This window comes from Balaenoptera physalus, assembly GCF_965194825.1.
Source record: "Balaenoptera physalus genome assembly, chromosome: 1".
NCBI classification, from domain to species: domain Eukaryota; kingdom Metazoa; phylum Chordata; class Mammalia; order Artiodactyla; family Balaenopteridae; genus Balaenoptera; species Balaenoptera physalus.
Genome location: NC_138882.1, coordinates 187180013 through 187318795, shown reverse-complemented (window position 1 = coordinate 187318795; position 138783 = coordinate 187180013). Strand labels below are relative to the sequence as shown.

Genomic DNA, 138783 nt, shown 5'->3' with positions numbered 1-138783 from the left:
GCTTTGCTCATAGGAAAGGGCTATGGGCGTCTTCTCCCCATCCAAGGGGCCTTTCTCTGCTGTTTCAATTCAGCAGGCATTTATCAGGGGCCAGGACATCCTGAGAGACGCTGAAAGATGCTGTGGTTTTTTTCATTGCAGCAGGGCAGCTATTTGCTTACTGAGCATTTACAAAGTGCCAGGAGCTGTGCCAGGCATGCTGTGTAAACTATCTCACACGATCCCCACCATCACCCTGAGCTTTAAGATCACTCTGCTAGGAGGAGGCGAGGCAGGGCAGGGATCCAAATGATATCTTTATCTGAAGGACACAAGCAACTCTGGGGAAGAAACGGCAGTGGTTGCTTCATCGGCCATTTGCATAACCAGCAACATTGACTGAGTGGCTTCCAGGGCAGAACCCGGACTGTTAGTGGCACCCTGAGGACAAGCGGAGAGCTGGGTGGCAGGTCTTCCCTGGTGCCCGTGATGGGAGGAATTGGTGCACACATACTGGTTCAGCTGGTGTGTTCCCTGAGCACCTGCTACGCACCAGGCAAGTGTCAAGGCTGCAAGCCCCTCCTAGGGCTTGCAGTCTAGATGGGGGGACAGACAATAAACAAGGTGACAATTAAATTGATAGGGCAATACCTTCACGTATTGATAAGTGCTACGAAGAAAAAATAGGATGGCACCACCGTCTTGGAAAACAGTTTGGCGATTTCTTAAAAATTTAAGTATACACGGGCCGTGTGGTCCAGCCATTCCATTCCTAGATATTCACCCAAGTAGGTGTTCAATAACTATTCCTTTAATGACTGAATGAATAAATGAACGAATCTATTCTGCATGTCAGCTTTTTGGTTTTTTGGTTTTGTTTTGTTTGCAATTACGGTAAAAAAAAATACATAACATAAAATTTACCATCCTAACCATTTTAAAGTGTACAGTTCAGTAATGTCAAGTACATTCACATTGTTGTGTGATGTCATTTTCTTTGTTGAAGGTAGGAAGATAAAACTCGGCTGAGACAGACAGGATTGGTGAGGGACATGAAAAATTTAAATTTGACTTCCAGAAGTGTACTCCCTAAAAATATGACCCCAAAGCCTTGTGGAGTGTGCCTCGTGGGGGCTCCCCTTGTCTTTCCACAGTCAGGATAGATCATGGCAGGAACTCTGGCTTTAAGAACAGTTTTGCACTAAAAATAGAACTACCATACGACCCAGCAATCCCACTACTGGGCATATACCCTGAGAAAACCATAATTCAAAAAGAGTCATGTACCAAAATGTTCATTGCAGCTCTATTTACAATAGCCAGGACATGGAAGCAACCTAAGTGTCCATCAACAGATGAATGGATAAAGAAGATGTGGCACATATATACAATGGAATATTACTCAGCCATAAAAAGAAACGAAATTGAGTTATTTGTAGTGAGGTGGATGGACCTAGAGTCTGTCATACAGAGTGAAGTAAGTCAGAAAGAGAAAACAAATACCATATGCTAACACATATATATGGAATCTAAGGGAAAAAAAAAAAAGGTCATGAAGAACCTAGTGGCAAGATGGGAATAAAGACACAGATCTACTAGAGAATGGACTTGAGGATATGGGGAGGGGGAAGGGTAAGCTGGGACAAAGTGAGAGAGTGGCATTGACATATATACATTTCCAAACGTAAAATAGATAGCTAGTGGGAAGCAGCCGCAGAGCACAGGGAGATCAGCTCGGTGCTTTGTGACCACCTAGAGGGGTGGGATAGGGAGGGTGGGAGGGAGGGAGACACAAGAGGGAAGAGATATGGGAACATATGTATATGTATAACTGATTCACTTTGTTATAAAGCAGAAACTAACACAGGACTGTAAAGCAATTATACTGGAACAAAGATGTTAAAAAAAGAACAGTTTCGCTTTCCTTTGTCCCTGTGGCCTCCCTCCCCACCCGTGCTGAGTCTGCTCCCACTCTGCCCCGCCCCACCCTGCCCCACCCCCATCCCGGAGTGCCTCTGGCCCCAGCTGGTTGGGGTGAATGCAGTGTCACTGTGTGAGCTGCAGGGACATTCCACAGGCCCAGCCTTGTGCTTCATCTGGCTCCAATCTGTCTTCCCCTCCTTGCCTTGTTCCATCCTTTGCATCTCAGCCTAGGCTGTATTTTCCTGTGATGTGGGCTGTGGAGCTGAGTGGCTGAATGTCACAGTCGTGGAACCAGACCTCCTTGGTCCCCAGCCCAGTTTAATACCAACTAGTGATGTGCCTTTGGGCAAGTGTCTTAACTCGTCTTAGCCTCAGTCATCTTACTGTAAATCAGGATGAGAATGGCACCTACACCACAGCAGTTATTGTGAACATTTATTATGAGCACTTTTCACACTGTCTGCCACAAAATAGTACTTAATAAATGTCAGCTCTAATCCCAGGAGTTGTTTTGCATTTTCTCCTTACAAGGTGATCACGGTTTTATTACACACCTGCAGGCTTGGATTAAACACCTCTAGGATCTGGGGTGGATGGGGAACATCTCTTAGAAGGAAATAATATGATAATAATGTTGTAATACCCACCAGTTATTGAGGAATTCCTCTTTTCTAGATACTATGCCAGTAACAATAATTAATGATAATTAACTAATAATGAATAACAAAATAGTAGCAAATCCTGATTGAGTGCTTACTGTCTGCCAGGCAATGTTCTAAACATTTTTTGTGTGTATTAACAAATCCTAACAACCCGTTGAGGAAGATACTATTATTATCCTCATTTTACAGATCAGAAAACGGAAGCATAGAGAGGCAAAGTGACTTGCTCAAGTTGAACCAGTAAGTGGACAAAGATAGGACTCAAACTCTTGTTACTCTGGTCCAGCTCGTCCCCTGGGCTCTGAATCCCAAACAATCCTACCCAGTGTAGCCATTTGTCTGGTCTCTAAAGCTTACCAGCTCTCGGTTACTCTGGCAGACGTTGTGCTGTTCTGCCCCCGCGGCTGTATGGCTGTGTCTCCAAAAGGGGCATTAAATTAGGCCAGCGGACCCTGCAGCCCTGCAAAAGTTCCCACACCCACCTAGAAAAGTCCTTCTTTGTATCTGAAGAGAGTATGTGTCTTGATATGATCTCAGGACCCACCCAGGCAGTTTTTCAAGTTTCCACGTGGTCTCTCCCCTCCTGGAAATGAGAATAAACACTCAGACAGACTTAAGGGGACCCTCTAAATGAAAGCCGGAGTTATCCAAATGAAAGTGTTCTCTGGTTATGGGTGGAGGATGGGTTGGGGAGGAGGATGGAGGGGCTCTCTGGAGGGCAACCATCTTTAAGAGAGATGCCAGGTGGGAGAGCCCTTTCTTTCCTCGATCCCTTCCATTCACAGCTGGGGGGCAGACAGTGTCTTGATAGAATCTTCTCGTGTCTTCTTCCTTCTGGAGACAAGTGTGACTATAGGTTTTCTGCTGGTCTTCCAGGTGGATTTTTCTGAAGCTTTAGGTATGTTAACTCAAGAAGGCTCCAACCATAGGCCCCTTGTGTATTGATAATAACAATGTTTTATGTATATTGCCCATTTACTAAGTGCCAGGCATTTGTTCTGGGCACTTTACGTTGACAAAGACTCTACCTTTTTTTTTTTTTTTTAATATTTATTTAGTTATTTATTATTCTGTTTGCACCCGGTCTTAGTTGTGGCACGTGGGATCTTTTTTTAGATGCGGCATGAGTACTTCTTAGTTGCATGAGTACTTCTTAGTTGCGGCATGCCTGCGGGATCTAGTTCCCTGACATGGGATCAAACCCCAGCCCCCTGCACCGGGAGCACAGAGTCTTACCTACTGGTCCACCAGGGAAGCCCGGACAAAGACCGTATCTTTAACCAAACTGTAGTTAGGCTCCTCTGAGCCCTCTTCTTGACTAGGCCTCAGCCCAGCCTTCTGCATCCTGCATAGGCCAGTTTCAGCAAGAATCCTGCTATGTCAGTTTAGCAAGAATCCTGTTAGGTCAGGCTAGCAAGAATCACCCTATCCTTGATGTTTCCTCTTAGTCATACTTTTGCCATCCACTGACCCTTCACTCTGCTGCTTGCCTATAAACCCCTACTTGTCCTTGGGGTACTCCGAGTTGGGCTTGATCTCTCCCTCCCCTATTGTGTTACCCCTGCCCCAATAGTCTTGAATAAGTTTTCCTTACCATTTTAGCAAGTGTCAGAATCATTTTTCCTTCAACATGAATTAGTTCATTTATCCTCACAAGGATCGTCTGAGGTCCGTAACTGTCTCCACTTTCACTGGAGAAGGAGGGAGGAGAGAGGGTGCCCTCTGGGATGAGACACCAGCTGTTGCCGCATCTGCAGTTTGTACCTGGACGTTCCCCCAAGCTCTCCTGGCTGCAGGTGGTCCCATCAGCCCACCTGCAGGGACTTCAACTCGGCGAGATATTGTGCCCTTTGCGACGCAAATCTGGATGTTCTCCAGCCGTGCCGGGAACTACCTGGGCAGTGGCGGGACTAAGGCGCGAGCAGCCGGACGCCGTCGCCTAGCAACCGGGCAACAGTCACGTGACCCAACTCACGTGCCCCTCCCCCCCTCCCCGGGGTGCGGGGGTTGGAGCTGGGGCCGCGGGCGGGGCGGAGCCGGGCAAGTTTGTTTCCCGAGTTCGTAGACCAGGAGCCCCCGCGGTTGTCGCGCAGATTCCCTCCGGCTTGGTCGTGATGGAGCTGCCCGCCGTGAACCTGAAGGTGGCGATAGGCGGGGCGGGGCGGGGGTGGCCCAGCCGCTGGCGGGCTGGCGGGCTGGCGGGCGGGCGCGGGGCGGGTCTCTCCGAGCGTGTTGGGCGTTTGCGCTTTTAAAGTAGGAATTTAGAGGTGAGAGGACCGAGAGTTTGGGGAAAGAGGGGTGGTAGGGAGAAAGAGAACGTACAGAGCCCAGGTGAGAAGGAGGTGGGTGGATAGACCATAGCAAGGAGAGGGATACAGAAGGCCAGCAGGAAAGACCGAGAGGAAACTGGAGGAGGAAAGGGAGGGAAGGGGCCCTTTCTTCCCGGAGTCACACCGGTCCAGCTGGGAGCGCCGGGCCCCAGAGGCTCGCCTTGGCCTGCGCGCGCAGAATTCCCCTGGAGAAAGAGGAAGGCGCGGGAGGGAGGGGGGGGAGGGGAGGTGCCCACCGAGAGCCCGAGGGGGGACTTAGAGGCGGCACACCTCCCCTCCACCGAGAGAGGGGCTAAACCTTTCACCTGCGCCCCCAACACCAACCTGGTAGCCTCCTTTGTTGGCAGATCAAGCTGTGATCCCGGACGAGTGGTTTTTCCAAGTTTATAAATTCAACGTCTTTATTTCGTAAGCAACACAGACACCAATAGAAGTTACTTAAAGCAGAAAACGCCAACTTTGCGCATTTAGGGAAACACTGGAGCTTCCTGGGGTGTCTTCATTTCCTGAGCCGTGTCCTCAGCTGTCAGGATGCCAGCGGCTGTTCTTTTTTTTTCCTCCCCGCCCCACCAGACCAGTGCTTCTTGGCCCTGTTTGGCACTGAGAGGCTGAAGCCTTTAGCTTTGGTCAGGAAGGTATGAACCTTGGACCAAACCTGCCATTTTGGGTCTCAGTGCAATTTCCTTTGAGACTGTATCCAGGAATGCCCTTTTACTCACGCATGACAAAGAATTTAGCACCCGTGGTGTCTGGTACTGAAGGAATCTCAGAGATAGATGACTACATAACATTATCCATATTTGGATTATTAGACACCGTCTGTGCTGTGACTTCACATGGGAAGACGTCCCTTGATACTTTCCTTAATACTTGCTTCAGCAAACCTCCCCGAAGCTTTCAGTCAACGGCTAGGGGGAGAGATGGCTGGAACAAGGGAATGGACTTGGATTGAAGGTTTAGCCGGGAAGAAATTTACATGAGGGCAACTGAGGTTTGGTGGTTTGGTGGTGTCAATACTCTGTTCCAGCCCGCGCGGGGTTAATGTTGACCGCCTTTTCTCTAATTAGAGATTTGCCTAAAATAATTGCTAAGAGGGAATGAAATGAGGGACAGAGCCGCAGGAATTGAGAGGGGAGAGAGCCCGCGTTTTGGGGCCATCTGTGGTGTGCCAGGTTATTTATTTAATCACATCAACCTTCTGAGATTTTTACAGATGAGCAAACTTCAGCTCAGACCAGGTAAGTAACTTGCCAAGGTCCCACAGAGATTTAGTGGCAGAGGCAGGATTTGAACCCATCAGGGTCAGGCTTCAAAGCTGTGTCCTTTCCTGGCCACCAATTAGTTAGGACTGACTTCTGCCTTGACATTTTCTGTCCACGGGGAGGGCTTAGTCTGTTTGGGGCTTTTTTTTGAGCAACTTCATGGGTGGGACAGGCCACACACGACCCCAGATGTGAGCTGTGCTAGCTTTGGGTGCCCGGAATGAAATGTCTGGTCCTTCCCTTGACTTGGGAAATAAAACATCATATCTCCAAGGGTCTTAGCTGATACCAGTCAGAGACAAGTAAGTGCTGTGAGGTCCTGAGCAGCTACGGTTGCTAGGTAACATACAGGACATCCAGTTGAATTTGAATTTCAGATCAACAATGAATAATTTTTTAGTATAAGTATATCCCAGGCAATGTTGGGGACATTCTAGCAAATTATTCATTATCTGAAATTAAAAACTAACTGGGTGCTCTGTGTTTTTGTTGTTAAACCTGGCCACCCTGTGGAGAGAGCTGTTGATCCTTGTTCACCGCCGTCTGAGTGGGGTGTTCTGAGACCAGAGCCCCTTGGGAGCTGGGGAAATGCACCCCTGTGGCCCTGCACTACCCCCTCCCTCATTTCACACATTCCTTGGGCATTGGCTCAATGCCTGCTTGTGCCCAGCTGGAGTGGGCAGTGGTGCCAGGTGAGCAGAAGCAACTGCCCAGGCCCTCTGGGCAGTCGCTAACCCAGCCCCACCCGTGAGGCAAGTCCTGAGCTGGAGGAATGTCACTGTGACAAGCTTCAAAGGCACTGGGCTTGGGTTCGTGATGTCTTGGGAGAAAGGCCCAAGGTGCAGGGGGTAGTGTAGCATGAGGAGGAGGGTGCAGCGGGTAGTGTAGCATGAGGGTTAAGAACTCTGGAAGCTGACTGTATAATAGTAATGAGGATGGCCACGTCTCGGGGGCTGACTACCTGGCAGGCATTGCATTGAATGTTTCGCACATCCCTCCACCTCTCTGTGGCCACACAACACCCTCGTGAAGCATTATCGTCCCACTTTACAGAAGAGCGAGCAGCAGTTCTGAGAGCTCAGGTGACTGGCCCAGGGTCACAGAGCTCTAAGTCACGGAGCTGGGGTCCAGTCCACATACTTGGCTGCAGTGCCCACACCATTAACCACTGCCCACCTCTGCCTCTGCTCTCCAGCAGCCCTGAGTGCCGTTCCCTAGCCTCAGCCCTCAGGGGTCCTCGGGGATCTTGCTGCCTCATGCAACAGGCCAACGAGTGTTTGCACAGGACCAGGAAAATATATTCTGGGTGTTTTTGTTTTTGTTCGTTTTTGGGTTTTTTTGGCCGTGCCGTGAGGTTTGTGGGATCTTAGTCCCTGACCAGGGATTGAGCCTGCGCCCTCGGCAGTGAAAGTGCAGAGTCCTAACCACTGGGCCACCAGGGAATTCCCTCCATACAGATTAATATAGAGAATATATTTTTCCTGGGAATTCCCTGGCGGTCCAGTGGTTAGGACTCAGCGCTTTCACTGCCCAGGGCACAGGTTCAATCCTGCAAGCTGAAAAAATACAAAAGTGCATGGTGACCTCAGGTCTGTCTACCACCCGTCTGGGAACTCCCACCCCAACCCCCTGTGGGCCCTCTAGTGGCAAACGAAGGGTCTAAGTCCTGGTCCGCAGGACCCTTCGGTTTCCCCCTTAGCCTTCCCTTCTCAAGGTCAAACCTCCTCATTTCCATCCACCCTTCCCTTGCTCGTCCAGATCCTGACCCTGTAGCACAGTGGATAGAGCACAGGCTTTGGGGCCAGACAGACTTCCGTCCAAAGCCAGACTTTGCTGCCTACTAGCTGTGTGACCTGGAGCAGATTTCTAAACCTCTCTGAGTATCAGTTTCCTCACCATAAAAAGAGCATAAAATTAGGCCCTACCTTCTAGGGTGATAAGAGGAGGATCTAGTGGTCCAGGAGGTGGTGTAGCATCACATTTTTATTAGCAGGAAAACTCAGACCAGATAGACCGATTCTGAGATTTGCATCTGGGTTCTCTTGTTTATAAGCATTACCATTTGGGCCAATTTACTTAATCTCTCTTAGCCTCAGTTTCGTCATAAGTAAAGCAGGATTAAAACTCTACGCCAGACCGTTGCAAGGATGACATGGGCCGAGTGTTCAGGGTAGTGTAGACACGTGACAGGCAGGTCTTCATCAGTAGCTGGGGTTGATGTTGTTGACGCTGTTTCTGGATGCCTGTTGCACACAGCGCTTCCGGTTAGTAAACAGGTACATCCAATGACCGTCAGATGCCTGTCTCTGCGGTTGAGGCACCCCCATGGGACACGTGGGTGATGGGTGCTGCCTCCATTTCACAGGGTAGGAACCCGGGGCTCAGACACAGGGGGACGTGGCCCCTGGACCAGAACCCAGGTCTCCTGCCCCCAGTCCAGCATCCTACGACCCCCTGCTGCCTTGGCCCATTGGCCCTCCCCGTCCCCCAGTCTTCTGACACATCGGACACTGGCTGGGAAAGGGCGGGGCAGCCCCCCCGGGCCGAGTCTATAGGAGGAGTCCAGGAGCTCAAGTCTCTGTTTCCTCTTGCCCAGTCGGAACGGTCAGGCTGCCCAGGCAGATTCTCAGGCCCCTCCCTCCCTCATTCTCTGTGGCAGTACCTGGGAATCCCCAGTATCCCCTTGGTTACCAGAAACCTCCCCCAGAGCCAGCAGACAGTTCTTTTGTGCTGAGATGAGGGCTGTCAGGAAGGGCAGAGCCAGTTTGGCTGGGTTTTTCTTTTCTTTATTTTTATTGGCATATAGTTGATTTACAGTGTTGTGTTAGTTTCAGGTGTACAGTAAAGTGAATCAGTTATACATATACACATATCCACTCTTTTTTAGAATCTTGGCTGGGTTTCATGTTGGAGCTTTCCTGCACATTAGACCCTTCTGGGCCTGGGTGGATGTGCCCTCCCATTACAAAGGTGGGGAAACTGAAGCAGAGGAGGCTTAGTCTTTGTGGGTTTCTTTTCCCAGGGCTGAAGAGAAGTGATCCACTAATGCTACGTTTCCTAAATATTTTAGAAAACAAAAGTGATGTCACACCGAGGGGATGTGTGTCTGCTAAAGATCTGCAGGCTTTCCAGATTATACTCTGTTCTGCCCAAAAGAGAGGGCCTAGTTTTGGACCTTAGCAGGTGCTCACTCCATATTACAAGCTTTTCTGGCTCCAGGAAAAACTATCCCACAGGTTAAACAGAATGGTTTCCCCACAGGCTTCCCTGGGTCTCAGCCTTTCCTCTTACCGTGATAAAGCTGGGCTCTGCAGGCCAAGAGCACCCCTTCAGTAAAGACCTGCAGTGTGCACAGTCTAGAGGTGGGAACCAGAGCACTTGGAAATGGAGACCGTTTCTGAAATAGAAGTCAAGGGAGGGATGGATTTGGTGTTGATTTTCGGGAGTGACGATGTGAGCTGCCTCCCCTGTGGCTCCTTCCTTGGTATCTTGTCTTAGTTAAAAACCCGACACCAGGACCACCGTGGCTGGCCACGTGTCGTGGCCTCTGGCAGGTCCCTTTCCCTCTGTGGGCAGGGTTTCCTGTTAGACAGAGGGGGGCTTTTAAGATAAAGATCAGAATTTCGCCCCACACCCTCCAGGCCCGGCCCTGCCCCACCCCCAGCTTCCCGTCCCTCCTCTCCACTCTCCTCTTCCACTCCAACCACATTGGCTTCTTTTCCGTTTCCAGAATGTTCCATGCTCCCTTCTGCCACACAGCCTTTGCAGGTGCTGTCCCTTCTGCTTGAAATGCTCTTCTTTCCCCTCTGCCCCTGGTTAACCCCTGCTCACCCCCTTCATCCCTCAGAGAAGCCTCCTAAGCACCTCTCCCTTGCTGCAGAATGAGGTTCCTTTTCCTTTGCTGTAACTTCCTTCACGGCAGGCTGTCTCATTGGGAATCCACACTCCTAAGGTGATTGTCTGGTGCACAGTGTCCCGCCCACCCCAGGTGTCAGGTCTGGGAGGGCGGCCCAGTGCTGCACCTGCCTAGCTCGCCTTTGAATCCCCAGGGTGGAGGCCAAGCAAGGTACCAGCGATGCCGGCTTAAACTGTACATGTTTCAGAAACTTAGCGCTGTGTGATCCCTCCTCTTCAGCCCCTGGGAAAAGAAACCCTCAGAAGGCTAGGCCTCCTCTGCCTCAGTTTCCCCATCTTTGTAACGGGAGGGCACATCTGCCCAGGCCCTGGGTCGGACAACACCTGGCTAAGTCAGGTTTGAAATGTGGCTCTGCTGTGCAACCTGGGGCAAGTTACTTACCTCTGAGCGTCAGTTTTCTCAACTGTAAAATGGGGGAAATTGTACCTCAGAGGATTGTAAGGATGAAATGCGTTCCTATGCACAAAAATCTCAGAATGCTGCCTGACACGTGGGAGGCACTCGGTAATAAACGAGGGAAGGTGATGGCAAAGATTCCTTCCAGAGCTAGCCTTCTGTCATGTAGACTCAACTTTTTCGGAGTCTCAAGACCTGTGTAAAGTCAGGTGCAACCGTCCTTACAGAATTGTTCTAGTCCTCTGTAGCCGGAGGAGGGATTCTTTGGGGGCTGTGGACCATACTCTGAGCTTTGTTCACTTCACTGAGCACTGGGGGTGAAGGTGGGGTATCCCGGGCGTCTTCCCCGGATGTCACCTGCTCCCCATGTGGAAAACGTCTATGTGTGTCTCAAGCCCAAATAGCTCCTCTCCGCTGAAGACCATGCATCCAGCGTGAAGGCGAGGAGCCCTGGTTCTGGAGTCAGACTTACAATTTAACTTGAGTTTTGCCATCAGTGGAATCACAATCAACTTAATTTACCTCTGAGCCTAGTTTTCTTGACTGTAAAATGGGAACGATTCTAGTATCTGCTCCAGAGGCTGTTGTGAGGCCCAGAGAAGGTCATGTGGGGCGCTGGGCCCAGGGCCTGGCACATCACAGGTGTGCCATAAATAGTAACTCTTCTAGAAATGCAGCCAGAGTTCCTTGTTGCAGGTGGCTCCCTCTCCTTCCCCCTTGCACCAGACCAGAAACCACTGCAATCCTTCCGTCCGCCCTTGCTCTCTGGGCCCAGCATGCCGTCCCTGCCCCAGGCTCTTGGCTTCCCCCTCCCAACTTGACCACTCCGTGCCGGGAGCAAAGCCCCTCAAGGGCCCCCGCCGACCACCAGGCCCCACTGAGGCTCCCGACTTGGGGCTCCTGGCCTCCCGCAGCCTCAGCGCCACCCCTGGCCCAGCCCTCCCCCTCCTCGGGGCTCTGGGTCCTGCGTCCCTGCCTGTGCTTCTGGTGTCCACTCTGGAACACCCCGCTCTCCCTCTCCTTTGCCTGGCTGGTCCCTGCGTCCCCTTTAGCACCGGCTCCGAGTTCCCTGCTTCTTTGGAAGCTCTAGCTGGCAGCTGCCCTGTCCTCCCCATAGCATCTGTTCCTTCTTTACTTGCTTTGCAATCAGGGCCCTTTTGATTACCAGGAGTAGAGACCAGTTCCAGTAAAGAGGACTGTCTTTGAAGGACATATGGGACAATAAAAAGGGTGGGATAGCGCAGAACTCTAGAAAAAAGCCAGGGGGATTTCTTTTCTTAACAAATCATAGCGTGTTACCTTCCTGCAGAAAAGCTTCTGGTGACATCCCTCAGTGCACTTGGGATGAAATCCATGCTCCTTGCCAAGGCCCTCAAGGCCCACCTCTCCCCTCTGGTCTTCTGCCACCGGGCTGCTCTCCCATTCCCTGGACGCACCCGGCATCCCCCCGTCCCCACACGGCACCCCAGCCCCAGTGTCCTAAGAAATCAGCCTCATTTGAGCTACCCCCCACCCCCATTTCCACTGAGGCTCCTCTGATTCCAGAGCAGATTCCCAGGTTCCCCAAAGGAGCCTCCAGCCTTTGGAAGCAGGAAGGGCTGTAGGTGTCAGCTGCCCCGAGGGAGTGGGGAGGGGTGACGTGGCAGCATCGCCTGGCTTGTGCCCTTCCTCCTTCTCTACCTTCTCTTCTATCACTGTTGGTGGTATTTCATTTCAACAGACATTGCTGAAGCCCTCCTAGGTGCTAGGCGGGGGCTTCCGGTGTTTTCTGGCTCCAAAAGCTTTCTTGCCCAGCCCCCTGCCACCACGGTGGTCACATTCACAGATCTCTTCTCCACCCACTCCCTGTTTTTGGTGTGCCACAGGCGATCCTCCTGCTTCACTGGCTGCTGACAATCTGGTGAGTGACTTTCTCTGTGTCCTGTTCTGTGTCCACCTGTCTCCCAGGATCTGGGTCCGCGTGTCTCCTTGGGGTCTTGTCCATGTGTGTCCTGGGTCTGCAGCCATGCGTCTCATGGACCTTGTCCACGTCTCCCAGCCCGTTCCGAGACTAAATAGCACCTTTGTCAAGAGCGTCATCAGCAAGCTCCCCACGTTCCAAGGATGTCAGAGGGGCAGGCAGTACCCAGAGGCCTTTGCCATCACTGCCCTAGGAGCTTCGAGCCCTCATCCTCAGGGAGGCAACAGCCCAGGGCAGTACCAACCGCTCAACCTTCCTCCAGACACTGCCCGAGCCCTTTGGTCTTGTCACCCCTCTGGTTCTTCCCCGAGGCCTTCGCATCTGGGGGGGTCTGAGGTGCTGAAGCCTGGGGGCCGGTCTCTTATACTGTGCTGGGGTGGATGTCAGGTAGAGCTCTGTGTGTCTGTGACCTTGGGTGAGTCACTTAAACCCCCTAAGTCATTTTCTCACCTATAAAGTGAGAGCATTACCGACCCTCCCACTTGTCCTGTAAGGTCATCGGAAGGTGAAAGCGTAACTTCTGAAACTGTAAAACTGCTAACCTTTATTGAGGGTGTCCAGAGGCCAGCTGCCAGGCTGGGCGCCTTCTGGGGGTTAGCTCAGCGGCTCAGCAAGTAGGCGCATGACACAGGGGTGAGGTCACTTGCTTAGGGGTGGACCTTCACTCTCACTTCACACCCCCTGCCCAGAGACGGCAGACTCAGGGTTCAGACTGACCCTGTTCAGGTCCTGGCTCTGCTATATTCCAGCCAGGTCACCTTGACCAAGTGACTCCACTTCTCGGGACCTTGGTTTCCATCTGTAAAATGGGTACAAGGAAGCACGCCACTCAGGAGCTGTGAGGGAGAAGCGTGGCAATGCTCTGCTCACCAGACACTGCCCAGGCCTGCACAAGGGAGGCCTGAGGACCTCAGGATTGATTTTCGTCATTACCGTCTGCTTTAGCTGTTGAGTTTCTGGGGAGATTTCTCTGCCAAACCAAGACTGGAGACCATTGAGCTCACGTGTGCGTTTTGCAGTTGTGGAAGTGCAGTGCGCATGTTAACGGGTGTGAATAATGGGAACAGTGATAATCATGGTTAATGACCTCGAGGAGCAGAGTCAAAATCCAGATTTCTCAGTCACATCCCCCAAGATTTTGAGTTGGTGAGGCCTGCTTTCTCAAAACCAAAAAATGAGATTATGTATTCTGAGTAAGGCTCGTTGTGCCCTACACTTAAGTGTTTTGCACATGTTTTCTGTATGGTACACGTCAGGGAATGCCATTTAAATTTATGAAGCACTCCACTGCGTGCTGGGGCTATCCAAGCTGAGTGAATACGGTGGATAAGAGCACAGCCTCTTGAGCCAGACTGCCTGGGTTTAAATCCCAGCTCTGCCACTTAGCAGCTGTGTGACCTTCAGCAAGTTACTTGACCTCTCTGTGCCTCTGTCTCCTCATCTGTAAAATGAGGATAGCAATATTGCCTCCTTACTGGGGTTGTTAAGATGCACATAAATGAGCGAATTTAAAGCACTTATAACTGTGCCAGATACTAGTAAGGGCTCTGGGTTAACTATTATTTTCTTTGAGTTGACAAACAAACAAGTAAACATTTCAGTTAGTAGCAATACCCTACAAAATAAAAGAGGGTGGGCATTGTGTTAGAAAGTGGTGAGGTGGTACTTGAAATGGGGCAGTCAGAGAAGGAGTCTCGGAGTTAACAGTTGAGGTGAGGCTAAAATGACAAAAAGGGACCAAGTGTTCAGGGTAGAGGGGACAGCAAGGTAATGAATGGGAGGTATAGGCTGGGCTGTGTCACCAGATCCCATAGGGCCCCATAGGCCATGGTCAAGAGTCCAAATTTTATTCCAAGAGAACTGTTGGAGAACTTTTAGCAGAGGAGTGACGTCTCCTGATTTACCTAACTGGTTGCTATTTATGAATGGCCAGGAGGGGGCAGGAGTGGAAGTACGGAGACCAGCGGGGAGAGGCTAGTAGGAGAGGATGGTGGTTTGGACCTGGAGGGACGTGGCCAGATTCCGGATCCGTTTGGGAGGCAGAGCGATGGGATGTGCTGACGTTTCTGGAGCACGGGGGGTGGGAAGGAACAAGGCCATAGACTGTGGCCTCTGCTCGTAGGGGCCCTGAGACCTGAGAGCCTTAGGAGGTGACCTGAGGGAGGGGTGGGCGCCTGTGGGGCGGCCACCTCCTGACTTGACTCAGGTGCCTCCTTCTCCCGCAGGGGCTGCATTGTGTTCCCGGGCGGCTACGCGTGGTCCAACTTCACCATCCTGGCCTTGGGCGTGTGGGCCGTCGCGCAGCGGGACTCCATCGACGCCATAAGTATGGTGAGCTGGGGGAGTGGTGGGAGAACTGGCTTAAGGGTGATCGTGGGCCCGGCTCCGTCTTCCCCTTCGCTCGTCCAATCTCCTCTCCCTTCTTTTTTCCCCATTTCCCACTTTCTAGAGCCTGCTAAGTAAGCCCACCCAGGCTAGCAGCCCATGTGCACCTTCACTAGTCTGGCCTGCTTCTCTGCCCGCCTGGCTCCGAGAGCCCGGAGTCTGCTCATTTTCTCCCCAGGAGGGGCGTGGGGTGGGCTCCCACCAGTGTCCCAGACTGGCCCTTCCCCGAGGGCAGCGGGGCACGCGCCAGTAACCCACCTCTAGGGCCCTCCTAATAGGGAGAGATGTGGCCGGGAGGCCTGTGAAGAGGGAACTCCACCACCTTGTGAGGTCGGAGTGGACACGGTCTGGCTGAACTGTCCCACAGGGGAGCTTCCCAACACCCGCTCAGACCCAGATGGCTGTGAGCACCAGCACCGGCCTCTTGGGACGGCTGAGAAGGGATTTCTTTGGTGGTGAAGATGGAGCAAGTGAATTCTGAGGGACCTTCCATCTCAGAGGCTCTGGACCCAAGTCTTGTACCTCGTCGTGGCCTCAGGATGAGAGGAGGTGGGGGAAGGTGCTGTGGCCCCGCACCCCTGCTCGCGGCCTCACAGCCCCCAGTCGGGCATCTCATCCACAGAGTCCTGCCTGCTGGCTCGATCTGTTCTCCAGCAAACCCCAAGGACAGAGTAGGGCACGAATGGAGCTTCTGGTCTGGTGTATATGGTGGGAGAGTGAGGGGGTGGGACAGGGGGGCAGCGGGCTCGTAAACCCGGAGGACATGTGGTCACCCCTGGGCCCTGCGCCCGGCCTGTCTTGCAGTTTCTGGGTGGCTTGGTGGTCACCATCTTCCTGGACATCATCCACATCAGCATCTTCTACCCAAGGGCCAGCCTCTCGGACACAGAGCGCTTCAGCGCTGGCATGGCCATCGTCAGCGCGCTCCTCAAGCCGGTCTCCTGCTTCTTCGTCTACCAGATGTACCGGGAGCGCGGGGGTGAGCTCCTGCTCCACGTTGGCGAGGCCAGCGCCTCCGGCCGGCTCCCCGACTCCCCTCTCGCTGGCCCAGGTGCTGGCACGCTGCCATCTCCCCACCTCTCCCCGGTCTCCACCTTGTCCGCCCCCTAGCCCCGGCCCCAGGGAGCCAACCTTGCCCCCTGAGATAAGGGCTCGAGGTGCAGGGCGGGGCTTGGCGTGGGCTCTGGGAGCCAGGCTGGACCGTGTGCAAGTTTCTGGTCTCTGCTGCAGGGGCCCAGGGGTTCTCCCGGCCGTCCCCACCTGGTATGACCTTTCCCTGGCACCAGGCTACGGTGCCGGGTCCCCCTCTCAGCTCAGACGTGGGTGCAGCTTGGGGCGTGATCCAGTGCCCCAGGCAGCTCTGGGCAGTCTGTGGCCCGAGGCTTGTACGCACCTGCAGGGCCAGCTTCCCCTCTCAGCTCCCTCCAGCCCCATCGCTGGAACCCCCCTCTCCTGCCACATACGGGGTCTGGGTGGCCAAGGGAGGGGTGGTGCTGGCCTAGGCCGTGGGGGCCCCGGCCAAAGCCAGCCCTGAACTGCAGGCGCTTTCCCTCAGCCCAGACCCGCTGCCCGCTCCCATGGCCTCTCTGAGCTGTACCCCTTCTCGTGGTGGCCCTTCCCCTGCCCTCTCTGACGCACATTCTCACCTCCTTTCTCTCTCTCTGAGAGAAGTGGGGAGAGGTGTGGTCCTCTGCCTTTCACTTCTGAGAAGAGAGGCCCAGAGTGGCCCTTGACCGGCTGGGAGAGCAGCTGGGCTAAGGGCAGGAATGGCCAGGGGCCACCCACCCTGGGCAACCTCAGCACTGCCCAGGCCTGCCCGGGGGCGGGGAGGAGCCAGTGGCGTTCCTCCATTAGACAGATGAAGAAACTGAGGCCCAGGGCCCTTGGGGCCTGTTCAGGAGCACAGGACAGGTGTGCAGAGTGCAGAGGGGAGTGAGGGGTGTGGCACTGAGAGCCCTACAGCCTGCCTTGCACCCTCTGGGCTCTGCCACTGTGCCAGCTCTGGGGCCTTCTGGACACAGTCACACTGTATCCGCTCTGTCTGGGAGAGGAGCCGGAGGGGAGCCCGTGGGCCCAGGGCTGGGCGTCCCTTGGCCAGATTCCTGAGCATGTGCTGCTCAGAGAACCACTGAGGCCTAATGGCTAAGAGCCCCGTCTTTGGGCTCGTGCTGCTTAGGTTTGAATCCTGGTGTCCTCTGCTTCAAGCTTTATAATCTCAGGCGAGTCAGTTTATCTCTTTGACCCTCAGTTTCCTCATCTGTAAAGTGGGGACAATAAAAAACCTGCTCTGTAGGGTTACAGGAGGACTGAATAATATATGCTAAAGGCTTGGTGCCTGGGGCTGCTGCCACTGTCACTGTCCTGGGTGTTGGGATGCCCAGCTCTGGCCTTTCTGGTCGAGGGATAGGGGGATGTTGGTTTGGCCTTGTGGAATGTCCTAAGTGCTCACCCTTCACTTTTTCTTTCCCTCCATCTCCCCCGCCCCCTAGCTTTCCTTGGACCTTCACAGGAGCACAGTGCCTACCAGACGATTGACTCTCCAGAAGTGCCTGCCGACCTGGAGAGCAGGGCTCACGTCCCCCAAAGATACTGAAGCCAGCCCGGCTGCAGCTGGCCCCAGCCTAGGGGCCAGTTTGAGGAACGGCGGGGAGGGGTGGGAGGAGGCTGCATCACCTTCTTGGTGCCTTGGATGTCATTCTAGGGGCGCTCCCATCCCCCCACCTTTCTCAGAACTAATGTGGGATGTGTCCTCCGGTTCCCCATCTCAGGGGTTCCCTGAATCAAGTGCCCTGAGAGGCCAGGAGCCCCTGTGCACACCTGTCCCAAACTCCTCGAGGCCTCTCCTCCCTTCCAGGTGTCCCACTGGTGCCAGGCTGGGAACTGTGGTCGCTTTTGTCACCTCCACCCTTAGCTGCTCCGTGCAGGCCCCGGGCCGAGCCGTGCCTGAGCCTGGCGGGGTCAGGCCTCTAAGAGCCAGTGATGCCTCTACCCCACGCCTCTCCCGAAGTTGGCCAAGCCCTCCCGCAGGAGCTCTGAGCGCTTCTGGTCACGCTCAGCCCCAGGAGTGCAGGGGTGAGGACCCCCGGCTTCTCACTGCCTAGTCACTTGGGGCCCAGGACCCCGGCACTGGAGGCTGGTGGTGTCTGCAGCCTCAGAGATGCACCACCGCCTCCAGCTGCCCTTCTCAGAGCCATGGCATTAAAGTTCAGGGAATCCTGTAGCTGAGTGTGTTTTGGCCACGTTTAATCTCCCATCAGGGCTGGAGCCTGGACTTGCCATTCCTGGGAAGATTCCTGCGAATCCCCAGGGCACCAGGCCTTAGGTGCCCATTCTCTTGTGGCAGGAGGAAGCAGGGGCTCACGACCAGCTGGGCCTGCTCTGTGCTCGGCTCCGGCCCAGCCGAGGCCCCAGCAGAGGACGGCACCGTTCAGTGCGGCAAATGGGTGTCCGTTTCTCCGAATTCAGATGCCTCAGGTATTGGTTTGAATCCCGCCCTGCCCCTGACTGTGTGGCCCTCAGGCCTCCGTGTCTGCTGGAGGAGGGCTAATGCCTGCCCAGAGCGTGATGACGCAGCTGAAATGTACGGTGCCTGGCCCTCGGGAGGGCTACCTGCGTGACAGCGAGGTTGGCGGCGGGGCTGTTCCTGGAGCCCGTGATGATGTTGGGTCAGTGGGCCAGGGGCGGTCTGCTCCTCTCAGACCCTGTGTCTTGGCCTCAGAGCAGACGGGGACACCTGTCCAGAAGCTCCAAGGATCCCATGGCCAGGGCCCTACCCCACTCCCACTGGGATGGCATTGACCACTGGACCCCAGGTACCTGGGCTCTTTCAGGCCATCCTGGCTCGTCCCCGGCACAAAGAGGTCAAGGCCTGGTGCACAGCCCCCTCTCCCCATTCTTCTGTATCTGTACATCCAAAGAAGCTGAGTGCCTGCCACATGCTCTGCTGGGGCCTGGGGCTACAGGGGTGAACTCAGGTCCTGCTCTCGGGGGGAACAGGCATTAGGAGTCCTCTGTCAGGAGGCGAGAGCCCTGAAAGAAGGAACATGGGGCCTCCAGGGAAGGGACTTGTGCTCTGGGGCCAAGGGATGCTGGGTGGCTGCAGCTGTGGAAAACCGGGAACAGCCTCATAGTCAGACGGGGGCGGACAGATAAGCCATGGTCCGTTCATTCTAAGGAATACTGTTCAGCAGTTCAAATGAATAAACCAGGCCTATTTCTATCAATGTTGGTTCCCCCCGAACGTTGGTTGCAGAATGGCACATGTGATATGAGAGCGTTAGTGTGAATTTTAAAACCTCTCAGCAATACCCTGTATTGTTCGTGGCGTATATGCGGTAAGATGTAAAAGCATCAACTAGAAGGACCCATGTCAGGCGCATGGTTGTGGCCTTGGGTAGGGGAGAGGAGGCTGGCACTCAAGTTCCAGTTCTCTTGCTTATACCAGTTCCTGGCACGTGGGAGGCTTGCAGCGTATACGCTCCTGCATCTGGATCCTGAGCGTGTCAGATTTCTCAAGGAAGGAAGAGGCGGGGTGGGGGGTACAGATAGGAGAGGCTGTGTCAAGCAGAGGGGGAGTATATTCAGAGACCCCAGTTCCTTATAGTCTCAGACCCCCAAGTTGAGCGGATCCTTGGGGAGAGGGCAGAGGAAGGCCCCTGTCTGAGGTGGAGCTCCCCAGGAGCAGACCCTGAAAGGAAGCGTGTGACGTGGTGCAAAACGGGAGCTGGGCTTTCTTGGTCATCTGCCAAAGCTACTCCAGGGTTGGGGGACAGTGACTTAAACTTTCAGGCTGCTCTGGCTCCCTGACCATGCAGGCAAGGTGGCCCCAGGAAGCCAAGGGCCGTCCTGCGAGGAGAGGCCATCAGAGGCACATGGGAACAGTGAGGGCCACCAGGGCGGCTGCCGCTTTCCACACAGCAGGTCTCAGAAGGGAGTGTCTAACATTCATTCAACAAGCGGTCAAGAGTCGATGGGAGCTGGGCAGTGTTCTAGATGCTGGGGACACCCCAGTGAGGGGAAAAAGCCCCTAGTACCTGGGAGATTCCATTTTGCTCGGGAGGTTTTAGGCAGGGCACAGCTCGGAGGAAGGCCTGAGCAGGCATGCGCCTGCCCAGTCTGTTTGGGGGCACGGTCAGGAGGCCAGAGTGGCTGCAGCCGAGGATGGGAAGAAGGAATGAGGTCAGGGAGGCAGCAGGGGCCAGAGGGGTCAGAAGGTCATTTCAAGGACTTTGGTTGAGTGTGAGATGGGAGCTGCTGGAGGGCTTTGGGCAGAGTTGGACGTGGTCTGACTTACATTCTAAAAGGACAGTGTTAGATGGAGAGGTGGAGGTGGCACCGGTTATCAATCCAGGGGAGTCCTCCAGGCACTTCCGCCCACGGCAGCTTGGTATTGGAGGCGCCAAGGAAAACAGACGCTCATGCACTGATGGACGGCGCCGGACTCAGGCTGAGAAGAGACAGCAAGATCGGCTTCAGTAGTGGCGTCGGCCTTCTGGGGGCCAGCGGGTCTCTCCCGGCAGCTGACGGGCAGTTTGCCTGTGCTCGGCCCTCTCATGGCGCAGTGGAAGGACCCCATCCCCTCCCCGAAGAGGACAGATAGAGCAGTGGGGTTGGCCGGGTGCCATATGACACACAGGCTTAAGCAGAACAAAGGAGCACACACTGGGCCTGAAACCGGGAAAGATGCTCCCACACGGGGCGCCAAGCTCGGCAAGGCTGTGTGGGCTCTTTGTCTCTTGGTGAGGAAGTGTCCCAGGCCAAGCGGGATGGAAAGGCCACGTGACGGAGATTACCTCTCCCAACATGGCAGCTCTTGGATCTGTTTTGAAGGCAGAGCAGCAAGCTTCACTCACGGACTGGATGTAGGAGAAAAAGAGGAGATCAAGATTGCAAGGTTTGGGGCTCGAGCAACTGGAGCTGGCACTCGCCAAGAGGAGACAGGGAGGTCAGGTTTGGGGCAATGATGCGTGTGGCCCCCTTTGCCTGGCAGAGCAATAAAGCTATTCTTTTCTACTTCACCCAAAACTGTCTCCGAGATTTGACTTGGCCCCGTGCACAGAAGCTGAGTTTTCAGCATGAGCAAGGCCAGGAACTCAAGTCTCCAGTGGGCCGCACTTGAGGTAACGGGGCTTTCCAGCCAGATATTCTCATTACCGTGTTCTTTTTATTTATTTATTTTTTTGGCCGCACCGTGTGGCTTGCGGGATCTTAGTTCCCCACAGGGATCAAACCAGGGCCCACAGCAGTGAAAGCGCCGAGTCGTAACCACTGGACCGCCAGGGAATTCCCCCGCGTTCTCTTTAAAAGGCCAGTTTCTAAAGGGATTTGGAAAGAGTCCATATTTTAGTCTATAGGGTTTTCTCACATTCTAGAAACTGTCAACCACAGGAAGCAGATTCCTCTTGTCTCTGGTCTCCTGCTGGCCAGGGCTAAAGTCACTTATCTTGTCTGCAAATCTTGTATCCCTTGTCTTCACAAAACTGAGCCTTCCAGATGGAGGAGCCAGAGGAATTGCCCCGGGAAGGTCAGTGTCTTTTCCCGTTGGCCAAAACTGGACCAGAGCAGGGGCCCGCCAGACACGTCCTCAAAGTCTCCAAATCAGCCTGGAAATTCCAACTCTCCAAACCAGCTCTGGAGCCAGCGAGTCTTGGTTTTAATCCTAAATGCAGCCTCTGACTGGCGGTGTGAGAGACTGGATGGTCTCTTAACTTCACTGAGCCTCAGTTAGATAAATGATACATCTCATTGCCTGTGTTAATTATTCAGAGGGAGGGATGACCAATGTAGGAAGGAAAAAGTTTTTCTCAACCCTCCTAGGGTCCCTGGCTGGGTCTGAAAATTAAACAGAGTTTTTTTTTTTTTTGGCTGCGCTTTCAGGATCTTAGTTCCTTGACTGGGGATCGAACCCACGCTCTTGGCAGTGAAAGTGCAGAGTCCTAACTACTGGACCACCAGGGAAGTCCCTAAACTGACAGAGATTAACAGGAGAAAAGCATACAAAGTTTTTGAATTTTTATGTATACAAGAGAATGGAGACCCAAAGAAGTGACCAGAACAGGAAGCTTTTAGACAAAGAAAAACAAGAAATTTGTGAAGAGTTGACAAGACAAAGGTGTTTGGGCTTGGGATTGTAAATGGTAAAGAAGTAACTAGGAAGATAAGGGTTTAACAAGGTCTGTTTTTACAGACTTTTTGGCCAGAAATTCCCTGTCTCTGGTGATAAGAATGTCTTCTTTCCTCGATACAGGGGGAGTTCCTTGCACATGGGAGTTTTATGACCTGTTTCAGGGAAGAAGGGCAGGGCTGTGGGGGAAGGTCAGAGGGACATTCCTGCTTCTGCTGTTTTCTCAAAAACTCCTTCAGGGACTTCCCTGGTGGTGCAGTGGCTAAGAATCCGCCTGCCAATGCAGGGGACATGGGTTTGAGCCCTGGTCTGGGAAGATCCCACACTTCAGGGACTTCCCTGGTGGTGCAGTGGCTAAGAATCCGCCTGCCAATGCAGGGGACATGGGTTTGAGCCCTGGTCTGGGAAGATCCCACATGCCATGGAGCAACTAAGCCCGTGTGCCACAACTACTGAAGCCCGCACACCTAGAGCCCGTGCTCCGCAACAAGAGAAGCCACCGCAGTGAGAAGCCCACGCACCGCAATGAAGAGTAGCCCCCGCTCGCGACAACTAGAGAAAGCGCGTGTGCAGCAGCGAAGACCCACAGCAGCCAAAAGTAATTAATTAATAATTTTTAAGAAACTCCTTCAGCTTAAAATATTCAATATGCCAAGGTGCCGTATTTGGGGGTAGCATGTCTGACCATCCATTTATCTATTCGTTTATTATTAATTCTATAAACCTTTATTGAATGCGTCCTACGAGTTTTCAAAAGATTGCAAAAATTGTCAGGAGACAGAGGTCAACAGATTATTATAAAACATTATATCAGAGATCTAAACTCAGAATCACAGATTTGAACTTGAAGGGAGCTTAGAGCTCCCCAGACCAGCGATTTGAAAAGTCTGTTTTATTTCAAACACTTTGTTCAAAAGACATCTTACCCAGTATATGAAACAGAGCTAGACTGACAGAGCACACCACCCTCACCCCATCACCACCGCTACTCTAAGGTAGGGTCCCTGGAGCACAATATGAAAACTGGTCCCCTAGATCCTCCTTATTCCGCAGCTGGGGACACAGCCCCGGAAGAGGAGACCTGGACAGGGCACATGGAAACTTCTTGATTTTAGAGGCAGAGTGTGACAGTGTGGAGGCTGGGATGTCAGGTAGAGTTTCAAAGGAAATAAACAGAACTTCTACAAGTGAAAAACACAGTGACTGAAGTTAGAAAGTCAATGGATAGGTTAATTCATAGAAGAGATCTACCAGAGGAGAGAATCGGTAGCCTTGAAGATAGATGTGAAGGAATTACTCAGAATTCAGCAAAATCAGACAAAATAGTAGAAGAAACAAAGGATAGAGTCAGAAGGTCCTATATAAATACAGTCAGAGTTTCTGAGGGAGACAGTGGGAGAGGCAAAATCCAAAGAAATAACGGTGGAGAATTTCCAAAATGGAAAGACACCAAGCCCCAGATCCAGGGAGTCAAACAATCTCCAGACAGAATACATAAGAGGAAACCCACATTTACAGTCATCATAATGGAACTTTGTTCACTCACTGATGTATCTTCAGCACCTACAACAGTGCTGGCACCCAGTAAGTGCTTTATAAAAGTCATGGAATGAATAGATGAATGAAAACAGCAGAACACCAAAGACAAACACTAAGATCCCAAAAGCAGTTAGACGAAAAGTTATTGTCCTAAACGGAATGACAATTGTCGACTGAAAAAGAAAAAGCACAACCTAAAAGTTGAGAATTATGTTTTATTTGACAGACAAAACTGAGAACTAAAACTCAGGACACAGCCTCTCAGATAGCTCTGAGGGACTGCTTCGACGAGGTGAGGGGGGAACCAGGATATAAAGGAGTTTTTGCAACAAAGACCAGGTACTGGGAACATCAAAAGATTACCAAAAATTAGGGCTTCCCTGGTGGTGCAGTGGTTGAGAATCTGCCTGCCAATGCAGGGGACACGGGTTCGAGCCCTGGTCTGGGAAGATCCCACATGCCACGGAGCAACTGGGCCCGTGAGCCACAATTACTGAGCCTGCGCGTCTGGAGCCTGTGCTCCGCAACAAGAGAGGCCGCGACGGTGAGAGGCCCGCGCACCGCGATGAAGAGTGGTCCCCACTTGCCGCAACTAGAGAAAGCCCTCGCACAGAAACGAAGACTCAACACAGTCATAAATAAATAAATAAATAAATAAAAGAACGTGAATTTCTTTAAAAAAAAAAAAAAAAAGATTACCAAAAATTAAAGAAAAGCAGACATCTCAGGTTAATGAATTTAGCACTTTTCTATGTATGGGAAGATGCAAAAGTCTGGGCTCCTTGAAATCATTCCTTTGATATGCACCTCAGCTATCTGGGGCCAATATCATGTGCTTTCTCATCCTGAGTCTCCTCAGGGCGCACCTTTGGGGGCAGCTGTAATGTGGTGGCTTGATGGCTGCAGCATCCTTTGTTTACTGGTATGGCAGGCAACATTTTTTCCTTCACACAATTATACTGGCAGCTGATGTCTCAACAATAACAATAGGAGTCAGAAGACAGAGGAATGGTATCTTTAAAGTGGTGAAAAAAATTACTGTCAATCTAAATTGTGTACTAATGAGTTATCTTTCAGGATGAAATACATGTTCAGAGGAACGCCAATGGGGATGATCACCAACAGACCTTCCCTACCGAAACGTATAAGAACCTTTTTTTGGAAGAAGGAAAATTTTCCTTAAGGAAGATCTGACACGCATGAAGGAAATAGTAAACATGTGGTTTAGTGTTCAAGACAATAATAATCTATGTCAGGAGGAGCTGACGAGACACAGTGTTACAAAGTCCATTTTTGTCTGGAAGGAAGGTAAATACCGGATTAACTTTACACTTTGTTAAATTAAATATACATATTAAAATGTCTTGGATGCCTACTGAAAGAAGAGAAATAAAATGTGTAATTTCCAAAACAATGGTGGGGAAAAAAATGAAAAAGAAAACCTTGGTCAATTCTAAAAAAAGGCAAGAAAGGAGAAAAAAAACATGAAGTTTGACCATTAGCAAGCATAAAAATAAGATGGTTATATAAATATATCATAATCATACATTTGTAAATGACTTTAAAAAATTCCAGCCGCTTTGTGTTTTAAGAGACACACCTAAAATATACAGACACAGGAAGGCTGAAAGTAAATCAATGAAAAAGTTAAGCCAGGCAAATGACCGAAATAGAGCTGGTAGAGCTAAATTAATATCAGGTCGACTTGACTCTAAGGCAGAAAGTACTACTAGACATAAAAGAGGACTTAAGAGGAAGTAATAATCATCCCCTCCTTCAAGAATTGCTTTAGAGTTTGAAGGCTCTTTGGCATTTATTTATTAAACGTTTGATTCTCCCATCAAACCCATGAGACAGTACAGTAGGTGTCACCACTCCCCTTTTACAGAGGCGGAGCCTGTGGTTCAGAGAATTTAGGGACTTGCCTGAGGCCACACGGCAAGGGAACTGATGTTGATCACAGGTCTTCTGACTCCAGGCCCAGTGCTCTCCCTGTTTAGAAAAGAGAAAACGTAAAGGAAAGAGCAGGGCAGGTCTGGGTGGGGAACAGCATGGGCAAAGAGGTTTGGCAGGTAGAAAATGCCCGGAGAAAAGTATGATTGCGCCAAGGACACAGCGCGGAGGGGAGTGGGGAGGGCGGAGTCCAGCCCGTTTCGGAGGGAGCCGAAGGCGGGCAGAGTTCTGTCTTGCACGTGGAGAAGTTTGCACGAGGCCACCTGCCTTGCCTCCGGGCACACCGTGTGGGGCCGGAACCCGAGGACCGCGAGCCTCACCCCCGGCCCCCGCCCCCACCCCCACCCTGCCCCCCGCATCCCCAAGCGCGCATGCGCACAGACACCCCACCCCACCCCACCCCCGCCGCCAAGTTCTCAGCTCGCGTGGAGGCGCAGGGGGCACCCTCCATGCTGCAGCCCCGCACTGGGCAGGCGCGATCTTTGATGTTCCCGCCCCCCCCCCCCTCCTCCGCCTCCACCTGCCTGGATCGTTAGCCGTCCCGCCTGAGATCCCCTCCAGGTTCAAATTCGACTGGGTGAAGGTGGACCAGAGGAAGATAGAGGCGCGGGAGGGCAGGTCCAGGAGGGCAGAAAGCTGAGTCTTGGTGGGAAGAGAAGAGAGACTCTTATCCCCTTAACTGGACAAGGATGAGGGTGGAGTGGCGGGGGGCAGACGGGGTGGGAGTTGAGGAGCAGATAGATGGGCCGATGAGCCCAGGCGTGGGATGAAGGGAATTAGGGGTAGGAAGGGATACCGCGGATTGAGCTGTCTCAAATCTCCTTTGTTAAGAGGTGGGGTTCGGGGCGGTCCTGGTTAGGAGCATGCGCTGCGGAGATAGCTCCCGGGGTAGCCCTCTGCCACTGCTACCCGGCTATAAGGCCTTGGGCTGGGCAGGTAGTCTCTTTAAACTCATCTCTAAAACAAGGAGCCTACTTCTTAGGGCTGCGGTGCAGGTTAAATGACAGGACGCCTCCTAAAGGCTGCATGATGCTTAGCCCGATCCAGTCACTCCTTTAACACAATGTATAAGCCCCTACTGTGTGCCACATACTCTTTACTCTATGTGCTGTGAATACAGCAGGGAAGAAAAGAGACAGTGGCTCATACATAGTCCACTGCAGAGAGAACAGCAAACACTAATTTCTGCAGTCTGTCAGGTGGTGATAAGTCATGGAGAAAAATCATGCAGGGTAAAAAGAGGCGAGCGTGGTGAGGGTGGGTGTGGGCAGAGTGGTCAGGGAAGGGCTCCCTGTGAAGTTTGAGCAGGATTGGAAGGAATGAGGGAGAGAGGGAGAGAGGGTTCTGGGCGGAGGGGACAGCAAGTGCAAAGGCCCTGAGGTGGGAACGTGCACAGCATTTGGGAAGCACAGTGAGGAGGCTAGTGTGTTAAGAGCAGAGAGAGCGAGGGGAGGGAGTAGAGGGGGAGGGTGGGTAAGGTAAGGGTGGGGAGGAGATAGCATAGAGCAGGGGTCAGCCAACTTTCTTAAAGGCCAGAGGGTACATGTGTGCAGCCATAGACAAGCATAACCAAAGAGATAAGGCTGTGCTCCGACGTCACTTTGTACATATTAATAAGGTCGCTGAGAGAGGGCTTTGAAGACTTGGTTGAGGATTGAGTGGGTTGGGGAGTCTTTGGGGGTGTTTGAGGTGAGTCAGGACACAGCCTGATCTCAGTGTTCACAGGGCCACTCTACCCTCTGTTGGGAGGAGGCTGTCGGATGTGGGCACAGGGCAGAAGAGGGGAGACCAGTTAGGAGGCAAGAGGAGGGGATGGCTTGACCCAGGGAGGTGAGGATGAGGTGGTGAGCCGGGGCAGATGCTGGGTGTCTTTGGAAGGTGGAACAGACGGGATTAGCTGATGGAGTGCACGTGATGGGAGGGAGCGAGGAGTCAGGATGTCCAGAAGGAGCCGCCCTTCTGGGAGAAGAGCGGGATGGGAGTCTGCGTGAGAACCATCCGAAGCTGAGGTCACCTGGGGTGCGAGCATCAGGGAAGTGGGGGTCCCAGGGATGAGCGCGGAGAACAGGAACCAGCAGAAGAGGCTGGAAAGAGCACGCAGGCAGGGGGGAGGGAGGGATACTGAGAGGTGGCAGCCTGGAGTCAGGGAGGCAGGGGCTCCGAGGAGGCTGTGTGATCACTGCCCTGCCGCCTCTGCTGCCTCAAGAATACTGAGGGCTGGGACTTCCCCAGCGGTCCAGTGGTCAGGACTCTGTGCTTTCACTGCCGAGGGCCCAGGTTCGATCCCTGGTTGGGGAACTAAGATCCTGCAACAAGCCGAAGGCTTGTGCCAGGGGCTTGGCACTGCGGAGGTCACCTGGAGGAAAGGCGCTTTGGGGTGAAGGGAGCCCAATTGCACTGAGATCAGCAGAGATGGAGGTGGGGGAGGAATTGGGATTTGGGGGTGATGAGAAGGGGAGAAATGGCCTGAGTCCTTCTTGGAGGCTCAAGAGAGGAGTGGGGTTTTTTTTGGTGTTTCGCTTTTTTTTTTTTAATTTATTTATTATTTATTTTTGGTTGCATTGGGTCTTCGTTGCTGTGCTTTCTCTAGTTGCGGCGAGCGGGGGTTACTGTTCGCCGTGGTGCGCGGTCTTCTCATTGTGGTGGCCTCTCTTGTTGCGGAGCACGGGCTCTAGGTGCGTGGGCTTCAGTAGTCGTGGCACACGGGCTCAGTAGTTGTGGCTCATGGGCTCCAGAGCACAGGCTCAGTAGTTGTGGCGCACGGGCTTAGTTGCTCCATGGCATGTGGGATCTTCCTGGACCAGGGCTCCAACCTGTGTCCCGGGCATTGGCAGGCGGGTTCCCAACCACAGCGCCACCAGGGAAGCCCTTGCTTTTTGTTTTTAAAGATGGAAAAAAATAACCACTTGTTGAAGTGCTGATGGGAATGAATCCGTCAGGCAAGGGGAAGTGTTGACGATGGGGGAAGTGACTTTGGGAGCAGGGACAGGGCACGGACACATCATAGCCTGTGTCCCGCCCCCCAGCTCTGTGCCCCAGTGGGCGTGGGGGGCTGAGTCAGCTGTGGAGGTCGAGGGTGCTTTTCCTGATTCACAGAATGGGACCTCGGAGGCCAGTGGTGGCCCTGGGTGCTGGCCTTGGGCAGGGGAGTCGGGATGGCCCCCAGAGCACAGAGGAGGGTCAGGCTGGGGGTGGGACCACACAGGATGGGGGAGGGGGCGGGAGAGGCTATGGGCATGAAGCTGGTGAGCGGGGACACTTGTGGCTATTCTTTTCTGATGGCCCTCTTTGGTGGGTGAAACAGGAACAAGGTCTGCTGCAGGGGGTGAGAGGAGAAGAGGCGACAGAGGCTTGAGGACAGCAGAGAAAGTGTGAAATAGCTTCTAAGAGGGTGGGGAGGAGGGGACTAGAGTCTGATTCTCCAGCAGCCTTGGGGGCCCGCTTGAGATTGAAGGTGGTAATTTCGGAGCGAGGCCACCAGTGCAGTTGTAGGGTTTCCTTTAGTCACTTTAACCTATGTTGTGATTTTGCTGCTTGAGTGGCAGAGAGAGGGAGCCGGGGGTGTGCAAAGGGGATGGTTATTACGCCGGATGGTTAAACTGCAGGAGGCGGGAGAGAGACCTCATGGTGGGTTGGAGGATGAAGGGTGGTAGGGGCAGAGGGTCGGGTCTCATGGAAGGAAGGATGGGGCACCAGAGGGAGGGAGCTGGAAAGATGGGTGTGGGCTCTGAAACTGAAATTATGGGGTGGTGCAGTTTTTGAGGATGACAAAGTCTGGGGGGACCCTGGGAGCAGGTGACTGAGGTTGGGTGAAGGACAGGATGGTGGGAGGTTAGAAGGTCAAGGACTCGCAGACCAGGAGTTGGAGGGATTGTCCACGTGCAGGGTGAAACCACCCAGAAGTTAGGTGTGTGCTGCAGAAAGTGACAGTGAGCTGGGAGCTGAAATCGTCAAGGAATAAATGACGAGGACTTCCTTCCTGGCCTGCCTGGAACTTAGAACCAGAGCATTTTAGAGAGGAGAGAGGGAGAATGGTCGGGAGGGGGCGACAGGAAGCAAAGAGGGCCCCCTCTCCTGCCTAGAGGTCTGAGAGAAAGAGCCCTCACCTGACAGGGCTGCTTGGGAAGCAGGGTCCACAAGGATCTGTCATCAGTGTTAGGAGTGGGTGCCGGAAGACACGAGAAAATTACAAGGGAAAGGGGTGGTACAGGGGTTGGGGAGAGGAGACCCCAAGGGGCCCTGAACAGGACAGCTGGGGCTGGACCTCAGGGCAACCAGGGATGCTGGTGAAGCGCGGGAGTGGGGACCAGGGCTGGGCGTGGCTGGGTAGGAGGCGGGCACCCTATCCTCCCCCCTCAGAGTCCCTCTAATCAAACAGGACCGGCTGTGGTGTGGACCAAGGTCACTGCCACCCTGGCTTTGCCCTGGAGTCCATGGAGCTGAGACCTGACACCAGCCACAAGGAGAATGTGCCCCCCAGGCTGGCCACCCCCCTGAAGCCAGGCAAGAGGCTCAGGGGGTCTGGGTCAGAGGTGGCAGGAGCGAGGTCCCCTCGGGTAGCAGCCCAGCGCCCCTTTCCCAGACAGGCCAGCCCAGGGCCTTGCTAATTCTAGAGATTAGCTGTTCAGGGCCAGCTGGGCCGGGACAGTCTTCCAGCCTGGGACGCGAGGGAGGGTCAGGAAGTCAGGACATGAGGTGAGGAGGGGGTCTCAAGAGTGGGCCTGTCTGGGGCCCCTGGCAGAGAAGGGGCCCTCACAGGTCGGTCTTATGGCAGCGCTGGTGGGCTGGGAACCTCCCTGCTCAGGTTCCTGGGGCTTCCAGAAGGCCACAGAGCTGGTGCAGCCAAGAGCGGGAGCAGCCCGAGAACAGATTCAGATTCCTATTTACTTGCCAGTTTCTCTGTGTTCTAGCTGTGTGACCGTGGGGCAAGGTGCTTAACTTCTCTGACCTTTAGTTCCTATCTACAAACTTTCATGGCCCACTCTACCTGCCAGGACCTCCCAGGGCATCTCACCTGCCCCCAAGAGGCCTTGTCTCCCAGCTTCAGAATCGCCTGGGGGCTGGGGAGACCGGCAGGGAGGGAGCGCCACCCCCTCAGGGCCAGAGCAGCCCACGTTTAGCTGTTTGATATGTTGAGTCTTGCTTTCACCCCAGCTGCGGACGCCCCAGCACCTCTTTGCTCAAGCTGGACACCAGGGAGCCGTCAGTGACACTTCTCTTTCCTTCACCCTCTTCTAGGCCTTCTCAGCAGACCTGATCTGTCTCCTTCTCTCCACCCTCCTGCCGCCCCCATCCCAGCCCCATCATCTCTCGTCTGGGACCCCTCAGCAGCCTCCCAACTATCTCCCTGCTTCCCTCTGCCCTCCTCCCTGCCCCTGCCCTGTCCCTGCTCTGAGTCCCTGCACTGTCACCAGGTCGCTGCTCTGGCTCAAGACCCCCGGGTGCATCCATTGGTCCACCTGGGATGACAGAGCTGACGCAGACCTCTGGAGCCTGGGCTCCCTCCCACGTGGCGCCCTGTCCCTCCCCAGCACTGACCACCCAGTTCTCCCCCAGGGCATAACTGTCTGTCCTCTTTTTAGAGCAATGGAGACTCCGGAAGAGCCTGGCCAGTAGACATGGCCGGTGGGTGCCCGTGGGCCAGGCCGAGAGCAGGGGGGCTGCCACCACACCATCCCCGGGGGCAGCGCTGTGCCAGGAGCCCTGCCGAGTCCAGAGCAACCTGACCAGCCCCAGCCTGGGCCTCGCCCTGAGGGACACGACTGGCCAGCTGACCAACTCAAGCTTCCGGCAGCAGAGCAACTTGCAGCCCCTGGCCGGGAGGCCCCAAGGGAGAGCCCAGGCGTTTGCCATCCAGCAGAGCAACCTGAGCGTCAGGGAGACCAGCGTGGCTGAGTGGGGACGTCGTCACCCCTGGTCGGGGGCTCAGGAAAGCTTCTGGCCGCACAGGATGCCCAGCGGAAGCCCCCTACCCCGAGGGCCACTGGCTTCCCCAGCCTCCCGCCCAAGGTGGTCCCGGCTGCTGTGCACCAATACCCCCTGCCCAGACACTGGGCCCGCTGCAGGCCTGGGCTCGCTCGAAGGGCACACACGGCCGGACCCCAGATCCCAGGGTGGCCTGGGGGGCTGGACCTCCAGGCTCGTGGGGGAACCCCTCACCCTGGAGGATCTGGCTGTCCCTGCCCAGAGCCGGGCTCGGGCTCCGTCCCAAGCTGCCCTTCACCAGCTGCTGGCCTCCGTGCAACGCCTGGAGTGTGAGGCAGTCCGTCTCAGGTGCCAGGCATCCCGGGAACCCCCAGGCCCTGTGCAGCAGGAGCCCTGGACCAGAGCTGGCCAGATACTCCCTGCTCACCCCCAGCCCAGCCAGCCTGTTCTTTCTTCCTGGGATGAGAGGAGGAAACATTCCCAAGGTTTCAGGGAAACTGCAGGTTTCCCAGAAGCACCGGAGGTCCAGGATGGTCTCTCAGACTCTCAGGCAAGCAGCAAGCCTGCATCACTGGAGACTACTTTGGAGATGCTGCCCGGGTTGCCCTTGACCCTGAGCAGGGGGTCCTTCCTGCCCACCCTGTAAGGCGAGGAGAGACGTGCTCCCCAGGGACTACATACGGCAGGGGACAGAGGGAGGACCCCCTGCTCCCTCAAGGGGCGGGCAGCAGGGAGGCCAGACTCTGCTCTTCAGCCTCGTCCAGTTCAGCCCGCGGCATCCTCGCTGGGCGGGAAGGAGGGGACAGGACCCCACGGGAGCAGGTCGGCAGGGAAGAAGAGAGGCCGGCTTCCCGTCCGCCAGACACGGCCCCCGCGAGGACTGCCCTGCGGGTAGAGGCCAGAGGGGTCTGGGAGTGGGAACTGGGGGACTCCGGGTTGGGGGAGGAGGGCTGCCTCCCAGGAATTCTTGCTCCAAGCTGGCTGTCACTCCTCTGTCACCCTCCCTCAGAAAGGGAGGCCGTGGGCAGGCAGGCTTAGCAGGGGGTGTCCAGTCCCGCTTGCTTCTTGGCCTGAGTGCTGTGTCATGTCCCTTTGTTTTCCAAGAACGAAGCCGGAAACACTGTGAGCCTGGAGTCTGAGATAGGCCGGTGAGGTCATGGGCTGCGGGGTGGGAGCCGGGGCCATGGTCCTGGGACGCCTCCTCTCGCATTTGCCTGCAGACTCGGGCCTGACGGAGATCAGGCCCAGATGGCAGATCCTTGCAGAATTTCAGGGGGAGGGAACCTCCCGGGCCCCAAGGATGGGAACACGGGAATGCTGCCCCCAGGGAATCCTAAACCTGTGAGTCTGTCCTGCGTTCATTCTCCTGCCCCCAGGAGCTCTCTTGTCTGGGATTTCCAAGGCTAGCCCCCCATAGAGGGAAGTTCTCGCGGGGTCCAGCCAGCTCTCCTGCCGCAGCGTGGAGCCTCCCTGCTGGAAAGGCGACGTGGGTGCTGCTGAGCCCCCCGCTCTCCCCGGGACTGGGGACCAGGCCCATCCCCTGGTCAGCCTGGTCTGTCCCCAGCCGGCAGTGGCCGTCCAGATGTTTCAGAGCGTGGCGGCACTGGGTGCAGAGGCGGCGGGCAGTGGCAGCGGCCATGGCGCTGGGCCACCAGCAGCTGTTGCGCGGGGGCCCACGGGCGCCGTGGTGGACACTGTGGCTCCAGGAGGCCCAGCTGGAGGCGGCGTGGGGACGACACACGCAGGCCCTGCTGGCGCGGACCTTCCAAAAGGTTAGGGGCCTCCAGGCTGGACCATGGGGAGGTGATGAAGTGCCCGTGTGTCTGGGGAGGAGGCTCTCCTGGGGCGCAGGTTGTTCCTCCTGAGTGATTGGCAGTAGGGGGGGAGGCGGTGTCAGCCCAGACGTGACCGAGCTCTGCCTGAATTCAAATCCTGTCTCCGCCACTTTCCTTTTCCCCACATTTTCTCACTGTGTGAGCTTGGGCAAGTTACTTAACCTCTCTGTGCCTTAGTTTCTTTAGCTTTAAAATGGGATCATAATAGTACATACCTCTCAGGGTTGTTGTGAGGTTAAATTAACAAATATAAGGAACTCAGAACCCTGCCTAGCACATAGCAAGCACTCTACTGTTTCAGTGGTTGCTATTTTTTGTTGTTTGTTTTGCTTTTTGTTTCTGTTTGGCTGCACCGTGTGTCATGCGGGAACCTAGTTGCGCAACCAGGGATCGAACCCATGCCCCCTGCAGTGGAAGCGCAGAGTCTTAACCACTGGACTGCCAGGGAAGTCCCAGTTGTTATTTTTTACTAGCGGTTTGCCAGCCAGGACTAAGAGGGAACATCTATGTTCTTCCCTCCTTGGGAAAAGTGCTTTAGGAGGGCCCAGCTCCAGGTTTTGTCTCCCAAGGAAAACCCTGCCTCTTGGGCTCTATCTCTCCATTCATTCATTCATTCATTCATTCCCAAAGAAGCAGGGGAGTCTAATGGTTAAAACCACAACGTCTGACTCGTGTCCCCGCCCTTCCTGGTGCCCCCCCCCCCACTGCTCAGGGTACATTTGAGGCTACAGCCAACGTTCCTCTTCCCCTTCTCTCTTGTCCCAGTGGAGAATCTTGATTCAGCAGCAGAAACAAGGGCAGCTTCACATCCAGGCTGAGCCAGGACCCCCATCCTCCAGCGGAGGCCAGGACCGAGGCCCCTCAGGAAGGAAGCCGGTGGTGGACACTGCCTGGAGAAGCAGGTAGTCTGGGACACCCCAGCTCGGTCAGTGTGACCTGGGCAGTGCTGGTGGCCTTCCCTCCTTCCTTGTCCCCCGTTTCCCCTCCCCCACAAGAGAATGAGGATAAAACCAGCAAATGTGGACCAAGATTTGTGCAAAACGATGTCCATCATGGCATTATTTATACTTCGTGAAAACTTCGAAACAGCCTAAATACCCAACAGCGAGAGAGAAAATTGTAGTTTAACCATGTGATAAACATTTGGCAACAGTTCAATATGATGCTTATCGAGATTTTTTAAATTCCTCCCCATTTTTTTTCTTTATTTTTTGTTTCGGTAGCTTTACTGGTGTTCTTTCTAATCATAACAGTAATGCATGTTTGATTTGCAAAAACATTCGAGATAGATGGAAGTATTTCAATTAATTTGAAAGTTTCACCTCCCTCCTTACGTATATTATTCCCCTTCCTGGAAGTAGGTTTATGGATATTTGCATAGAATTTTTAATGAGAAGAAAAAGGGTTATGGCAATGTTCAATGAAAAAAAAAAGAGGATAAAAAAATAGTACCTAAAATATTTTTTTCTATGAACGTAAGACGGTGCATAGAAAAAAAAACCAGAAGCAAAAATACTAAAATGTTGCATAACAATGTGAATTACTTAATACCACTGAACTGCTCACTTAAAAATGGTTAAGATGGGGACTTCCCTGGTGGCGCAGTGGCTGGGAGTCTGCCTGCCAATGCAGGGGACACGGGTTCAAGCCCTGGTCCGAGAGGATCCCACATGCTGCGGAGCAACTAAGCCCGTGTGCCACAACTACTGAGCCCGAATGCCACAACTGCTGAAGCCTGCGTGCCTAGAGCCGGCGCCCCACAGCAAGAGAAGCCACCACAACGAGAAGCCCGCGCACCTCAGTGAAGAGTAGCCCCTGCTCACCGCAACTAGAGAAAGCCCGTGCGCAGCAATGAAGACCCAACGCAGCCCAAAATAAATAAATTAATAAATTAATAAATTTTAAAATGGGTTAGAATGGGCATCATCAGAAAATCTACAAACAACAAATGCTGGAGAGGGTGTGGAGAAAACGGAACCCTCTTGCACTGTTGGTGGGAATGTAAATTGATACAGCCACTATGGAGAACAGTATGGAGAGTCCTTAAAAAACTAAAAATACAACTACCATATGACCCAGCAATCCCACTACTGGGCATATACCCGGAGAAAACCGTAATTCAAAAAGAGTCATGTACCACAATGTTCATTGCAGCACTATTTACAATAGCCAGGACATGGAAGCAACCTAAATGTCCATCAACAGATGAATGGATAAAGAAGATGTGGCACCTATATACAATGGAGTATTACTCAGCCACAAAAAGGAACAAAATTGAGTTATTCGTAGTGAGGTGGATGGATTTAGAGTCTGTCATGCAGAGTGAAGTAAGTCAGAAAGAGAAAAACAAATACCGTATGCTAACGCATATATATGGAATCTAGAAAAAATGGTACTGATGGACCTAGTGGCAGGGCAGAAATAAGACATAGATGTAGAGAACGGACTTGACACAGTGGGGGAAGGGGAGGCTGAGATGTAGTGAGAGAGTGGCATTGACATATATACGCTACCAAGTGTAAAATAGATAGCTAGTGGGAAGCTGCTGCATAGCATAGGGAGAGCAGCTTGATGCTTTGTGATGACCTGGAGGGGTGGGAGGAAGGCTCAAGAGGGAGGGGATATGGGGATATATGTATACATATAACTGATTCACTTTGTTGTACAACAGAAACTAACACAACATTGTAAAGCAATTATACCCCAATAAAGATGTATAAAAAAATTCAAAAAGTAAAAAAAGAAAGTCACGATAATCACATCAGTATTCCTTAAAAAAAATGGTTAAACGGTAAATTTTATATTATGTGTATTTTACCACTATTAAAAATACAAGTAAATAAATGTCATCCCCAATCCCCCCCCCAAAAAAATGCTAAAATAATGGTCATCTCTGGAGTGGTGAGATTAAAGGTGGTTATTTTCTTTTCCTCAATTTTCCATTCCAGTGATGTATTGTTTTTGTTCCTATTTTTAAATGAAACAAATGTGTTTAAAATAATTATTTAAGTAATATTTATTTTAATGCATGTGTGTTGTAAAAAACCCTAATAGTATTGACGAGAATTCAGCAAAAGCAGAACCCTCCCCCCAAATCACTTACATAATCAGGAGTAGAACGTACTGTCTGGAACAGAACAGGGGGTGGCTCAGCGCGCCTTTGCTCCTGCAGGCAGACGGCACTGCAGGACTGGGGTGGATGGGTTGGGACCAGGTGCCCTCCCTCTGCCTGGGCATCAGTTTCTCTCTGGGCACTTTTACTCTCAGTCCAAGTAGTCGGAGGGAGGAGGCGGGAGCCCAGCCGATTCCGTTGTGTTCTGGGCTGAGGCCAGATGGAGGAGACAGGGGAGTCCAGATCCTGCAGGCTCTGCAACAGCTGGCTGGTAAGACGTGGGGCGCTGGGAAACGGGGGAGACGGAGCCAAGCAGGGCAGGGGGTCCTCAGTGAGTGAATGAGTGTTTATCGAGTATCTACTCTGGCAACTTCCCAGACAAGATCTCATTTGATTCTCTCGTGGTGACCTCAGCAAGGCATTGTGCCCATTTTACTGATGGGGAACTGAGGCACAGAGACATGAAGTGACCAGCTCAAAGACACACAGTATGAGATGCGCACATCCTGCATTTGTGTGCCATGGACGCTGGTACAGGCCGGACAGAAGCTTGAGTGTTAGAATTGGCAAGTCCTTAGACATGACTCACTCGTGGGGAAACTGAGGCCCAGAGACGGAGAGGGACTGGCCGGAGGCCACACAGCCTGGGGTCCCAGGAGTCAGTGGTCCCTCCTGGCCCTGATGCTCCCCTCCGTTCACTCTCTCTTCCCCCTCTCTTCCCTCCCTGTAGCCTTCCTCCTGTGGTGCCATCAGAAGGAATGGGCCAGGCAGGAGAAGGGGGTCCAGGGAGAGGCCTCCGGGGCCATGCTGAGGACGCAGAGGATGGAGAGGCCCCCCCAGGCCTGGTGCTCTCCTGCTGCAGATGCAGCCTGGGTGTCCCCACTGGACAGCCAGTGCCAGAGGGCCTGGCTCTGCAGGTAGGTGGAAGTGGGAATGGGGACCGCCTCCCCTGAGGCAGAGGGTGGGATGCAGCTGGGAGGTGCCCTTTAAGTCAATTCTTGACTCCTAGTGTTGAAATGATGAAAATAAGAAATGAATACATGTGCCATTTACTGAGATGCTAAGACCTGCCAGACACCACCCAGGGGCTGGGATTTAGTCATAAGCAAAGCTTAATGCCCGCTGTCACTGGCCCTCATGGAACCCATGGCCCAGTGCGGGGACAGGCAGGAAATTAACAATCACAAAGGGTGTATGTGTGTGTGAATACCACCAAAGTTAAGTGTTGTGAAGGGAAGAAACACAGATCTACATGAAGTTGTTTTTTTCCTTGTTAACTACTTTATTATGGGACATTTTTATCTTACATAAAAGTAGGGAATATAGGATAATCAACCTCAGTGTACCCATCATCCAGTTTCACGAAAATCACCTCCTGAGAAAATTTGTTTAATCTGTACCCTGGCTACTTCCCCCACTACATAATTTTGAGGCAAATCCCATGCATCCTACCATTTCATCTGTAAATATTTCTGTAGCATCTCTAAAACATAAAGTGTCTTTTAAACAACAGAACCACCATGCCAGGATCACACCTAAAAAATGAATAATTCCTTAATACCAACAAATATCTTGTCAGCATTCAAATTTCCAATTGTTTTACAAGCAAATATGTTGTTATAGTTTTTGTTGGGTTTTTTTGGTATTTATTTATTTATTTATTTATTTTGGCTGCGCTGGGTCTTAGTTGTGGCACGCAGGATCTTTGTTGTGGCATGCAGACTCTTAGTTGTGGCATGCACGCGGGATCTAGTTCCCCAATCAGGGATCAAACCCAGGCCCCTGCACTGGGAACACGGAGTATTACCCACTGGACCACCAGGGAAGTCCCTGTTGTTATATTTTGTTTGTATTGGGATCTAAATAAGGCCCACATGCTGTCATTGGTTGAGGAGTCCATAAGCTCTTTTTAATCTAGGGACTCCCCTCTGTTGTTTTTGTTTGTTTGTTTGTTTCCTTGCAAGTTATCTGTTGAAGAAACCAGGCTGCTTCTCAGGTAGAGTTTCCTACTGTCTGCATTTTGCTGATTGCATCCCCCGATAGAGTTTTCTTTTTCTTTTTCTTTTTTCTTTTTTATAAATTTATTTTTTTATTTATTGTCTGCGTTGGGTCTTTGTTGCTGCGCGCAGGCTTTCCCTAGTTGCAGCGAGCAGGGGCTACTCTTTGTTGCGGTGCATGGGCTTCTCATTGCAGTGGCTTCTCCTTGTTGCGGAGTGCAGGCTCTAGGTGCGCGGGCTTCAGTAGCTGTGGCACGAGGGCTAAGTAGTTGCAGCTCGCAGGCTTAGTTGCTCCACGGCATGTGGGATCTTCCCGGACCAGGGATCGAACCCGTGTTCCCTGCATTGGCAGGCGGATTCTTAACTACTGCAGCACCAGGGAAGTCCCCGATAGAGTTTTCTATGAGAACTTTTGACAAAGGGAGCTGACCTCGACCAGGGTTCAGCAGAGATGGGAAGGGTGCCTGGCTGACTGGTGGAGGCACAGCAGACAAGAGTGCCAGGCAGAGGGAACGGAACAGCATGTGCAAAGACCTCTGACAGGGAGAGGAACATGGAAAATTCAAAGAATGGCAGTCCAGTCGGAACCCTGTTAGTATGGGGTTGGGGGCTGGGGTGGTTTGAGATGAAGTTGGAAAGGTGTGTAATGGTGGGTGGGGGACAGACCATGCAGAGGGTGCCTTGTTGGCAGTGGGGAGGAGTCGAAATTTTATCATCAGAGCAAGGGGACTGCTGCTGGAGGATTTTAGCAAGAGAGTAAGGTAATTTGATTTGAGATTTGAAAAATATCACTCTGGTTACTGTGTAGGCACTGACTGGAGGGGTGGGGGCAACAGTGGATGCAGGAGGGCAGGTAGGAGGCTGCTGAGGCCATCCGGGCACCCAGAAGTGACGGTGTGGCCTGAGCAGATGGCATGCCGCACCATCCTTACAGCAGCCCCATTTTACAGACAAGAAAGCTGAGGCTCAGAGAGGTGAGTGGCTTGCCCAAGGCCTCAGTGGTGTGTCTGGCACATGGCAGGAGGCTGCAGCTGCAGTCATTACGATGAGCACCAACACTTTCTCTTGGCTCTCCAGGTGCTTTGGGGCCTGGCAGCGGTTCGTGCAAAGAGGGACCCGGTACCGGGACCACATGGCCAACCGCCGGGCAGGGACCCTGAGGATGTGCCTGCAGCAGTGGGTGCAGATGAAGCAGCTCCAGGCCTCAGATGGGGCGCAGGTGACCCAGCTGTCCCTTTGTTGGCGGAAGGCAGGTGAGCGCGTGGCGGGCCGAGGGGCTCCCTCTCCCTCCCACCCCAGCAAACAGCATCACTTAAGCTCCTTCTGCAGTCGCCCAGTTGATTCATGGATTCTCGTGGTGGGAGGTGATGGGATCGGGAGCTTTCTCGGGGATGCAGCCTGGCAGGGCTGGGAGGGTCCAGAGGGGTCTCTGGAGCAGCAGGCTTTGGTGGGCCCCATCCTGACCTCCATCGTGAGCTCCTCTAGGCGAGAGACCTGTTCAATCTTCCACCTGCAAGAGATGCAGCCCCTGCTTCTGGGAAGCTCCTGGTCTTAGGGGGATGCACAACCCCTGCCCCCGACCAACCAAAACCTGACAGAGGAAGATGGGGTCTTCCAGGTGTCCCGGTGGGGAGGGTTTGGGGGTGGTGGGAGGGGGCAGTAGCCACGAGGGGAGAGGTCCTAAGGGGCCTGAGGCAGCGACCACCAATGGCTTTGAGCAGAGGGAGGTCACTGATTCATCTCTTGTCTGCTTCTCAGGGAACATGGCCCTCCTCAGCTCGGCCCCTGAGGGGGCCACAGCAGACGGCCTGGGGGTGGTGGCCCAGGCGCTGCCCCAGGAGCAAGGCCGGGGCTCCCTGCAGGAAGCCGGCCGGAGGCTGGCCCTCCACCGGGCGCTGCTGCTCTGGAGGACGCGGCTCTCCCAGCGCCAGCGGGCGGAGTAGGTGTCCATGAGTTTGTGACCTGGGGTTGGGTCTGGAGGGCATGGGGTGGGAATGTGAGCAGTCCTCGGCACCGGATGGAGTGTCCCATAGGGAATGGGCCACATCCTGCTCCTCTCTGTGGCCCCAGCACGGGGCCTGGCACCCTGTGGTGCCCAGCAGGCATGGGGCCGGGGGAGGTAGCCTAGGGACACTGAGACAGTGATTGAGCAGAGAGCTGTGGGGGACAGGGAGTGGTCAGGGGCACAGACACGGAGTCCTGCCAAGGTGGCTGGAACCTGACGGGGAGGCTGGTTTAATGCTCGTCTCCCTCCCCAGAATCTGGACCCACCTCTCACCCATCTCCTGGCTAAGTGGGAGCCCCCTGGTGGCGGGAACCGTGTCTGTCTCCTCACCACCGTCTCCCAGCATCTTGCAGATGCCCAGGCTGCCAAAGGCACAGAACAAATACCGTAAATGAATCAGTGAAGGAGCCACTTTTTCCCCTGCCCCCACGTGCCTTATTACACAGCTGGAGAAACTGAGGCTCAGAGGGGTCAAGCAGCTTGCTCAAAATCACACTGAATCAGGAGCAAGAAGGTGCCTATAGTGAAACCTTCTTGTGATGCTTTTTATACAAGATGCGATGCTGGGATTCAGAGCCCAGGCTGATGGTTATGGGTGAGAGGGCCGGTGGAGGTCAGGAGGGACCAGCTTCACTGACGGAATGTCAGCAGGAATGTAAGCCAGCAGCTGCAGGGTTAAGAATTCTGTCCTTAGAAGCTATACACCTAGCAGAGGAGCTCCCTCGCTGCGATATATTGAAAGTCAGCCCTCGACACAAGGGGTTGTAAAGAAACAAACAGACAAACAAAAACCCCAAAATAACAAACAAAAAAGAACAAAACAAGAAAAAAATAAAAACAAACCATAAAAAGCTATACACCTGGCATCCATCAGCCCCACACCCACCTGGTCCACTTGGACCCTCAGTCTCTTTTAATGCGTCCCTGAAACTCTAGGGAAACTCAGTTCACCATGATCCTTCAGAATGTAGCCCTCCCTCCCCCCAGTCTATCCTCTGGCCTTTGGGAACCGGGTCACAGTTCATATCTCCCTGCAACATTTCTGAGGCTGCCCTGTAGCCTGAGATGAGTGCTTGGATCCCAGATCTGCTGCTGTTTGGAGTTTGGGGAAATGACCTTCCCCCAGGCCTCAGTTTCCCTATCTTTATAACCCAGCGGAGGCAGAAATACTGTTGTGGGCTCTTGAGTCTTGGGTACCTGGGCCTGGGCTCGGCTCCACCCCCCATCAACTGTGTGGCCCCCACGCACCCAGGGAGTGTGGCGAGGATCAACCAGGTGATCAGGGCAAGTAGAGCTGTGGTCTCGGCCTCAGCTGCTCACGGGGGGTCACCCTGGGGGCTTTGGAAAAGTTGGGAAGCCCAAGCCGCACCCAGACCATTACATCAGAATCTCCGGGGCTGGGACCCCAGTGAGCATCGGTATTTCTTAGAGCCCCCGGTGGTCCTAGTGGGCGGCCCGTGTGGGAGGTGGGGTTGCCCAGCTCTGGCCCAGCGTTTGGCTCACGGTGGCACCCTTCCAGCACCCCCAGCCAGGGGTGGGGGGGCCCCGGCACTCACCTGCCCCCTCCGGTAGCTCCTTCTTCAAGGGCGTGCAGCAGCCGGTGCTGTGGCACAGCCTGAGGGGTTGGCCCCTGAGGGCGCGGGATCCAGGCAGTGCCAGGACCACCTTGGCCCCAGCGGTTCTGAGTGGTGTCCTGGGAGGGGAGGCCCTGCCGGGCCGCAGGACACCCCGCAGCTCCCTGGAGAAGGCGAGGGGCAGAGGGTGGGGAGGGGAGGGGAGGGGGAGGGGAGGGGAGGGGGGGACGGGGGAGGTGGGTGGCAGTGCCCGGGGCACCCAGGACTCCACACCTCCTTCCCCAGGCTTCCCAGGCCCCTGCCCTCCTGGAGGCGTTCCGGGTGAGCTTTCTGTGGGCAGCTGGGCAGCGGCAGCAGGCGCGGGCCCAGCAGTCCTGGGGCGTGGCAAGGTGGCACCAGCGCACCCTTCAGAGGCGGTAGGGACCCCTCCCCAGGACGGGTGAGCCATGCTGCCCACCACCCTTGGATTTACTGTCTCCCGTCAATCCTTGCCCCTCCCACCGCACCCCCTTGGGGTCTGCATCCCAGAGGGCTCCCCTCACACCCCAGACTCAGATCCTCTCAGAGCCTCCTGCCTTCCTACCCTGCCCTGCTGAGAGGTGTTGGGTATTCGTTTCTCCCAGAAATTTCACGGCTGTGGTAATCCCAGCTTTGTCCCTCACTGGCTGTGTGATCTTGGGCAAGTTGCTTAACCTCTCTCTGCCTCTATCTCCCCGTTCGTATGGGGGTAATAATAGGACTCACTCCAATGGGAATCAGCGAGGGAGGGGCACGCACATCCCCTAGCACAGTGCCTGGCGTTAGTAAACACTCAGCCCGTAGCGATGTTCCTCACTAGGAGCTGAGCACAGCACTTGGCATTGGGGGTCTGGGGTCCCACTGTATCCCGACCACCTGTCATTGTGACCCTCGGAGCAGCATTTAAGCCCTCCAGCCCCCAGCAACCCACTCTCCCCCATGATGGATGGAAGGAGAAGAGTCACCCCGAGCCCTCCCTGCTTCTGAGGGGAGGGGAGGGGAGGGCCGGGCTGGCCCAGGGTGGCAGTGACCACCTGAGGGTGGACACTCCCCTTCCCAGCATCCTCCTTGGCTGGAGCCACTGGGCAACAGCCCAGGGGGCCAGGAGAGAGCTGGCTGCCCGCCGGGCCTGGAATCAGAGCTGCAGGGCCGCGCTGGGCCTGTGGCGGCAGCGGCTGGTGAAGCAGCAGGAGACGGAACAGTGGGCCCGGGAGTGGGGCAGGGACAGCAGCGACGTTTACTGGGCCACTGGCACTGCTGGCAGAGTGAGTCGGGGACTGGGACGGGGCACCAGGGGTGAGAGGGGGCCAAGGTCCGTCAGGGACACCCAAGATTCTGGTCCTGTAGCACAGAGTCCAGTGATGGGACGCTTTCACAGGCCCCCCCCCCCCGCAAAGACTGGGTGGCAGAGCAGGACCGGGGCGCGTGGACGCTGTAGGCTTGGGTTCACGTTCCCCGCTCTTCCATTCCCTGGCTGTGTGGACTTTAAGCGTGCTACTTAACCTCAGCTTACTCATCCGTAAAATGGGGATAACAGTGGTACCCACCCCTGCTAGAGTGATTGTGGGAATTCTGTGAGACAATCCACACAAAGTGCTTGGCTCAGAACCCAGCTCCTCGTGAGTGCTACCATCATCATCACCATCTTCATCTTCATCCTTGTCATCCTCACCCGGCCTTCAGGAGTCACAGTGTCCTCAGAGCCCAGCACAGAAGGCGGGGATCACTGGGGGCAATTTTAGAGGCTTCTCACTCCACCACTATCATATCAGTGGGCTGGCAGGTGGGGATTTGGTTGTGCTGGAAAGTTCATGTCCTGTCCACTGGGGACAGCTGCTTCCCCAGCCTAATCATTGCCCAGGAATGTTGGCCCAGTGTTGCCAGACCTCTGTTTTTACAGAAAAGCTGGAAATCTGTATTTTTATGTGAATTCTCCTGATTCCTAAACATCGTCAAGAAATTAAAAAAACAAAACAAAACAAAACTCTGAGTTGGTTGGCCTGGTCACCAGTAGGACACCTGTAATGGGAGCATTTTAACCCAGACAGTTAGGTGGCCTCCTTGGTTCCCACTTGGGTAGAGGGCGGAGGCTGGCAGAGCAGGGGCCCGCGGTTCCTTGGGGCCCAGGCTGAGGCTGGAATGAGCGCCTAGGGGCACTTCAGCGTCTCTCTGGCCACAGGACAGCAGCTCTGGCGTGAAAAGTACCAGCGGTGTGTGCGGGCCCGCCTCCAGGGCCTGCGCAGGGCCGTGTTCCGGGGCTGGCAGGAGGCAGCAGCTCGTCAGAGACCCACGGCGGCCGGTCCAGAGCAGCTCCTACTGCAGAGGTGGCCGGGCCTGGGGGTGGGAGAGCGAGGGTCACCCCCACCCCAGGAAAAGCAGGGAGAGAGCCTAGGGATGGGAAGCTGGGTGGCCTCTGCAGCTCTAGGGGCAGGCCAGGCTGGAGGCCTGGGACCCGGGCATCATGGGCGTGAAGGGAGACCCCAGCCTGGAGTCAAAACCACCAAGCTTCCATTATATGAATTGTTTGGGAGATGGGGGATGGCAAGCCCCTAACCCCACCCGATGCCCTGACAAGCCCCAGGTCTCCACCTCCTGGCCAGGTCAGCCCTTTGGTTTCAGAGCTCACAGTTAAGATGGGGAAATCAGGGACTTCCCTGGCGGTCCAGTGGTTAAGACTCTGCGCTTCCACTGCAGGGGGCATGGGTTCGATCCCTGGTCAGGGAACTAAGATCCCGCATGCCTTGAGGCCAAAAAAAAAAAGATGGGGAAATCAACTCAAACAGCCACCACAAAGAGAGAGAAATCTGAAATAGAGATGTTCTAGTGACACACATATACCGTTCATGGGTGCATGTTTAAAAGCAGAGGGGACAGATGACACCTTCTCCCAGGGTTGGTTCTGTACAAACTCACACGCGTTCACAGTGTCCCCACGGGGGCACTGAACCATTCACCGCAGAGTGGCTGATGTTTTCTTGGTCCATCTGGGAGCGGGGACCACATTCTCCTCACTGACCTCCTGCCCCAGAGCGGCCTTGTGAGGGCAAGCAGGGCGTTCATGTTCTCTTGGTGGAGGGGGACCTGAAGCCACGACTGCCGGGTTCCTACACCCTCCCGGGCAGCACCTGCCCCCGGAGCGGGGGTGAGTGCGTGCCAAGGCCCCTAAAAGAAAGCCAGAGCTTTCACGTGTTATACATCCATCCATACGTTCTTAAGGCACAGGGCTGTGTATGCAAAACTGTGAAGAACCAGTGATGGTTTGTGGGGAATTTTCGGGTGTAATTTTGAATTAATGTGACTTTTGACTGGGAAGGCGGCTGGGCCCCTTCTCTGCACCTGTTCTGCAGCCACTTCCAGGCCTGGTGTGGAATAGTGAGAGACACAGGGATGGCCCAGGCCAAGGGTCCAGCCTTCCAGGATGGCCTGAGGAGATGGGCACCAGGGGCCACATTTGCCAGTGAAGCCCCAGAAACTGCAGCCCGGCCTCGGGAGCAGCGCGTGGCCCGGGCCTCCTTCTCCTGCTGGAGAAGCCAAGAACAGGGACACCAGGTGGACATCAAGCTGAGGAGGGCCCGGGCCCAGCAGGCAAGGCAAGTGGCCCCCAGCCAGTGCTCTGAGGCCCACCAGCAGGCAGGAGAGAGAACCCAGGCCCAGGCCCTGTGCTGGATGCTGTGGGCACGTAAGTCCTGCCTGCAGTGGGTCAGCTGAGACCATGCTGCCCCGAAGTTGAGCGCCAGGTGGGTGCCCATGGCCTGAGGGCAGCCCCGCACTGTGCTTCCAGCTTAGGCCTTGAGCTTGTTCGGGGCCAGGGTAGAGGGTATCTGATGGCTGGTGGCAGGTCTCAGGGGGCTAGGGGTGATGAGGAGAGGAGGTCCTGGTCCCTGGGGTCAAATTCCAGCTCTGCACTTTCCAGCTATGCCACCCCTCTTTGGGCAAGTCTAACTTTGAAGGTCCAAGGAAGATTACAGGCCTGCCTTGCAGGGTGGCCCCGGGGATCAGGATAAGAAATAACGTGTGCAAGTTCTCAGCTCAGCTCGGGCCAGACACATACCAGGTCCTGGATGATATAAAGCAGTGCTCGTGGGGGGATGGGAGGGAAGGAGCAGTTGTCAGGACTGCTTTCTCTGTGTCCCCAGTACAGGATGCCTGTCCCTGTCATGTGATAGTCTGCTGCTCTCTGTGCCCATTTGAACGTGATTTCTCCGGAAGAGGGATGGGGGAGGAGGAGCACAGGCACGGGCTTTGCCTGGAGGGCCCCCTCCTGCAGTGCACCGGCGGGGGCGGAGGAGGGCTCCCTACAGCCCGCCCTAGAGTCCCGGCCCTGACGGTCTCGGTGTGGGCTCCTCCCTCCCCGCCGGGGTCCTAGAGGCCTGCGCCCACTCAGCGACCGGGGGCCGTGTCCAGCGAACTGCCATCACCCAGTTCCAGCAGGCTGGGCCCAGGCGCCTCCTGCGAATCCACTGGGCCCACTGGCGGACAGCGCTGCTCAGAGTGTGGCTGGAACCACAGGCCGAGGCCCAGGAGGCCAGCACCGCCCACCCCAGGCCCAGAGCCAGCCTCAGGCACTGGCCTAGGCTGGCCACCAGAGGGCACCTCCTGGTGCTGATGGGCGCTCCGGCCCTGGGGAGGCAGGTGAGGCCCGGCCCAGGTCGGGTGGGAGGTCCAAAAGGACCTCAGGGCCACTGGCCTCAGAGTCAGCTTGATTCAGCCCCGATGGTGAGGGTGGTTGCATGCTTCTCCAGGACCCCAGCGGCCTTGTGGACACCACCCCTATGGGTTCTCAAGAGCCTCCTGGCCGGGCAGACAGCCCATTACAGGTCCATCAGCACTTACTGAGCACCGAGTGCCAGCCCAGTGCTGGTCTGCTACAAAGAAGCACCCTGGGTCGCATCTGTTACGGAGACAGACACCTAAACTCATTATAAGTCATGGTACAGTCTAGGATCAAGAGAGGTAATTGGGGTCAGTAGCAATTTTTTGTCTTTTTTTTTTAATTAGAAAATGAAACATGCTCATTACAGAAAACCCAGAAAATATAAATGAAAAAATATTCATGACTCTCTCTACCCAAAGATAACTGCCAGTCCGTCTCCAGACCAGAAGCATTAGTTCTGATACCAGCAAATGGTGACAAAGAGCTGGGTGGCCTAGCACGAGGGAAGAGGCCACAAGGAAACCCGGGCACAAAGAGTGACACTGCATGGCAGTCTAGGGACATGTCATTGCGGGACACATAGCCCCAGAGTCACTGGCAGGCCACAGAGTGTTCCTCAAGCTGAACTGGCATCATCTAGAATCCTGTTTCAGGATGCCACAAAGTATGTCATAGACTCTAGAAAAGTTCTGAGAAAAAAAGATTAAAGTGGTTTGTTTTAAATGGAATTGAAACGGACTGGCTCTGGTTGTTTGCAGAATCCACATATTTACCTATGTGGGGCTATGGCGACAGCAGATTCTGGGGTCTCAGGGTATTTTATTTCTAGATCTGTGTTTCAAGAGAATTTTATTTTCAGAGTATGTTTATAAACACTTCCATTCCATTCCTGTCAGCAAAGGCAGGCAGGGATCCCGTTTACTGATGGAAAAACTGAGACTTGTAGAAACAAAGTAAATGTCAGGAATGGTAAATGGTAACTAGGGGGTTGAATTCCAGGCCCCCGTTTCTACCGCACGCACACGCGCGCCCAGGCAGCCCTCACCTAACGACGGGGGCGGGTTTTATGCCATCTCATGGTGGCACAGACTCCCTTAGAGAGCCCCTGGTGTCCGTATAGCACAGTCGCTGGGGGCTCAGGCCCTGGAGTCAGACCACTCTGGAGAGGTGAGGCCTCAGACAAGTAATTTGACTTTATGAGGCTGAGTGGGGAGAGTAATGCCCACCTCACAGGGTGTACCTGGCACAGGTAAGCTCTGATTGGTAGCCATTTTTGGCCCACTCACCTTCCTGAGTCTCGAGCCATGTGGGAGTATGGGGAAAGAGGCAGTGGCGTGTACTGATGGCCGTACTACTCTCGGGCCTTTCCTGTCTCCTCTGGGAGCCTCGGGGCTCGTGGGAGAATCCGTCCCACTTGTGTGCACACAAATAGGAGGCCCTGTTACTGGTCGGGAAAGGAATCCTGCCAGGTCACTTGGGCCCCTAGATGTCCAAGCCCATTGGTTCAGGGTTTCCTCTTTGTTCCCTCAGGCCCACAGCTGCAGGCCACAGGCCACAGGGCCTGGCCTGCCCAGCCCAACCAAGCACCACAGCCCCAGTGGACAGAGGAAGCAGAGAGAAACGTCCCGGACTCAGAGTAAGGACACTCTCCCTCGGGGAATGAACAACGTCTGAAGTGCAGGGATGAGACCGTCACCAGCCCTCACGGGCCCGGCAATCAACTTTGAACTCTTGGCGAATCTGTCTTAACGTATTTACTGTTTCCCCCACCCATCTCCTCTTCTGGAATATTTCACAATTTTGAGAAAACAATTACAATTTCTCTGGCCCCACCCTTCGGGGCTGCAGCCCAAACCTTTGCAGGAGGTGTGGGCAGAGGTGGTGGAAGCAGGGACACAGGCTCAACACCGTTTCTTGTTAACTCTCTTCCTAGGGCTCAGCTTCCAGAAGTACCGGGGGGAGAGCTTACTCCCCTGAATTATGTGTTAACCTCTTCCCACGCCCCTTTGCCAGGTGACAGAGAGCCTCCCCTCTGCCCCGCCTCCCAGCTCCAGCTGCAGGGGCCCAGATGCGCCCGCTGGGCCCAGGGCCAGCGCCCTATGGGGCCAGAAGGGGACCGCAGCTCTGAGACCAAAGACCTCAAGGAGGAAGTGCCTGCAGCGCTGGCACCCTGAGGCACTGCTTCACCGGCTCCAGGGTTCCCCGCAGGCCAGGCCCGGGCAGCTGCATGGCAGCGCTGGGTAGATGCTCGGGGGACGGACAAGCTGGTGCCGACACTGGTGAGTGGGGCGGCCCCTCCCCACCCTCACGCTGATCTCCCGTCACGTCCCGTTCCCAGCCCTAACCCCTGGAAACGCAGTCTCTGAAAGGAAGTTCAGGCCTTTGGACCTACCAAGCCTGAAAGCTTGGGAACAGCTGCAGGAATCTGCATTGTTAACACACCTCAGATGACACCTCCTCGTCACATCCCCTTCCTCCCGGTGCCGCAGAGCTGCAGGCAGGGAGAGGCAGCAGAGGGGCTGGGGGCTGCCGGGCCGGGGACAGTGGTGGACCCAGCTTGGGGCCTCTCGCGACTGTCCCCATAGCTCAGGCAGTGGCACCTGAGGCGGGCCTGGCGACTGTGGGCCCTGCGGCTGCAGGTGTCTCAGCGATTACAGCAACAAGACGACGGCTGGGTCCACTCCCAGGTACTGGGGGGGCGGCCCCGCCCCCAGCAGGCCCTTCCTAGCAGTGCCACGCCTGCCCATTCCTGAGCTGCAGCCCTCCCTGCTTGGTGCCCCCAGAACCCCTTCTTTTTCAGGGGAGAGATCAATTCAGTTAGAGAAAACAGCTTGGATTCCAGAGCCCTTCATTCAGCTGGTGACCACGTGCTGAGCACGGTCCTGCCCTGTCACTGGTCTGGGGACAGGGCTTGGCCTGTGGCACAGCTGCTGCTCACACACGCCTGTGCTGAGCGCCCCTCCCTGGTACGCGCTCAGAGCCCAGCTTCCCTGATCACAGGTCCCATCACTTCCGAGCCTGTGCGTTTGGCCTGGGGCAGAGGGAAGGGCCTCCTCTTCCCTCGGGGGCAGAAGGAGCTGGGCCCCGGAGTTCTTCCAACACTGACAGCACGTACCCAGGAGAGAGCCAAAGAGCTTCCTGCTGCCTGATTCCAGGCCTCTGAAACATGGCACCAGCGCCTGGCAGCCAGGGGCCTGAGGAGCAGAGCCAGCAGCAGTGGGAGGCCGGGAAGCAGGCGGGAAGCTGCCGGAGCCCCTGTGCTTGGTGGACTTGGGGTGAAGCAGGGGCCCAGCAGCAGCTGTGACTCGTTCCCCTGGAAAGGAAAACGGATCGGAGCCCCACCCACCTGAGGAGTACAGGCTCAGGCACAAGGCGCTCAGGCCAAGAGCTCTGAAGGACAATGAAACGCCCTCCTTAGCCCCAGCTGCTTCTCTCAGTCTCTCCTAAAGGCTGCCCCCTGCCCCACCCAGCCAGCCCCCCTGACCTGCTTCCTCTGCCGCCAGGCTGCCCTGTGGACGACCGGCCCCCTCTCCTTGCCCTGAGCAGTGAAGACCCGCAAGCAGGGACTGGCACAGGGTCCAGCCTACGTGCACGTGTCAGTCACAGCCCCTGGGTAGTGCGGCTTGAGGGCTGAGGCCTGGGCAGCACTGCCAGACAGACAGCTTCCGGGACAGGGTGCACCAGGGAGGGGAGGGAGCAGCGGGCAGGAGGAGGTCCTGCCCGGAAAATAAGCCAGGAGGAAGTCAGTCCTGCTCGGGCCAACCTCATCTTCACCCTCGATGGTAACAGGTAGGGTATCCCTTCACCCCTCAGAGCCAGGGGAGAAAAGGTAAGGCCAAGGGCTCCACCACGCATAAAGGTTCAGACACCTTTAACCCTTCAGAGGCACTTTCTCTCTCGAGCCACGGGAACAGAGACAACTGTTTCAAAAAGCAGCGCTGTAGAAAAGGGAGAAACAGCTGAGCTCTCGGCTAGGAGGCGAAAACTATTAGGTTTCAGTCCTAGGTCCGTCCAGGGGCCAGTGCCTGGCAGGGCAGTGGTCCGCCCCTTCATTCCCGAGCGGGTCGTGCCTGGCTGCCAGCGCCTTGGAGGTGGAAGCCTGCAGCACCTTGACCTTGCCATGTCTCCTCTGCAATCCCACAGAGCCCACTGCCATGTTCGCTTTGCTTGTCCTCCATAGGCCCCAAGAGCAAGGTCACTGGCAGTCCCCGGCTGGCTCCTAAACCCTTCTCCGGGAGGTCGCGTTCTGCCCACGTGCTCCTCTCGGGGTGGGGCTGCTTCCCACCGGAGCACAGACTCTCAGCCGAGCAGGGAACACCTGGCTCCCGTGTGGGGCGGACTCCGGTCCAGCCAGAGCCTGGAACCCTCACACCAGTCTAGCTGCCATTGTCGTGTTAGGGGGTGGGGGGACGTGAAGGAGAACAGGGGTCTCCCAGAGAACCAGGACGGAGAGGAGGAAGGCGGGACACAGTGGCCTCAAGCTAAGGGTGTCAGGGCTCAGGCTCACGGCGCCTCCGTCTCGCTCTTGTTCTGGGGGGGCCTGCTGAGAAGCTCAAACGTGTCTTCCACCACCTGCCACAGGCAGCTGTCCAGCGGGAACTCGTTGTCCACCAGGTTGACCAGGAAGTAGTTGTCGTGGATGTACTGGATGATCATGCGGGACGGGGACTCCTCCTCGTACAGCTTGCCCCACTGCTCGATCCACAGGGCGAACGCCTCGTCCTGCACGCACGCACAGGCGCGCACGCGCAGACACACACGGAGACACCGGCACACACACAGACAGGAAGACACAGGTCCATACGCGGTCCCACAGACAGACACACAGACACACACTCAGACACGCCGGCCAGGTTAACAGGGCTGCCCTAGGGCCAGGGCTCCACACTCAGCACCCCAAGGGCCTCTGCTGCTGCCCAACAAGACGTTTCCGAGAACAGAACCTGGCCCACTGCCAGTGCCACCCCCGCTCCCCAGCCCAGAAGTAAACACCAGGCGTCAGAGTCAGGGCGCTGCCAGCCCTGGGGGTGCGTCCTCCAGCCACCCCGTCCGCCCGCCCGAGGCTCTGGAGGTGGCAGGGCAGGCCTGCTCCCGGGCCCCCCCTTACCTTCCAGAACATGAAGCTGACCGGGTCCACCACTGTGGGCTGGATGATCTCTCGCCCAGGGAAGATGCCCCACGTGACGGCGTTGGGCTGCAGCTCGGGGGCGTTGGTAATGTTGTCACCCTGCGGGGGGGTGGGGGGGGCGCGGTGGGTAGGGGCAGACTTGGGGTGCAGACAGCTCCAGCCCTCTCCCCGGGGGTGTGCTCTGCCCCTCCTCCCACCGTCACCGCCCCACCCCTGCCCCGGCTCTGCAGCTCTGTGATGGGCCACAAGCCTGAAACCCAGACGTCATCCTGGGCTTCTCCTTCCTCCTACACACCCAGTGGTGCTCTCACTTCCTCTCGTGTCTAGCCTCGTGTCTAGCCTGGCCAGGCCTCTCTTTGCTACGCAGACCACCAGGGCTGCTGACTCTAGTCTCCCCTGGCCCTGTTAGCTGTCCCCTGGGACCTGCCCAAAATAAGACATGGCGCCAAGGCTCCCTCTTGCCTATACGGGAAAACCCAAATTCCAAGCAGGACAATTGAGACCCCTGAGGACCAGGCCCCGGCTTAACGCTTCAGCCTCACTCTGACCCCATTTGGCAGTGATGCCTTTGCACGCCCTCTGCCCTTTCCCTGGGATGCCCTTTTACTCCTCATCTTTAAAGATTCAGGCCACACAGGAACTCTGCAAACACCTCCCCTGATCTCTCAAGCTGGACATCCCTCCCTTGGATCCCCTGCTTCTTCCTATGCTGAGCTTTACTGTTATAAAGTGCAACTGCTTACACCCATTCATAATTATTCACTGATGGCCTCCCTCGCTAGGCTGGGAGCTCTCGGAGGGTAGGGACCTGGCTCTGTCTGCATATCCATCTGGCATGATGCGTGGCCCCGCTGGGGCACTCCATGACTGCTGAATGGTGGAGTAAACGTGGTGCCCTCACCCCGGCCCTGCTGAGCGCCCTTTGACCCAGGGCCGGCCCACCTTCACATCCACGATGTGGTAATTCACCCGGAGCTCGTACTTCTTCAGCACCTGCAAAAGTGCCTCCACTGTCTCTCGGGAAGTGAAGAACTCTAAGTAGGCCTGCGGGAGGGAGACAGGTGCCATCACGTAACCCCCAGTCCTTGCTGGATGCCTTTGCTGGGCGCTGCTGAGTGGGCCATGTGCTCTGAAACACCAGACGCCTGCCCTCCTGACCGTCCCAGGGAGGCATCCACGAGGACACTTGTAGCAGAACACTTAAGGCGTCGGGACTAGCGGTGGCCACTAGTTGGGAGTTGAACCCATAAGCAAATGGAGGGGAGCAGGTACGTGAGGTTTCTCGGTCTGGACAGGTCTGAGGGACGTCTGCCAACCCTTTGTCCAGTTGGGGAAGGTTCCATGGAGAAGTCGCTCCAGAAGCTGTACAGGGAGCCCAGTTTGGCAAGTAAGGCAAGAGAAGCCTGACACACCCCATCTCCCTATCTGCTGGGTGGAGGGCTTCTCCAGCACCACCTGGCCACCAGGGATTAAGCTGGGCTTACTTAAATTCACTTCCCAGAGCCCTCAGGCTTTAGCTTAGAATGTAATTTTAACTCCAGCAGCCCTAGGAGAAAGGGGTCCACAAGGAACAGTAATAATAGCTCCCAGTTAGGGGATGCTTCCCACGTGCTAAGCACTTTATGTGCTTTGCCATGTTTCATCCCCAGAACACGACGTGACATATCCCCATTTTATAGACAGGAAAGCTGAGGCCCAGAGTGGTCAAGTGACCAGCCTACCCAGGTCTGTCCGACTCCGAGCCTGAGCTCGCATCCACTCTGATCCCCGGCCGCTCAGAACAAACAGCCCCCGAGACGAAGGCCTCTGTCCCCAGCCCCGGGGAACCCCTGCAGGCAGGTCAAGCGGGGGTAGCCCCGTGCGTCCCTGCCACACCTTCTGGAAGACATAGCCCCCGCCGGGGCCCCAGCCCACGACGGGGTCGGAGGACGGCTTCCCGTTGATGCTGGGCTGGGAGTTGATGGTGAGGATGCCCCGCCGGTTCACTCGCAGCAGCTCCTCCTTCATCAGGCTGGTCTCGGCCGCCAGGGGCTCATCGTTCCAGGGCAGGCAAGTCACCTGGGGAGAGTAAGCCGGGCTGGGTCCCTCCTGGTCACGGTCCCCATCAGAGGCCCAGCCTGTCTCTGCTTCCGTAAGCCCCTTCCAGGCACCCCACGTGGGGACCCCCCAACTCACCTTCTCCCTTTGCTGAGGTGCCACCTCCAGGCACAGCGATGAGGCTCAGGGTGGGGCAGTCACGCCCGCGTCTGGCCAATGGGGCGAGGGGAGGGACCCAGGGATCCCATCCCAGCAGCACTCACCTTATAGCCATTCTGGTTGGGCTCTCCCGAGAGGTAGTGGGCAAAGACTTCAAAGACACTTTCTTCACTGGTCAGCTCCTCTCCCCACATCTTCAGCAGCTCTTCCTTTGGGGACTTGCTCTTCAGGTAGAAGAGGTAGTAGTCCTTCAGCTCCCCAAAGGCCGGAGAGGAGGAGTTGCCCCTGGCGGAGGAGGTGCCCGGAGGTCAAGGCACACCCCTGACTTTGGGCTCCAGACAGGAGCATCCACCTGCCCCGGGGTGGGGTGTGGGAGGCATTCCTGTGAATCCTGTCCCGAGGGCTCCACCACGATGGGTCTCCCTCCTCCCAGGAAACAGTTCATTTGCAATGGCTCACCAGCGGCCATTGGGGAACTCATCCCACTCCTGGGTGCGGTAAATGTAACTCTTTGGTCTGGAGGCCCAGAAGATGGGACGGACATCTTCCTCCCGGCGCTTGGGGTGGGCACTGATGGCCCAGGGCAGGGGACGTCTGGGTGAGAACGGAGACAGAAAGGGTCGGGGCTTGGCCAGAGGGAGGGGGCACCACTGAACCTGGGTTTTTCCATCTTGACTTGTAAACGTCAAGCCGGATGGCATTCCCGCTGAGACTGGAGCCCTAAGGGTGCCACTAGCCACGGCACAGACATCCCTGTGCCCCCGTGGCAGCCAGCACTGCCAGCTAGGGCGCACGCATTCTGTGACTTCTCTCTGATCTCCCTGCCCACCCGACTCTCCTCTGTGGCTCCAGGGCCTGAATTCGGGGCCACTGGCCTCACCTGGGGTCCTCGATCCACATGCCCAGGCGCTTCAGCACCTCTGTGGTGGCCATCTCGCGGTTGAGGGTGTAGAAGTGCAGGCCCGGCACCAAGCCGCTTGCCAGAAGCTCCTGGCACAGGCTCAGCGCCTGCTCGATGCCGTAGTTGCGGATGGCAGCGTCGTTGTCTTTGATTGGCTCGATCACGTCCTTGATCTGCTGCGGCACCTCCAGCTTGGACAGCTTTACAAGCTGCCGGAGGGAGTGGTAGCCCTGCCCAAGACACAGGGGGCTGCGGGTCCCATCTCCCTGCCCGTCTCTCACCCCAAATACTTATCCCCCCACCAGGCCTCCTGGCTCTGCAGTGTGACACAGACTGACCCAGGAAAGTCAGACCGTATTGTACCAGCACTTTTTGTACTCTGCAGGGTACAGCAGCTGCCCACAGCATTGTTGCCATTGGTCTGAGCCGGCCCTTTGGCCCCTAGATGTATCTATTGATAAAGGGTGGTCATCTAAGCCAGTGGTTCCCAAGCCTGACCAATCACCAGAATCGCCTGCCAAACTTCAGAAATGTACAAATTCCCAGGTCCCACCTCAGATCTATTAAATCAGAACTTCTAGGCATGGGATCTGGAAATCCATGTTTTAAAAGGGCTTATTAAATGATTCTGGTGACAGCCAAGTTTGGGAAACACTGACTTAACCCATATTTATAATGAGAGTAATAATCCCTTTTAGTGACACTTATCAATAAGCCCCTCCAACAGTTACTGTTGCTATTTTGGGGAGACATAAGAGGTAATCAAAAGAGGGTGGCAAGACAACATTTTGCAAGGACTGAGCACCTGTCTGACGAAAACCTAATGAGCATCAAAGAACTTTGGCCTGAACTCGGCACTTCAGGTTCACTTTGGCCTGAACCAAGGCCCTGGCCTGTGCTAGGCCGGGGGTGGCAGGAGTCCATGAGCCCTCTGGGGACCCTCACCTGAATAGGGAAGATTCCGGGGAGGATGGGGCAAGTAATGCCTATCTCGGAGCAAGCCTTAACAAAGCGGAAGAAAGTGTTGGCCTCAAAGAAAAGCTGGGTGATGATGAAGTCGGCTCCCGCTGCCACCTTCTCCTTCAGGTGCTTCAGGTCAGCCTCAAAGCTCTCTGAGTCAGGGTGGCCTTTGGGGTAACCTGCCAATAGGGATGACAGAAGGGAGAGACTGGCTCCACCTGCTCAAGGTGAGTGACGAAGCAACCAGAGAGCTGGGAACGGAGAGCTCCGGATCCATACCTTCCGACCCCACAGCACGGACAGGCTGAAGCGGTGATGGCTGGGCTCATCTGATGCGCCCCTCCCAAGAGTGGGGGTGGATTGCCCCCAAACACCCGCACTGTCCTGCAATCAGCCAGGCCAATCCGGCCTGCACTTTGTGGCCACAGAAGAGAGGAAATGCTACATTCACACTGGCCGGGCAGCCTTGGGGTAATGGGCTTGACTCTAGGTACTGGATTAAAACAGTGCTTGTAATTTCACATTAAAATAACTCCGGGGTCCCAGACAGTGCAAAGTCAGAAACCACGTTACACAAGGAATAAGTGAAGAGAGTAGAGATGTTGTGCTTGAAGAAAAGAATGCAGAAAATATGGAAACTATTTCTAGACGCCCACAAGTCTGTCACTGGGAAAAAGGAGTCACCTTAGTCGAGTTCCTCATTCATCATATTCTGTGCTGCTTCTGATGGCAGAACTAGGATCAGTTTCAGAGAGCTGCCTGACAATGGAACAAGCAACCCCACAAAGGAATGAACTCCCAGTGTGTGAGAACGATGCGGCAGGGCGATGACCCTGTGCCGGGGAGGCCGAAGATGGGATTCCGGGGATGCCTGGGAGGTGGGGCCAGACGTCCCCTAGGTTCCTGACTAGCTCCGGGAACAGCGCGCTCTCTTCCCTAAACGACTGAACTTACTAGTGGCTCGGCCTGCACAGGAAAGACCACAGGCCTTAATGAACTACAAGCAGAGTGCCGGCTTCCTCTGCCCGAGGCCAGGGCAGGACCCCGAGCCAGGAAGGGGCAAACCTGAACCCACCCTGTTGGGTAGCCAGGCTGCTTTGCTGTGATAAGGCAGTTTCGTTCTTAAGAAACCCTGAGTCATCAAAGATGGATATAAAAACTACTACTTTCGGGGATGGGCGTGGGAGGATTAAACACTAGCGCTTTATACTTTCAATAACAAGGCTATTTTTCCAGCAGAAATTTCAGAAACAGAGGTTTTAATAGCTGAAACTCTACAAAACCTCAACAGCACCCAACAAATCCAGCAATTGCTTACATCTGGATTTTGCTCAGTTTTACTATATTCTTGTTCTGTCGTGGCCAGCTGGGTGCCTTGCAATCCACCGGTCCTCTTTTTCATCCACTTTACCATAAGCAAAGCACCAAACCGTTCAGCAACTGTACGCTCACAGCTCTGCTGGTTTCCCCTCGTGACCGTCCAATGCCCACCACACGTGGGCACATTCCCCAATCAACCGACTGTCTCGTGGCCACACGACCAACGACACTTGAATTCCTACCACCTCATCGGGGCCTCCTAGACTCATCCACCTCAACGCCCTCTTCTCAACACAAAGAACAGCAGACATGTACGTGGGGGCCTGGGGACGCAGCCCAAAGTCCCCACAAAAAGTAATTTCCTTGAGGCCACGTGGCTTGTATTTTTAAATTCAGATCACTTTGATTTGCTGCTCCATAATGTAGCCATGTTTATTTTAATAAGAATGATATGATTTTCCCCAAAATATTTGAGAAAAATTGTCATGCCAAGGTGATGCGTCAAATTAATCCCCGGACTTCCTGTGTCCCTGGCACACACTGCCTCACCACACCCAAGCCCCCGCTTGAGAAGCTGAAGGCCCAGACCCCATGAGTCGGGGCAAGAGGGAAGGCCACGCCATCTGTTTCTAGCAGGTGAACCTTGCCTCCCGGCTGTAGCTAAAGAAACTAGAGTTGAGCCGATGCAGTTCTCTCTCCTGAGGATTTGGAACTGATGGCTGAGACCTGTCAATCAGTCTGGGCAAGTCAGGAGCAGGCGGCAGGTCACGTGTGTACCGTACATATCAGAGACAGAAAAAGCGTACATATCAGGTCTACTGGATGAAGCATGAAGCAGCGGGGGGGCAGAGAGAATGAGGGAGGGCCTTGGATTCTGCCTGCCTCCTGGTTCCAGCGCTTAATGAGGTCTGATGCCATTTCCTGACCTTGTTCTGAGATTCCCTGCCCCCGGAACCTTAAAAAATATACCTCTTTTGTTTAAAGAAGAATAGGGCTGGGAAGCAGGCTAAGAGCAAGAAAAGGCAGAGGAAGGGACTTCCCTGGTGGTCCAGTGGTAAAGAATCCGGGTGCCTTGCAATGCCTAAGATCCCACGTGCCGCGGGGCAACTAAGCCCACGCGCCACAACTACTGAGCTCGCACGCCTCAACTAGAGCCCGCGTGCCGCAAACTACAAAGCCCACATGCCACAGCTACAGAGCCTACGCGCCCTGGAGCCTGTGCGCCACAACTAGAGAGAGAAAACCCGCAAGCCACTGCTAGAGAAAAGCCCGCACACCACAATGAAGCGCCCGCGTGCCGCAACGAAGACCGGACGCAGCCTAAAATAAGAAAAAAAAGAAAAAGAAATAAATAATAAAAAGAAAAGGCAGAGGAACGAAAACTTAAGGGGTGGTGGCACGCCTGGGTGGACAGTGGATGACAGAATGATGACAGGGCAGACGCTGTTTGATTCACCCCTGCACCTCCGTCACCCGGCGCGGGCAGGCCGGCGGTGCGCTGAGCTAGCGGGTCCTGACCTGAACGCCGAGGAGGCTCTCTGTGCCTCTCCTTCCTTCCCCTCTCCGGCCCCACCCACTGGGATACCCCAGCCTCTCACCTGCCACACAGACATCGAAGTAGTCACCAAACTCGCTTCGGATGTGCTTCACCAAGTCTACGGCATAGCTGAAGCCTCCTTCCTCCTCTTCCCACTGGTCACCTATGGGGTCTGCAGGGTTGGAGGTCACAGAGCTGGGTCTCACCCAACCTCCAGGTAGCCTCTCTGTTCCTTCTCCCCCCACACCCAGGACCATGAGCACCTCGAAGGCAGAGCCTTCATATTACTCAAGTTGGGGTCTCCGCTTTCTAGCGTAGCACTTGGTAAACAGCGGGAGGGAAGACAGCAGCCAACCCATCAAACAGTCACTGAGCACCGACTCCGAGGGCCCTGTGCTGGCAGCAGCAGACAGGGAGCAGCTGCAGCTCTGCGTTCAGCCTGGAGCATCGGCGATCCCTTCCCTACTCACACCTGGGTGTGTCCACGCACCCTCACCCAAGCCCACTGCTCGTTCGCCCACCCCCTTGGAACCCTCGCCTCCCGGGAGAATCTCCCACTCATCTCAAGTGAGAGGCGGTCTCTGGGGTGGGGAGCATGAGGTCACAAGTGCCCACCCATCAGGCTCCCACTTCCCACACTTGTGTGGCCCAGTGACGGTGCGTGCCAGAGGCATAACCAGCTATTCTCACTCCTAGGACACATGCCAGAGCTGAACTCTTCGACTGGGCCAAAAGCCAGGTGCAGCCAGGGATTGATTAATTGATTAATTGATTGTGTACGTCGGGACAGAGGGTTATCAGGCACCGGCCGCAGGCCCAACTGAACTCCTACTGCGAGGTCAAGAGGTCAAGAAGTGGCTCCATCTGTGTGTTGCCCATGGTCCTCCTGACCCACACTGCCTACTGATGCTACTGGCAGGGACGGTACCCTGAGTGTACTCAGTGTGGGACCTGGAGAAAAGGAAAGGACCGTTCCAGGGACAGAAGTCTTCAGGAAAGCAAGACCCCAGAGAGCAGAGTGCTGGCTCCACACCTCCCCTCAGCGCCAGGATGTTCTTCAGGCCCAGACGCTTGGCCTTGTGCAGGTGGCCCGTGATCTCTTCCCGGCTCTGATGGCAGCAGGTCATGTGCAGGATGGTCTCCAGGCCACAGTAGTTCACGGCGGTGCTGGCGATCACCATGGACGAAGTCTCCTTGTCTGAGCCAGGGTCCCCTGCTGGATGCCAGGTCACATCTATGAAGAGGGGACCACCTGCCCCCATCCGGTCAAACCTGTAGGGAATTTCTCTCTGAAGACGGGCTCCTGGGGGTACACCGCCCTTCACCACCTTCCCATGGGGTCTGGGAGTTAGAGAAGCATCACGTGCAGGCTGGAATCAGACCGACCTGCGTTCATATCCTGGCTTTGCTACTCACTAGCTGTGTGATCTTGGGAGAATGACTTGATCTCTCTGAGCCTCAGTTTCCTGATTTCTATAATGTGGCAGAGGACAGTGCCTACTTCATAATAATACTCTGAGGATATCATGACAGATGGCTCCACAGCTCTTAAAACAGCGCTGGGTACACGGCAAACACGCAATCAATGTGCTATCGTTACGATTACTCTTACTGTGGAGATAATATATAATGACGATGAAACCAGTCTGTGTGAGAGCAGCCCTCTGGACTTTTCGAAGTGCTTTGCACATTAATTGTCTCCGGTGACTTAAGACATTTCAATGGTCAAGGGTTCGGGAACCCTCAGAGTGGCAAGCAGGGCCTCATTCTAGGAACAAAGAGGGTCAGCAGACACAAGTTTCTTTCCTGCCGCCCCCCAGTTCCGGCGCAGCAGCCAAGAGTCCTGCAGAGCACGGCCACATTTCCATAACTAGAATCAAGAGCTATATGTGCGCACGTGCGCTGTGTTACAAGCTATAATGTGGTGCATTGAAACATCTTTGTGCCTTCAAACGTCACAACCTTGGGAATGACACATAAGAAGTGCAAGTGATAAACAGCATAAACTTTAAAAAAGGAACTGCGATTCATCAAGTGCTAACATGATCCAGTTGGCATTTCTAGATTTCAAGATGCATAATCCAAATTCCTAACTTGCTGAAAATGTTTTTCAGCCAAGCCGCCGTTTTGTAACTTCCTAAACTCTCCTCACGATCCAGCCCCAAGTTCCGCCAAAGAATTTCGTCTGAGAGAATCAACATTTTTAGCACATGGAAGAGTGTGTCTAAACATTCCAGGTGCTTGGAGGGGCTTTTACAGACAACAGAAGCTGCGTATCAAAGGATCTACCCTGGCTTTGCTTTTTTCCAGCCCCTGTGGCTGCCTTTTCCTGCTGGGTCAAAGTGCAGCCCAGCCTCAGGGCGGACAGCTCATCTTTTCCCCCTGCCCCCATCCCCCAGTCTGGCCCTACTCCTCATCTTGCGTTGACTCACCTTGAGATGAGATTGACAGCTCCCTCAGCAGTTCGAGGAGGGAAGAATTCTAGGGAGAACCAGTTGTCACCAGATTCCATCCTCCGCTTCATCTTCTCCCTGAGCCTCTCGTGTCGTTCCGGGTCCAGCACCGGTGTGGAACACCTTGAACTATCCTTGGAGCTCTCGCTGCCACTGCTGCTGCCCTCCCAGCGGGGGCTGGGGCCACCATGCCCTCTGGGTTCGTTCACCATGGCCGAGCTCCTGCTGCACGGGGTGAGGCAGGGGGCGTGAGACGGCAGGCAGGCAGCCGAGCCCCAGCAAGGCAGGGTCAAGCGAGAGATGCTGCATTTCCACGCAGGAGGAAGGCCGGTGAGGGTACGGGTGACAACGCGCCCACCCGGTGGCTCCACACGCCAGTTACGACTGTCTGCGCTGCCTCGCTCCAAGCTTTGCCCTCTGCTGCTGCCTGATTCCGCATATGACAGCCCCCACCCAGCACAGAAACATGCTCCTGCAGCCCGTGGATCCTCCGTGACCGCTACCTGATGGAGGGTGGCACTGAGAGCCTCGCGCTGCCGGCCTCCCAGGCCCGCATTCCCAGGGAGGGGCAGCAGTGCCCCGCCGGGAGGACCTTGGGTTTTGGACGGTCCATCTCTGCCAGTGTAAACTCAGACCCCAGACCACTGGGGAAGAAATGGAGGAACCTTCCCCAGCGGGTGTGTCCGACTGGGCGGAGCTGTGACAAAGGAAGAGCTGAGAGCAGTAGCTGGGGCCGGCGCGAAGGGGCGGGGGCAAGGCTTCCCGGGCGAGAGGGAGGGCTGAGGCTCTAGCGGCCGAAGGCGGATGGAAGGAGGGGGACGTGGGACTGCAGACTGCAGGGTTCGGGTGTGATGAGGCCAACAGATGTTCAGGGTGACTGGATCACATGCCAAGGAAGGCACGGCTCAGCCATGGAAACATCTCCTGTTACTTGGAACAGTTTGTATGCATGCAGGCTGGAAGGGGTGAGGGCTTGACAAAGCAGCCTGATTTCTCCCGAGTTTGTGCTTCTCTGAAAAGACCATGTCATGGGTTAGAACTTGACATTGGCTGGGTTCCAAAAATAGCCAGACCCAAATTCAATATGGGCATGAATTTATGTCCAACTCAGAACAAAGGTTGAACAGTCTGTGCCTGCCTTCCAGGCTGTTCTCCTTACACACACCAGTGAAGTCAGTTCAAGTGATTACGGCAACTGCAAAGCCACCACAGTTGAAGCCCTGAACCATGGCAACCACAGGCTGGCCGACAAGAGGGCACAGCGCCGTTGGGCAGTTTGGTGGGGAAAATAAGACAAAAACTAAAACAAAACACTACTCTTGCACAGCAAGATGCAAACACACAGTCGTGAAAATCCAGGGTGTGGTGACCTGGAGCATTAGAGGAGCAACGAGGCCAAGTTCACGTCTTTCAGGGAATGTCCACGGCTAAGCCCATGTTCTTAACCATTTTGGGGGTCCTAGACTCTTGAGAAACTGATGAGATCCAATGCTCCTCTCCCCTAAAACACACACAAGTGCACGTAACACACCCTGGTACACCCAACGTCAAGCAGTTGAGACCAGACCACCCCCAGGGATGCCCATTTTGATTCTGACCTAAAATTCCAGTTTCTCTGTGGGGATGAAAGTCAGGAGTAAGAAAGGGGAGAGTGTCAAGATCAGCCTAGTCTGGTCTTTCTTCCGAATTTCAGAGAGTGCCTCATTAATTGTCTGCTGGAACAAAACCAAGAGGGGAGAGGAGGCTGAACCACCCACAAACTATCTGCTCTTTCATTTGTTCATTAAGACTTACTGCATTCCTAGTATGTGCCAGGCACTAGCCTTCTTCCAACATTTTTGACGTGCTACCACTTAACCCATTTTAAGCTAGGATCCCATAGCACCCTGGGTTGCAACTGTGGGTTCACATATTTGTCTCCCCTCCCTCTTCCCAGCTCCCTGCGACCAGGGCCGGGTATTCTGCCTATGGTATCCCCGTGCTGGCACCCGGTAACAGCCAGCACTCACTGAGCGCCGACGGGCCAGGCTTTGTCACCCCGTCCTCAAAGCAACCCTCTGCCATTTGATGAGCACTTAATCGGTGCCAGGCACCGAGCAGTGGGGGAATACGGAGCCCACCACTCCCAGAGGGGTCCCGGTGGGCACCTGTGAGCCGCCCGATGCAGTGGGCGTCGGGGACAGCAGTGCCAGCGGCCCACGGCTCTTCTCCAGGTGCTCGGCAGGGAGCCGGAGAGATGCCTCTGGCGCGGGGGGCTCGAGGGCCGCGAATCTAGTCACCGGGTCACTAGGTCACGGGCGGGGGCGGAAGCGAAGGCCCAAGTCCACCTCCAGCTCAGGACCGCCTCAGCCCTGCGGTCCTTCAGTCCAGGCCGGGGGCCGAAAGTGAGTCTCCGCTTCAGGGTTGAGGATCGCGGGGGTGGCAGCCAGGGGGGGCTACTCTAGTCCCACCGAGGGCATGTGCGCAGAGGGGGCGGGCCGACAGACCGCCACCGCTCCCCGCCCTCCGTCCAGAGCCCGCCCCCGGGTGGGTGGCCCCCAAGGCCCCCAAGGCCCTGGTCTCCCTCCCCGGCGACCGCAAGCCTCGCTGCCACTCACCCTCTGATCGCTGATGACTCAAAGCGCGCGCCCGTCGCACCTGCGTGGCCCATAAGGAGGCGAGAGCAGAGGGGGCGCGGCTCCGGTGGGGGCGCGGCGCCGGTGTCAGGTTGCTTAGGAAGGCGGGGCCAGAGGGCGGAAACCACCCTTGCAGGCGCCCGGAAGCCCCGCCCCCAACATGGCGGCGCCCAGAAGTCTCGTTGGAAGGCGTCCCTCTACCGTCATGTGACGCGAGCCCTCGCCTCACCCGTCCGCAGCCACTCCCCGTCTTCTTCCCAAGCTCGAGAGGGCCACGTGACACTCCCGAGGCCAGTCACGTGAGGCGCGGATCCTGGGTGGGAGGGGGTTGGCGGAGGGGGTCCAGAGTGGCAGTAAAGGAGGAAGATGGCGGGGTGCAGGGGGTCCCTGTGCTGCTGCTGCAGGTGGTGCTGCTGCTGTGGTGAGCGTGAGACCCGCACCCCCGAGGAGCTGGTAAGAAGCGGGTGGAGCCGGGCTGGGGAAGGGGCGGTTGCTAAGGGACGGCGAGAGGCGTTGCCGGGGGTGGGGCCGGGCCGAGCTGGGCCCGCAGGTGGCAGCGGGTGGGGCCTGGGGACCGCAACCTGGCCTCTCGAAGCATCTGCCCGGCTTCACGTGCCCAAGTCTGGGGTCATTTCTCAGAACCCTCTCCCTGGAATCTGAGGGAGAACCCAGGCCAGCTCCAGTTAATCCCATCCTTATTTTTTTTATTTCCATCTGAAAGGAGTTTTGAATGAAACGAGCGTTTTCGGAGTGAGCCCCCTCGCTGGACTTTGTGCATATCATGCAGCTGGCTTAGTTTTTCCAGCCCTTTCTCACTCTATCCCTCACCCTTTCTGGGTCACTGATAATCCAGCTTCCCTCTGCAAAGCACCCTGGGAAAACTTGAGTTGTTGTGTCCCCAGAGTTGACAAGTCCCTCCTGATTTCAGACTCGGCATGCTATCAGACGGAACCTGAACTCTTTCCTCCTTAAACTGGCAAGTGACATCTTTGAAGTGTCCTGAAGATGAGAGGTTATTTGGAGAATGTATAAGTAGGAATGAAGCGCTCAGCTGATGACTGTAGATCCCCACCACATCACCCCCATCCCAAAAGGTTTTTTTCTTTTAGGTCTTGTTCCCATTTGATGATAATGACTCCAGATGATTTAGAAACTAGTAGCTGGTTTCAGTAAATACTTCTGCCTCTTTCCACTTTTAAAACCATTAAAAAGGTCTTCCTTCTCTGCATCTGTTTTTCTAGACCATCCTTGGAGAAACACAAGAGGAGGAGGATGAGATCCTTCCAAGGAAAGATTATGAGGTAAGATTCTTAGATGCTGTCTTGGGTAACATAAGTAGTGAGTGACCTGCTCACTTCAGAGCGAAGCATTAGGATTCCAACCAGAGATGCTCTTTGACCTTCTCTCCCAGGGAGTGAGTGGGTAAGATGTAACTTCTTTGTGGGAAGGTGCCTGTTCAAGAAGCCCTTTTCTCACCTCAGCCCCAAAGCAGGGTCTGGGTGTGTCTCCAGGCTTTCATAGATCTGTGGCACCTTAACCTGGATAGAGCATGTGTTTGCCATTAGACCGTTTGCTTTTTTACAACTTGTAGAGACCCGGAGTCAAAGCCACTGACAGTGTTTGCTCGTAACAGGTGTGAGCCAGGAGACCTCGCTTCTCTTCTAAGAGAACTGAGTTTTCAGATGATTGTTTCCTGCCCAAGCAGCTTCTCTCAGAATTGTCAGTTCTTGGTTTTAGTTCTGGATTTCAAGCATGGGACTCTGAAAGTCTGTGTGGGTGTGTGTGTGTGTGTAGTAAGGCCAGTGCTGCTGGAGTGCCTTTTATCATTTAATCAGTTTATGATGACATTTCTATGATTTTTGAAATGGCAAAAACAAGCCGTAGTTGTGATAGAGGATTCGTAAATGATTTACAAAAAGAAGCTAGGGAAAAACCCGTAACACTGCTTGTTAAAAGATGATTATTCACTTTACTAAACGTCCTTTTCCATGTTTTTTTCTTAAGTAACAAAGTGAGACTCTACTAGATACACTATTTTTACATGTTTTCCCCTCCCAGTTGATAAGAATTTTTGTAGCAATAGATAACTTTTCTATAATATCTTTCTAAATAGGGGAATAACATTTCATTGTGCCACAGTTTCTTTAATCTGACTTCTCTATATTATGAACTGCATCGTTGTGACCATCCTTTCTTGTTCATCCTTAATTGCTTCCTTAGGATCAATTCCAAGAAGTGGGCTTAGTCATGTCTATGTTTAATGCTTTAAAGAAAATGTCAGGTAGACTTAAAAAAATCAATATCCTAGAGCAATAACATACCCAGACTAATTTTCTTTCTAATATTTTATCTTACTCTGGCCGTAGAATTTAGTGTAACTATTATGATTTATAGCTTCGCATGGAATTTTTAAAAAACTTTTATCATAGAGAATTTCAAACAGACAAAAATAGGCAGAATAGTACATTGAAACCCCCTGTACTCATCACACAGCTTCAGCAGTCATTCAGCTCATGCCTAACCTTGTTTCATGTATGCTCCCATCCACTTCCCCCTTCCCGTATTATTTTGAAGGAAATTCTATACATCACATCACTTCACCCATAAGTAATTCAGTGCATATCTCTAGTATATGATGTCTTTTTTTTAGCATAACCCAATACCATTTTCATATCTAAGAAGTTCATGATAATTCCTTGATATCAAATAACCAGTGTTCAGATTTTCCAGTTGTCTTATAAATCTCATATGTACTTTTTAATAGTTTGTTTGAATCAGGTTCCAAATGAGGTCCTCACCTTGCATTTGTGTGATATATCTTTTAAGTCAAGTAGGTTTAAGATGAAGTCGATTCCACCTTCATCTTTTTTTTTCCCCTTGCAATTGACTTAACAAAATAATTTTAGGAGTCTAGAACTTGCCAACTGTACCACAGTGGTATAGTGTAATGTGCTGCTCTGATGTGAGTGCATTTAATCAATCAAAAAGCACTGTATCCACTGATGTATCGTCTCGTATTTCTTAAATATTTGTTTGCTTGTACATAGTTGAGAGACTTGCAGGAATTAGTATGAGACAGTCCATATTGTGCTGTCACCTTGCATTCCCTCATTGAGCCTGAGCCAGAGCCTGGTGATATCCTGACTGTTACTACGACTGACACTGTCTCAGCTTTCATCCTACTCCTGGGAGCTCACTACGGCATCTCTGCTCCATTGACCTACTGTTCCCCCGGCTCCTTCACTGCTTTCACTGTATTGCACTCGTATTTGTAATGCATTTACTTTCAGCTGATATGCATATTTATGTAAATTTTATGGGCTAATGTTCTTTTGTGTGAGTCGTTAATATTTCTCAATTAACCATCTCTGCATATGAGCTTCTTGAGAGCATTTGCTATGTGTAAGAGCAAATTTAGCTAGGCACGTAATCAGAAAAGTCTGCCCAGATTTTATTTATGAGGGATCAACTAGAAAACCTTTCTTTTGAAGCTCTTTCTAAGATGTGTTCTTTCTTGCCTTAGAAAGAGTTCATTGCACATACTTGACTCTTTGATAAGTTGGGGGTCTTACAAGATGTTAGAGTCCCTGTTTTTTTTTTTTAAATTGAGCTTTGTTTTTTTTTTTTTATTTTATAAATTTATTTATTTATTTATTTATTTTTGACTGTGTTGGGTCTTTGCTGCCGCACCAAGGCTTTCTTCACTTACAGTGAGCGGGGGCTACTCTTTGCTGTGGTGCACGAGCTTCTCATTGCAGTGGCTTCTCTTGTTGTGGAACACAGGGTCTAGGCGTGTGGGCTTCAGTAGCTGTGGCATGCAGACTCAGTAGTTGTGGCTCGTGGACTCTAGAGCACAGGCTCAGTAGTTGTGGCGCACGGGCTCTAGAGCGCAAGCTCAGTAGCTGTGGCACATGGGCTTAGTTGCTCCACAGCATGTGGGAATCTTCCCGGACTAGGGCTTGAACCCATGTCCCTTGCATTGGCAGGCGGATTCTTAACCACTGCGCCACCAGGGAAGTCCGTAGAGTCCCTGTTTTGACATCTATTTTCATTATAGGTGGTTTGAATAATAACAACTCCCTATTTATGGGATGGGGCCATTACCAAACAGTATTCTTTTCATGCAGGGCCTGTAGTGCCTTTTTGAGTTAGAAAAAGGCACCCCTCAGAGCTGGGAGGACTTAGAATAAAAGGCCTCCCCCTCTGAGCCGTTGCAACGCCCCAGCTAAAGGCCCATTGAAGGTGCTTTTTGTGTGAGCCCTAAGGTGCCCTTCCTGAGTGAATTTGGCCTACATCTCAGTCCCCATATGCCCTCATGGCCAGATGGCATTTTTGCTCATAACCATGGGCAGCAGCCCTGCAGGCCACCTATACAAATTTTATTTTTAAGAAAGTTCTTAGTCCCCCAAACCAAAGAGCAACATATACAGCAGAAATAAAAAGGAAGTTAGTCATGGCAAGGGAGAAGTAACAATATCAGGTTTTAATAACAGATCATATAGTTCATTGGTACCTGTTTACCAAGTGTCCAACTTTCAGGTAATTTATTTAAAAAAAAAAAAAAAAAAGATTGGTGTTCTGGTGTTGCAGTTGTTTCTAAATGTCCCTTTTAACCGCTTTACTGAGCCATAATTCACATGCTATACAACTTTCCCATTTAAAATGTACAATGCAGTGTTTTTTTAGTATATTCACAGAGTTGTGCAATCATCGAATCAATTTCAGAACATTTTCATCACCTGGAAAGAAACCATGCACCTGTTAGCAGTCACTGCCCATTCTTCTTGCCCCTGACCATAGGCAACCACTAATCTACTTCCTATCTTTATACCTTTGCCTATTCTGGACATCTGTAAGCGTTTTCAATGTTTATGGAGCCATAGTGTTATTAGACAGAACCATCAAGCACATAATTAATTGCCAGTGATTTTTATACATATTTGGTATGAAGGATAGTCATATTTTTCAACATGTTAATTTTTTTCTGTTTGTTCCTAGAATGTGCTGTCACTTAATTGATTAAAAAATATATACGTGTGTGTATATATGCACACACACATATACACAAACGTGTGTGTATACATACAGCTGACCCTGAACAACACAGGTTTAAACTGCTCAGGTCCACTTATATGCAGGTTATATGCAGTGCCTGTATATTCATTGTACAGATATTTAAATTAACTAAGTGTGGGGAAAACTTTGTGTTCCATTAGAGATCACAGTATGTGGAATCAAAAGAGCTAGTATCCAGACTGTTTCAGCTTCTTGCCCTTGGGTGAGTCATTTATCAGTTTCTTCATTTTTGAGGCAGAAATAGCAAAATTCGGATTTTCGACTGTGTGGGAAGTCACTTCCCCTAACCCCTACGTTGTTCAAGGGTCTACTATATGTACGTATATGTGTAGAATATGTATGTGTATATATATATAATCATTAAATACATATATATATTTAGTCATTCACGGATGGGTCTAGTTTCCCAGCAGAAGTATAGTTTACAGATTGGGTTTTTTTTGTTTTGTAATCAGGAAAACAATTTTGTTTCTAATATAAAAAGTACACCATGTTTGCTGGGAGAATTTTAAATCATATCCAGATGTGAATGCCTCCTAAAACACCAGAGATAACCACTGTTAACAGTTTTCCCAAATGTTTTGCATTGTATGCTGACATACAAATCTTAATTTTATTTAATCAAAATAGGATTATATTATACATTTTATTCTGCATCTGCCTTTATTTGTTTATTTTGCATCTTGCCTTTTTTACTTAATTTTTGCACATTTTCCCCATCTGTCTTTGTAGACCTGTCAGAATTATTTTATGGCTATATAGTCTTCCGTATTTGGCTGGATGATAACTTATTTAATCAGTTTCCTGTTGTTACTCCAGGACCCTTTAAAAAAAGGAATTTGGACTTTGGGTAGTCATATAAATGGAAAAAATTGTCACGTGTCACACCTGTGTTTGTTTGACTGACTCTGAACTCCTGCCTGGGAGTGTGGCCACCGGGCCAGTGTCCAGTTTGTTCACTAGCTGACGTGTAGGTAGCAACAGGTTATGGGGAGAGAGCACACAGAAGACTGTTTTCCTTTGGTGCCAAACTGCTGCTTCTCATGCAAGACAATTTTAGAAATAAAATTATTCCCTTTGAATTGTTTCTTGAAATGACTCTGGCCCACCTGCAAAGCGTTTGCAGAACAGCTGTGCTCTGTGAAGTTTAAGGAAAACAGTCTCCACGTTTGTCTCGTGACCTCTTTTTCACAGACACGAACTGCAGAAGATACTTAAAATTAGACTTTCTAAATTAATTTGGTTCAGGTTAATTGAAGTATTTGTTCATCTAATAGAGTAAGTTGGGTAACACTAGTGACAGCTAAAGGTCTTTTAATGTTTGGCAGAAACAGGACACTTAAAAATACGTAGTTTAAAACTTCTTGGGACTTCCTGGTGGCTCAATGGTTAAGAATCTGCCTGCCAACGCAGGAGACACGGGTTTGAGCCCTGGTCCGGGAAGATCCCACATGCCGCGGAGCAGCTAAGCCCGTGCGCCATGACTACTGAGGCTGAGCTCTAGAGCCTGCGAGCCACAACTACTGAGCCCGTGTGCCACAACTACTGACGCCCACGCACCTAGAGCCCGTGCTCCGCAACAAGAGAAGCCACTGCAATGAGAAGCCTGCGCATCGCAACGAAGAGTAGCCCCCACTCGACGCAACTAGAGAAAGCCCGCGTGCAGCGACAGACCCAACACAGCCAAAAATTAATTAATTGATTAATTTAATTTAATTAAAAATAAAACAAAAAACTTCCTAAAGTGTGACATATACACCTAAAGCAGTGCTGCTGAAATGTCCGTATAAAGCACAGATTGCGATACTGCAGGTCTGGGGGCTGAGGGTGTGCGTTTCTGACAAGCTCTTCCTGGGTGCTGCTGTGCCCGTCTGTGCTTTGAGTGGCAGGAACCGGGAGTTTTATCCCTTTCCAGGTTTTGGTAATTCTTCCGATCGGCTTGTGACTTTTTTTTTTTTTTTTTTTTAACTCACACGTCCCTCTTTCAGAGTTTGGATTATGATCGCTGTATCAATGACCCTTACCTGGAAGTTTTGGAGACCATGGATAATAAGGTGAGTCCCTTATTGATATCTTGGGACCAAGTAGGTCTTAGGACAGCTTCTTTTTCTGTTCTAAATACTCAAGTAAATTTCTTTACCCCTTGTCCTCTTAACCCTTTTCACGAGATATCTGCATTTAGTACTTAGTCCTTCAACCTGCCAACCAGAGTGCCCACTGTCAGTGCTCCTGGCCCGGCCCTTAGCGTTCTTCATTCTTACATTGTAAAGCACCTGCCACCCCAGACATCATCACCGTGCTTGCTGTCCGTATGGACTTTAGTCTAAAACTGGTTGGCTGAAATGTATTCCCTCCCTGCTGTCATCATAAGCCTGCAGTGATGCAGTCATTTTTTTCCTTTGTGAACAGAAAGGTCGCAGGTATGAGGCGGTGAAGTGGATGATGGTGTTTGCCATTGGAGTCTGCACAGGGCTGGTGAGCAGGCGGGGCGTGGGGAGATGATGGGCCAAGGGGCGGAGGGGGTCAGAGGGCAAGCTCCAGCCGGCGAATAAGTTGTTTGTCTTTATAACAGAGACTGCCTCCCCCCGCCCACTCCTTTTTTAAAAATCATAATCCTGACACTTTTTCATACTTCTCTTGCCACGCAACTCTGATGCCCTTTTAAAGCACGCAAAGGCTTTTGACACTGCATTTGGAAAGAGCGGAGCAGGCCCTCACACATCTCTGTACTATTCCTCTCCAAGCACCAGTGGTCTTCCTTGGTCTCAGATTTTTTTTTTTTTTTTTTTTTTTTTTAATTTATTTTTGGCTGTGTTGGGTCTTCGTTTCTGTGCGAGGGCTTTCTCTAGTTGCGGCAAGCGGCGGCCACTCTTCATCGCAGTGCGCGGGCCTCTCACTGCTGTGGCCTCCCTTGTTGCGGAGCACAGGCTCCAGACGCGCAGGCTCAGTAGTTGTGGCTCACGGGCCCAGTTGCTCCGCGGCATGTGGGACCCTCCCAGACCAGGGCTCGAACCTGTGTCCCCTGCATTGGCAGGCAGATTCTCAACCACTGCGCCACCAGGGAAGCCCGGTCTCAGATCTTTTTTACCATCCTTTTCCCTCTGTGTTTTAACTCTCCTTCTGACAACTTAGCTGCACCCCTTTCTTTTGTGCTTGGAGGGGCCGTGGCGCCAGGCTCAGGTGGGGCCCTCCTATAGCCACAGTGACTAAGGACGCGTGGCCTGTTGGTAACATCGGTGCAGGTGACCAGTGAGAACAGGCAGTGGGGGGAAGGGGCGGTGCCTCAAGGGGAGCGCCTGTGACAGCGGGGAGACCTGGGTGACCGCTCACGTGCTCTTCACAGGTGGGTCTCTTCGTGGACTTCTTTGTGCGGCTCTTCACCCAGCTCAAGTTCGGAGTGGTGCAGGCGTGTATCCTTTTCACGGGTCTTGGTGTTTCCGGACGTCAGCAGTTGCTGACGCTGCTTTCCTGTCTAGAAGTGAGTTTAACAGCAGATGTGATCTTTGAAGAGCTGCGTATTAGCCACTTGGGTTTGAGGTTTTTCATTATCATCAAAGGACATGAGAGGAAGACTTTAATAGAGAGATGCTCATGTTCATGGTTAGTAAGACATGAAGCACAGATGCCTATTTTCCCTGATCAATCTATGAATTCATGGTGGTCCCAATGGAAATTCCAATAGATTTGTTGCTGGAACTCAAAAAGTCTCTTCCTAAATTTGTGTGGAATAGTAAAGAGCCCAGAGTAGCTGAGACAGTTTTGAACAACAGACAGGGAACTAGCCATACTAGATGTCAAGACATATAATTTAAGATACAGTCATTGACACAGTATCATATTGGTGCAGGAATACCCCATTAGACCAGTGGGAAATAATAGAGAAGCAGAAACTGGCCCACACACATATAGAGATGTGGTGACTGACAGAGTTAGTGTTATAAATTAGTGAGGAAGGATGGATTAGTTAATAAAAGATGCTGGGACATCAGTTATCCACCTGGAAAAATACAAAATTAGATTCTTTGTACTATAAATTAATTCCAGATGGACTGCAGATGTCAATAGGCGAAACAAAACTTGAAGAGACTATGTAATGTTGAGAGTACAGAATAATTTCTAAGGACTCCAGGAGGCACAGAGTGAAGGGGAAAAGATCAATAAACTTGACCACATCAAAGTAAATATTCTATTTATACACACACAAAAAAACCCCAAACAACAATAAAACACCATAACTAAACTGAAAAACAAGTTTACAGCCTAGGAGAGGTTGTTCCCGTGCATTTAAGAAACAAATAATTAGTATCCAGAATAGAGGGAGAATGACCACTCAGTAAGAAGAAAGCCCAAACAGCCCAATAGAAAAACAAGCAAAGGATGTGAACAGGCAATTCTCAGAAGAGGAAAATTAGCTGATAAATAAACCTGTGGAAAAGGGCTCACCGCACCACCAGCAGGGAAATGAAAATTAAATACATAGGAAGGTGCACCTTCCTGACTCCTGAGTTTCTGTTCCAAATGTGGCCCTCAGACATGCACAGAGATGTTCATTGCAGCTCTGTGATTGCAAAGGATTGAAATCGCACCAAATGGGAGAGTGGGAAAATTGATGTTCATATGATAGTTTTATGTAGAAGTTAAATGAACCAGAGGTTTTATATCAACATGACTAATTCTCAGAAAGCGTTGAGGGAGAGAAAAAAGGCAGCTGTAGAATGTGTGTCAAGTGCAATGCCATTGTTATAATTTTAGAAGCACCTAGAACAATGTGGATGCACGTGGAAACTTGCAGGGGAGGATGTGCAAGAGTTTCAGCTTAGTGGTTTCTTCCAGGAGAGAGGGAGGGACACTGGAAGGGTTTTGTTGTTGTCGTTGTTGTTTTTAATGGTATCTAATGTTTTCATTTTCAAAAAACACCTGGAGCAAATGTGCCATTACACTGAGGTTTGTCAAGGCACGGGCTGTGGGAGTACAGGTGTCTGTACGTTACCTCTCATAATGATTGAAGTATTTCATAGTTTAAAAATGGTTCCTAATGTAGGAGACATCTCAGGCAGTTGTGTTTTTTTTAAGTTTATATACGGAGAGCAGGAAGGTGTGCAGGAAGCAGTCACCGTGCTTCAGAGGAGGAGAAGCTGCCTCACTTCAAGTGACGGTAGGGCCGCCCCAGCCAGCGGGCACAGTTTCCTTAACCCCACGTCTGTAGCGGTGGAGGAGTGCAGCCAGAAAGGCTGCCTCGCCCTGTCCCTCCTTGAACTCTTGGGTTTCAACTTGACTTTTGTCTTCTTCGCGAGCCTTCTTGTCCTAATTGAGGTGAGGTGGTGGGGTGTTGCCTTTTTGCTCATGAGGTTTTGCGCTCATTTTCTCCATCTCCATTTTCGAAATGTCAAGAAACTGATTTAACTTCGAATATAGATTCCCGTAGAAAAAGTGGTCTCTCATTCACTTAGAGATGTTTTCGGAAAGTGGTTTCAGCCTCTGGTGAGATTAAAGAGGAACAATCTAGACAAGGAGGTTGGTTCTCAGCCTTGGTAGCACGTTAGAAATACCTGGGGAACGGTAAAAATGACTTTAAATACCTTTAAAATACTTCAAACTTAAATACTTTAAACTTTAAGAGACGTTAAAATAACTTTAAAAGTGACTGATACCCAGCTTAGACGAATGAGGTAAGACTCTGCATAAGTGAAGGCTGGCATTGATTGTTGAAAGGCCCCTGCAGGTGATGCTGAATCACCAGGAACTTGCTAGAGATGCATCAGACCTACTGAGTCAGAAGCCCGGGGGGCAGGGGCAGCCTCTGGTTTCACAGGCCCACAGGGGGCAGGAGGGTGGGTGCTGCTCTGGTGAGGAGGGTCAGTTCGCCCTCTTTAGTGAGGCTGTCCAGGGTGAACCGCAGACCCAGTGGAGTCTGAGTTTCTGGGTGTACCTGCTCTCCCCATCAGCCAGTGGCAGCGGGTTCTGGGATACCCGAGATCAAATGCTATCTGAATGGTGTGAAGGTGCCCGGAATCGTGCGTCTCCGGACCCTGCTCTGCAAAGTCTTTGGAGTGCTGTTCAGTGTGGCTGGAGGTAAGGAGGGTCTTTCTGACCTTTATCCTTCAAGCGTTCAAGGGGCGAAGATGACAAGAAGCATCATGTGTGTACACTGAGTAGGTTCGGATTTGAAGGCCCCAGCCTCAAACAGGTTTCTGCACTGTTTGTTGATGGGTTATTTTTTAAATGCAGACGCTGTGAATTAGTTACCATTCAGAGATATCTGACCAGCACACCACTGAGTCTTGAAGTAGAACGACTGTCTGTTGGTTTGTGGAGTTGGCTTTTAGCAAAGTCAGCAAGTTTTTGTGCCAGATAGTAAATATTTTAGACTCTGTGGGCCAAGAGGCAAGAAAAGAAGCTATTCGGTAGGTGCTTAAACTTACATAACCACTTAAAATGTATCCATGTGAGAATGTAAAAACCATTCTGAGCTCTCTCAGGCTGTACAAAAACAGGCAGCTAGGCTGTCTTGGCCCACAGGCTATGGTTTGCTGACCCCCGATGTAGAATTTCAAGACTATTTTCTCCTGTTTGATGGGAATTTGACTCACTCTTTCTCTTACAAAGCCATAGGATCATCTTTGTTTTATAGTTGTCAAGAGAAAGGTCTATGTAACAAAGGTCTCCTGACCCAGACCGTTCTGTGCTCACTGACGGCCTCCCCCTTTTCCACCTGTTCCAGGGCTCTTTGTGGGGAAGGAAGGCCCCATGATCCACAGTGGAGCAGTGGTAGGGGCTGGCCTCCCGCAGGTAAGGGTTGATGGTCTGCGGGGGCGGGTTACCCCTCCGAGTGGGCCTCCTGCGCAGGGGCGTGTCTGTGGCTGAATTTGGAAAAAAATCCGTCTGGAGCATCCCAACACGGCTTCGGAATCTGCTGTCACTTTGGGTTGACGAGAAAATGATGCGGTCTGTCTCCCAGGAGAGCAGGTAGTCGGTACCTCGAGGCTTTAACGAAGCCCTGCTGAGTCCTAGGAGCAGGAATGGGACAGAGAGAAAGTCTGTTCAAATGAAAGTCACCCGGTGCTCCCGCAGCCTTTGCCGAGCACGTCCACACAGGGTGGCTTTGTGGAGCGTCTCAGGAGAGGCTGGAAGCCTTGGCGGAGATGGTTTCAGGCGCAGGTCTATTCCTTTGGAATAGATTCCTTTGGAAGCAATGCAGGAGTAACAGCTGCTGTTCATTAGCGTTAGGTGCTGTCCGGGCCAGACTCTCATATACTGACTCCTTTCTTTAAAGCCACCTCAAGGGTTTAGCTGTCCTCATCTTCCTTCTCAGATGAGGAGCTGAGGCTTAGGGAGGCCAAGGAGCTCGCTCAGGACTCCCCGGCTCCCATTCTCGCGGGCTGGTCCACGTGGCGAAGTCTCAGTTCCTTGTGAACTGTCACTTACAGACGTTTACATCTCATGTTCTAAGGGGAGGGAGTTGCTGTGCGGCAGCCTGAGGTTTTGTTGAGCAGGTTAAGAGTTGGCCCCCTTGCCTGTTCCTCGGTGACCGCCCTGTTACACCTGCAGCAGCTTTCAGTTCCGCCCAACCCTTCGCTCAGCTCTTTCCCCTTTTCCTTCCGGACTCGCTCACTATGTACAAAATGCAGTTTCTGAAGAGCCTAGAAATTTGGGGGCAGGAAAAGAAGTTCCTCCCCAAAGTCACCTCTCTTTTCCCATCTGCTGCCCTGGACTCTCCTTCTCATGGTCCCTGTGCAGGTGCGCTCAGGCTACAGGGACCCCCCGGCGCTGTGGATTCCTGCAGCTTCGGGCCCCTCTCTGACTTTGTTTTCTCTTCTTTTAGTTTCAGAGCATCTCTTTACGGAAGATCCAGTTTAACTTCCCCTATTTTCGAAGTGACAGGTATGGAAAGGTTGGAAATTGGGGGTTTTTTTGGAAAAAACAAGCCGTTCATTTACTGCCACTGAGACCCTACACTTGCTCTAGTCCGGCTCACAGCCTCCCCTGCTGGGCGGGCTGCGTGCAAAACCCGACTGTCCAGAAGGAGGTGGGCTTTGAATTATTCTTCTGAAGATTAGGAGCACAAGGGCCAAGCAGGCATCATGGCTTCTATTTTGTCATAACGTAGGGCCTAGAAGCATCTCAGACAACGAAGAATGTGGTCCAAGATCAAACATACGACCAGGAAAGTCCACAGGCATATCATCAAGAGTGGAGTTTATCTGCTTGGTCGGCCGCGTCTCGGGGCTGGCAGGCTTCTTCCGGGCACTCTTCAGCCCGTGGGCTTTGCGTGTGTTACTGACCTGCACGCCTGGCCAGGCCCTTGCGGTCAGGGGCGCAGGGTCCGGGCTGCGGTCGCCTCCTCGCCTCGGCGTTCCTGCCGCTCAGTCACCTGCCCCTCTGCTCACAGCCACACTTGTACGTTTTCTCTGGTGCTGGGCTCTCTGGAAGGAAGGTCTGATGAGCCAGTGGCTCAGCGGTGACACCAGAACCCTCCAGGCTGCCTCCTGAGAATCCATGTTCAGAGTTGACTGACATCAGGGAGCCGCCCCAGCTGGCGGAGCTCCTCCTGGGGAGAGCTTTTGGCTCGTAGGTGAACTGCGATGGCTGCCGAGTTGCCTCCCCAGAGACCTGCCCTTCATGAGCCCTGACTGTTCGTGCGTCTCGAGATGTTAAAGTGTCAGTGCATAAGGAAGTGAAAAATTGCCTTTTGCAGCCTGAGGGCTGTTTCTCAGATAAACCGTCTCTCTCTTCTCTCCTCAGAGACAAGCGGGATTTTGTATCAGCAGGGGCGGCCGCCGGAGTCGCTGCAGCTTTCGGGGCCCCCATTGGGGGTACCTTGTTCAGTCTGGAGGAGGGCTCGTCCTTCTGGAACCAAGGGCTCACGTGGAAAGTGGTGAGGAAGACCTTGCCCTGAACTTAACCGCACCCCCCAAATTTAAACTGGACATCTCTTACTCGTTACATTTACCAGTAGTTTTTTTTTTTCCTCTTTTACTGTTTACCAGAGTCATATTTTAAATAGAGTTACAAATATCTGGAAATAACGGGAGCAGAAAAGGTATACCATGCAAACACTAACCAAAATAAGGCTGGTGTAGTGGTTTCTTAATGTTAAAGGAGACTTTGAGACAAGGGGAATTACCAAAGTGAATGAGGGACGTTTCACGGTGATAAAAGGCTCGATTTAATCTATAGTTTTAGTTAACCTGTGCTTCTGATGAGACCAGGAGAATTGACATTACTGGAAACTCCTTTGTCTAGACACCCATAACCTCCATTGTGGACTTTTCTGTACTTGCCATATTAACACCCTTCCCATCCTTAGTCAAGCTGCTGTTATTCTCTCCTGAGGAACCATCCGACCCAGTAGGTGAGACCAGCTGTGGTCCTGATGTGAACCCCCGTCTCCTCCCTCAGGGGAGCACATTCTTCCTCTGGTGTTTACTGTTCCTTTTTTGGCAGAGGGTCTGGTGCATAATAGGCTGTAAGTAAATAGTCCTTCACAAAAGGCTAAATGAAAACTCCTAATAGCCTGATTTCCAACTTTTCACACTTGTGGTGTATCTACTGCCGTGGTTACCAGAGCCCTGTGTCCAGACCTGGAGTTGGCAGGTCTCTTGCGGAGCAGGAGGCTTATGGGGACATGTCTGGGAGGAAGCAGGACCTGTCGCTATTGAGCGTTCTTGTTTTTTCACCTGTCCCCTAGCTCTTTTGCTCCATGTCTGCCACCTTCACCCTCAACTTCTTCCGTTCTGGGATTCAGTTTGGAAGTTGGGGTTCCTTCCAGCTCCCTGGATTGCTGAACTTTGGCGAGTTTAAGGTACGTTTTGTCCTTGCCCCCAAAATTTCTTTCTTGACCCGTGAAAATTGCTCTTAAGTACCAGAGAGAAGCTGTCAGAAGGGTAGGTGCGTCTCGGCCCCTGTCGTCTCCGCATGCCCTGTGCTCAGTGTGGGCAGGATTCCAGCACTGCTTTGGCTCTCGTAGGGAGAAGGCAGGATCGCTTCTCGTGTCTGTCTTTTTCTGCTCCTGTCCCTTCCTGTTCTCATGGGCACTCTGGTTTTTCTCTCTCCCTCCCTTGCCCCTTCTCTCAGTGCTCTGACTCTGATAAAAAATGTCATCTCTGGACAGCTATGGACTTGGGTTTCTTCGTCGTGATGGGGGTCGTTGGGGGCCTCCTGGGAGCCACGTTCAACTGTCTGAACAAGAGGCTTGCAAAGTACCGTATGCGAAACGTGCACCCGAAACCTAAGCTCGTCAGGTACCCGCGCAGTCACCTCCCCTCCTGCCGTGGTCCCCCAGGCCCCGTGTGGACTGGGCCATCTCTCCCGGGGAATGGACCCCACTTGCCACACCAGCTTTCATGTCATGTCTAAGACTGAGAATGGAAATCTGTTTGTCAGATGGGCCAAGAGACTGAGGCTGAGCTTAATTTATATCAGAGCCGCTGGCTCACTCCCAGCCTCTCTGGACTTGGTCACCAGGACACATGACAAAGTCAGTATTGGCCCCGCCGAGGGGTGCACTCTCACGAGACTCTCGCCTCCGGACTTAAAATGGAAGGCCTTTCATTCCTCGGAGAGAGATGATGTGGCCGCAGCAGCCCACGTTATTGGCTACCCACTTTTTACATGCAAATTGCCGGAATGCAGCAAGTCACTGATAAATTCTGCATGCGCGCTAACTGAGCAGGGGCTGCTGTGCGTGCTCTTGGGGGAAAGGAGGGTTGTGGGTAGGCAGTTTCTGAGTTCCCAGGACCAGGTGACTTTTTATCCACAGTAACAGCTGCGCTTTGCCTCCTAGAGTCTTGGAGAGCCTCTTGGTATCTGTGGTGACCACCGTGGTGGTGTTTGTGGCCTCCATGGTGTTAGGAGAATGCCGACAGATGTCTTCCGCAAGTCAAGTCGGCAATGACTCCTTCCCACTCCAGGTAACCCTGGTGCACCTGCTACCTTTGTCCTACACCCGCGAAGCAGAAGAATCCAGAAATGTACGGCTTGCCTCGGTTTAGAGCTAATAGATGTGTTGGGTTCATTGTTCCACACCTGATTCAGATTGCCCGGGGTGGGGCGGGTGTTGTAGTAGTCTTTTTACCTAAGAGAGGATGTGCACCAAACTTTCTCTTTCTCACTTTTGTGAACAGTCCTGGCTCTCATAGAGGGGACTCCCCTCCCTCTCTCTCTCCCCCCCCCGTCCCCCTCCCTTCTTCCTTCCCTCCCTCTCTCTCTTTGTTGAACAAAACTAATTGGAAACAGATGTTCAGGATGCTGACTGTCTGCTTCTCCTCCGAGCCTGTTTACTCTTCTACCCCCCACCCCTGAAAGGTGCCCGACAGCCTCACCCTCGGGATGTGAGAGGCACCCCTCAGATGGGAGAAAGGAATGCCTGCCTCAGGGCACACAGTGGTCCTGGCTCTTCCTGCATCTTCTAGTTTTTCTGGGTTTAGGTCATTTACTGGCATACCTCCTCTTTGCATTTCTCCTTTTCCTTTCCTAGGAGTATGTGATGTTTTCTAGCACCTTTGCCCAAAAGAGCCAGTTGAGTGAGGTAGGCATTAGAGCTTACTGCACCCTGTGTTTTTCGGTCCAGTCCGATGGGTCTGAGAGCTGGCCTCTAGGGTGGAGGCTGGAGGTTCTCTAAGGACATGTCTTGTTGCCCCCGGGGAGCCACTCGAGTCCCTCTGAGCCCCTTTGGGCTTTTGTCTTGAGTGGCTGCCTCTTCCATGTCCCCAGGAACAGTCAGTGAACGGCTAGAATGTACTAGGTCAGAGGTCAGCAAACTGTGGTCCATGGGCCAAATCTGGCCCTTGGCAACTGCTTGTTTTTGTGTAGCCCCCAAGCTAAGAATGGTTTTTACATTTTTAAAGCGTTGGGGAAAAAAAAAAACAAAACAAAACAGAAGAACATGTGACAGAGACTGTGACCTGCACAGCCTAAAATATTAACTGTCTGGCTCTTCACAGGAAAAGTTTGTTGATCCCTGTTACTGGCTATTCCCCAAGGCCACCTCGTTACCAGACCAATATTTTCCAATGTGTGTTCTAAGGAACATTGATACACGTGATTCAAGAGCAAACAAATGGAAAAGGATTCTGTGGTCAGATGGGTTAACCAGAGCTGAGTAGGTTTCTTTAATACAGGACTTCTCAGGGCCTTTAAAGTTCCAGTAAGTGTTAGGAATGTTTGGAGTGTTTGTTGTGTGCCAGGTGTTCTACTAAGCACTGCACACACGTGACCTCACTTAGTCCTTACCACTGCCACGTTGGCTAGTATTGTTCCCATCTTACAGATGAAAAAACTGAGGCAAACTGAGGTCTTGCCTGAGATTACCCAGCTAGTAATATATAGCATGAGGTGGGTATTATTCCCATTTCATAGATGAGGAAACGGAAGCTTCACAAAATGAAAGACCTTTCCCAAGGTCACTAGAGGGTGGCAGCGTGAGAGTCAAATCCGCCTGATCATGGAGCCTGTTCTCTGCTTTTCACAGATACACCGATTTCTAGCAAGTGCTGTGATACTTCTGTATGCGTTTGACCACAGGACTCTTTCCAGAGCACCTTCGGGACTAGGTTCCTCTAGACATAGTTTGGGAAACTGCATGTGCTGGTGATTAAGCTGTCGCCTCAGCTTGTCCCCCCTTCACTGTTCTGCACACGCGTCTCCTTTGCCAGCTCCTCCCTGCCAGGTTCTGCCGACAGGGGGCGCTCTCCTGTCTCCTACAGCAGCCTTCATCCGGCCGTGTTGCCCAGCCAGGTCCACCTGGTAGGGTTATACAAACCCATCACCTAGTACTGTTACAGGGTCCACATAAGGGCATCTTTACAGTGTCATTAATATCGATAGAATGGAATCCAGGAAAAGTCTGTCTGCTTAGTTAACTTTGCAAGAAACACTCTCTAATTGTTTGCCCAGTGATAGATGTGAGGTCTGCCCCCTGTGCTACTTGTACATCACCAACCAGAAAACAGATATCCTCGCCCTATAATGAGTCCAGCAGTGCCCGGATCTCATCTGCTCACACAAAACGATGAAGAGAATGAGAGGGCTGGGATGTGGAGAAATAATCTCTTCTCCCAGCTTGGGTTTTGTTCAGCCAGGTGGGTGAGGCAGCCAGGAGCGCGGCGTCTGCATCGGGCCTCATGTACGTGGGCTTTCTTCTGCAGCAAACTCAGGTGGAGGCTTTTTCCATTTGGGACAAAGTTGGGGTGTTAGGTCAGGCCATGCCCTGGACTCTCCTCCGCAGACGCCTGTCCCCTCCCGGCCACTTTTCGGTCCCCTGCCTCGTCCTCCACCATCCATGGTGCTCTGGGGCCAGGCTTCCCGCAGTACCACTGACAAAATTAGCCCTGGGAGAGGAGGCAGAGCCAGACCATGGTGAACACGAAGTGTAGTTACATTTTTGTTACGAATGTGCATGAACAGGGCCCTCCTCCTGACTCTTTCTTTCTCAGAACGCAAGGAACATACCGTATCACGGTTGGCTGCACTTGGGGATCGATCTTTTTTCTGCTGCCTGTTTAATTTACGGGTAAAGCTTGCAAACCAGACTTTTTCGACCTCGCTGGAGACATCCCACTTGAAGTCTCAAATGCCCTACTCAGGGGCCCTTATTTGACTTTTTGATTCCTGCTTCTTAGGTCACGTCAGAAGAAGTGAATTCCAGCATCAAGACCTTTTTTTGTCCCAATGAGACCTACAATGACATGGCCACACTCTTTTTCAACCCGCAAGAGTCTGGCATCCTTCAGCTTTTCCACCAGGATAGTGAGTATCCGGGAGGGTGGGGTTTGGGGCAGGGAACAAATGGTTACTCCTCTGTCAGACACAGCCAGGCTTGCCCTTCATTCTGAGCGAGAACAGGGCTTTTCATTGGTAATGCCAACCCAGACAAGATTGGGGTGTCTGCCTCCGGTGCTGGAGGTGAACCGGTCAGGGCACAGAAGGACCTGGTGGGAGCCAACACAGTCTGATGGGCCTTGGCAGGCATCTTAGCAGGACTCAGGTCGGTCTGTTCTGGCTTTGCAGGTACTTTTAGCCCCATCACTTTGGCGTTGTTCTTCGTCCTCTATTTCATGCTTGCATGTTGGACTTACGGCATTTCTGTTCCAAGTGGCCTTTTTGTGCCTTCCCTGCTATGTGGAGCTGCTTTTGGACGTTTAGTTGCCAACGTTCTCAAAAGGTACTGTGTGTGTGTGTGTGTGTGTGTGTGTGTGTGTGTGTGTGTGTGTGTGTGTGTGCGCGCGTGCATGCGCCTGAGCGTGCACTTGAGTACGTATGCACAGGTGTGCAAATCACAGCTCCCTCCCGCACCCCCAGTATGATTCTAAGGCACGTTCTTGGTTTCTTTCTTCACCAGCTACATTGGATTGGGCCATATCTATTCGGGAACCTTTGCGCTGATTGGTGCTGCGGCTTTCTTGGGTGGGGTCGTCCGTATGACCATCAGTCTCACGGTCATCCTGATTGAGTCTACCAACGAGATCAGTTATGGCCTCCCCATTATGATCACCCTGATGGTGAGCACGCCCCCCTTCTAGGCCTCCTTCAGGTTCAGGGCCAAGTTCCCCCACAGCAGCCTCTTTTCAAGTCTTTGCTTTGTGTTTCAGGTGGCCAAATGGACAGGGGACTTTTTCAATAAGGGCATTTATGACATCCACGTGGGCCTGCGAGGCGTGCCGCTTCTAGAATGGGAGACGAAGGTGGAAATGGACAAGTAAGGCCAGGATTTCTCTTCATGTCCTAGTTCCAGAATTTACAAACTCTAGGGCCCAGGAATGTTTGTATTAGGTAGGAAACGGTAATTCAGATTCTTGGGTTGGAAGAAGGTAAGTAACAACAGCAAGGTCCTTCCAACAGCAAGCACGTCTGTGCCCAAGTGTGTTCGGGACAGTGGAGCGGCCCCGTGCAGCTGGGGACTGGGGTGGGCAGGGCCGCTTCGTGGATGGTTCGGCCGCTGTGGCATTCTGGTTAAATAGGAAGTGATATGATTGAATGTTTAAATTCAGGGTCCAAGCCCTGTGAGTGAGAACTAGGTGCCTCGTGTGTGCCCAGCGAGGTGTCGTCCTATCAGCAGTGATTCCTCTGGGCATAATCACCAGCTTATCCATCAACCGACAGATAGTTCAGGCCTCCCATGTCTGGGCTCATGCAAGGCGGTTAAAGTCTAAAGTAGGGGTCAGCTAACTTCTGGAAAGGGCCAGATAGTAAATATTTTCAGCTTTGCAGGCCATGTGCTCTCTGTCCTGCCGTTTTAGTGTAGAAGCAGCCACAGACAACATGTAAACGAGCGAGCGTGACCAGATTGGACCTGTGGGTGACAGTTGCCGTCCCTGGTCTAAAGGGACGCCCAAACATTTTTATTTTAATTCCAGTATAATTAGCAGTTCAGTGGTGATACTGGCATGTGCCTTGGGGTGCTGAGGAGCGATGGCCAAACCCCTGAGCAAGTGGATGAGGTTTGTAGAGGGGGGACATTCATATTGAGCTGAGGGTCTTGGCCCACGGGTCTGACAGAGCAAGGAAGGGCATTCCAGGCATGGGGAACAGCATGTGCGAAGGGGATGGAAGTGGCAAGGAGCGGGTGTGTTGCAGGAACTGCTAGAGATGGTTCGGAAAAGGGGCCCAGGTGGTCCAGGCGGTGCAGGAGAGGCAGTGCAGCTCCGTCACGGCTCGCTCGCGGTGCCGTGGACTCTGTCGTGAGGCTGGACCGCTTCCCTCCCTCCCCCAGACTGCGAGCCAGCGACGTCATGGAGCCCAACCTGACCTACGTGTACCCGCACACCCGCATCCAGTCTCTGGTCAGCATCCTGCGCACCACCGTCCACCACGCCTTCCCCGTGGTCACGGAGAACCGGGGCAACGAGAAGGAGTTCATGAAGGGCAATCAGCTCATCAGCAACAACATCAAATACAAGGTAAAGGAACCGGCCGCGGAGGAGAGGTGGGCGACGGGCAAGCGGTTCCCTGCTGCTCGCGGTGATCCCGTGCTTGTCACACCCCGGAGACGGGGTGGCCCTGGTTGGCTCGTGTGAAAGTCAGTGCTCTTCATTGCACGCGACAGAGAGTGTGGACTGGACGGCGAGTACAGACTACCCAGTGAGTAAGGACTGCGTTAGGCCATCAGGACGTGTGTTCATTCCCACTCCAGCAAGCACGTGGATAGACTGTTGTTTTACCCAGCAGTCTTGAGTATTCAGTGCAGGTTGTATCGGGGAGGGTTCTGAGTTGCCAACAATGGACTTTGACCTACTTAAGAAAGAAAAAAGTCCATTGGAAACTGCAGGGCGGACAGGAAAGCTGAAGACCAGGAGCCGTGCGCTCTGGGCGAGCAGGTGGCTGGGGGCCCCTCTGCAGGTACCGGGAGGCACCTGCGCTGAGGGAGAGTCCCGCTGCCTCGCTTGGGTCACGTGCCCACCCTTGGCTTTGGAGGCTGGGGGGGCACGTTAGTTGACAGGACCGCCAAGACATGACGTAGGAGCATTGAGATGTTGTCCCCAAATCAAAGGAGCCAGGGGGGTTGGGCTGGCAAAAACCTTGGGCTCCGAGAGGCTCCTTTGAATCACAAGCCCCTGAGCCACTGTGAAGGTTTCTTGCAGTTGCGGTGGAGCCCTGTGCTTTTGACCCGCACTGTCCCCCACACCCTCACCCGCATGGGTGCTGGTGCGCCCGCGCTAGCTGGCCGTCGCCGCCGCCCCTCCCGCCCGCAGAAGTGCAGCATCCTCACCCGCGCCGGTGAGCAGCGCAGACGGAGCCAGTCCATGAAGTCCTACCCGTCCAGCGAGCTGCGGAACGTGTGCGACGAGCACGTGACCTCCGAGGACCCGGGCGAGAAGGAGGACCTCCTGCAGCAGATGCTCGAGCGGAGGTGAGGGAGCGCGGCCGCCTGCGGGGCCGTCAGCCCCCCGCCTGCCAGGGCTGTCCGGGGGAACTGGGGGAGGGGCTCGGGGACGTGGACGGGAAGTGGTCCTGCTGAGGGTGTCCTAGGCAGCGTCTGGTTTTTGTGTAACAGATACACTCCCTACCCCAACCTATACCCTGACCAGTCCCCGAGCGAAGACTGGACCATGGAGGAGCGCTTCCGCCCGCTGACCTTCCACGGCCTGATCCTGCGCTCACAGCTCGTCACCCTGCTCGTCCGAGGAGTTTGTTATTCTGAAAGCCAGTCGGTGAGTCGCCTGTCTTGTCCCCACCAGGATTCTGGGAGGCGCGAGGGTGGCAGGAGCACATTCCCTGCACTTGCCGTCCAGCGGTGTGTGTGGCCCCGTGGCCCCCGCTGCAGGCAGGGTCCCTGCGCTGAGACCGAGCAGGGCTGTGAGTCGCCCTCCAGGGCCTCTTCCCGTGGTCTCCTCACCCGTTGCTAAGTGTCCTTCTGGCCGGTGGGCTCTTAATATAGTTTCCGCCTTTAATCTCTGCCATGAATGAACTTTGTTACATGTGTCTTCCAGAGAAATACCCTTCTTCTCATCCATTCCCCTGTAGTTTTTTTCCTTTTTTCTCTTTGGTTTTTGTCGAGATAGCAGGCATGGGTGGGCTGTGTTCAAAGTGGTCCCTATAGCGACCTGAGACACACTTCACCCCTTCACATGGAGCCTGAAAAAGTCACCCAGAGGACTGGTTTCCAAACTGACTCTCCTGCTTTGTGTCTTGCCTGTGGGCAGCCAGCTGAGGTCACTCGTGGTCTCACTGGCCTGCAAAAGAGCAGCTCACATGGGCAGGACAGAAAAGGCCATAGGTGGAGAGGCTCAGGCTTGAGGGTGTGGCCTGTGGGGAGGCCCAGCCCTGCTGGAATGGGGGAAAGGTCACGTGCGGAGCACAGGGGACAGGGAATTTGGAGGCATGAAGTGGGCCAGACTGCACAGGGCCTTGCCTGCACACAGGAGCCGCCAGAGCTGGCCCGAGTCAGCGGTGGACGGCGAGGGCTGTGTGCAGAGGGGAGGAGAGCGGGGCGGAGCGGTGACCAGCACCCGTGCTTCCTGTGCCCCGCTCGAGAGCTGGTAGTGGCGGCCCCGCTGCCCGGTGACGGTCAGCAGCAGTGAGAGCTGAGGGAAAGTCCAGAAGACTCAGAACGCAGGAGGAGTAACAGAGCTCCCGTGTGAGTCTCCTGTGGCCGCCATTTCCAGTTGCCGCAAACTGGGTGACTTGAAACAACAGCAGGGTATTCTTTGAGAGCTCTCAGGTCACAGGACGAGGTGCCGGTGTCGGCAGAGCCGTGCTTCCTCCGGAGGCGCCTTCCTCGTTTGTGGCGGGCGCCAGCAGCCCCCGGCCTGCCTCGACTGGAGGCTCCTCCCTCACGTCTGCCTCCTCGTCACCCACTCTCTCCCTGTGTGTTCTCTCCTCTCTTATAAGGACAGCAGTCACTGGGTTTAGGGCCCACCCTAATCCAATATGACCTCATCTTAACTTGATTCCATCCACAAAGGCCTTGTTTCCAATGAGGCCACATTCACAGGTACCAGGCGTTAAGACTCTGAGGTATCTTTTGGGGTGACACAAGTCACCCCCACAGCTACTATTAGTTAGCACCTTTCTCGTTGAAACTCTAGAATAGCTCAGGTCTGTTTTACAGATGAAGTTCAGAGAAATTAGGAGACTGGCCCAGGGAGATACAGCTAGGAATTGGCAGAGAACTGGCTGTGGAGCACCTGTCCTGGCCCCTGCTCTGCCCCGCCCCGCTCTCAGACACAGAGGGGGGGGTCTCTAAAGGTGACCCTGCCAGTTGCCACGTTCGGTGCGAGGACTGTCTCGGTTGGGATTGCAGAGCGCCAGCCAGCCACGTCTCTCCTACGCTGAGATGGCCGAGGATTACCCGCGGTACCCTGACATCCACGACCTGGACCTGACCCTGCTGAACCCGCGCATGATCGTGGTGAGAAGGGCTTCCCTTGGGGACGGGGCCGGGGCCAGGCACAGAGGCCGAGGGCCTGTCCTGCGTGGACCGCTGCTCGTCTGCACGGTTGGCATCTGATCCTGGGCGGGCAGGACAGGCCACAGGTCCCCTGTGTTGTCTCCTCTGCAGGACGTCACCCCGTACATGAACCCCGCGCCCTTCACTGTTTCCCCCAACACCCACGTCTCCCAAGTTTTCAACCTGTTCAGAACGATGGGCCTGCGGCACTTGCCCGTGGTGAACGCGGTGGGAGAGGTGAGCGTGAGGGCGCGTGTGCCTGCGGCCGCACCTTCTGGAAAGGACCCTCTAAGGGCAGCACTGCCGGGGTGGTGGGGCCTCTCACCCAGGAAGGAGCAGCAGAATCCTGCAGGGAGGCTTCTCAGACCCGACCTGCTCTGCGGCTCCCCACCGGGAGTGAGGGGCCCAGGGGTGGAGGGGGAGGCTGGGGTAGCTTCGGGGACCTTCCCCTTTGCCTCCGGGGTGTTTCTTCTACGCCGTCTCCTGTGTGGCCGGCAGATGTCGCCAGCGCCTCACTGGTCTTCCCTTCTGAGGCCCAGAAGCGCTTGGGGCCTTGTCTCTGTCCTGAAACCTTCCTCTTCACCCTTGACCTGACGGCGCCTCCTTGAGGAGGGGGTCAGTTCCCCACCTGTTACGGGAATTTGTAGCAGTAAATGAGGGAGTTTCAGACAAAATACTTGGAGAGTTTTGAAAGGTAAAATACCTAGTAATTATTGCTACAGATTTTTCCATTGTTTTCTTTTTCTTAGAACTCCATTGTTTTTCTTATTGCACAAACATTGCTGTTTGTAGAAAAATATGAAAATGTAGATCGGTGGGAAGAAGAGACGCCAAAGCCTTACCCCTGCAGAGGCAGCCACGTTAGTTCAAAGTATATCTTGTTCTTTCCTCTGTGTCTAGACATAGAGGTTTTATATGTCAAGGTTTAGTGAAGATGTTAACACTACTTATCCTGTTTAATACCTTAATGTTTCAATTAACCTATAGGAAATGACTTTCCACAGCAGAAGGTGTTCACTTGGGATACTCTGACAGCTCAAGAGCTTTCCGTTGCGTGGCAGTCCGGTCACTTACTCAGTCGTCCTCTGTTGTGCAATATCTAGTTAAATTTCACCGTAACGGTCACCTGTTTGAGGCTTTCGGTGGGTGTCGCCTCGTTGCCCTCCAGGAAGTGACGCCTCTCCAAAGTGAGGGTCACAGCAGGACCTCCCGCAGCACGGCGTGTCCTGACGCGGGTTTAGTGGCAGGGAGTCAAATCGTGTTCCTTGAAACACAGCCGCGCTGACAGTTCTAACGCAGTTGATGGTGTGGGACACCCGCCTCAGTGGCAGCTGTGAGTCACCGCGATGACTGGGGGAACTACCCGTGTAGGGAGGACTCTGGTTCTCTGGACTCTCAGGCTCTGCCGTGCGTCTGTCCCTGGCTTGGCGGCGGAGACCGGGTGTTCCCCACACAAAGCAGTTCTCTGGTTCTCCGGGTGCCAGCTGGGCGTCCTAAACTCAACTCGGCCCTGGCGCTGTCTGCCGGGGGCGGTGTCGGGTCCCTCGGGTTGAGGGCTCAGCCCCACAAGACTGTTCATCACACCCGCCTTCCCCCACTTCAGTTTTCAACGGAAGGTCCAGGTTGTCACCTGCGCTCCTGACTCACTGGCTGTAAATAGGAGGTTCCCATGACCCCCTGCTCACAGAACTCCGGAAGACAGTTACTTATATCCTTTTATAGTAAACGGTAATTTAGTAACCCCGGAACGGCCGGATGGAGGAGATACACCGGGCAAGGGATGTGGGATGGGGAAGGGGTGCCGAGCTCTGCGTCCTCTCTGGCGCCACCTAGCACCTTACGTGTTCACCAGCCTGGACGCTCTCCAAACCCTGGAGTTCAGGGATTTTAATAGAGGCTTCATGACACATGCATGATTGATTACATCATTGGCCGTTGGTGATCGATTCAACCTCCAGCCCTCCCCTCCCACAGCTGGGGGGGATGGGAATGAAAGTTCCAATCTTCTGGTCACACGCTTGGTTCCCTGGGAAACCAGCCTCCATCCTTAAGGGCTTTCTAAAAGTTACTTCATGAACATAAACTCTGGGGTGGTTGAAAGGAGCTTGTTATGAATAGTAAGACACCCTTATTACTCATCACTTAGGAAATGCCAAGAGTTTTAAGAGCTTTGTGCCAGGAACTAGGACAAAGTCCAAATATGTGTTATTATAAATCCCAATATCACAGTGACTCAGGTAGTTCTGAAAGATGGTATTTCTGGCCTGGAGCAGGGGTCACCGCCTCTCAGAAGCCTTCCCTGGGCTCTGTGTCTTGCACGCGCACACGAAGCAGGCTGGGTGTGGTGGCTGAGAGGCTAGAGAGCGTGGGCCCTGTTTAAAAAGACATTCACATGCAGATTCTAGCCGGCCCAACTAAAACCTTTTGGAGCTAAATTGGTGCCATTGGCCTCCAGCTTGTGATCGCGAGTTGTCTCTTTATCTCCTTCCCATCTAGAAATTAGGTGGCCTTTGAAATGAGTGTCCGGATCATGTTGTCAGGCCTGTCCCTGTCCCTCCAGGACCTGATTCTGGCCCTGCCGTTTATTGAGACGGGCCGGGCAAGCTCTGTCCACTCCTGTCCCTCATGTTCTCGTCCCAGTGGGGTTCACTCTGCAGGTGACTTGGGTCTTTTTTTGCTTCGTCCTAGATCGTCGGGGTCATCACACGGCACAACCTGACACACGAGTTTCTGCAGGCACGGCTGCGGCAGCACTACCAGAGCCTATGACGGCCCGGCTCGGCCTCGCCGCCACGTGCCAGCCCGTCCGCTCCGGGAGCTGCAGCTCGGGCTCCGCCGCCATGGCTGGCCAGGGCTGTTCCCGGGCACGGAAGATGCCCAGTCGCCCGCGCGCTTGGAAAGCCTACAATCATCGAACGCTTTGCCATCAGAGCTCTCGGGGGTGGTGTCAAGCCGTCAGAGTCTGGACTTGTGTGAGCTCTCCGCCAGTGTCTTCCCGTTTCATGCCCCCCGCGCTCCCCCGTCCAGTGCTGGCACAGGCCCCAGCCCCTCCTCCCCACTCACACCAGGACCGGAGGGGAAGTCAGGCCTCACCCACTGGCGGGGGGCACTCGGAGCAGGTCCCCCGCCACCTCTTTGCTCCTTTCCTAGGGAACCCAGCTGTTGCCTTAAACCATCATGGGAGGGACCTTGACCGAGGCAAACACTGGGTGGAATGCCAGTTGCAGAATTCAGTCAATTACTAAATTGAGGAATTGGGCCCTGAGAAAACTATGCATGTTTCAGGGAGGCCCGCCTTCACTGGGACTCTTAAGTTGACATCTTCAGCAGTTCATTTTGAGGGAAGTTCTGCTTCTGGGTGTGAGCTGGTGCTCTGGTCTTGCCCCTGTGCTGTGAATCTCCCTAGAACCCGAGAAGCACAAAGCATTCAAATCCCACTAATTAGTTCCTGAACAATAACTCTGACAGTAGGGTTAGATTTATATCTGCCCTAGTTTTGAGCATTTCGGCTTCCTCTCCATTTTCCAGATTACCCATGGTCTCCGAGTGCCACGTTTTCACCCTGATCCTTTTCTTCTCCATGGAATTACTAAACTTTCCTTAAGTTTTACCTGCATCTTCCTGGTGAAGCAACCCCAGCCCAGAGGATCTTGGCATCACCCCTAAAAGCAGGGCACCCCTAGATGAAACTGCTTCACTTGCCTCTGGGCAATGGTGCAGTTATTCAGAAGATGGAAAGGAGTGAATCCTGAGCCAGGTCCACTCACAGGTACACGATGTGGCTTAAAAAGCCAGAGTGTGACAGTACAGCAGATGTTTATTCGAGGAAGAGGGTGTCTGCCCTTCACGAGCACTTCTCACTGGCCTCCTGCTGGCCATCCCCAGCCTACCCAGCGGCTCAGCAGTGGAAACTTCAGGAGAGGTTAACAGTGGGGAGAGGGAGGTGCCTCCTGCCAGCACGTGCCCCGGGGTTTTAACATCAAGCGGAGGAAGCCTCCCTCTCTCTTTCAGTGACTTAGTTTCCCTCTGGGCTGGTTGGTCCTCTCTGAACAGGCACCCAAAGGCATTTGCGCTTACTTTCCTCTTGCGCTCTCTCTACGTGTTTAGCAACATCTTAGCCCGTCGTGCAACCATGTGGCAGATGTGCTCTGAGAGTCAAGGTGGCATTCATTTGCATTACGTTAGTTGTTTTTTGTTTTTTTTAATCATGGAATTTGCCTGAGGACGTCAGTGCCAGGCCTCAGCAACGCCGCTGTTCTCTCCCCTCAGCCTCCCGACTTCTGTTGCCGCCGTTAAGCCTGGGGGTGGGGGTGGGGGGGTGTCCGCCCGGCTTTGCTGGCTCAGGTCTTGTGCTCCACACACTCTAGGGAACAACTCCATCTACGCCGGGGGGCTGCGTCAGCACCATTGCCAATGACTCTGGCCCCTCCGTTCCTCCTATTTTCTTAATCTCTTTGACCAAGATTACTTCAACCTATAAAATTTTCAACTTCCTTGGGTGCACTTGACTTATGAAACACAGATGAAACTCCCAGTAAGTAGTTCGGGAAATCACAAGGACCAAAAGGGCAAGCCCTTCTAAATGTGATTGCGTTCAACCAGCTGCCACTATTTTAAGGCAGCATTCGGAACTTGACCGCATTGTTTCTTCCTTTTATTAAGAAGGAAACCAATGCCCAAGTCAGGCGAGTGGCATGACCGCCCATACCAGGAACCTGCTTTCCTCTTCCCTCTCCTTCCCTCGCCTGAAATTGGTAGGACTGAGGTCCTGCATGAGGATCTCCCGCCTCCAGAGGGTGGGGTCACAGGCTGCTGGCCTCCAGGACACCCTGGGTGAGTGGTGTTGGAATTTATGCCTCCTGCACGTCACGTTGTGTTTAAGTCACCAGATATTTTGTTCCCCTCAGTGTAGCCCAGAGATAGACAGCAGAGTGCAAACGCCTCCCTCCCCCAGAAATGACTGGACGGCCGCCAAGGAGGACCCAAACCCAGCCCCTCTGGAAAGGCACGTTATTTCCTGTCCTCTCCTGGCGTCTTGCCCTTTCCAGACAAGCCCAAAGACAAGCACGGCTCCACTTGTAACAAAATAACTGTAAGCCTCACTCCTTTGATTTCTGTTAGTTAGAAATCTGCATTTCAACATCCCGCCTGTTACCAGCCTGATCATCTCCCAGTGAACGTGGCACCTGGGTAAACAGAAACCCTCGGGGGGGGGGGGGGGGGGGGGGGCTGGGGCTGGGGTTGGGGTTGGCTAGAGATGGTTTCCTGTTTCCCCAGCCGAGGTGATGGGGGAGGGGGCCAAGAGTCCCCACCCGACTGGGGGACCTTTGTGCTCTGGGGGACGATTTGCTTGTGACCTTGTTTAACTAACAGTTCCAGACTGGAATGGACACTTGCATACTTGACCCAGCTGACCATATGACATTTCTGATGCAAAATCACACACTGACACGGCCCTCGGGGGACAAGAAAGCCTCCGGCAAGGCCAGCAGCGCCCTCCCAGGCCTGCAGTATTGCCCCACGGCTCGTGGACCTTGGTCATTTCAACAGTAGCAGCTTCCTTTCTGTTTGCACTGTTTGTTTATACGGTAATGTTAGCTAATTCTACTGTGTATATAAATTGTTTTTTTATTTTAATTTGTAAAATTCTATTTTTATTTGAACTCTTGGAACTTGGAAGTTCTCACTGTAACTGTAACATGTCAGAATAAAATGTCTTCATCTCCATCATCCTCTTGTCTCCACCGTGCACTTTCTTTAGAGTGGTACATACTTGGTTTTCATTTCACTCCCTCTCTCTTTCTAATATGTCAAAATTGCACAGCTGGGGAGGGGGTTTATAGTCTCAGGTCTTTTTCTACAGCTCTCCCAGCAGGACTCTTCATCCGCAGGGGGCCACTTACCACCTTAATGTAAGAACCAGTTTAGTCCTGAGGATCTTAGCAAAAACCACCAGTGTTACCCCTCTCCTGTTCCCCCTTCACATCGACGCTGTTGGGCCTTGTTTACAGGCCCTTTCCTCCTATAAAGCCACCTGTCCTTCCAGCCATTCCTTCCTGCAACAGTCGGTGGAGAAGCCATTCGGTTCCTGTTGGTGTTGCGTTTAGGAAGTTGCCCCACAGGCAGATTTCCCCGATGTCCAACCAGAACAAATGGACCTGGTGCTGGGCCTGAGGACGTTTAGCCCTTGCAGCCAGCTTCCGTCACTGCCACCTGCCATGGCTCTTTGCTCACATTTTGTTTTGCCGGAAACGTGATTTTCTTGGTCTCCAGTTGTCCTGCCTCGAGTTGCCACCCCACAGTGGCAGAAACGGTCTCAGTCGACTCAGGTCCCTCCACCCATCCCCCCTTCCACCTATCGCCATCCCCGAGGGTCCTCTAAGTTCCAGGGGCGTCTCTTGTGTGTTTGGGTATTTGGCACGTTCAGTGAATTCCATTGGCGAGCATCCGCTGTGTCACTGCGACACCTTGGCAGTGAGCCCAGGTCCCCACTCCTCTCAGCAGCTCCCGCTCCCCCAGTGCCGGACCTCAGGAGCCGGCTTTGGACAGATGCTTCTTCCTTGCTCTCCACCCTCCTGGTCCTTGTTAGTCCTCTGTTCTTGGCTTTCCGCCCTCTGTGTTCAGAGTCCACATAAGGAACATCTTTATGAGAAGTGGTTACCTCAGTGTTCTTTCCCCACCTCCCTCTCTAACCATCAATTCACTCCTGGCCTCCCCTTCCCTCTACAAGGAGCAAGTTGCTAATTTATTTCCTCTTTTCTCAATTTCTGTACCAGACCAAGACAATTTGACCGACATTTATAGAGCACCCAATGTGCCACGTGCTGCAGGGGCTGCTGAAGGGGCATTGACCCTCCAGGAGCTTGCAGTTCAGGGACACAGACACAGTTGCACACCAAGACAAATTGTGGTCTATGATAATAGCTATACGATAGTTATAACATGCTGCCAGTGAAGAGCTTGATTTGTCCTGGGCATGTGGTATCAGGGAAGGCTTCAGGGAAGAAGTGGCATTCTCAACGAGCCTTGAGAAATGAGCAAAACGGTCTCAAGGGCTCTGGATGAAGGGCATTCTAGGTGGAAGGAACAGCGTGAATAAGGGCGTGGGGAAGCGAAGGTGGAGGGTTGGAGGAGGAGTGTCGTAGAATCTGATTCGGAGAGCGTGGTGTCAGGGGGTAATGGCTGGGAAAATTGGTCAGAGCACTGCTTCATGTTGTAGGTGAACTCAGGGCCTGGTATTTTCTGCTTTGGGCAGCACCCTTTTCAGAAGCAGATACAAAGATACAAAGAAACTTCTCCAGTGGCTCCCCCCTCAGTAAAACCTACAAGTCCAAACACCTTGGACCTGAATTTGGGAAAGCCAATGGCTAATTTTTAAATTTAGTGCCCAAAAGGCACATAAACTTGAAGTTTGTCAGCACAGCAAACATTTCTTTCTTCACTTTGCTCAGCTTTTAAACCCAAATATCCTGCCCACTCTTCTTCAGATTAAAAGTGCAATTCACTCAGCTGCCGCACTACCTCTCAAAAGGTGTCAGAGAAGAGTTAGTGCCCTCATTTTACATATGTGCTTCTAAGAAATAATAATAATAACAGTAACCAAAAAACACTAAGTGTACAAAAAGTGTCATATTGAGTACAAGCTACGTTCGATGTAACCAGAAAAAAAGCCCAGATGTTTGTAAGTTTTCTTTTCAATAAATAAGTGCCCTGAATGTGAGCAAATCTGAATATAAAGATAAATGCCCTTCTGGTCTCCAGGGGCTTTTTCAGGATCCATGGTGAGCCTGCAGTGTGAGTGAGAGCAAGTTGAGAGCTGTGGTTTGAGACCCTACCCCCTACACACACACACACACACACACACACACACACACACACGTACTCACGGAGGGCGAAATGAAAGGAAGTCGAAGTTGTCCAAACCCATAGAATGGACACCACCAAGAGTGAACTGGATGTGAACTATGGACGTTAAGTGACCATGATGTGTCATTGTAGGTTCATCCATGGTAACAAATGTCCCACTCTGGCAGGGATGTTGATAATGGAGGAGGATGTGCATGTGGGACGGACAGGGATGTGTGGAAAATCTCTACTTCCTGTTCAATTTTGCTGTGAACCTATAACTGCTCCCCAAAATAAGTCTATTATTTTTTTAAAAAAGGAGGTGGGCTTCCCTGGTGGCGCAGTGGTTGGGAGTCTGCCTGCCAATGCAGGGGACACGGGTTTGAGCCCTGGTCTGGGAAGATCCCACATGCCGCGGAGCGACTAGGCCCGTGAGCCACAACTACTGAGCCTGTGCTCCGCAACAAGAGAGGCCGCGATAGTGAGAGACCCGCGCACCGCGATGAAGAGTGGCCCCCGCTTGCCGCAACTAGAGAAAGCCCTCGCACAGAAATGAAGACCCAACATAGCCAAAAATAAATAAATTAATTAATTAATTAATTAATTTTTTTTAAAAAAGGAAGAAGAAAAGAACTGAGCATTATTCTCTTTGACAAAAGGTAAAATGCCAAGGACTATCAGGCTGAACTCCCTTTCCCAGGAAATGAAAGAAATCACACCAAGCCTTCAGCTTCTGTCCGTGGTGCTGAAGTTTATTCATTTTCAAACCGATGTCAGTAACAGGTGATTAAAATTTAACGCACGGGTGGGAGAGGTGGAGAAGCCACAACTAAACCACTTTATCTACATTTAGCATAAAATGTGAGAAATGTTGACAGGAGGCTGATGCTTGAATAGGACGCTCGTCACAGCTCAACTTGATGGCAACAAGACAGGACAAAGTTGAGTGAGAGATCCCAGGGGATGAGGGTCTCTCGAAGTCTGCCCGGGGTCTGGCCCGCCTTTTCCTCCTTGGCCGTTATCTTCGGTACTACAAAGAGAGCAGAGACATGTTTGGCTTGGTGACCTGCCTCCACTGGAAAAAGTCAGCTTCATAGGACCGTGCTCCCTTCCCACCAGCCCCCGCTCCAGCTGGACGACCCTCTGAGTTCCAAGAACTGGTAAACGAATTGCCCATTAGAAGCTAGTAAAGGCAATCCTGGTAAATTTCGATCCTTCGGGATCTGACAATTCCTCGAGGGACGTGAACTGCCAATCAGCAGTACGCAGGTGACTTGGCCCCATGAACGTGTTAAGTTCCCAGTGCTCCTGGCAGTAACTTCTTTTCTTCTTAGCATTTTCTCAGCAGACTGTAGCTGAGGATGATATCATCGTTCTGAGACTCGTGGGGCACCTACCCAGTTGGGACAGAAATTTCAAAGGGAGTAAGCGTCTATGCTGTTCCCTTTCCTGTTGAAGGTGTCCCCTGGTGGTATTCTTTCACAAGGTTTGAACCTCAACAAAACCACCATTTCCTTCCCGCCCACCCCATTGCCATCCCCAGTTCCTCTTACCCGGAAGCTGTTGCAGCCCAGCCCGCTCTGGGCTCCAATCCTGTCCATCCTTCCCCCGAAGCAGCTGGACCTCCGCAGGCTCCGAGGGGCAGCGAGCAGTGCCCTCAGCTTGCTCTTCAGGAGGGCAGATCTATCGGAGGATTCCCAGGGGCCCCGCCCAAGGGCACCCCCATCTCTCTGGGCCGGGTTGACCTCCCCCGTCCAGGGAGGCACCTCAGAAAGGGGGCTGAGAGGGACCCCAGCTTCCTCATGCTGCTCACTTAGTACTTGTTGGGGCACAGCCTCTTCTTCTAAAGGCATCTTGTCCTCCAAATGGTCCAGCAAGTTCTTTACAAAAGGAAAACAGGGAAAAGGAGAAGTCTCACTGCCTGGCACAGTGTCACAAAGCCCCCTCATCCCAGACCGTGCCCCTTTCCTGGCCCTACCTTGAAATCCATCAGGTCTGCGTTGGACACAGAGCCATACACGGGGTTCGCTCCGGTTCGCCCTGGGAGCTGAAACGCCAGAAAGAGGAGGAAGCTCGCGGCGATGGTGGCGGAGCCCATGCTGGCGTCGGTCAAGGGGCGGTCTGGTGCTTGCTGCCTCTTCTCTCTCCTCTCTGCTTTCCCACCCTCGGCCTCCCTCCGTCTCCGTCTCCCAGCTGCCCTGCGCCTCCTCTTTTTATAGCCCCTTGGCTCTCTGAGAGCACAAGAGGGACGGAACCCTCCCCATTCTGTCACTTGCAGCGATAAAGCAGCTGAGTGAGGAGCCAGCAGAAGGTGCCCTTTTAAAGTTATCAGTCCAGCCAGCTCGCCACAGCCCCTCCGCCTTGAGCAGCTCCGGCAAGCCCGGGACCCTCAGCTGCAGGAGCCACATTCTTGTTGATTGGCCTCAAGAGGTTCCCACTTCAAAGGTGTGAGAAGAGCAAAAAAGTGTCCTTGGTTATCTCACAGCGATGCCTCAGGCTTCTTTCTCATCAGCCACCGGACCCGTGCGGGGAAGCAGAGGGTGACGGTTGGCCGGCGCCCAGCTCCCCCGTTGGTTTGCGGCTCAGCTGTCAGGGGCTCCAGATAAGGGCGGGAGGGGAGGAAATGGCAGGCGGCCGGCAGCTCAGCTCAGGACAAATTAGTCCGGATGCTCAAGCTGGCCTCATACCTGACTCATCGGCGGCGGCGAGGGCAGACCTCTCCCTCCACAGGGCTGTCCTGACCCCTGGCTGTCACCCTCAGTGGTCAGGTGAAGAGGGAGTTATTTTTTAGAGTACTAAGTCAGCCAGAACCAAATGTGACAGATGTCCCGAGAACTCCGCTCCCAAATAGAAACGCAAGAAAAGCTTTGGGAACACAGTCATTCCTCTGCAAAGCTTCCCCTCCCTCACCGCACGGCTCCCCCCAAGGTGTTGGGGGAGACTGGCGCTAAGAGGATGCCAGCATTTTCATTTACAGAAGCTCGCTGCTTCTCCGACTCTGGGTTTGAAGCTTGTAATGCCTCACACCTCGCCGGGAAAGCTCCCGTGGCGAAGTTGGCTGATGGAGCGAGGTGGGATGCAGCTGTGGCCCGTGGAATTTCCCTTAATGCCCCCCATGTCCTTCTCCAAGGCCAGGCAAGCGATGAGCCACAGAAGCCGCCATTTTCCTGGCCCCCAAAAGAGAAGTGCCAGGCAGCGAGCCTGTCCACATGTAATGAGCGGCCTCCACTTACTAAGCACTGGACTCAATGCTCCGCACTCTTCAATGTAACGTATCTGGGGGAAACACTACACTTGAAGGGATGAGAGACCTGCATTGCAGCCCCAAACAAGCCAAATTGCGTACATCTTTGGGGCCTTATTCTTCTCATCTGTGAGGCTCATAAGAGCTATTAATATGTGAACGTATTCTGAAGTGTGAATTGCTATATAATTGCACGATGCTCACAACGGTTGTCCTTACTGGTTGGTTGGAATGTGCCAGGCACCATGCTGAGAGCTTTATATGGATTCTTTCTTTTTCATCACCAGCCCCAGAAGGTGGGTAGTATTGTCCCCATTCACAGAGGGACAGAACTGAGACTGAGAGCATCTGTCACTTGCCCAAAGTCACTCGGCAGAACCAGGACTCGGACTCCAGGTCTGACGCCGACGCCTGTACTCTCCACCCACTTCCCAGATCCTGCTGCTTCTTTGCACGAAGGTTCCTTAACAAGCCCTTTAGTCTCAGTTCCTGATTAAACACCACCCTAATCCCAGCCTCTCAGGTTGCCTCTGAGCACCTCCTCGCCTTCCCCCTGCCCTGGGACTGTAGCTTTGCGTGCTTGGCAAGTCTGCGAGTGTGTGGACTATCTCAGGAAAGCACCACATCCAAGTCCCATGACCTATTTACACACCTAACATGTTTCAATCTACCCCGTAGAAGCTCAGGAAATGTGGGTGGAATGACAGCTCTGTCCTGGCCGGACCCTCCCCCAACTGTGTTCACTCCTTGGCTGATCAGAGAGAGAGGCTGTTACGCAGTGAAAGAGCAGGAAATCCGGGCATTACGTGGCCAGGGGTCATGAGAGGTGTTCGGGGTGGTTTTTATTCTAAAGGAGAAAAGATTTGGGTCGGCCAAACTCAACTTGAAATCTGAAATGAGTGCAATTCTGAGTAGGAGCTCTGGGGGCAAAGAAGCGCTCTATCCTGACGAGTCTCTGGAATGTGCTCACAGCTTAATAGCTCGGGTGGCAGGGTTATTATTAGCAAAGAGGATTCAGTGAGCAGATACCCTTAGAGACGGACCTTTGATGCAGGCAAGACTTCCGGAAGGGCATCATGGCAGCTGGCCCCTGCCACGGCTTGGCCTCTGGAGGCTGATGCCATTCCTGCGTCCTGAGCCACTTCTGAAGTCTGTTGGTGGCCCAAGGAAAAGCGGAGATCCCGTCCAAGGTTCCAGAAGGAGAATTTCAGAATTATCCCCGCTCCTTTTATTAAAGTTACATTTCGTCTTCCAGCGTGAAACTGGAGTGGGGCACGAGTGTCATTTGTTGAGTTGCTTCTATTGTTTTTGGTTTTTTGTGGAAGGTGGGTGGCAAAAAAAAGAATACTTAGGTTTATTGCCCTGACTTTGTATAGGACCAGCACCACCCCCTCCACTAACAGGGCCCAGGGAAAACAGACAATCCCCAAATATACTTACCGCCCAACCCTCTTAAAGCCTTTGATTTGTCCCTGAAATGGAAAATGCCTTGACGTACAGTTTCTCTTCATTTTCGTGCCCCTGCTCCACTTCGGGGGGTATGTGTGGAGGAGTTAATATTTAAATGGGGTATTTAGAAGCCAGCCTGTGGGAGTGAGAGAGAAGAAAAGCAAAAGGCACAGAAGACCAGGTCCACCCTCCACCTCCACCTCTCCCACTAGCTGAAATATCAAAAGGCTTTATTTCCTTATCACTGGAAAGAAGTCGTGTTAGTCATATGATGGAATAAAGGTTGCAGATGGGTGGGAGGACCCAGAATGGGGTATCTCGAGTTTCTAGCCAAGTTTGGTTTCATGACTCTCCATGGGGATGTTGTGGGCTGCCTCGGGGAGCCATGAGGGCCCAGCAATGTCACATGTGGGCAGAACTGGTGTGAAAAACCCCTCACATTCATGGGACAAGTCTGTTAGACCTAAATAGTCTAAAGCAGAAGCCCCCAGTTGGGAGAAATTGGTAGGACATTGGTGCGTATTTAGGAATGATTGCTTTGGACTTTGAAAATGATGTTCTGTTTCTCTGGTGCAACATGGAGGTCACTGAGACTGGAATTTGGGGACAGGTTCCCCAGGAAAAAAAGGCCCAAGACAAGTTGATATGCTAAAACTTTATGGGGGTTGTAGTTCAAGGGAAGTAAGAGTGAGGAGCAAAGGGAAGTGAGATAGTGCATTAGTCAACAACTGCTGCGTGACAAATTACCCCAAACCTTAGCAACTATACATCTATTATCTAATGGTTCCTGTGGACCAGGAATCTGGCTCTGCTTTAGCTGGGTGCCCCTTGTTCAGAGCTCACACAGGCTACAATTAAGATGTTGGCCAGAGCTGCGGTCATCTCAAGGCTTGGCTGGGGATCTGCTTTCAAGCTCACTCATGTGTCTGTTGGCAGGTCTTCGGGTCCACACTGACTGTTGGCTGGAGATGTCAACTCCTTACCACGTGGGCTTCTCCATAGAGATGCCGCTGACTTCCTTTAGGTAGAGAGGGAAACATTAGGTAAGCCACCATCTCTTTGTAACCTAATCTTGGATGTGGTACCCCATCACTTCTGTTGTACTGTGTTCATTAGAAGTGAGTCATAAGGTCCAGCCCATACTCAGAGGGAGGGAATTACCAAGGGATGAACACCAGGAGATGAGCTTCACTGGGGGCCATCTCAGAGGCTGCCCACCACAGGTAAGGAAAGAGAAAGAGCACATATAAAGTGATATGTTACCAAGCTGGTCACAGCTTTGCAAAAACAGCTTAGTGGTTGGTTGGTCAGTTGGTTGGTCATGTTGCACATCTCCAGAGAGCGTCGTGGAACCCAGCACCTTCGAACAGTCTATGAGGAGAGAAAAGGATGAGGGCGCTGCATTAGATCCCTAGGGCTGCCGTAACAAAGTACCATAAACTGGGTATCTTAAAACAACAGAAGTGTATTGTCTCACAGTTCTGAAAGCTAGAGTCTGAAATCAAGGTGTCAGCAGGGCCAGGCTCCCTCCACAACATGTAAGGAAGGATCCTTCCTTGTCTCTTGCAGCTTCTGGGACCTGCCGGCAATCTTTGGCATTCCTTGACTTGTAGATGCATCCCTCCAATCTCTGTCTCTGTCATCATATGACCGTCTTCCCTCTCTGTGTTTCTCTCTTTTCTTCTTATAAAGACACTAATCATATTGGAATAGGAGCCCACCCTACTCGAGTATGACCTCATCTTAACTAACTACATCCACAATGACCGTGATTCACCAACACCCCCTCCAGCATACCACCCAAGGACATACATGAGGGCCCACCCCTGCACCTTGCCCTCCCTAGGGGCCTCACAGGGAGGGGGAGTCACCCGCTGGCTAAGGCATGAAGGTTCTGCTCTCTCCCCCGATGCAGGAAGAACTAGGTCGGGGAGCCCAGGGTAGGGAGGCCAGTTAGGAAGCTGGTGTGCCAATATGAGTGGTGAGGGAAGGAAGGAGGAGCGGACATGGTACCTGCCTGGGTGGTCCAGCCAAAGAACGGAGTCAAGGAAGATTCCAAGGGCTGAAGTCATCGAGGGTGGAGCCCCGGGAGAAGGTTTACTCATTCGGGAGTGTCATAGTTTGGGTTCTCCTGAATCTGAGACAAGTATTCAAGCAAAGTAGTTTATTTTGGAGATAATCCCAGGAAATACTGGCAGGAGAGTGGGGAAGTGACCAGGGAGAGAAGGAGTTTAGTGATCACCGTGGGCAGTTGCAGCTTAATCCCAACTCCCCGCAGAGAAATCCAGTAACCGGCGAAAGATACACGCCGCCTGTGAACCGAGGGCGCTCCTCGGTGTTGGCTGAGTGTCGCTCTGGTCCGTGTCAGCTCCCCAGCACTTCCTGCCTGCCCACAGGAAGTGGACTCTGGCTGCCAGAGAAAGTCCTCGGGCGGGAAAGTGCCGTGCTGCTGGATGAAATTAGGGCTGGGGTGCACTGAAGCAGCAAGGGCAGGGGCTGTACTTGGCAGTGCCAGAGACAAGATACTGGGGGCACAAGAGTGGGAGCCAATGTCCCAGGGCTGAAATGTTCCAGGATGCCCAGGCAGCTGTACGGAGCCTGGCTCCTGACCCCATGGGAGAAACGGGCCACTTAGTGGAAAAGCACTGATTGCATGAAAAATCCTACAGAGACAGGGATAGAAGGTTGAGAACTGCAACACGAACAAAGACAAATGGCCAAGCTCATGACTTTATTTAGACCTGGTTCTGCATGAGGAAAGAATGCATTTTTTTTTCTTGCCACAAATCATTCTCAGAAGGGTCAAAGCTGGGAATTCCTTGGCAGTCCAGTGGTTAGGACTCTGTGCTCTCACTGCTGAGGGCCTGGGTTCGATCCTTGGTTGGGGAACTAAGGTCCCAGGTTCCAAAGGCACGCGGCGTGGCCAAAAAAAAAAAAAGAAGTCAAAGCTGCCACAAGAGGGATGGAGAGGGGAATGCAGAATCAGTGACATGAGATGTAGCGTTCAGGCCCAACACTGTCCTGACTTCAGTAACCTCAAAACTGGAGACCCGGCAAAGCCAGTCTACCCTCTACTGAAGCTCCTTCCAGCTGTGAAGCCGTGGGCTAGGCATCCTTGGGCCTGTGTCCACCAATATGTCTTTCTGGGTAGATTACACTGACAAGCATCCACGGAGATACATAATCTGGCAGCTTCTTTGGAGGATGAGGTTGATAATAGGAAAGTCAGGGAGGTTAAGGCCATGGCTATAGCTACATGGGGATGTGTCTGAAGCGGCCAGGGTCACAGGTTAGGGAGGGCTGGTTCTAAAGGGCATCCATAGATGATGCATGTGCCGCAGCACTGCCCGCAAACACCAAACACAGGGGGAGCTCAATGAGATGTCACTTCATTGGGTACATCAGGCCACCCACTCCCCGTCCTCCAGAAGTCATATTTGCTTCCTTCACAGTTTGTTTTGGGGTCCTCTTTCCTGGACTTTTGCTTGGGAAAAGGCTCAAGTAACAGGATATATCTGTATCATACATACAGACTCCACTGCCTGAGCCCTATTTATGGAAGAGCTGGACCTACCTGGAAGAATTCTGAAGTGCTGGCTGGGTTTGTAGAGTGGGCGTTCTGGGAAGGGGTCTGTCTTCATCACCTGAGCAGGGGGAGAAAGTTGCCAATACGCAGCAGCCCCAAATGGTGAACTGAGTGATGCCATTAAGAGGGGGATCTTCCAACCCACCAGCAAGCCTAATTCACTGGCTTGGGAAAGGTTGGGTTGTGCAGTGGTTAGGGGCCTGGGTGCTGGACCAGCATGCGTGGGCTTGAATCTTGGCTCTGCCATGTACTAACTGCGGGACCCTGAGAAAGTCACATGACCTCTCTGTGCCTCAATTTCCCCATCTGTAAAATGAAGGATAATAAGAGTTCTTCCTGCATAGTTGTCGCGAGGACTAATATGAGTTCATGGAACTGGGCCTGGTACATAGTGAGGCCTTTATAAATGTTAACTGTGCTAATTACTCATTACCGCCCTGGGTCAAAAACATTAGGCAAAGATGGCTCACAGTTTTATTGGAAAATAAGTTGGTCCTAAAACCTTATTTTCAAAATCTTAATCTCATTAGATATGTCTAATGCACACTGGGTTAAAATGAGAAATAACACCAAGACCCACCACTTCTCTTTCCCTCTGACTCAAAGAAACATCAGATGAGAACAGCAGAAAAGCCGTAAGAGAGTCACGTGGATCTCTGCTGAAATCTCAGTGTTGGCACTTAGCAGCTGAATGCTTTCAGGTAAGATGCTTCCCTTTTCTGGGTCTCAGTTTTCTCATCCATAAAGAGGGGATAATAATAGTCCTGTCCTCCTGCAGAGCTGGGATCATAAAAGGCATTCCAGGCAAAGGAAACTAACTGCATGAGCTGAAGCCTGGGAGCCTGAAAGCAGGAGAGGGTTCTGCAGCATGACCTGGGATGCCTGGAACCCAAGATGCAGGGGAAGGAGGACCCTGAGAGGAGAGGGCAGTGACCTCTACCAGGACTCCCTGCTGATTAAGGCAACACAGTAGGATTCTAGTGCTTGCCTCCTTTTCTGCCGTGGAATAAAGGTCTTCTCTCTCTAGGGCAGAGAGGAAGTGAAGACGTGGGGCTGCAAAGGAAGGGCACCCTGAAATGCTGTGCCTCTTTCAGGCACTTCTAAACTTACGGGCTCAGGAAATGAAAATGCTATTAAACTCAGGGTTTAGAAGCCTCCTTTCCAGGATGACATCAGGAATTGAAGACTTGAACCTGAGGTTTGGGGCAGATGGAGTGCTCACCCCATCAGGAATGCAAATAAGCTGGCATATCTCTTTCTCTCTCTCTCTTTCTCTCTCTCTCTCTCTCTCACACACACACACACACACACACACACACACACACACACACACACACAAAGCGCCCCCAATCTCTGAGAGCTTCTGGAAACAACAAATACAGGGAGAGTGCCTCTAATGGCAGAATTCCAGGCAGAGGGAAAGCTATTGTCAAGGGGCAGATACCTTGACACACACCCTCATGTCACAGGAATACATCAGGGCCCATTCAACTCCCAGGGAGAAACTGCCAGCCTTTGAAAAGTAGTTTCTGGGAAGCGTCTCAAGTGCTTGAGATATTTAGAGACATTTCAGAGCATGAAAAGCCCTTAAAGAAAAGCAGCCACCACCCCCCGCGCCACCACCCCAGCTGTTTGACCAGCCCTTGAAGCCGTGTCCCTGCCCCACCATTAGGACATCTTTGGGATCTTCAAGAAAACACAGGGTTTGACTGTTTTTCAATGATGGATTATTTTTTAGAACACGGAGACAAATCAATTTCAAAAGAAAAAGCTATAATATTGACTTTATTTCATCATGGAAAATTTGTGCTCAAAGATAAGAACCATCTTATATAAAACAACCAAATAAATAAATAAATAAGTAAAAATAAATAGGAGTTGCTTCAAAGAGGAGCAGGGGGTTGAGGGAAAATCAGATGCAGCCAGGACCTTCTCTTAATACCTCCTCAGCACTGTGTGGGGAAGAGAGAGAGTGGTGATTACATTTGGGTGGGAGACAGGCGGGACCTGAGCTTCCCCTCGCCATGTGCCATCTGTGCCTCCCCCCTCTTCAGTTCATGTGGATGTTTGAGGCTTTGGAATAATCTATCTCCCTGGACCTTGCTTTCCCTGTTGTAAACTGGGGATTACCATCACCCTGGTGATCCTGCCCTCTGCCTTTGCAGCTCTAGACAGTTCAGGGCAAACCAGGAGGAAGATGTTTAATACTCTTTCTGCGCCAAGAAGGGGCTGCCAGGCAACGATCGAATTACATCTTAAGGTGATTCTGCCCCTTTTGGTAAGAGAGGCAGGAGGTGGTTAGAAGGTGGGTGGGAACTCAACAGGCATGGTAATGAATGTTGTCAAAATTTAATATTTCCAGAAAGGCGCTCCTTGACCCTGAGGACTGTCAGCAAGAAAGAGTGAGATCCAGGTGTCCTTTGCTCAAAGTTTGGTCCCCAGAGACATCACACCCAGGAAGGCGGCGCGCGGTGGGAACGGGGGTGGATGCTCACCGTTGCAGCCCAGGCCGCTGAGGGAGCCGATCCGGTCCAGCCTCCGCCCAAAGCAGCCGGAGTCGCGCATCATCCTGGGGCTCCGCATTCCCCGCAGGGCCTGGAGGACGCTGCTGCCGGGCCCGAGGAGCCCCGCGGGGGCGGCCGCCCGGGTCTCCCAGGCTTCTGCGAGGCCGTGGCCCTGCTGGAGGGGCTCCAGGCCCTTCTGCTCGGCCTGCAGCTCCAAGACGCTGCCTCGTAGACGGCCCAGCAGCTCCTGCGATGGGTGGGGGAGGCGGAGCCTCAGGAAGCCGCACCTGGGCCCAGCCGCCCTCGATGGCGCCGAGGCAAACCGACCGCCTTGGGGCCGGGGGTCCCCGCACCCAGTCTCGCCGCTTTCTCATTCTCTTATCACTAATACCCAAGGGAGGGTGGGGACCTCTTGGGACTGTGGGTGGGGGTAGGGGGGGACCCGTTAGCTGCTGCTGTCGTCGGTGCCCTCCCGGCGAGCCGGGTTTACGCAGTTCGGCAGCGCTCACCTGTATCCCGCGCAGTTCCGAGGCCGGGCCGGGGCCACCTAGCGGGTGGGAATGACAGCCTAGCAGCGACAGGTGCAAGCACAGGAGGAGCAGGGGCGCCCGGGGCAGCGTCGTCTGCGGGTCCATGTCGCTGCAGGGGCGGAGAGAGGTTGCCGCCGCTGCCGCTGCGCTGGGTCCCGGTTCACGTCTCACCTACTGGGTCCTCGGGCAACCGCGGCCTTTTATCCCCGGTCCTGAGAGCCGGGCCGGCCCTGCCCCTCTGGGTTATCTCTGATTTATCGGCGCATTCCGGCCCGGCCCGCTGAGCTCAGGGCGGGGGAATGCACCTCTCCGCGCGGAGGGGTGGAGGCCGGGGAGAGCAGGCCTTGTATAGAAATGGGCCTGGCCGGGAACGGGAGCGCGCGGCGGGGGGAGTTGGCGGGCTTGGGTAGACACCGCTAGGTCTTTTGTCTCTCGCTTTCCCCTTTCCTGCAAAAACCCCTGGGCTTTAGAGTGGCTCTTTTCTCTTTCCTCCCCCCCGCATTCCTGGAGAGGGCAGAGGGTACCCCAGCGATCAGAGGCCTGACGCAAATGCCGGGCGCACGGGGTGACTCAGAGAAAGAACAGGCCCAGCCGACACCCCACCGCCGCAGCGCGTCTTCCCTCCCCGCCTGCAACTCGGCACCCGCCTGGAACTCTCCGCACCTGGCTCGGCGGCGGGTCTTCCGGGCGCTCTGACCGCTGTCCGTGGTTCTGATCGCTCTGAGCCAACAACGCAAGAGGACTCGCTCTCCTCAACTTGGGTCTTGCCAGAAAGACAAGCGTGGGGCAGGGGCAAGAGACGTCTGAGACCCCTCTCTGCCCTCTCACAACCTCCTGCACTAGGATGCTAATTCTCCAGTGTCACCTGATTAAAAGTCTGGGTATGACAAGGAACTTCTGGAATGCTGACCCTTCTTCCATCCCTTAAAGGGTAGAGCTGATTTGACAGGAATTTTGAGAGGCAAGGCCCAGAGATGAAGTCATTCAGGAATGCCTTCTATCACATCTCCTCCAGGTGCCAACACCTCCCTCTCCCACCAAGCCAACATAACGGAAAAAGCAAGGATGACTGGAGATGGTTATCTATTTGGTGGGACACTAAGGGTGTGAAGGAGTGCCTTCCACAATGCCTCCTTCACCTGGTCATCCATGATCTCATTCCCATTCGCAGATGGTCTGCGCCTCCTGTCTGTGATTACAAAAGGGGCTCCATAGAAAAATGGCCCTGGGAAGAGACACAGCAGATTAAATCCCCCCTAAAGTGTGCATGACTGATGTCACCACCCCTACCAGATAACTTGTGCTGACAAGCAGCAGGATGAGGGAATAGCATTGTTTAGGAAAGGAAATGTGTTATGACAGAAGTGGAGAAAGGGGCAGCAAGGAGCAGAAGCTGAGACCTCTAAGCAAATCTTGCCTGAAAAATAGCATCTTCCAGGTATTGAGTGAGAAAATTGTTATTGTAGTTCTTCACTTTTCAGATAAGGAAACTGAGCTCAGTGAAATTAATCTACTTTCTTTTCTTTTTTACACCTAAATTGATTTTTAATTTTTAATTGAAGTATAGTTGATTTACAATATTATTTTAGTTTCAGGTGTACAACGTAGTGATTCAATTTAAGGTTACTATAAAATATTAGCTGTATTCCCTATGCCATATATTGCATCCTTGTACCTTATTATTTTATACCTTGTGGTATACCTCTTAATCCCCTACCCCTATCTTGCACGTCCCCCATCCCTCTCCCCACTGGTAACCACTACTTTGTTCTCTGTATCTCTGAGTCTATTTCTATTTTGTTATATCATTCGTTTTATTTTCTAAGTTCTACATATAAGTGAAAACATACAGTATTTGTCTTTCTCTGTCTGACTTATTTCACTAAGCATAACACCCTCTGGGTCCATCCACGCTGTTGCAAATGGCAAAATTTCATTCTTCTTTATGGCTGAGTATCATTTCATTGTCTATATATACAACATCTTTTTTATCCATTCATCTGTTGATAAGCGCTTAGGTTGCTTCCATAACTTGGCAATTATAAATAAAGCTGCTATGAACACTGGGGTGCATATGTTTTTTTGAATTAGTGTTTCCATTTTCTTTGGATATACACCCAGGAGTGGAATTACTGGATCGTATGGTAGGTCTATTTTTAGTTCTCTGAGGAACCTCCATACTGTTTTCCATAATGGCTGTACCAGTTTATATTCCCCCTGACTGTGCATCAGGGTTCCCTTTTCTCCACATTCTCGCCGATATTTGTAATTTGTGGTCTTTCTTTAAATGTTTTTTTAGCTGTGGTAAAAGTCACATAATATAAAACATACTATTTTAACCATATTTAGCTGTACAGTTCAGTGGCACTGAACTGTACATTCACATTGTTGCGCAACTCTCACCATCATCCATCTCCTGAATTTTTCACCTTCCTAAACTGAAACTCTGTCCCCATTAAACATTTTGATGATAGCCATTCTGACAGGTGTGAGGTGATATCTCACTGTGGTTTTGATTTCAATTTCTCCAAAGATTAATGATGTTGAGCATCTTTTCATGTCCCTGTTGGCCATCTGTATGTTTTCTTTGGAAAAATGTCTTTTCAGATCTTCTGCCCTTTTTAAATTTATTTATTTATTTATTTATTTATTTATTTATTTATTTATTTATTTATTTATTTTTGGTGGGGGGCTGTGTTGGGTCTTCGTTGCTGCACATGGGCTTTCTCTAGTTGTGGTGAGCGGGGGCTACTCTTCGTTGAGGTGCACGGGCTTCTCATTGTTGTGGCTTCTCTTGTTGCGAGCACGGGCTCTAGGCACGCAGGCTTCAGTGGCATGTGGCACGTGGGCTCAGTAGTTGTGGCTTGCAGGCTCTAGAGCTCAGGCTCAGTAGTTGTGGTGCACGGGCTCAGTTGCTCCGCAGCATGTGGGATCTTCCTGGGCCAGGGCTCGAACCCGTGTCCCTTGCATTGGCAGGCAGATTCTTAACCACTGCGCCACCAGGGAAGCCCTTCTTCTGCCCATTTTTAATTGGGTTTTTAAAATATTGACTTGTATGAGCTGTTTAGATATTTTGGATATGAACCCCTTATCAGACACATCATTTGCAAATATTTTCTCCCATTCAACAGGTTGCCTTAATCTATTTTCTTAAGGTCACACAATTAACAAGTGGTAAACCTGGATTCCAACCCAGGCAGTCTGATTCCAGACCTGAAGCTCTTAATCACTGCCAGGGTGATTGTACAAAGTTCTTCTACTCAAAGAAAAATTAGGATAATCTATTGCCATCTCTAAAGCTACAGAGAGCTGTGCAATAAGGGATGTGAGTCTGGTGGCTGACAAAAAGGGAAGGATTTAAAGCATGGGAAAGATGAGAATTTTGCAGGTGAAGATGGGAGAGAGGTAAGGGCTGTCCTGGGAAGATTCTGGGGGATGGAGCAGTGTGTGTGTGTGTGTGTGTGTGTGTGTGTGTGTGTGTACATGCACACTACAGGAAGAATATCCAAAGATTAAACAACAGAGAGAGAGACAACAAAAGCCTGCCAAGAGCAGAGCTGAGTCAGAAGTCTGGGGCTGCTGAGGGTGTAGAGAATCCCTAGAGCTGGGTGTCATGATATGAAGGGTTGGGAGCAAGGCATAGTACATCAACCAACAGTTCTATCAAGAACTGACTCTGCATCTAGCCTGAGCCTCTCTTTACTCTTCCACAAAATGGACATATGCTCCCTCCCTGCAAGGACTAAAAGGGAGAAAATGGTGTCTTTGAAAGTCCATAGCAGTGTGAAAAGAGCCAAAGAATTTGGAATACATGTGAGAGTTCATCCTTGCATCAGCGGAGATTGTGTCTCGCTGGGGAGACAGAGCCACTCCGGGGGAAAACGATTAAGTGCTCAGCACTCTAACAGCACCTCTATCTTCCCCCAGTGGAGGGGATTGTGGAAGAAGACTTTAGGGCAGACACAAGACTGAATACATACTCCAGGGACTTCTTTCCAGGGAAGGACCCCTCTTACACCAGATCATCTCCACAAATATTTATTGAGTGCCTATGACATGCCATGCACTTTCTACTTCTATTTAATGGAGATAATCACACCATCTATGTCACAGTATTACCACTCAAGGATTAAATGAGATGGTATATGTGGTAGGCTGAATAATAGCCCCCCAAAGATGTCCATGTCCAAATCCCCAGAACCTGTGCATATGTTATTTCATGTGGTATAAAGGGCTTTGTGGATGTGATTAAGTTAAGGATGTGGAGGTGGGTAGCTTATTTTGGATTATCCGGGAGGACCAAGTATAATCACAAGGGTCCTTACTAGAGGGAGGTAAGAGGATCAGGGCTAGAGAGAGGACATGGAAGGGTGGAAACAGGGGTCAGAGGGGAGAGGTATTACACGGCTGGCATCTGTGAGGAAGGCTTTGAGGATGGAGGAAGAGGCCATGAGCCAAGGAATGCAGGTGGCCTCTAGCTCCTGGAAAAGGCAAAGAAATGGATTCTTCTTACAGCCTCCAGAAGGAGCACAGGCCTGCCTGCCAGCACCTTGATTTTAACCCAGCGAAATACATATCAGACTTTAGATCTCCAGAACTGTAAGAAAATAAATTTGTGTTATTTGAAGCCACTACGCTCAGGGTAATTTGTTTCAGTAGCAATAGGAAACTAACTGAGCACAGTGCCTGGCACTTAGTGACCCCCCCCCCCATAAAGGTGGTTGTGGTGGCAGTGTTGGCTCTCTCCAGTATCAGACCCTAGGTAGGGGGTGCTAGGTGCTGGCTGTGCTGGCTACAAAGGAAGAAGGAAGACCCTTACTTCACTCAACAAGTCTTCACTGAAGATCTGGGCTCACAATGGTCTGGAGTCCAGTCCCTGGAATCAGATTGCCTGGATTCAATCCCACCTCAGTCTTTTGCTACTCAGGCAAGTTGCTTCATCTCTCATGTTTTTTTCATGTCCAGCTCATAAGGTTGCTGTGAAGATGAAATGGGACTGTGCAGGTAAAACTAAGCTTTCTGCTGGGAGGTGGGGATGCGGAGTGGACAAGACAAATCCCACCTTTGAGGAGCATACAGTGTAGGGAGAGAAACAGACACAGTCACAGGCCCCTAGGGTGACGTGGTGACTGATCCAGCACGGAGACCTGGGTGCTCTGGGAACATGGCAGGAACACTCAGTTGAGGAGCGAGCTTCCTGGAGAAGGTGGTTCTGGGCTAATGCTTTGAGGGATAAGAATGAATCAGCCATGAGAGGGAAGATGAGGAGTGTTCTGGGCAGAGCTGGGGGACTGGTTAACTGCTCAACTACCACCCCAAGTGTCTTAGTCCATTCAGGTTGCTGTAATAGAATAAATACCGTAGATAGGGTGGATGAGACAGCAAAAATTTATTTCTTTTAGTTCTGGAAACTGGGAAATATAAGATCAAGGTGCTGGCAGATTCAGTGTCTGGTGAGAGCCCCCTTCCTCGTTCATAAGCTTTCTCTTCACTGTAACCTCACATGGTAGAAGGGGTGAGAGAGCTCCCTGGGGTCTCACTTATAAGGGCACTAATCCTATTCATGAGGGCTCCACCATTACACTGGGGGTTAGGTTTCAACATGTGAATTTTGTGGGGGACACAAACATTCAGTCTATAGTACCTAGGCTCTTGGCAGAAGAAAGATGCAGGTAAGGAAATGTTTGGGGAAATTGGGCCCGTCAGGTAGCATGGCTCAGCTGCAATTGTACTGAACTACTTCTCTGCAGCTCCCCTTCTCACCCCGTCTCTAGCCCAGCCCTGGGCAGCTATGGGGCAACATAAGAGCACTGGGCACCTAGGAAAAACGGAAAGAGGGAGCAAGGAGCACTGCCCCGGGAGTCAGCTGGTGGCGAACCTCTGTCCACTGCTGTCTCACTGAGCGGCTTTATGCAAGTCCTTTCTCTGCCCTGGCACTCTGTTTCCCCTGTGTAGAAAGAAGGAATTAGACAAGGAATTCTCCCAGCCACAAAAGTGTTGTTATAGTCAACTGCCCCTAGTTCATGGTTAGGTCTGCTTGCCAGCTCCCAGCCCCCAGCAATACCTCCGTCTTCTGTGACCCTTAGACCTTCTCCAAAAGCCAGAAACCACCTGCAGAGGGACATCAGATCCTTCACAGCTGTGATAGGCGTATGTGTGTGTGTGTGTGTGTGTGTGTGTGTGTGTGTGTGTGTGGTGTGTGTATGCTCGGGGTTCTTTAGAAACCAGCCTGAGTGTGTAGATCTTCTCTGCTCTTGAAGTGAATCTCTAGACTGATGGTTAACAGAGGAAGGTCTGAGTTTGGCAGCCTGGAAGAAAAGAGCTATTAACTCTTCCCATCCCATGTCCAGCCTCGCCAGCAATATTCAAAGCATCTGACTAGAGTGGAGGGGTTGCCTATGTGTTGCTGGGTAATAGTCTCTCCCTCTCTCTCTTTCCTTTCTTTCCTCTCTCCTTCGCATTGCTACAACCTCATAAGGAAAAAAGAATTCTGAAAGGGTCACCTTATCCCTCTCACCACCTCCAAAAAGGATTGTACTCATTATTTGTCCCCATAGCTGACATCCTAGTGACATCATTGGGCCCCCTGGACTCAGCAATGCTTGAAGTCAATCTACTTTGGCCTCTTTGGTTATGTGAACCTATAAATATGCCCCCCCTTTTTTGCCTAGACTAATTTAAGTTAGATTTCTATCACTTCTGTCTCAAAGATTCCTAACCGACACAGTCCCCAAAAGAAACAGCATGCCTTTCTCTTAGAAATGTATCTTGAGAACAAAATATCTCAGCCCTTGGTAACAGCCCAAGGTCTAGAGCCTTTGCAGACAAAACTGCTGAGCACTGTCTAATTTAACTCTCTCCTCTTGTAATGTGGGTTTATCCCCATAGTCAGACAGAAAACATGTTCAATAACTTTCCAAAAGGCTGGAAAGTCAGAGCTGCATCAGCTGGTGGGAGAGATGCAGGAGGAAGGATGAGAGGTACACCTCAGAATGCACATCCCACAGGAGCTCTGTCCTGGCACAGTGGGGATAGATGGAGGAATTAGAAGGTCCAAAGCCTGCCTTCAAGTGGCTTACAGTCTAAATGGGCAGACAGACCTCCCCCTTCAACAGGCTGAAGAGGGCTCCTTAGGAAGCAGGGCTGAGGACACATATGTTGACCTCCCACCCACCAGCAGACATCTGTGCAGCCTGTGACGCTGAGCCAGAGACACCATGGGAAAGTGGTCCCTCTGCCTCCCGAGGCGGTTCCCTCCCAAGGTCCTCCCGATCCAGGAATCTCGCCTCCTTCCTGCAGGAGAAGAGACAAAGGACTACCTCAGCTCAGAGCCAGGAGCCTGGAAATGGGTGTGAGATTGCTCTCTGACCCTGTTAATCCAGTAGAGACACGGGGTCTGCATTCAGTGTCCTCCAGGGATGCCGCGCTTAACCTCAAAGGGCGGGGGTGGGGGCACTGGCTTCACTCAGCCTGTCTGGTTTGAGTGGCTCAGGGTCACCAGCTAAAGGACTGGTTTGGGCTCCAGTGGAAACGGTCATGTCGGGGAGCCCCTGGAGGGATGTTCCATGGCCCACGCTGGGGGGAAGCAGCCGACCTCACGGGGAGGAGCTGACGGTGGACAGGCTTGTGCCCTGCCCCCAGCTGGGAGAGTTTGTTCCCACGCCTGGGACTCCCTAATTAAACGTCTCCTATCTAGACTGGCTGGGAGAGAGAGCGTTAATGAGTATCCACCTGAGGCCAGGTGCTAAGTCCGGGGCTCTCCCGCAAGGGAAATCCCTGCTGCCACAGCTCAGCCCAGTAGACTGGGGCTTACTTACACTGAGAGGTTAGTCCCTAGTTGTCTGAAACTCAGGGTTAACTGGGCGTCCTGTATTTTTACGTGCTCAGCCTGGCAGCACTAGATGGGGAGAGGAGGGTGGGGCTTGCCGCGCTTCTCCCTTGCACGGGGTTCTTCTGTCCGCAGGTACTGGAGGTGGGAGTCAGAGTGAGGGGAGCGTTCCCCAAATTTCATTAGCACCCGCACCCCGTTCCACCTCACGGCCCTTGGGTACCCGGCGCCTGCCTTCACTGCGAGGGTCCCCCGCAGCTCGCCCTCAAAGGCGCTGACATCCCACGTTTGACCACCTCACGGCCCCCCGGGGCGGGGACAGCGCGACCCTTGGCTCAGAGGGTCGAGAGGGTCGTGCCCAGTGGCGACCTGTATCAGAGGAAAGAGCACAGGCTCACGACCCCAACGCCTGATGCGAGCCCTGCCTGGTCACTGAGCTTCCCGCTCTGTGGAAGCCGCATCCCACGGGGGCCCCATTCTCCGCATCCAGCCTGCGGAGGTGGGACTGAGGGATGGGTGAGGCTTTAGCACCAACCCACCCTCGGCTCTAAGAGATACCGCTGTGCCACGTCGAGCAAGTCACGAACCTCTCTGTGCCTCTGTTTCCCCTTCTGTAAAATGGGAACAGTATGGTCCTGTGTGAGGATCAAAGGGATTAACCCGCATACAACGCTTGGGAGAGCGCCCGGCAGGTACCAGCTCTAAGAAACTTTGTCTGCTCTGCTGGTTGTTTTCTTTCTTTTTTTTTAACATAAATTTATTTATTTATTTATTTTTGGCTGCGTTGGGTCTTCGTTACTGCACGCGGCCTTTCTCTAGTTGTGGAGGGCGGGGGCTATTCTTCGTTGCGTACGCAGGCTTCTCATTGCGGTGGCTTCTCTTGTCGCAGAGCACGGGCTCTAGGCACGCGGGCTTCGGTAGTCGTGGCTCACGGGCTCTAGAGCGCAGGCTCGGTAGTTGTGGTGCATGGGCTTAGTTGCTCCGTGGCATGTGGGATCTTCCCAGACCAGGGATCGAACCCGTGACCCCTGCATTGGTAGGTGGATTCTTAACCATTGTGCCACCAAGGAAGCCCTGCTGGTTGCTTTCTAATCTCTGCGCCCTGCACTTCCCGCAGCTCGATCTTAGATAAGGGCACTTGGAGCCTCCATCGCGTCCTTGCCAGAAAGCCTGTGGAATCTTTCCCTAGAGATCTTTCACATTAGGACTTGACATCTTCACCATCAAACATTTATTAAACAAACTCATGTGGCATATGTTTGGCCCTTGGTCCTGAGGGGGTCCTTTTGCAGGCGAGCATTCTCTAAAACTTCTGTAGTCAAACAGCTTAATGTCTTCTCAGAACTTTCTGCTCAGCATCAGATCAGGGTGGAGTTTGCTTTTCCCGCACACTTAGTTCACCAGCACCTTCTTGCCTGGGACAGGGTTCCACTCCCACTGGGCAAAGGAAACGTCTTGAGTAGGAGCGGAATAAAGAATAGGATGCAGTCTAAGTTCATCCCTCCCTTAAGCCCACCCTAGCATATCAGCTGGAGTCAGGATGATAATGAGAAACATAACTGGACACCTAGAACAATCAAAGGGCAAGGATGAGAGAGGCCCTTTTTGTGTATCTCCTCTGACCCTGTGAATAATTATAACTTAGTGAATGGGTTCTTTTTTTTTTAGGCAGAATAATTCTTTATTTATTTTATTTTTTTTATTTTTGGCTATGTTGGGTCTTCGTTTCTGTGTGAGGGCTTTCTCCAGTTGCGGCAAGTGGGGGCCACTCTTCATCGCGGTACACGGGCCTCTCACTATCGCGGCCTCTCTTGCTGCGGAGCACAGGCTCCAGACGCACAGGCTCAGTAGTTGTGGCTCACAGGCCCAGTTGCTCCACGGCATGTGGGATCTTCCCAGACCAGGGCTCGAACCCCTGTCCCCTGCATTGGCAGGCAGACTCTCAACCACTGCGCCACCAGGGAAGCCCGAAAAAAATTTTTTTTAACATCTTTATTGGAGTATAATTGCTTTACAATGGCGTGTTAGTTTCTGCTTTATAACAAAGTGAATCAGCTATACATACACATATATTCCCGTATCTCCTCCCTCTTGCGTCTCCCTCCCACCCTCCCTATCCCACCCCTCTAGGTGGTCACAAAGCACCAAGCTGATCTCCCTGTGCTATGTGGCTGCTTCCCACTAGCTATCTATTTTACATTTGGTGATGTATATATGTCAGTGCCACTCTCCCGCTTCGTCTCAGCTTACCCTTCCCCTTCCCTGTGTCCTCAAGTCCATTCTCTACGTCTGCGTCTTTATTCCTGTCCTGCCCCTAGGTTCTTCAGAACCATTTCGGGTTTTTTTTAGATTCCATATACATGTATTAGCATACGATATTTGTTTTTTTCTTTCTGACTTACTTCGCTCTGTATGACAGACTCTAGGTCCATCCACCTCACTACAAATAACTCAGTTTCGTTTCTTTTTATGGCTGAGTAATATTCCATTGTATATATGTGCCACATCTTCTTTATCTATTCATCTGTCGATGGACACTTAGGTTGCTTCCATGTCCTGCCTATTGTAAATAGAGCTGCAATGAACATTGTGGTACATGACTCTTTTTGAATTATGGTTTTCTCAGGGTATATGCCCAGTAGTGGGATTGCTGGGTCATATGGTAATTCTATTTTTAGTTTTTTAAGGAACCCCCATACTGTTCTCCATAGTGGCTGTATCAAGTTACATTCAGGGTGGGTTACTTTTGAGGTCCTCTCTCTTTGGCTTGTAGGTGGCCGTCTTCTCCCTCCATCTTCACATGGTCTTTGCCTGTGCATGTCTGTGTCCTAATTTCCTCTTCTTATAAGGATACCAGTCCTATTGGATTAGTCCCACCTGAATGACCTCATTTTAGATTAATCACCCTTTTAAAGACCCTGTCTCCAAACGCAGTCACATTCTGAGGTACTTGGGGTTAGGACTTCAAAATAAGAATTTTGAGGGGACACAGTTCAACCCTAACACCCCCTTACTTCCCTCTAGTCACTGCCGCGTCTCCAAGGACCATTTCTCTATTGTTTTGTTACCTTTTGCTGCATAACAAGCCACCCCAGAATATAGGGGCTTAAAATAACCATCGTTTTATTGTGTCTCCTGGTCCTGGGGGTTGATGAGGCTCAGCTTCCTTGCGCTCACTTGAGGTGCCTCAAAGGGTTACCCTCAGATGATGGCTGAGGCGACAGGAATCCCCTGGCGGTCCAGCGGTTAAGACTCCGTGCTTCCACTGCAGGGGGCGCGGGTTCGATCCCCAGTCCCTAGTCAGGGAACTAAAATTCCTCCTGCCGTGCAGCGGGGCCAAAAAAAAAAAAAAAAAGATGATGGCTGAGATGAGTGGTCTGAAGACTTCATTCACTGCCATTACCTGAGCTGGAGTGGCTGGAATAAGGAGGCCAGCCAAGTCCATCTCCCTCCCCATGTGGCCAGCTTGAGCTTCCCCAGCAGTAGTGGTTTCCCCCACAGCAAGTGGTCCCAAAGTGGAAGCTCCCAGTCCGCTGAGAAGCTAGGCCTGGATGGTGTGTCCTCCATCATTTTCTATTGGTTAAAACAGTCACAGACCCCCTCGTGGGGGGAGAAATGGATTCCACCTCCCAGTGGGGGTTATGAGTTGAACTGTGTCGCCTCAAAATTTAATCCCCAGTACTTCAGAATGTGATCTTATTTGGGAATAGGGTCTTTACAGAGAAAATCAAGTTAAAATGAAGTCATTCAAGGGGGCCCTAATCCAATATGACCGGTGTCCTTACAAAAAGGGGAAATTTGGACACAGAGATATGTGTAGAGGGAAGAAGATGTGAAGAGTCACAGGAAGAAGAGTCACAGCCATCTACATACAAGCCAAGAAGAGTCCTGGAGCAGACCTTTTCCTCACAGACCTCAGAGGGAACCAACCCTGCCAACACTTTGATTTTGGACTTCCAGCCTCCAGAACTGTGAAACAATGAACTTCTGTTGGTTAAGCCCCCTGATCCGTGATACTTTGTTACAGCAGCCCCAGCAAACTAATACAACGGGAGAGAGGCATGCATCTATATGAAGGGCAGGAATATAATATAACGGGAGAGAGGCATGCATCTATAGGAAGGGCAGAAATTGATGGTGAGCATCTTGGAGATAAGCCACCGCATCTGTTAATGGGATTCTCTCCCAAAAGCACTGCCTTATTGAAGCTGCCACCTTTGACCTACTCACTTTCAAGCCCCTTCCCTGTAGTTGGTGCCTTGAGCCACCAAGTCCCAGACCCAGGATCAGTATTTGGACACACAGCTGGACTTACTCTTTCTAGGAACAATTCTGTCTACACTTTGTCTATGAGCTCTGCTGTCCTCTCCCTCTCCCTCCTCCTCCTCCTCCTCTTTTTATTGAATCTTTTAGGCCTCCCTCCTCCGCTGTCCCCAACTACAGATTTACAAGGGCAGAGTAGCTCTGCTGGAATTTGGTGTTTGGGGCTTACAGGTAATTTTCAGTTTGTTGAGTTCTCTGTCTCCTAATAATGTTGAAGAAGTGGCTCATGTGTGGTTGTATTTGCGTTCTTTGTAGACCTTATGTACGTAGGAGAGGATGTGTGTAGGGATTTGAATGCAGGTGGTCACTGTTAAGCTTGCCAGTATACTTTAGAGGTATTAACTGAGTTAATCCATTTGATGGCTATGTTTTCTTGATAAACAATAGCTGCCTTTTGTGCTGGAAATCTTCACTGTGCCCCCCTGTGGAGCTTCCCTACATCCTTCACTCTGCTCAGTGCCCCAGGAGGCCGACTTTTATGGCTTATATGGATTGGCTTACGTGCCCTCTGGCTTCGTGTTGGATCCACCGGGTGGTGGAGGCAGCAAAATATCCGAGGGAGTAAGATTTGAGAGGGAGGCCATGGTATGTTTTCTGCCAGCTGCAGCTGCCCCGTCTCTTGGGGGTGGCACCTCCCCCTCTCCCTCCCCCCTCTCTGTCTCAGGCTGCTTCCAGCTTAGGTGGGGTCATCCAGACACTGCTACTTCCCCTGGACGCTAGTCTCTGGGGTTTCTCTGTGTGCAGGCCTTTTTTTTTTTTTTTTTTTACTATTTTTAAAAAAAATTTTTATTGAAATATAGTTGATTTACAATGTTGTGTTAGTTTCAGGTGTATAGCAAAGTGATTCAGTTTTATATATATAGATTCTTTTCCATTATAGTTTATTACAAGATATTGAGTAGAGTTCCCTGTGCTACACAGTAGGTCCTTGTTGGTTATCTATTTTATATATAGTAGTGTGTATATTTTAATCCCCAACTCCTAATTTATCCCTCCTCCCCTCCCCTTTGCTAACCATGAGTTTGTTTTCTATGTCTGGGAGTCTATTTCTGTTTTGTAAATAAATTCATTTGTATGCTATTTTAGATTCCACATATAAGGGATAGCATGTGGTATTTGTCTTTCTGTTTCTGACTTACTTCACTTAGCATGATCATCTCTAGGTCCATCCATGTTGCTGCACATGGCACTATTTCGTTCTTTTTATGGCTGAGTAATATTCCATTGTATACATGTATCACATCTTTATCCATTCCTCTGTGGATGGACACTTAGTTTGCTTCCATGTCTTGGCTGTTGTAAATAGTGCTTGTGTGCAGGCCTTTATACTCTGTGTCCACACCTTCATAAACTGCCCCCTCCTTTTTTTTTTTTTTTTGGCCGCGGCACATGGCATGTGGGATCTTAGTTTCCCGACCAGGGATGGAACCCACGCCCCCTGCATTGGAAGTGTGGAGTCTTAACCACTGGACTGCTAAGGAAGTCCCAAGAGCCCCCTTTATTAAACCTCCTTGAATTATTCTAAGTCTGCTGCTTTCTGCTACCACCCTCACGGATACCCTTTATCTTCATCGTCATCATCATCACATAATGTTTTTGACCTTGGGTGCTTATTCCTCCAGGTTCCGGCTGCTGTACCTGCTCTTCAGACAAGTCTCACAGCCTGTCCAGGTCAGGGATGGCTCAGCTGAGCCCTCTGTGTGAGGGGGAGGAAGGCACCCCAGGCCCGAAAATGGGGCAGAAGAAGCCAGGACAGTCACAAGGCCCTGCGAGGAACTTATTTTAAGGCAGCCCTTTGACCTGTCACCCGCTCTCAGACACCATCTCCCGCAAGGTTTCTAGGACCTGAAGGCTCGGAGGGTGACGGGTGACACACATACTCTGTACCAAGCTCTCCTCCCTGGCCTGGCAGGCTCTGGCCAACACCCCCCAGGAAACCACACTCTCTTCCTGCTGGACGGGGCTGGTGGGGCCTTGGAGGCACTAGATGGTCGCAGGTCAGGAGTGACGGGCCAGTCTCAAGTTCTGTCCAGGACAGAGCAACCCCAGCAGATGGCTTCCTGACAGGGACGGGAAGGGCAGGCCGCGCGGCCGGGCCATTCAGAGGTGAGGAACCACTCGCTCTCTTTTTATAGCAGCTGCGTTTAAACTGGGCACCATTCTTACTCATTCATTCACTCAACAAACATTCATGGAATGCCTGCTTTCTTCTGGGTGCTGAGGATACAGCAGTGGACAAAAGAGGCAAAAAAGCCTTGTCTTTGGGAAGATGATGGGGTTTGGGGGAGTTTTTGTTTGTTTGTTTTGTTTTGGCTGCTCCACGCAGCATGTAGGATCTTAATTCCCAGACCAGGGATTGCACCCATGCCCCCAGCGCTGGAAGCACGGAGTCTTAACAACTGGACCACCAGAGAAGTCCTGGAAGCTTATGTTCTTATAGAGGGAGATGGACCAAAACAACCAAATAACTATGGGCTTCCCTGGTGGCGCAGTGGTTAAGAATCCGGCTGCCAATGCAGGGGACACGGGTTCGAGCCCTGGTCCGGGAAGATCCCACATGCCACGGAGCAACTAAGCCCGTGCGCCACAGCTACTGAGCCTGCGCTCTAGAGCCCGCGAGCCACAACTACTGAGCCCACGTGCCACAACTACTGAAGCCTGCATGCCTAGATCCCGTGCTCCGCAACAAGAGAAGCCACTGCAATAAGAAGCCCGCGCACCGCAACGAAGAGAAACCCCCGCTGACCGCAACTAGAGAAAGCCTGAGTGCAGCCAAAAATAAATAAATAAATTTTTAAAAAACCAAATAACTGAAATATTTAGTATATTAGAAGGTAATAATTCTAAGGAGGAAAATAAAGCAGAGAAGAGGGACGGCTGTGTTAGGGGTTGTTGAGTTGTTAGCAGGAATCTCAGGAAGAACTCATTAGGGAGGTGATATTGGAGCAAAGACTTGAAGGAGGTGAGGAGGGTGCCTCAGTGATATTTACAGGAAGAGTGGGCCAGGCAGCCTTACAGTGTGTTGGAATGTCCACGAATGACAAAGAGGCCAGCATTAGGGAGTGGAGTGGGTGAGAAAAGAGAGAGAGGAAATGAGCTCAGAGAGGTGGTGAGGGCTGGACAGAGCAGAGCCTTCTGGTTAGGACTTAGGCTAAATTTATTCCGAGTAAGATGGGGCCAATGGGGTGTTTAAGGCCAAAGAGGGATGCACTCTGACTCATGACTTCACACTCAGTGTGACCCCGCCTGTTCCAAAGAGCCGGCCCCAAGTACCTCTTCTGCTTCTTTTCCATCCTCCTCAGAGGTCTGGGTCCCAGCCCCATGGGGACCCTCCTCCAAACTTCTAGTTTTAATCATTTCAACCCTTCGTTACTCCGGTCCGGGGGCACAGCTTCTTCTTGCACTGTCTCCCTCCTTGACACCCAGTGTTCTCTTAATTTTTCAGGTTTTTATGCCTAATTAACATTTGTATATGTTAAATTCCCTCTGTTAAAATAACTGGAGTGGCAACTGTTTCAGCTGGCCCCTAGCTGTACCCTCGATGGTGGACCTTCCACTGTGAACAAGACCCAATCTCTAGCTTTGAGGATGACTTGAAGGTGATGAGAGAGAAAACGCCTTCCCTCATATTCACTGCAGCATGAGTTTCCCTGGGCTGCCAAAATAAATTACCACAAATTCCTCAGCTTGAAACAACAGAAATTGATTCTCTCACCATTCTTAGAAACCAGAAGTCCAAAATCAAGGTGTTGGCTGGGTCTCGCTCCCTCTGAAGTTTCTAGAGGAGGATCCTTCCTGGCCTCTTCCAGCTTCTGGTGGCTCCAGGTGTTCATCCCTTGGCTTATGGCAGCATCCCTGCAATCTCTGCCTCTGCCTTCACATCACCTTCTCCCCTCTGGGTCTCTGAGTCTCAAATCACCTTCTCTTTTTCTTTTATAAGGACAACTGTCATTGGCTTGAGAGCCTACCCCATATCCAGAATGATCTCATCTCAAGACCCTTTTCCAAGTAAGGTCACATTTGCAGGTTCCAGGGGTTGGGACATGGACATATCTTTCTGGAGGCCACCATTCAACCCTTTACAGCCCTCCATGCCCCACTGCCCACTATTGGTCTTATTGCCCCCAGCTCTCTGCTCAGATTCACCCGGACTTCCTGCCCAGTCTCCTGAGTCCCTCCACAGTTTGGCCCATCTCACTTTCCACTTTTCTTCTCTGCAGCACAAGCTGCTCCCTTGAACTGACTGACAGACAGGCCCTGAGTCCCCAGGCCCTTCACAACGACTTGGAGAGCTCTGCTCAGTTTGGTGTCATGTTCACCATGACCCTGGCTTTGACCCTACCATTCACACCCCACCCCTCACCTTTCTTTAGCTCTGCTTCCGCCCTCCCTGTTCCTCCCGGAGACCGTTATGGACCTCTATCGCCAAGCTCCTCACACTGTAGCATAATTAATTACCCATGGCTTGTCTGATTCCCCCGCTGGGGTGGGAGCTGCACAGGATATGAGTCAGATGCACAAGGGATGGCTGGTGCAGGGCTGGACACATGGAAGGGGCCTCGCCAGACATGTGATGACTGAATGATGCATATATATGTTTACTTTTCTTTTTGCATTTACATCTTTTAATCCATGTGTGTCTGTATTTTTTAAACAACTTTATTTGAATATAATTCACATGCCATACAATTCATCCATTTAAAGTGTATCATTCAATAGCTTTAAGTATATTCGCAGATATATGCAACCACCATCATAGACCATTTTAGAAATTTTTCATCACCTCAGAGAAACCCCATGCCCTTTAGCTATTATCCTCTACACCCCGTCACCACCTCTAGCTCTAAGCAACCACTAATCTTCTTTCTGTCTCCATAGATTTGCCTATTCTGGATATTTCATACAAATGGAATCATAACCTATGTGACCCCTTGTGGTAGGTTTCTTTCACTTAGCGTAATGTTTTCAAAGTTCATGCATGTTGTGCATTATATATCAGTACTTCACTCTTTTTTATAGTCAAATAATATTCCATCGTGTGGACATATCACGTTTTGTTAATTTTGTTTATTCATTCGTCCACAGATGAACATTTGAGTTGCCTCCCCCTTAGGCTATTATGAATAATACTGCCATGAACCTCCATGTACAAGTTTTTATGTGGACATACGTTTTCGCCTCTCTCAGTTATATACCTAGGAGTGGAATTGGTGAGTCATACAGTAATGTTCATTCAATTGTTTGAGGAATTCATATATATAATTATATATAATATTCATGTAAAATTTTCATATACTTCTCTATGTTGCCAAAGAGCTGTCATATTTATCTTTTTAAATGCCTGTTTTATAGTTCTCTGAGTTTAATATTCTGAATAAAATTAACTATTTTCTAATTTGATAACGTGTAGATTTTTTTTGTTAGTTTTAATAATGCTGCTATAAAAGTCTTTAACTATGTAGGCTTTTTGTCCTTTTAGATTAGGGTTCCTCAACCTCAGTTCTATAGACATTTGGAGCCAGATAATCCTTTGCTGGGGTCGGGGGGCTGTCCATGTGTTGTAGGGTACTTAGAAGCATACCCGGTCTCTACCCCCTTACCCAAATTGTGACAACCAAAAATGTCTCCAGACGTTGCCAGATGTCCTCTGGGGGCAAAACTGCACCTTACTGAGAGCCACGGCCTTAGATATTTTACTCAAGATAAACGCCCAAGAATGAGCTTCACTGAATTAGAGACTAAGAGCCTGTTCATGGATCTCGATACCAGCCAGTGGCCGGCCCTCCAGCAGGTCACAGCCTCTTCACGAGGGTCAGGAGAATGGGATCAGGGGTCCTCACGGACACCTGTGAAAGAGCAGACCTTACACACGGGGCCAAGAGTGGCTTCCCACTGCTGCTCGCACACCTGCAGGGGGCGCCTTTCACACTGAAGCCCCTGGGAAGGGCTGCGCAGGGCACGTATCCAGGCAGACACTGTTCATTCAGCCTAAGATGTAAACACAGTGCCTCTAACTCGGTGGCCTCACTGTCAAGAATAAGCACACAGTGGCTTAGATCCTGCAGACACTCTGGAAACAGATCAGGGGAGGGAGGGAAGGAGCAGAGAACGGAGAGAGGGCACAGGAGAGGGGGAGGGAGCCAGCCCAGCCTGGAGGGTCACACTCATGAATGGCGTCGTGGGGGGGCACACGTGAGGACGAGCTCATGAATGGCCGTCCCGGAACGTCCACATGAGGGATATTAATAGAGCTGTTCCGGGAGAGGACACCCTGTGCTGGGTAGGGTCAGACGCAGGAGCAGGGCTGGGTGTGCGGGAAGCAGGCCCTGTGACAGCCCCACTGTGGGAAGTAGGGGAGGCGCTGGCAGGGCACTGATGTCGCCCTGGCTGGCTCTTCTCCCGATGCTACTCCCCAGGGAAGGTGGCCATCCCCATGCGGGCTAGCTGCATCCTCCTGGATGTGCCCGGGACCTGGAGCCATGCTCCCCCATTTAAAAGGCTGCGTAGAGCAATGAGAGAGACCAGGAAAGTAGCCAGGGTATGACAGGAAAATCAGAAAGGGGCATTGTACTGGGCTGAACAGTGTCCCCTAAAATTCATGTCCACCCAGAACCTCAGAATGTGACCTTATTTGGAAATAGGATCTTTGCAGGTGTAATTAGTTAAGATGAGATCATACTGGACTAGAATGGGCCCTAAATCCAACGTGACTGGTGTCCACATAAGAAGAGGAGAGACACAGGTACAGACAGACATGCAGGGAGAAAGTCATGTAAAATCAGAGGCAGAGGTTGGAACCATGTGTCTACAAGCCAAGGAACACCAACGATTTCCTGCGAACACCAGAAGCTGGAAGAGCCTCGAGCCTTCGGAGGGAGCATGGCCCTGCCGACACCTTGATCTCTGACTTCCAGTTTCTAGAGCTGTGATAGCATGAATTTCTGTGGTTTTAAGCCACCCAGTTTGTGGCGCTTTGTTGCAGCAGCCCCAAGAAAGGACACAGGCATCTTGTATTTGCAAAGCGTCTTTGGTCTGGGCTCCTGCGTCCTTAGGTTTATGCCTTAGGTCTCTGGGGGTCTTAGCCTTTAATGGGACAACACAGTACAGCAAGGCAGAGTTTGGGGTCCAGGAGTCAGCCTGTTGGCATTCAGATTTCAGTGCCCCCTCTTACTAGATTGAATCTCAAAAGAGGGCCACGTGATCCTCCACCCTCCATGCTCTTCCTAAAATGGGGCTTTGACTCTCCTCCCATTGAAAAGTGGGTCCATGTTCCCTCCTCTAGAACCTGGACAGGCTTGTGACTATGGCAGAAGTAAAGCTCTGTGACTTCTCAGGCTGGGTCATAAAAGGTGAAGGAGTTTCCGCTTTGCTTGCCCAGCAGAACACTTGCACTGGAGTCCTGAGCGGCCGTGTAAGGAGTCCAACAGCCCCGAGACTGCCTGCCATGCTGTGAGGAAGCTCAAACCAGCCTGATACCAATCAGAGTTCTTGGCCTTTCCCAATCAATAGAAATTGATCAGAGGCCAGACAAGAAACTCAGGCAAGGCTTTATTGAGGCCCCTGCTGCAGCAATGGGGAGAAAAAACAAGTAACAATTTCCCTTGCTCACTCCCTGAGGTGGGGGCCAGCTGCTTCCTTATATGGGGCGAGGGTAGGGGTGTGTCCAGGGGTCGGGCTGGAGGGGTGGCTTAGGTGGTCTGCCCATCCCTTTGGTGGTGGTGTGTGCAGGGGGCATGCGCAGTACCCTGCTTTTGCTCCCAATGCTCTGTTTTTGGGTTCTTCAGAAGTGGCAGTTGGGTTTTTGATCTTTTTGTATCTTGTTGTCCATAATTTGCCCCAACTGCACATGCACACAGTTATTTTTAGTCCCTTATAGTTTCTTTGTATTTTGTTGCTCAAGGAGATGTTTGTCCAGGTGCAAGCACTGCAGCGAACGGTCCCAGGTCCCAGCCTGTCTCAAGCCCACCTGGAAAAGCCCTGAGGCCACATGAGGAGAGAGAAATGCCCTGGCTTAGCCCAGAAAACAACCCCCTCATAAAGGATTTAAACTTCCCAAAGGCGCAAACTCTCTCTCTGAGTTCGCCCGTGCATCTTTCCGCATGTACTTTGCTTTTCCCAATAAACTTTTTACCTTTCTCTTTACCTTCTGCCTCCGTGCCTGAATTCTTCCTTGACAAGGCAGGCAAGAACTAGGGATTTAGGCCCTAGCTGCTGGCCTCTGTGGTCCAGCGGTTAGGACTCCTGGTCAGGGAACTACGGTCTTACTTCCAGCTACTGCTTGCTGCCGCTTACTGCAAGCTGCCGCTTACTGCTGCATGCGTGCGAAATCACCAAGAACTAGTTAACATTTACTGAGCACGTCCCACAGGCTCTGACCAGTTCTACACGCCAAAGGGAAGCATCTCACTTGCCGGAGGAGGAAGTGAGCAGAGCCTGGCTTTGCAGGACAGATCAGGGAGGCCTCCGGGAAGGGGGAAGAGGTTCGGATTTTGTCCTGGGGCACCTTCCCCACCCTTCTCTCACTCACCTCCTCCCGCCTCTCTCTAATGCGCCCCAACACGTCCCACCCGTTTTAAAATAATTTAACTTGTTTCAGTAAGCAGGCATCAGCTTTGAAACTGTACACACAAGTTTAAGTCTTTGAAGGCAAGAAAAGCGGGAAACAAAGCAAGTCCCTCTACTCATCTCTCTTTATCCTTGCCATCCTCTCCTCTCCTCTCCTCTCCTGTCCCCGCAATGTGCACCTCCTGCCCTGTAGTGGGAACCCGAGGCTCTGAGCAGAAGCTGCGCCCCGCTGGGCCGGGCTCCTGGCTGTCAGCACCTGCGGCCAGCAGGATTGTTGCAAACTCCGTCACTCTAACGGCTGATAAAGCCCCACGACCCGCTCGTCTGCAGCCCGGGCTTATAGTCCTGATAAGTTGGGCCTGTCAGCACTGCGTCCACACCTACTCCTGGCCCGGCCTCTGCGAGCCCACCCCTGCTCTGGGCTTCCTGCTGCCTGTTTACAGCCAAGCCCTGGCCACCGTGCCTAGGCCAGGCCCCAGTCACCTTGAGATGACCCCAGGGAGCCAGGCTTGCAGCTGCAGGATTAGGAAGGACAGTCTGCTCAGGACATGGACTGGGTCCTCAGTGCTGGAGATATTCTGTCCCCGGTGCTGTTCAGGCCCCTACTTGCAGACTGGTCTGTGTGGGATTCTGATTGTACAGGGAGGTACAGAAGCATCCTGGCCCTTCCTAAGGCAGCCAGCTAGACCAGGGCTGTGGTCTTGACCCCGGAAAGACTTGGCAATGTCCAAGACATTACTGGTTGTCATAACTAGGGAGGGGGTACTACCTGCTTCTAGTGGGTAAAGGCCAGGGATGCAGCCAGGTACCCTACAGTGTATAGGGCAGCCCCACAAGAAAGAATTATCTGGCCACAAATACCAACAGTGTCGAGACTGAGAAACCCTGAGCTGGACAACACAGGGGCAAGCCTGGAAGTTGGACCTCCAAATGCCTCACCCCGAGATGCTAAAGCCAAGTCCATACACTGCCTGGGAGCCTGGACCAGAGCAGGGCAGGGATCCTACCCTCAGGTACCAAATGGCTCAGGGAAAAGGCCAACAAACTACTGCAACATCTCCCCAGGGCTGGCTCCCCACGGGCCCGCCAAGCCCTGCCCTTCCCTCAGGCATCAAATTCAGGTACATCCTGACTAGCAGCCCCTTGGCTGATATCCTAGGAAGGACGTAGGAAATAATAGTGGCTGTTTTCCTGAGCACCAACTATGATCTGGGCGCTGTGTTTCTAAACAGCAACTATGGGATGGAGGGATTATTACCAACCCCATATTACACATAAGGAAACTGAGGTTCAGAGCTGTTATCTGATTTACCCAAGGTCACTGTTATGGTCATGTTGAAGTCCCAAACCCCAGTACCTCAGAATCACCTTATTTGTAGGTAGAGTCTTTACAGAGGTAATCAAATGTAAATGAGGTCTTTAGGGTGGGTCCTAATCCAATAGGATTGCCGTCCTCATAAAAAGGGAAAATTTGTGCAGAGACATGCACACATTCAAACCTAAAGGCAGAGATCAGGGTGATGCGTCTACAAGCCTAGGAATGCCAGAGATTGCCAGGAAACCACCAAAAACCAGGGGAGACAGGACAGACCCTCCCTCGCAGCCCTCAGAAGGCATTAACCCTGCTGACACCGTGATCTTGAACTTCTAGCCTCCAGAATTGTGAGACAAGAAACTTCTGTTGTTTCAGCCACCCAGTTTGTGGTGCTTTGTACAACAGCCCTTAGCAGACTAACAGTCACACAGCTCCTAGGGGTGGGCCCACCGTGGAGCTCAGACCTGTCCAACTGCAGGCAGCCTCTGACCATGTTTCCATTATTTCTTCTGGGGCAGGTGCCCTAGCATTCAGCAGGTCCCTTGAAGCAAGGCTTCCGTTTCCAGAAGTTTCATTGGGTTGCTGCTCATTAACCTTTTTTTAAATAATAAGTTCTTGTGTTTTTTAAAATTAATTTATTTATTTTTATTTTTATTTTTTGGCTTTATTGGGTCTTTGTTGCTGCGCGCAGGCTTTCTCTATTTGCGGCGAGCGGGGGCTACTCTTCGTTGAGGTGTGCGGGCTTCTCATCACAGTGGCTTCTCTTGCTGCGGAGTATGGGCTCTAGGCACGCGGGCTTCAGTAGTTGTGGCTCGCGGGCTCTAGAGCTCAGGTTCAGTAGTTGTGGCGCACGGGCCTAGTTGCTCCGTGGCATGTGGGATCTTCCCGGACCAGGAATTGAACCCGTGTCCCTGCATTGGCAGGCGAATTCTTAACCACTGCGCCTCCAGCGAAGTCCCTCATTAACATTTTTAACATAATGCTGCTAAATAACATACAATCACTGTAAGTAAGCATCACCCCAGGCTGCTTGCAGCAGGATGGTTTTTACTGTAATGAATAATTCATCAGGACCATGTGATTAGTAGGAACACTAGTAAGTGAGTCATTGGGAGTAGAACTTGGACTCTGGAGGTCTGAATGACACACGCAGGTCCAAATCCCAGTTCTACCACCCACCAACAGTGTGCTCTTAGGCAAATCTCTCAGGATCTTCCAGCCTCGGTTTTCCCAGTCTGTAAAATGGGTGTAAAAATAGTGTCTGCCCTATGGGGTTTTCATGATGATTAAGTGACATCATGCTTGTGAACTGCTCAGCACAATTCTTGACACATTGTACTCCCTCAGTAACTAGCTGTTATTGTGATTATTACTATTAGTATGACTCTATCGTATGGTCCCAGGAAGACCGAGAGATGTGGCTATTGACGATGACTGAATTTCATCTCTGGGTCCCCCTGCCCTGTTTTCCAGTACCCTGCCATGTTTCTCAGAGCTGGGCCTAAGAAGACCTTGGAGATTCAGGATCGAGGTGCTGGGGCCCGCCCAGCACACTTTTCTTCACACGGTTCCCAGAGGAAGTCACATGGTGATCACACACAGAGCATGAAGTGCTGTCAGCAGCTCTGCCACGTTCCAGGAATTCTTTAGCCCGTGTGGGACCCAGGGGAGTGTGCAGTCTGATGCGAGCCCGGACTGCTATCACACAGGATGGCTTTGCCCCTCGCACAGAATAACCTGCCGCCATGTGGTACATCGTTCTCCCATCCCGCGTCCCAGCAGGAGTCCCAACCAGGCCCAGGGCTGCTCCCACCAGAACCTGTTACCAGAGGGACCGTATTTGCCGTCCTGGTAGGGAGGACAGTCAATGACTGGTGCCCTTGAGAGATCCTCCTGGGCCTCCTGCTTCCGGGAGACAGGCTGGGTCCTCTGCCAACCCCGGGACTCAGCAAACATCTATTCACACTGACCATGATCCTGACACTCTGTTGAGCAAAAGGGACCCCCAAAATGTCCCCAGTTTCAAGGAATTTGTAGTCAAGAAAGAGGGAAAGACCAATACATTTTTTGTTGTATTTTACTTTGCTACGGTATTAAATGCAAAGGCCAGATCTCACAAAGTTTCTGGCCAAAACCCAGAAATAAGTGATAGAAAGAAAAACAAGGAGAAAAGTCCCCACACCATAGAATAAAAACTGGGAACACAGGCTGGGGTAGGGGACAGAGTGGGGATGAGGAGGTCATAACAGATGACCAGCCTTTTGTTTTCTTTAATTTTACTGTTTGAGAAAAAGTAACACATGTTCACAGTAATAAAAAGGAAATCAGGGACTTCCCTGGTGGTCCAGTGGGTACGACTCCACGCTCCCAATGCAGGGGGCCTGGGTTCGATCCCTGGTTGGGGAACTAGATCCCACACGCATGCCGCAACTAAGAAGCCCATATGCCGCAACTAAAGATCGCAAGCGCCACAACTAAGACCCAGTGCAGCCAAAATAAATAAATAAACGAATAAATATTTTTTAAAAAAGGAAATCAAACTTTTGAAAAGGATACATCTCTCCCGATTTCGTGCCTCATTTCTACTCCCCTCCCGGACACGCCCTCATCAATTTCTTCCATCTCCTGCCATGGATATCTCATCCACACACAAGCGCACATGTCTGTGTCTAATTGTGCTCTAGCATTTTGCATTTTTCTGCTTTTTTACTTAAATTATTAAGCTACACAATTACTAATTATCAAATTATCTTAGAGATGATTCTATACGATCATATATAGACCTAATGGCATAGTCATGTAACATAAGGTCCAAACCAGGATGCTTTTGAGCATGAAACAGGTGGGATTAAGCCAGGTGATGGACGTCAACCGGAGAGCCTGGACAACCACGTTGTAGAAGGAGTCGTGAGCAGGATCCAACTAAAACCAAGTTGAACGTAGATCAGTGAATGAACACATCGTTTCTGAGTGTTTCACGTATTTCCAAGCAGGCGACAGGAGGCCTGGGGGTGGGACACACCTCAGGCCAGGCTCTGGGTCCCCCCAGTCTCTGAGCCACCAGCCCTCACATCTGAGAGGCTCCTGGGGGAGACGGTGCGGGTTCAGAGGGGACCTGGGCTGGCCGGTAAGTGACAAGTCTCCGCCGTGGGTGAGCCCTGTGGACACTGCCGCAGCCCCCGTTCCAGCTGCGCCCTCCCCCCACGTCCCCTTCGGGCCTCCCTCGGGGCACCCATCCTCCTTCACCCAAGCAGCCGGCCTGCAGGAGGACACAGCCACTTCCCTGAATTCTAGACCCCTGTTGTCCAAGAGTGACCAGGGCACCGCCCTCTCGGGTTCCATGTCAGCTCGACTACAGGCGTTTTCGTGCACCTACTCTGTGCCAGGCACTGGAGTCACAGCAGTAAGCAGCACTGTGGCTCAGTTTACACGGGGCTCCCACCCCAGTGGGGACCACAAGCAACGGGCCTGATGAGTGTTAGCAAAGGGGAGAGGGTCACAGAGAGAAAGGCGCTCTGACCTAGTGTCAGGTCTGGGCAGGCCTTTCTGAGGAAGTGACATTGAAATTGAGTGTACGAGGCTCAGCGGGGCAAGGAGAGGTGGGCAGGCCTCATCAAAGGAACCTGGCGAGCTAGGGAACGGGAGAGAGGCCATGCGGCCATGTGTGGGGTGAGAGGTAGGCAGGGCTGGACCTCGTGGGCCTTTTAGACCCAAGGGCCGCGAGCAATTGTTAAAGGAATCCACACAGGTGCGGTGACAGGATCTAATTTGCCACCTTCCCTGCTCTAGAAAACAACTTGGGACAAGAGCAAAGGCAAATGACAAAGTCCTGGGCCCCGGGCCAGGGCGCTGGGGAGGGAGCGAGAGGAGGCATCTCAGAGCCTGAGGCCCACGAAGCCTCACCCCCAGCTTCCTCGGCAGACACATCCCTGAAGATAGAGGTGAAGCCCAGGGACCAAAGAAGGAGACAAGGGAAGAAAGCCCAGTGCAGTGGGCTTCTCTGACCTGGAGGCCCAGGCCCCGCACTGGCTCACACTCTCAGCCCAGGCCTGGGAGCTCCAGCTCCAAGACGGTCGCTTCTTCTGAGCAACCCCCAATCCCCCTCCCACACACACACACCCCTGGAATGGAGCAGAAAGAACGCACAGAAGGCAAAGGGACCGTCACAAAAGGAAAAATGCAGCCTGGAGGGCCAGACGGCGCCGGGACTCGGGGGCTCTGCCCCCTCCCTTCCCGAGCACCGGGTGCAGACAGGAAGCGGTTGGAACCAGCTCCAGAATTCTGTAGGCAGTGCCGCTGGGGGAGAGGTGCCCTGACCACTGGCCATCGGGCGGTGCCATTGGTCCCGCAGGCTGACCTCACTGCCCAGGCCCGCGGAGCCCTTCCTGGGGTCACATTCCGCGCTGAAGAGCCCCTCTCCAAGGTCTTGGTTGGCGCCAATGTCTTTTTAGGAACCAAGGGTCTAATTTTAGTGTCCCAGCCTTCGACACCTTCCCGAAATAGCTCCCTGTTTTCCCTCTTGTCCCTGCGCCTTCCTTGGAGAAGGTGAACCCCCTGCGTCCCCGTGATCGGGGCTGGTGAGTGCAGGCCCACAGCCTTGTATGGGTCTCGGTGGAGGGACTCATGTCCCGGTGGCCTGTTCCCGGTGACCTGACCCAGAGGGCTCTTCTCAAGCAGGGCAACTCAGTGCCCACTAGGCCAGGGGTCCCACACTCAGGGGCCAAGCTTTGAAATGATCAGAGGGACTAATGATCAAACACCTATACGAGCCAGCTGGGTAGCGTAAGGAGGGAAGCAAGCCAGGTGACAAACAGGACCTGACCTTTGACCTAGGTGTTGAGGATGTCACAGGGCTGTGGGGACCCAGAGAAACTTGTCTGAAAGAGCAGTTCAGCCTGCCTGAGCGCTGTCTTGAGAGGGGCACCTCTACTGTCAGATGTGGAAGTAAATTCAAAATCTGCTGTAAAAACCTGAATTTTTCATCTTGGCCAAAAATTATTATTATTATTATTATTATTATTATTTTTTTTTTTTTTTTTTTTTTTTTTTTTTACTGCTGAGAGCTTCTAACAAAACATGTCTGCAGGCCATATCCAGCTATGGAGAGGGCTGGGGAGGCAGCATTTGCTGTGAGATTACGCTTTTCTTGTTTACAAAGTGCATTGTCTTGTGTAATTGTCACCCCGACCCTGTGAGCAGACTGGGCAGGTCTGCTGTGTCCATCTGACAGATTAGGGAAACTGAGGCCCACACGAGTGAAGCACTTGGCAAGTGTCACACAGCAGTGGCAGAAGAAGGACTCAAACTCAGGTCTCTCTGATTCCCAAGGGGTGCAGGCTGTGCGGGGAGGGAAGGGGTGCAGCTGCCTGTGGGAATGGGGGCGACCGTCTGCACTTTTGCACAGCTGTTACCTGAACCTCCACCCTGTTACCTGAACCCCCAGTTCCCTGCTCTCAGCACCCCGAGAAGAGCTAAAGACGGAGATAACGTTGCCGAGGTGCTGATGGGGCATGTGACAGGAAGATTTTTGCAGCTTCAAAGATGGCTCCCACCCTCCCCGTCTGGCTGGAGGAATGCAGAAGAGAAGGTCAGGTGATAGGGTGTCCGTGATGGGCAGATTCCAGTGTCAATCCCAGGGGCTCCATGCTGAGACCTGCCTCACTTCCAAGGCCACCTCCCCATCCGTGGGTTTCCTGGGTCTGACCAGCCCTGGCTCCTCGCCCTCCAAAGGGTCCTACATCACCGGGGATTGCCTGCCTCTTGGGATCCCACAGCCCTGAGATCCCAGGTGCCTTCAATTGGACTCATCCGTTCCATAAGACAGGAGCAAACACGTTTGCTGTGAATCCTGTCTTTGAGACCAGATGGCATTTCTGGTGCCCTAAAGGAGACCCCAGAGAAGCTACTTGGGACCCCACCAACTCGACCCACCAATACGAGAGGCTCCAGCCTCTGAACGCCCAAGACACAGACACTTCGGAAACACCTGTTTCCCTGGCTCTGGACTCGTGGATCTCTGCCCACTCCTCCCCAGGGTAATCACTCACTGCCGCTCCCCGGGCGAGGGTCTGTCACGGGTCCTGTCACTCTCCTGCTCTCCTCGCTGGGGGCTCTGGCCGGCCCCTGACATCCTGCTGTCCCTGCTAAGAAACATGCCCCAAGAACCACGGGTTTACCATTGGGGCCGACCCAGCCTTTCCAAGGGAACTAAACTGAATCCCCACCTCTAGGACTGGGATTTGTTGTTTTTTAAAGAAATCCCTGATCTTTTATATATTTTAACTTCACATGTTAACATTATGATGTTTGCCTTGCCAGGCTTTTTCTAGAAAGCAATGATTTTTGAAGTAGCATTTTCCCTCCAGTCTGCTGTGAAAGAAGTAAGAGTTACTGGAAAATCAAGGTGATGCACCCAGGTCTCCCAAAGTGGGGACAGACGCTAGTGTGGCCGTTAGTGGGCTTGAGGAAGCAGTTTCTGGGACTTTCCTTGCCTGGCCCCTCAATTCTATCTTAGCAGGAGCCCAGTTCTATACTGGCTCAGGGGACAGCATAGAGTAGTAAGAAATACAGGCCCATGCTGGGCTCTGACTGCTGACAGGGTCACCCACACGAGGCCTGCAGACAGAGAGAGAACCAGCACTCGCCGACGACCTATAACGATTTGGTGCTTTTACATGCTGACCCATTTAATCCTGATGCTAACCTGAGCATTATTACCCCATTTTACTGGTGACTAAACTGAGGCTCAGAGAGTTGAAGCAAGTTGCCCACAGTCACACAGCCCTTAACATTAGAGCTGGGATTTGAACTGAGGTCTGTGTAACTGCAAGGTCTATGCCTTTTCAAGGCACCAGGCATGACTCTCAGGGGAGACAGGGGGAGTTTGGTTCTGAGTGCTATGCAGCCGATCCCAGACCAGAAGGGAGACAGGCCCTCCTGCACTTTCTAGGAATGCCCACGCAAGGACTAAAATTTCATATGAGAGTTTCCTTGCCTGGTCTGCTGGCCTGGGGCTGAGCCACTGCCCTGTGTTCCCACATCTGGCTGGCCTGCTGCTTCCCGAAGCAAGGGCAAAACAGGCAGTGTCACCCAGGTGAAGAGAGGCCTTTCAGCGCCACCTGCTGGAGATACTGTAGCAGCATCTCCAGCGGACCCTGCATCCCCAGAGCATGTCATCATCCCTGGCCACTTGAGGGAATTGAGGGTGAGATATGAAGGAAGGCAGGGAGCAGGGCCAGGCTGCCTCTCTGGAGATTAGTCCTATACTTGACCCTATAAACAGGTTGGGTATTCCTCCTGCCAGAACCTCAGAAAGCTGCACCTGGAGCTCAAGGTAGGCGCCTGACATTGCAAGGACAGATGCATGGTTGGATGGAGGCGTGTCAGCTTCTGAGGGCCAGGCTAGGAGGAAGGTTGGCTAATTGCTGTATCATGGAAACAAGGCAATTTTCTGCAATTTTCTGAACAATGCCCTGGCTGTTTGAGTCCAGAGAGAAGATTGGACAGGCCAGCTGGAGCCTCATGTCATCTCTATTTCTGATCAGCCTGAAATTTTCACAACAATCATGACTATTAATGAGCATGTGGCCACTGCCACTATAAACCTCCCCTATCTTCCCTCTCCCAGCCTAAGTGTCCACAGAGCTTCCGCTGAGGGGGGTCTGGGGTGACTGGCCTCAGGAACCCAGGAGAAGCAGGCAGCTCAGCCCTAGGGAGGGAAAGGAAGAGATCCAGGCTGTTCCCCATAGCTAACATCTATCAAGCATGTCCTTTGTGTCAAATCCTGTGCCCACACACAACACACAGGGTCACATTGACCATGGCTGTGACCAGTGAGGGAGGAAGTTCATAACCAGAGTAAGGCATCAGCGTCCACAGCCCTCTGTCTAGATGGAGGTCTCCAGGACCCAGTCCTCCTGACCACCTTCCGCTGTTCAGGCCACAAAAGGAGAAGCATGGTTGGAGTGGTTAAGCGGGCAGCCTCCAGAGCCAGACTGCCTGTCCTGGTCATTCCCGATCAGCAGTGTGATCTTGAGCAAGTTACTTAACCTCTCTGAGCCCCATTTTCCCTGTCTCTGATATAGAGGTTGTAACAGCATGTACCCAGGGCTCCTGATCCCCTAGCTGGCACAGCCAAGTGTCAATTCTGACTGGTGACTGTGTCATATGGTTGTTACATTATTTTTCTATTATAAAAATGTCAAACATCATAAAAGTGGAGAACGTACTATATAAGATGCCCACAAATCCATCATCATCATTCTGCCATATATCACCTGATCCTTTTGTTATTGTTAAAGCATTATACACATAGAAAATGTTCTTACTGAAAGAAACATACATAAAGTAGACATCCTGATGGATTTTTCAGTGAATCAGATCAAAATATAGACCATTTCCAGCCACCCCACCTCCACCCTGAAGTCTCTCTCATGGCCCTTCCCAGACATGGGTAATCACCATTCTGACTTCTGTCATCATTGATTAGTTTTGCCTATTGGGGGAATTTATAAAAATGGAATCACCCAGTGCGTACCCTTTTGTGCCTGTCTTCTTATTTTCGGCATCAAATTGGGAAGATTCATCCACACAGTCATGTGTTCTGTGGTTCTTTCTCATTGTGTTTACATTTACGAATGTATCACAATTTATCCATTCTAATGTTCACGGACATTTGGGATATTTTCTGTTATAATTCTGCTGTAGACGTTCTTGTCCATGTCTTTTGGTACATAGGTATACACACAATTTTTTTTGGTTATGCACCTAGGAGTGGAAATACTGGATCATAGGACATGTACATGTCCAGCCTCATTAGATGCTTCCATATAGTTTTTCTTTTATATAAATTTATTTTATTTATTTTTGGCTGCATTGTGTCTTCGGTGCTGTGCACAGGCTTTCTCTAGCTGCGGTGAGCGGGGCCTACTCTTCGTTGTGGTGTGCGGGCCTCTTGGGCCTCTCATTGTGGTGGCTTCTCCTATTGTGGAGCACGGGCTCCAGGCGCACGGGCTTCAGCAGTTATGGCACGTGGGCTCAGTAGTTGTGTCGCGGGCTCTAGGGCGCAGGCTCAGTAGCTGTGGCACACGGGCTTAGTTGCTCCGCGGCATGTGGGATCTTCCCGGACCAGGGCTCGAACCCGTGTCCCCTGCATTGGCAGGCAGATTCTCAACCACTGCGCCACCAGTGAAACCCCATATAGTTTTTCAAAGTGATTGCATCCCTTGTCACTCTCTCCTGCAATATGTGAGACTTGCTCCACATTCTCACCAACACTTGGTTTTGTCAGGTTTAAACATTTTATCAGGAATTCCCTGGCAGTCCAGTGGTAAGGACTCAGGGCTTTCACTGCTGGTTATAAATAAATAAATAAATAAATAAATAAACAAACACACACACACATTTTATTCATTCTGGTAGGTGCACAATGGTATCTCATTGCAAAATGATCTTAATTTGCGTATCCCTGATGACTAAAAACATTGAGCACTTTTCATATCCTCTTTTGTGAAGTGCCTGTTCATATTTTCTGCCCATCTTTCTAGTAGACTGTCATTTCCTTATTGATCGGTAGGAGTACTTTATATATTCTGGATAAAAATCCTTTGTTCAATATATGCATTGCAACTGTCTTCTCCCACTTAGTGGTTTACCTTTTAACTCCCTTAATGATGTCGAAGCAGATCTTAACTTTAATGTAGTCCAGTTTATTGTTCTTTTCCTTCATGGAAAAGTGTTTTTAGACTCCTGTTTGAGAAATCTTTCAAGGTCGTGAAATACTCTCCTAGTTTTTCTTTTCGAAGATTTATTGTTTTACCTTGACTTGTAAGTCTATGGTCCACTTGGAATTGGTCTCTGTGTATATGTAAGACAGGTGTCAAGGTTCTTTTTCTCCATTTGGATGTCCAGTTGATACAGCACCATCTATTAAAAAATAACATTAGTTGACTAATACATGTGACTCTTGTACATCA

General features: G+C 52.3%; 6 protein-coding genes across 34 annotated transcripts; 3 read left to right on the top strand and 3 right to left on the bottom strand.

The window, feature by feature from the left end:
- Positions 1–4548: 4548 nt before the first annotated feature.
- AGTRAP (angiotensin II receptor associated protein) lies at positions 4549–19036 on the top strand. 8 transcript variants are annotated; one of them, XM_082469240.1, is made up of 5 exons: positions 4549–4705; positions 12334–12368; positions 14654–14759; positions 15618–15792; positions 17303–19036. In XM_082469240.1, the coding sequence occupies exons 1-5, from the start codon at positions 4679–4681 to the stop codon at positions 17404–17406; spliced, it is 447 nt and encodes a 148-aa protein (XP_082325366.1). In that variant the 5' UTR covers positions 4549–4678; the 3' UTR covers positions 17407–19036. The 8 variants fall into 8 exon arrangements, 6 of the variants coding, with proteins under 6 accessions (XP_082325366.1, XP_082325364.1, XP_082325363.1 ...); XM_082469238.1 differs by having other exon boundaries at positions 15618–15864; XR_014265664.1 differs by lacking the exon at positions 4549–4705 and adding an exon at positions 5902–6132 and having other exon boundaries at positions 15618–15864; positions 17303–17438.
- Positions 19037–29018: 9982 nt separating this feature from the next.
- Positions 29019–50156, top strand: LOC309658946 (uncharacterized protein C1orf167; the record flags this gene model as incomplete). The annotated part of the gene is given in 19 exon segments (XM_082458217.1): positions 29019–29077; positions 29807–29931; positions 30993–31995; positions 32574–32694; positions 32967–33125; positions 36862–37217; positions 39375–39846; positions 39896–40236; positions 41875–41990; positions 42124–42292; positions 42500–42515; positions 42728–43387; positions 44046–44218; positions 45242–45573; positions 46261–46526; positions 48079–48184; positions 48562–48719; positions 48723–48759; positions 48762–50156. Coding segments are annotated over 19 exon segments (4770 nt in total). The 3' UTR covers positions 48863–50156.
- A 262-nt stretch (positions 50157–50418) lies between these two features.
- On the bottom strand, positions 50419–63796 carry MTHFR (methylenetetrahydrofolate reductase). 11 transcript variants are annotated; one of them, XM_082464782.1, is made up of 14 exons: positions 63641–63657; positions 62642–62755; positions 61547–62544; positions 61023–61268; positions 59624–59862; positions 58652–58762; positions 55719–55912; positions 54753–55003; positions 54332–54466; positions 53977–54157; positions 53552–53734; positions 52619–52720; positions 51656–51775; positions 50419–51270 (listed from the first exon to the last, which is right to left on the bottom strand). In XM_082464782.1, exons 3-14 carry the CDS (start codon positions 61654–61656, stop codon positions 51052–51054), a joined length of 2091 nt encoding a protein of 696 aa, XP_082320908.1. In that variant the 5' UTR covers positions 61657–62544; positions 62642–62755; positions 63641–63657; the 3' UTR covers positions 50419–51051. The 11 variants fall into 11 exon arrangements, with proteins under 11 accessions (XP_082320908.1, XP_082320907.1, XP_082320903.1 ...); XM_082464781.1 differs by lacking the exon at positions 63641–63657 and adding an exon at positions 63191–63628 and having other exon boundaries at positions 62642–62758; XM_082464777.1 differs by lacking the exon at positions 63641–63657 and adding an exon at positions 63191–63628.
- Positions 63797–63940: 144 nt separating this feature from the next.
- Positions 63941–93350, top strand: CLCN6 (chloride voltage-gated channel 6). 12 transcript variants are annotated; one of them, XM_082464705.1, is made up of 24 exons: positions 63941–64111; positions 64900–64959; positions 70723–70788; positions 71144–71209; positions 72078–72144; positions 73941–74047; positions 74680–74806; positions 75456–75523; positions 76557–76615; positions 77477–77609; positions 78423–78536; positions 78809–78975; positions 79518–79644; positions 82354–82480; positions 82742–82895; positions 83073–83232; positions 83323–83429; positions 84444–84630; positions 85423–85580; positions 85725–85881; positions 87474–87581; positions 87732–87857; positions 90309–90592; positions 92994–93350. In XM_082464705.1, exons 1-23 carry the CDS (start codon positions 64025–64027, stop codon positions 90387–90389), a joined length of 2613 nt encoding a protein of 870 aa, XP_082320831.1. In that variant the 5' UTR covers positions 63941–64024; the 3' UTR covers positions 90390–90592; positions 92994–93350. The 12 variants fall into 12 exon arrangements, with proteins under 12 accessions (XP_082320831.1, XP_082320827.1, XP_082320832.1 ...); XM_082464701.1 differs by having other exon boundaries at positions 90309–92712; XM_082464707.1 differs by lacking the exons at positions 63941–64111; positions 92994–93350 and adding an exon at positions 64247–64634 and having other exon boundaries at positions 90309–92113.
- Positions 93351–95764: 2414 nt separating this feature from the next.
- On the bottom strand, positions 95765–97852 carry NPPA (natriuretic peptide A). The gene is made up of 3 exons (XM_082464912.1): positions 97444–97852; positions 97019–97345; positions 95765–96495 (listed from the first exon to the last, which is right to left on the bottom strand). The coding sequence occupies exons 1-3, from the start codon at positions 97561–97563 to the stop codon at positions 96484–96486; spliced, it is 459 nt and encodes a 152-aa protein (XP_082321038.1). The 5' UTR covers positions 97564–97852; the 3' UTR covers positions 95765–96483.
- A 7659-nt stretch (positions 97853–105511) lies between these two features.
- On the bottom strand, positions 105512–107230 carry NPPB (natriuretic peptide B). Its single transcript, XM_082464903.1, has 3 exons — positions 106758–107230; positions 106240–106495; positions 105512–105696 (listed from the first exon to the last, which is right to left on the bottom strand). Exons 1-3 carry the CDS (start codon positions 106881–106883, stop codon positions 105680–105682), a joined length of 399 nt encoding a protein of 132 aa, XP_082321029.1. The 5' UTR covers positions 106884–107230; the 3' UTR covers positions 105512–105679.
- Between the last annotated feature and the right edge of the window lie 31553 nt (positions 107231–138783).

Bases quoted from the DNA above. Each gene is read 5' to 3' on its own strand.
- AGTRAP (XM_082469237.1), top strand. From the start codon at position 4,679: ATGGAGCTGCCCGCCGTGAACCTGAAG. The intron at 12,369-14,653 runs GTGAGTGACTTT...CTTCTCCCGCAG, and splicing joins CACTGGCTGCTGACAATCTG to GGGCTGCATTGTGTTCCCGG. The intron at 14,760-17,302 runs GTGAGCTGGGGG...CCCGCCCCCTAG, and splicing joins CCATCGACGCCATAAGTATG to CTTTCCTTGGACCTTCACAG.
- MTHFR (XM_082464782.1), bottom strand. From the start codon at position 61,656: ATGGACCGTCCAAAACCCAAGGTCCTCCCGGCGGGGCACTGCTGCCCC. The intron at 54,158-54,331 runs GTGAGCCATTGC...CTCCTCCGCCAG, and splicing joins GAGTTCCCCAATGGCCGCTG to GGGCAACTCCTCCTCTCCGG. The intron at 51,776-52,618 runs GTGGGCCGGCCC...ACCCCCCCGCAG, and splicing joins ACCACATCGTGGATGTGAAG to GGTGACAACATTACCAACGC.
- CLCN6 (XM_082464705.1), top strand. From the start codon at position 64,025: ATGGCGGGGTGCAGGGGGTCCCTGTGCTGCTGCTGCAGGTGGTGCTGC. The intron at 74,048-74,679 runs GTGAGGTGGTGG...TCTCCCCATCAG, and splicing joins GCCTTCTTGTCCTAATTGAG to CCAGTGGCAGCGGGTTCTGG. The intron at 79,645-82,353 runs GTAACCCTGGTG...CCTGCTTCTTAG, and splicing joins ATGACTCCTTCCCACTCCAG to GTCACGTCAGAAGAAGTGAA.
- NPPA (XM_082464912.1), bottom strand. From the start codon at position 97,563: ATGGGCTCCGCCACCATCGCCGCGAGCTTCCTCCTCTTTCTGGCGTTT. The intron at 97,346-97,443 runs GTAGGGCCAGGA...CCTTTTGTAAAG, and splicing joins CAGACCTGATGGATTTCAAG to AACTTGCTGGACCATTTGGA.
- NPPB (XM_082464903.1), bottom strand. From the start codon at position 106,883: ATGGACCCGCAGACGACGCTGCCCCGGGCGCCCCTGCTCCTCCTGTGC. The intron at 106,496-106,757 runs GTGAGCGCTGCC...CACCCATCGCAG, and splicing joins CGGAACTGCGCGGGATACAG to GAGCTGCTGGGCCGTCTACG.